The sequence below is a fragment of the Trachurus japonicus genome, chromosome 6 (assembly GCF_045865225.1).
Source record: "Trachurus japonicus isolate A0001 chromosome 6, Traja_1.0".
NCBI lineage: Eukaryota > Metazoa > Chordata > Actinopteri > Carangiformes > Carangidae > Trachurus > Trachurus japonicus.
In genome coordinates, this window is record NC_140912.1 from 15173018 (window position 1) to 15288323 (window position 115306).

At 40.8% G+C, this 115306-nt stretch overlaps 4 protein-coding genes and 2 long non-coding RNA genes across 9 annotated transcripts; 4 read left to right on the top strand and 2 right to left on the bottom strand.

Annotated features, from left to right (window-relative positions):
• The first annotated feature begins 2191 nt into the window (after nt 1–2191).
• On the top strand, nt 2192–13774 carry st8sia2 (ST8 alpha-N-acetyl-neuraminide alpha-2,8-sialyltransferase 2). Its single transcript, XM_085779201.1, has 6 exons — nt 2192–2516; nt 3914–3970; nt 5049–5192; nt 5290–5547; nt 8981–9274; nt 12452–13774. The coding sequence occupies exons 1-6, from the start codon at nt 2419–2421 to the stop codon at nt 12762–12764; spliced, it is 1164 nt and encodes a 387-aa protein (XP_085635327.1). The 5' UTR covers nt 2192–2418; the 3' UTR covers nt 12765–13774.
• A 3032-nt stretch (nt 13775–16806) lies between these two features.
• On the bottom strand, nt 16807–20481 carry fam174b (family with sequence similarity 174 member B). The gene is made up of 3 exons (XM_085779200.1): nt 19858–20481; nt 18918–19049; nt 16807–18050 (listed from the first exon to the last, which is right to left on the bottom strand). Exons 1-3 carry the CDS (start codon nt 20133–20135, stop codon nt 18047–18049), a joined length of 414 nt encoding a protein of 137 aa, XP_085635326.1. The 5' UTR covers nt 20136–20481; the 3' UTR covers nt 16807–18046.
• Nucleotides 20482–24970: 4489 nt separating this feature from the next.
• Nucleotides 24971–31765, top strand: LOC146985873 (uncharacterized). Its single transcript, XR_015035997.1, has 5 exons — nt 24971–25123; nt 26540–26606; nt 26749–26817; nt 30061–30123; nt 31471–31765. It is a non-coding gene; the product is annotated as an uncharacterized LOC146985873 (long non-coding RNA).
• A 758-nt stretch (nt 31766–32523) lies between these two features.
• On the top strand, nt 32524–53687 carry chd2 (chromodomain helicase DNA binding protein 2). Of its 4 annotated transcripts, XM_085779204.1 has the most exons (39): nt 32524–33513; nt 34999–35031; nt 37199–37433; nt 38152–38238; nt 38422–38483; nt 38968–39111; nt 39472–39654; nt 39804–39943; nt 40048–40273; nt 40374–40474; nt 40583–40624; nt 40780–40958; nt 41053–41177; nt 41297–41513; nt 41876–41965; nt 42075–42265; nt 42358–42546; nt 42657–42819; nt 42976–43128; nt 45406–45477; nt 45810–45959; nt 46053–46201; nt 46899–46995; nt 47086–47178; nt 47296–47469; nt 47580–47749; nt 47850–47891; nt 48007–48146; nt 48245–48383; nt 48501–48651; nt 48825–48947; nt 49074–49196; nt 49557–49697; nt 49906–50022; nt 50123–50301; nt 50395–50494; nt 50607–50781; nt 50920–51166; nt 51669–53687. In XM_085779204.1, the coding sequence occupies exons 4-39, from the start codon at nt 38152–38154 to the stop codon at nt 51952–51954; spliced, it is 5160 nt and encodes a 1719-aa protein (XP_085635330.1). In that variant the 5' UTR covers nt 32524–33513; nt 34999–35031; nt 37199–37433; the 3' UTR covers nt 51955–53687. The 4 variants fall into 4 exon arrangements, with proteins under 4 accessions (XP_085635330.1, XP_085635331.1, XP_085635328.1 ...); XM_085779205.1 differs by lacking the exon at nt 38968–39111; XM_085779202.1 differs by lacking the exon at nt 34999–35031.
• Nucleotides 53688–54945: 1258 nt separating this feature from the next.
• rgma (repulsive guidance molecule BMP co-receptor a) lies at nt 54946–68035 on the bottom strand. The gene is made up of 4 exons (XM_085779207.1): nt 67462–68035; nt 63054–63169; nt 60403–60920; nt 54946–58056 (listed from the first exon to the last, which is right to left on the bottom strand). The coding sequence occupies exons 1-4, from the start codon at nt 67473–67475 to the stop codon at nt 57352–57354; spliced, it is 1353 nt and encodes a 450-aa protein (XP_085635333.1). The 5' UTR covers nt 67476–68035; the 3' UTR covers nt 54946–57351.
• LOC146985876 (uncharacterized) lies at nt 63126–112941 on the top strand. The gene is made up of 3 exons (XR_015035998.1): nt 63126–63290; nt 85333–85441; nt 112840–112941. It is a non-coding gene; the product is annotated as an uncharacterized LOC146985876 (long non-coding RNA).
• The last annotated feature ends 2365 nt before the right edge of the window (nt 112942–115306 follow it).

Genomic DNA, 115306 nt, shown 5'->3' on the forward strand with positions numbered 1-115306 from the left:
GTGTTACTACTGTATATAAAATGCAGCGCACACAGTTTTAAATCATGAATCAGCATTAGATTGTGTTAGACATCATCACCAGAGTAAATATGATTATGATGATTCCCGTCATTGTGTGCACTCTCTCTCAAGGCTCCAGCTGCACTTTTCACTTTATGTAAATTTGCCCTTTATTCATGTCTATTGTGTGGATAATGTATGCATGATATTTAAAAAACAGAGATTACACTTTCGAATTGCTTTGGCCAATTAATACTGCATTTGCAATTAAACACCATAGTCTAGCACAGTACAATAGATTAATAGCTACAGTGTCCACAAAGCTGAGAAAGACCAAGGGGAAGATCTGAGAGATGGTGATGATGCTAATGAAGAAAGTAATGAATAATTTAAACTGTAAATGACTGCAAAGACAGGTTTTATGTGCATTGACGCTTTATTTTACTACATTTTATCTGCTAAAGGTGTAGCCTATAGCAGCAAACCGCAAGAAATACCAAACATGCACAGTTAGCTTCTTCTGAATAAACTCAAAGGCACAGCAGCAGACACAGTGGTGGTAACAGTAATACAAACATATATATGACCCGATACATTTCTTTTTCCAAGAACAGCAGTCCTGCTGCTTTGTATATGAAAAAAGTAGTTCCCTTAGCAATGCAAAAGAGCTGAGAAATGTAAACAGGTCAAAATGGACAAAAGAAAAGTGAATTACTTTCACGTTAGACTTTGCCCCAATAACTGAAGTTAACAAATCACACTGCAACAGGTACAAACCTGGAAGTGACCAGCAAACTGCTCCTTGGTTCAACTGCACGGTTTACAGCTACTCTGCCTTTTATTTAAGGAAAAGTATCAAAAACAAAAATGTAAAATTACTGTTGCAAGTTTCAGGTTATATCCATGTTTATCCAGAATCACAGAATATTAGCTATTTGTGTAAAATTGTGTATTTTGTATTAATATAATTGCCACATCCTTGACCTCTGAACAAAATCTAATCATCTTATAATTTGGTACATAATTTTTAAGACTAACATTCACATGGCCAAAATTGTGTTTTTGTGAGGTCATTGTGACCCTGACCTTTGACCTTAAACCATTAAAATCTGCAGTACAGTTGAATGTTTGTACCATCTTAAAATAAATCACCACTCATAAATATAATACACATATTGCCTCCTTCCCTGTACAGAGGAATGAATATGTGCAATAAATGACTGCAATCAAACAGCCTCTGTGACTATAACGTCATTACACATGACCATTAACACCGTGCATCAGTGTGTAGTATTTTACAATCATAACTGTCGGTGGAGCTGATTTTAAGTACTTTTCATTAAATTTGATGAGTACCATGGTACCAGGCGGTCAGACCCTCTCTGAGGGTCACTAAATAAATATGAGCTGTTGGAAGGATGAAACCACAGAGTTCTGCTGTGGGCACATTAATATTCATTTTTCTGACTCCTCTCTGATCTTTCCCTTTTTTGTGAAATAATGACTTTACATCTTTGAAAGAAGAAAGAAGTGGAGAGAGGAAAATCCATCTGAATTGAAACAAGGGGCTCAAACCGCACAGTGGAGCCACAAGCCCCGAGAGACAGAAAGAGAGAGAGAGAGAGATGGGGCCCACTGCTTTCATCTTTAACAATGTCATTATGTTTTGTTTTGTTATGTAAAATCTTAACCAGTAACCAGAGCTGGAGTAAAATGGACAATATTATAATATTTAAGTTGCTTTTTCACAACAACAAAAAGATGCAAAGTGGGCTCTCTGACTGTCTTTAGAGGCTCTGACCTCTATTTTGGATGTGGGGCTGTATCAGAGCACACAGTCTCCACCGGATCACTGCAAATGTGGATGCAGATGCAAACCTGCCCACTCCACCTGTCTGCCCGTGTTGTGTGTGTGTGTGTACCGCAGTCTGAAACACCTCCTAACCACTACACCTGGAGAGCGAAGCCGACCTAGCTCGGGTTGGTTAACACGCCGGGGAAGAGTTGGCCCCTGCGCCTTTAAGACTGCATGTGGTCAGGTCTACATCCCGCTGTCCCCATGGCACATGCTCTGCGAGTGCACGCTTTCAAAGTTTGACTGGGGAATAGAGGTAACAGTGGAGACGGCCGTCGGGAAATGCGCACACACACACATAACACACTCTCACAGTCACACACAAGCGGGCGATCATCATCTTAAGGAGAGGGAGAAAGAGGAGGGAGAGGGAGAGAGAGAAGAGGAAGGACCGCAGCTCGCCTGGGAGTGTCCGACCCCGGCGATAAGAACAAAGGAGGACAAAAAAAATGACTGAGCGGATTTTGGATTTGTAAATGGAAAACACAAGAAGGTGACTGACTGAGCCCGTGTCCGCTGGAAGGAGGGACTCCCCGGCTGCAGCCTGCGCCCTCCCCTCAGCCATGCCGCTCGTATTGCGCACGCTGTTGTTCGGCTTTGTAACGCTGCTCGTTGTGGTTCTGATAATTGATGATATTGCAGAAGTGGAAGAAGAAACTGCGTAAGTAGCCCACCGTGATCTGCCCGCGCATTAGGCGCGAAGAGTGAGTCTGTAGTAGTGTGTGTGTGTTTGTTTCCAGTCGAGTGGGGGTATTATTATTTCCACCTTCAGGCTTCTGGACGTGTGAAGTGCGAGAAAGGGGTATAAACGAGTGAAATAAGCGAGTTTATTTGTGTAAGATAGAAGTTTGGGAGTTGAATGTGGAGTGTGTGGTTTGTTTCTGCATTTGTAACACTTGGGTGCAGCAGTGGCAGCTGTTCCGACAGCAGCCTGCCTGGGTCTCCAAGGATTAGGCTATTTGTCTTGCAGCAGGCTGCATGCGGGATAGGATACATTTACACTATAAGAGGGAGAGAGAGAGAGAGAGAGAGGCAGGAGGAGATCGAGGGGAGGGGGCAACAGATTGGGAACAAAACGAAACAAAAGAGGCTTTCCTGTCTTTTCTTTCCCATTTTTCAGACTTTGTTGCAGTAAAGCAGTGCAGCAAAGAAAAATCCACCAAGTCACACACTCACATGCCCCAGTTGCATTTGGCCTGCAAGAAAATACATTCTCAATTTAGCATCCAAATACTTGTGTGTCACCAGTGCAACATCCTCTTCTTTGTTGTCATCACAGCTGTGAAGATGCTGAGCCACCTGAACAGCCGAAAAGAGAGAGAAAAAGGGGGAGGGAGAGACTTTTCCCCCACCTCTCTCAATCTTTGGGATTTTCACATTTCCCTTTCAGCAAGAACATTTTGTTTTGAATGCAATTACCCGGCTGTGGCTCACATTGTAATGAGGTCATATTGGTTTGTGATGTGCCGGTGGGAGAGGAACCAGAACCAATTGCACTTCTGCGTAAATGCAGCTTAAATAGAGGAATGTATTTAAAGGCCACCAGGTTTGGTGGGGGGGAAAAAAAGAGTGAGAGCAGCAGCCCACTTGTCTGTCAGAGCAGCACTCAGTTTCAGCCTCACACATCTGCTGCTGACAGCTTGTTATGATTCGATCACATGCAGCCAAGGTCATGATTGCAAAACTGACTGATGCATTCAAATCTAAAATGCAGTATGTTTACTGTAAATGCTTTTTTGGGTTTGCACAGTCGAAACCCCATGTGGAAAGATTGCACACTTCCCTGTGAAAATAAAACCTCCTTTCCGTATAATGGGGCTCCATTAAGGCCACATTTCTCCTCATTACATCAGCAAATGGGCCCACAGTGGGTTGCTCTAAAAATACCTTGATGTGTGCCTTTCACCCTCATTCTATCTTAAAAGAAGGACGCACAGCAACGCCTGCGAGTGAATACATTGGGTGCATTAGTGTTACAAGATTACTGTGTGGTTTTGAAGCATTTGTCCAGCGAGAATTCAGGCTGCGATCGAAATCCTTTTTTTTTTTTTGTCTTAGGAGCACTGGACATTCGAAGAAGATGAACTTACAGAAGCTCATACCTAAACCACACCGGTATGAAATTCAATTATCTTCACACCCACACTACCACACACATATATACAGTGCATACACATACTGCACAGTTTTAGACCACTATCGGGAAGCTAACTGGTATCTCCATATCGTTTTCAGCTTATATTGGTCATTTGATTCCCTTGCATCTTTGATAACACAGTGAGTCATTCACAGTGAGTGTCTCGTTACTTTTTACAGAAAGACGGAAGCTGCTAAAAATATGCATCATTGTGGCGGTATCCATGTGATGAAGAGAACATCTGCTATAAGATGAACTAAACTAAAAGTAAAAAAGAAATGCTGCATTTCAGATAAATCACTTCACAGAATGCAAATATATGTATATAACTGAAATAATAAACACTTAGAGAGAAATAGAAATGACATGATATTGATGTGTATGGTATGTGCATGATATGATGTGTGAATGTATTTTCTACTTATGTATCTGTCTTTTGTGAGAGTGGGAGGGAAAGTAAAGTATAGTGTAGATTGATGATGTAACGTTATATAATCATAGGAGAATGTAATGCAAAATAATGATAAAAATAATTTAGAACTCTGCAGAAAGTCTTTCATACATTTACATAAGAGTACAAAAGTGCAAATATCTTGTAACTGGTTGATATGAAGCTACATTGAACTACATTATAATACTGACAGATTACTCTTAAATGCTGCATTATATTTGATATTTAATTATCTTTGTGTGTCAAATGTTAATGTGCAATATAACTGCTAACTAAACTGCAGAATAGTGTGGTGCAGTAAAAAAGTACAGTATTCCCTCTGAGGCATATAGGCGTGAAATGTTAAGAATAAAAAACTAATATTGAGTTATATTTGAACTTGTGCAAATACAGCACTGAAGTAAATTTAAGTAGGTAATTCACTCCCCAAATCACAGATTTGTCCAGACTATGACACGCTTTATATTTAAACCCTGGATTCAGATAGGAATGATTCATACTTATAAGCTCATTTAGCTCGTGGAGCAAATACCAAGCCTTTTCTGACTGATGAGAATTTGAAAGATCAGCAATGAGTGTCAACATTACTTCCTGTCCTCATGCAGAAAGGCGACGACGGCACATGTGGATCCGACTGCTTTGACACGACTGAGCATAGATGTGAACCATCCTCCTCCGAGCTACAATAGCACTGCCAGGATCTCATCAAATAACTGGACCTTCAACAAGACCCTCTCCGTCCTCATCAGGCACAATCATAATCCTCCACTATTATCTCTGCAAGGTTTTACACTCCACCGAGCACAGTCTTTCATAACCACATGTATACATCTTCTCTTTTTACAGGAAAAATATTCTGAGGTTCCTCGACCCGGAGCGAGACATCTCGATTCTCAAGGGCACCCTGAAACCAGGCGATATCATCCACTATGTTTTCGATCGCCACAGCACCACTAACATCTCAGAAAATCTCTACCGTCTTTTGCCAACCGTATCCCCCATGAAGAACCAACATCACAGGCGCTGCGCCATTGTGGGAAACTCTGGGATCCTGCTGAACAGCAGCTGTGGACATGAGATTGACTCTCACGACTTTGTTATCAGGTATTTTTGCTTTTCCGCAGAAACAACGTGAGTGATTTCAGGGCTGGAAGTCTTCCACATGAAATACATTTAAAAAAAAAAAACCTGCAAGTGAAAGTAGACTGTAATTGAAATGGATTAGTAAATTAGTTTCAGTTTTAGGTTTATCTCGCTTCTACTAAGAGTGTAATTCACATTTGAATGATAATCATTTTCTCAAACTCAGTTTAATTCAGGTTTGGGGTTTGGTGCTCACACGGCTGGAAACATATTAATTGCACTTTTGAAAAAGCTGTCAAAGCTTTTTAATGATTTTAAGTTGGAAACAAACTGCCAGACTGTGAGCAATTAAATGCATGATTATACATGAAATTGACATTTTGAAAAGCTTTTCCGTGCAACAACAGCAGCACACTATGTTTTTCACAGAGACAGGAGAGATACTCTCTGGGGCCGTGCTTTCAATTACAGCAGAACTGTGTTTGTGAAACCATAAGCCGGCTCTGTTTTGTGTTTGGGTGTAAGCAAAAGCAGCCGCTGAGGGGGTTATTTATCACTATTCATACCTGTCATTGGATGAAATCTGTCCAGGGTTATATTATGATGGAAGATGCAAAAAAAAAGAAGAAGTTATGCTAGTTGGGATTCTGTGTACACCAAGAAACAGGCAAAAAAAAAAAAAAAAAAAATCAAGCGCAGTCTCCACAGATATTTATTGGGGAACACATCCTCTCATAAATCAGTGTTGTTGTTGCTGTTGTATAAATGAAGCAGGACGTTTTCTGTGGTAGCACCTCATCGAGCCGATTGATCAATACCTGGATAGGCCTCAAAATGTCTCCACCTCCTCTTCTTTTCTATTGCTTTTTTTTTTTTTGAATTACGAAAGTGATTCTGTTGTCTTCGTATCTTGTCTCCTAAGTGCTTCAATGCTATGCTGATGAGAAGAGGTCATGATTCCTAGACTGTAGCAGCATGATAATAAAGCCGAGGCATGGCACTAATAGTCGGCTGAAGGCAGACAACAGCTAATGTGGCATTTTGAGAAGCTGAGGAATTTACTCCTGGCATTCACGAACCAGATAGGGAGATAATGTCTCGGCTAAATATAGTTCTCCGCCGTGCGCTTGCTTTCTACAAAGCAGGTTGACAGCGTTTGAGATACGAGTGATAGGCGATTTTAGCTCAGGGATAATTGGGTGCCTGCGTTTTCGGTTGTAATCTCTGAACAAACTGTTTCCTCATGCTGCTACATTAGCAGCCACGGTTCACCGACAGCTTCCATTAAACACACAGCATGTAACCTCTGCTGCGAGGGGTCTCCCATTCAAAACAATAACACAAGAAGCCGTCGGATGACATCTAGAAATAGCCTAGGAGTTGTCCTCATCACCATTACTGTGAGCTTCTCACTGTTTAGATTCATTCAGCGTCAGTGGTTCAGGAAATCAAACAACCTGTTGATTATAAATGTTAAATATACTAAATGAAGTACTACTTTCACATCTAAAGCCAGTTTCTCGCAGATGTTGTGCAGTAGACAGAGACGTCAGAGGGGAGCTGGGAGCTGAGATTCCTTCTAACCTTTTTTATTTCTCTGATAAGCGACGAACCAGATGTTCCGCAGGTTTTTACTGGCAGCCAAATTGTCCGTAGAGATGTCCTTCTCTCCAAAACAAACCAACAACACCAGGGGATTAAAACTGGTAAAGAAAAATAAAATGAAGCAGATTGACTTCAAAGAAAATCGGTGGTTCACCGACACAGTTCAGCAGACAGAGGACAGGAAGTCTCCAGTGGCTGAGAGCTGCGCTATTAAACATTTACTCAGCTCTGATTACTCAAAATCTACACATCTAATGACTGAGACTCTTAATCAAATCTTTTCAAATGGCTGATGAAAACTAATAGGCATGACAATTGTTAAAACATTTGAGATAATGAAGAAGAACGACTCAAATAAAACAACAACATAAGACTTTTAATATTAAAGATTTATGGATAATAACTTGTAAGAGAGCACAATGTCCTTGACAAGTGGGTGAGAGATCGATCAATCAATATTCTGATTCAATAATCTGATACGAAGTTTTGTCCTTAGAATGGAAACTAGCATCGACAGAATGATCCCAATAAAAAAGATCCATCACCACATTAGTTCAGAGAGGTCACAATAATTATTTACTATTAGACACTCATGTGTTTTAATAGGTATGTGGTTAAACATTTACGACTTAATTGTTGAATGCAATGTGCTGGTTTGCAAATAGTATATATGTATATGTATATATATATATACATACTGTATATACGTATATATATATATATCAGGAAGTAGCCTATTGAGGATGCATGCAGTGATGGAGATGTGTGGTTTTCACTGGACTGCGAGGGCGAGTTGTTACCAGTGTGTAAATTAAAGAACGAGGAGACACTCCTGATGTGTTTTCCTGCCTCGTTTTGGAGAGAGAAGCTCCACCATGAAGATAATTACCGGCTTTGTGTGTTCTGGCATTTCTGAAGAGGCTGAGGTCAACATCAATAACCTAAATGCTGTTCTGCTGAATCTCACTTGTATTTCTGCTCTATTTCTCTCCTGACAGAAGTTTCTGCAGAGCAAATGCTTTGACTAACCTTGGTTATTATAAATTGTGGGGGAAAAAAGTGTCTTGTTGGGCCAACATGAGGCCATGAGTCAGCTCCTGAAATTTCCCCTACTGGTGCCTTTCAGCATTTATTACACATTGTATCCTTGAGGATTACAGTGATGGCGAAGACCACAGCACGTTATCTGCATACGTTTCTCATCATTTTCATACTTATCAGCCTCCTCCTGTCATCTGCATTATTATTTCTTCCCCAAAATTCAAATTGTCGGCCATCTTTACATGTCCTACTTTTAACAAAACAAAGGACAGAACAGGCTCAACTTTCTTTTCAATTCTCTCGTCTCTGTGGGGAGCCACATTATCAGCTAGGAGCAAAAATCCATTGAAATCACATTTTGGAGAATGAGCACTTTTCAATTTCTTCAATTTCTTCCTAACTTTTTTTTTTTTAATTAGCTCATTAACAGCAGTCCACTAGACACACTGATATATCAGGCTTTGCTTTCTTCGATGTGTGTGTGTGTGTGTGTGTGTGCGCTCACCCTGAATGGGATGACTTTGCTTTTATCAGTCACTGGATGCAAACTGAAAGGGAATCTTGAGGGAGAGTTAAACTGAATGAAACACACACCAAGCTGTTTTGGCTTCTCCTCATGGTCTTAGACGTCATTGAGAAACCTCACATTTGCTTTATTTTAGCAGCTTATTGACTTGCTTGCAGGTGTGTTTGGTTTGTGTCTGGTTAGAGAGGGGGAGGCAGAAAAACCAGGCATTCCTGTAAGAGAGGAAATAATGTCACATTTGCTTGAACTGATATTGAGTGACTGATCCCTGCTTGTCCTCAGGTGTAACCTGGCACCGGTGGAGGAATACTCTCATGACGTGGGCCGGCGGACCAGCTTGGTGACCATGAACCCCTCGGTGGTGCAGCGAGCCTTCATGGACCTGGTCAGTGATGAGTGGAGGGACCGCTTCTTGCAGCGACTTCAAAGCCTCAGCGGCAGCGTGCTCTGGATCCCAGCGTTCATGGCCAAGGGGGGAGAGGAGCGTGTGGAGTGGGCCCTCCGTCTCATCCTGCTGCACACCGTGGACGTGCGCACTGCCTTCCCTTCGCTGCGCCTTCTCCACGCTGTCAGAGGGTAAGATGCAGCTCAGGCTCCCGGTGTGCCGCGTCCCATAAGAATACCTGTGAGCAGCATAATCAAGGGGGCTGGTAGCAAACTCTAATCTGCAGCTCAGCTGGCTATTTTTAAAAGGAGCATTAAAGCTGATCACCAGGGGCAGCCAATGTGAGACGGCCTCTCTGTCCCTTCACCACAGACGTCTCGCCAAATCTCTCTTAATTGAGTGTGAAATGTGCATTTGATTCTGAAACAAATGGCATAAGGTGAGGTTTTATTTGTAGACTAGGATCCATTGTGGCCCTCTTAAAGGAATAGTTTGACATTTGAATAATACATTTATTTTGTTTCTTGCAGAGAGTTAGGTGACACGATCAATACGACCCTCACAGTTTGGCTGAAAGAGTTGAAACAGGGTTTGCCTGAGTCTTTTCAAAATGTTAAATTGCACCATTGTATCCACCAAAGACTCTTCTTGTGTCTTGTTTGTTTAAGAAATATAACAAGGCCTGTAGTAATAGCTCTGTGAGGCTGTAAATGTAACTGACCACGCTAACATGATAATGTATACTAGGAGATATCGTGCCCTCTGCCATCACTGCACTCAGCTAACCTTGTAACCTTGTATAGGTCCAGCCCCCTTCCTTATGTGTGTGGTAACATATATGTTTGTTTAAGGGGCGGGTGAATGTTTTCAGTGTCAAGTGGTGTTTGCGCATTGTGCGTTTTATGACAGGCTATCTATTTACCTGTGTTTACTCTGTGGTTGCATGCTTAAAATTTGCTATTTGCCTCTAAACACTCAACAGTGCAGCTGAAGCTGATGGAAATGTCAAGAGCTGTATTTGGTTATAAACGGAAGTATTAGACAATTTAACACATCCTGAATTTATTCTGAGTAAATGGTGTGACCAAAGTTATTAGGATTTATCACCCGAGTACCATTTATTTGAGAAAATGTGAATTGACGAAATATTCCAGTCTGAATACACCTTTTCTTCAGAACCAATGTGACTGAACACAACAACACAGTTTCTTTTGCTGATACTTATTCCTCCCCTGGTTGTTCATCCTTGACTTTGTACGCTGATGGTCGACCGTGATTTGCTGTCAACATTTATGAAAGGCTTTCTAATGAACATATGAATATCTGAAGAGATCGCGTCCTCAGATTAATGTTTAGTTGACAGGCTCCCTGCAGGAGCCCAGGGACCGCACAGACGATAAGCCATGCAGTTAAAGCTGGAGTTGTTTGGTGTGTACATTTTGTTAATCCTTTATTATTGGTGCTGATTTAGTTTAGAGCTGGTCAGGGATCTTGAACAGTGTATTTGTGCATATCTGTCAAATCCAGCCTCCACTGCCTTCAGGCTTTTATAAAAATCCCTCTCTGCTGTTTTTTTCTCTTTTTTTGGCCATGTCTCCCTCTCATTCCCAGATTCCAGATCTTTCTGCCTCGTTAAAAGCCAAACTACCACTGCTGATCAATGACCAACTTGTGTCATTTCATGTGCCCCAGCTAACTCTTGCTATTGCAAAAGAGAAAAACTGGGCCATGATTTTGATTCATATAGTTATCAGTCAGGGATTCATAAGTGAAAATAATTTCCCTGACAGATGAAACACTTGTCTCTGTCCTTTGTGTCTGATAAACGTTCCTTTTGACCTTGTCCTTTTTTCTGTGACATTTAATAGTAAATTCCCATTGTGTACAACAGAAGAGAAATTGTCCGCTTATTTTCATTCCAACCAAATGCTGTTTCAGTTCCTTCCTCTGATAATTAGGCCGTCCTCTCTGGTTTTTGGGATGCTGATCGCCTGCTGTGGTGTGCGGCTGGAGTGTAAACCTGCCCACTGTTTGCCCTTGATGGCACATGGACCGCTTTAAATAGTACAACCTCTACATCTCAATACGACCTTCCAACCTAACCACAGAGTGTGGGTGGGTAGGGGGTTGGGATGGCATCAGGGGTCTTTGATCGCCTCGAGCCTGGAAAAAATTGTCCAGTGACTGGAAAGGAAAATGAAGTTTGGGCTGTGAACATTTGACCACCTGCACCTGAAGTTGTTCCCAAGGGAGGCACGTGGCATCTCGCTGTCAAAGGAGCTCATAGGTCACTTACAATAGAAGAAAGCAATTGTGCTGAGCAGCTTGAGTGTGTGCAGCTTTGCGAAGACGTGCTGCAGCGAAATAAACGTGCAAAAAAAAAATTATCCACCTGAGCCCGTCTCAAATTTAGCCTTCAAGGGGGGGTTTGTTTTGCGTACAATTAAAGCTCAACTGGTATGAAGAGATGAATCGTTTTTTTCCACTGCACAGTTTCCATTATTCCTTTTTTGTCTCCGTCCTGACACTAGACAGATACAGTATACAAATATAAAACAGAAATAATTGGTTTCCTATGATGGCTGTGCTGATAGCAAGGACATTGCACTAGATTCAATATTCTTGAGCCAGTTGCTTTAAAATTGTAAATGTTTTGCATGTAGAGGCTATAGTCCTCAACGCAGGCGTCCCCGGTTCGAATCCCGCGTCGAGCAGACCTTTCCTGCATGTCATTCCCCCTCTCTCTGCCTCCCCATTTCCTGTCTATCTCACTGAGCTATCAAATAAAGGCAAAAAATATACTTGTTTTTCTGCATTAAGAATAGGGCTATGGGGAATGATTAATCTGTGGATTTTACCACTAAATCAGAAGAAAAGCAACAAATTAGAAAACTGTAAAAAGCTAACTCACATTCGAGAAGCCTATGCCAGTTATTGTTTGCTTAAAAAATAAACTTTTCAGACAAATAGACTAAATGACTTTTTAAAGGTCTTTGCAGTGCATCCACTGAGTATAAAGAAGAAGAGGAGAGAAGGTCACTTATTGATTTGTGATCTGTGAACAGCTGGTTTTTGAAGGGACAGTGTTGGACTGCAACAGAGGAACATGCTCTGAATTTTTATTTGTTAGATTTTTTTTTTTAATAATTCAGCTCCTGTCCATGTGCCCCAGCATACTGTTTATCTGACTTAATATCAAAACCCAGAGGGAGAGAGGAGGAGATAAGTGCTGCTTCTGAGTGAATACTGACAGCAGGTTGTTAACTAGAGGAGAACTCTGGGGACATTAAGCATGTTTTTATTTTTATTTTTTGCATTTACTGTTTTTCTACTCGAGCTAATCCCATGCTGTATGTCATTATCAACAGGTACTGGCTGACCAACAACGTCCACATAAAGCGTCCGACCACCGGCCTCCTCATGTACACGATGGCCACTCGTTTCTGTGAGGAGATCCATCTTTACGGCTTCTGGCCCTTTGCACTCGACCCACAGGGCAAACCGGTCAAATACCACTACTACGACACTCTGAAATACGAGTACACCTCCAGCTCTAGTCCTCACACCATGCCTTTGGAGTTTAGGACCCTGAGCACATTGCACAGACAGGGGGCACTGAGGCTCCACACTGGGACCTGTGATGCTGACAGGAGACCACAGAGGGAGCTCCGGAGCAATTAACTGGATGAAAGATCGCCATGGGAACCACTGTCCTGACTGAGAGGACTTTGTACTGTTTTCTTGTTACTGTACTTTTATGAAACTTGAATTAACTTATTTTCAGTAAGTAGAATGAGCTTTTTTTCTATTTTGGGCTCTTGTAGTGACGCGTTTTACTCGTGTGGTTTACCTTTTTAATGAGATTTCTATGGCAACCTTGAAAATAGTGAGACCATGTTTGCACAGCTCTCTTTTGCTGGTGTGACCCAAGTGTTCATGGAGATGCTGTCATACCCATCTGTTGGCTCCTTATTTCATTTAAACAGTCTAAACTAAGTTCCCACAATGATTGTAACTTATAAATCAATGATTCAAGACATATTTGTGTTTCTAAATTAGTCATGAGCTGCCATAAATACAATATTTATTGTATTATGATATGATAGAGCTTCATTGAAAGGGGTGGGAGGGGTGGGGGGTTAATTTACCCAGAATGTCAACAACATAAGGAGCTGTTGAATCACTGGGTGCTGTGGGTCACTGGTTGGGCCACAAGATGGAAGCACTTAATACTGAGGGAGAGTAATGAGTTTTTAGTATGGAGAACCCTTTGGAGTAGGATCGTTTTTAAAGAGTTGATATGATATTAAACTTGTGATAACTCCTGATAGAGAACATTTTACATGTGTGCTTTTGTAGCTTCTTATAAAGTACTTAAAAACAGGTCATTTCATATAAGCAAAAATTAAAAAAAATAAATAAAATAAAGTCCAGTCACCCAAAACAGCTGCATGGTCATGTATGGTTACCATGAGAGCCAAATGAAGAAACGGAGGCATGCTGGAATTGTATTCAACTTCTGTGAGGATAAAGGAGTGTACCAGCTGTTCACATAGGAATGTTTACACAGACTCAGTAAACCCACTTTGTAAACTATTCTCCAAGAACACCAGCTTCTGATACTGCACTGGAAATGTTAGTAGCTAGGTCAGATTGTAGTTGTATGGTGGTAGTAAGAGGAGCTTTGCTTTCCATTTTTTTGTAATGAATGTAAAGGTGATATTCTTACACACACTGTGAGAATTTAACCCCATAATGTGCTTTAAATTAACTCCTAGTCACAATTAGCAGTGATTTCAGTGGAATAACACTGAGAGGAGGAAGAGCTCATAAGTGTGTATGTCTTTATTTAGTTGAAACTATGTATGAATTATTCATGTGTAGTGTGTTTGGATTAGTATTCAAATGTAGACTGATGCAGATATTTGTGAATTTGATGAAGCTGCCAGTTTTTGTGCCTATAGAAATATGAATTTACCTTTTTTAAATTGGAACAGTCCCATGCCCAGAAATAATAAAAATAAAAAATAAAAATAAAAAAAAGTGCTCAGTTTATTCAAGTTATTCTTGACAGGATGTGAAACATGAGATACAGCAACATGATTGTCTTAATAGTGTTACTCACTTCTAGACACTAAAAAAAAAACAGAACAGAGTGTGCAAAAAAAATGTTTTATTGCAGATCTGCAGTCTTGTTTTTATGTAGTTGTGGACAGGGATGAAACAAGGCCAACATCCTACTGTTTTCAGATTCATTTCTTACTTTTAACACTATTTTGGTTTATATTTTTGTACTTACAAGCTCCACCTTAGTAAAAGTACATTCAGTTTTGGGGGTTTTAGTAGTCGTCCTGACACTGGGCCTTTTGCCAAACTCTTTGGGTATTTTTCCACTGCAAAATGCCTCTGTTAATAAAAAAAAATTAACGGGACTATTTGAAATATTCCAAGCGCTCCATAGCTAAACAAGTAGCTTCTCATGTGGTTCCAGCCATGTGATTTGTCCATGAAAGTGTTGTTTTGACAGGATGTGCCTGTTGACTTGCATGTCGGCCTTATTACGTTGCCAATTAAGTTAAGAATAGACATGAAAGTTGTACTAGAGACGTCAGCAGTTTGAGGCAATGAAAGGTTTATTTGTGAGAAGTTGTCTGAGCTCTGCAAAAATAGAAGCATTCTGTGACCAGCAATGCTAAGTTAATTAACCCAGAGTCTGGAATCTGCCTCGGGTTTAGAAAACTTTCTACTGACATGTACAGGTAGGTGACAGATTAAAAGAAACTGGGAATAAATGGGTGGAGAGACACAACAAATGCAGAAGCTTCCATACAGGGCACAGATGGGCCACTAAATCAGAGTTATGTGAATCATATGCCGGGGCCTTTCACAGTCACCAGATCTCAACGCAACGGAGGCCTGTGGTTGATTTTGGATTGACGTCTTTGGCAGCGCTCTGCACCACTGTCATGAGGGAATATATTTTGGAAGAACTGGGTTCATCCCTTCAGTAGAGTTTAATAGGTTTGAGAGAATCTATGTCAGGATCACTTAAGCTGAAGCTGCCCTGAAAGGCTAACAGTGGGCCAACACTTGGTACTGGGTTTTCCTTTAATCTGTCACCCATCTATGGTTTCTGCTGTGAAACTGTGGTTGTATAGTTTTGTCTCATGTTTCCCATGTACACTGTATGTTTACATCTGTCTAATGTTAATAACCCAGCAAACAAATGTTCGATTATGCATGTCTGTCTAGTCCTAACATACTTTGTGTATATTTCGAAGTTTAGTTTTAAAAATATTCTGAATGACTCAAGGGCACTTAAATTGTGCAGTTATGACAAAGTGAATGTACTTTTCTGTGGTAGAAAATACAAACAAGATTAGAGTGGAAAAATAACACTTCAGCCTCTTCCTTAAAACGATTTAACACTTCAAAGGAAGCAGTTTTTATTTCAGTAGTGTTTCAAAGACATGGAAACTGAGGAAACAGCTGTGGGTACACATAACATCTCTCTGGCAGAAACCAAGCACGGCCTTGTTTCCAATAAACTTCCAAAACAGTCTGAACGTTTAACTGTTTCAGGTTTAAATGTGGGATCAGAGAAATTAGCCACAATCTTCAAATAGCTACCACTGACTTTGATTCATTTTACAAGAGGAAATTTGTGTAGCAGATGATTCAGTTCTAATAAAAGTCCAAAATTAGTATCTCGATGAGCAGGGTTTTTCCACAATTTAGCACACACAACAAAAGATAAATTAAGATTTGTTGCCACGATGGAACAGGATAACAGTACAAGGGTGACAAAGTCACCTGAGACACATTTAGCAGAGGCACAAAAATGGACCTGCAATTTTCTGCACAGACAGTGAAAGACTTCATTTAAACATGACACAGAATAGTGAACAGTGGTCATACAGTCTGAGGAAAAAGCACATGAAGTAGCCAACAGTCTGATAAATGTATACTGTAGAACGTTATATCAAAAATATGGTTTCAGTTTGATTCACATATTACTCATAGAATGATTCAAGAACCTCATCAAGACATTCACACACTCTCCTGCACACCATTGTACTGTATATCAAACATTGGCAATACATGTATCCACTCTAGTGTGAATGTCAATAGCTTGTGTTCTTTTTACACAGGAAAAACATACAGTCCTTTCTCCCTTGGGTTAGCTGAATGGGTTGTACAAGTTTAACCAACAGTGTTTTTTTTTGTTTTTTTTCGTTTCTTATTTAACCAGCGACGGAGGTCATTTGAAAACAGCTGCACCTGTAAGCCATGGTGCACTATCAAATTACAGTTCAGATTAAAACAGAAGGTCGCCTACAACACCCACACTGCACATTTGCTGCAGAAACCTAATCAGTGCATTTGGCATTATTGTTAGTTTACTCTAATTACATTTAGGGTGCAGACAGAGACAAGGAATGTTTGTGAACTCCCCTATTATTCCTTTGATTTTGTTTGACTCAGACCTCTGGTGAATTATTATTTGGTATTTGAATTAAACATAGGAAATACCACCAAGCAGTCCTTCATTATTCATAAGAGTGGCTTCATATTTATGAACTACATAGAAGCCATAGCAGCCTTTACTCACTTTGGTTTTACTTTTTGTACTAAGATACTTTAATGTTTGTACTGTGGTGTCTTGTCTGGCTTGTGGCTAAATTGTTTTTACATATTACATCAAACTGAAGAAATAGAGTCCGTGTGACACAGAGAAGCAACTCCACAGGAAGAAAAAAAATCCCATTTTCAAGTTAAACATTACAATAGTCAGTGAGCCGTTACTGGAAATTACTGGGGGAATTTTTACATAATACTGGACTAGCTGCTCATGTTCCATCCTTAAGAGATACCAGATTTTATAAATAACTGTAATTCAACAACAAGATTATATGGAAATATATAATAATTTTGATTCTAAATAAGACACTGGGTGCACGTTGTGCATGTTAGATACTGCAAATACCTCACTACAGTCTTTAAACCTGATGTAGATATTTGATTAGTGGTCATATGATCAGACGAAACTGTCACATGATTGAACACACCTGATCGCAACAGATTACAGCATTCACATTCACAGCATTTCGATGTATTCCATAAATACCATTACAAATATATACCGATGATATTCTTTGAGCTTTTAATCAAATGTGAAAACTTAAAACTTCAGCTGAGATAGCAGCAAAATAGGAACGTCTCAAAAAACACAGTAAAAAAATATACGCTTACTCCATACATAAGGACAGAAAGCCTTCCACAGTATATATGCACAATAAAGTGGTTAGTAGATAGAGATATGTTTGATATTAAAGTTGAGTTAAAAATATCAATTACTGTGTATATAACTAGATTCTTCATAGTGTGCAAATTTGATATCTGAGTTAAGTATTCTCTGCACAATAACTGCTGCATGTTAGCATCCTGTGCATCATCTGATGGTCCTCAGTGGCCACCAAGTATTTATATAAGGATTACATACGAAATCATAAATAGGTGTGATAAACCCTGCATTCTTACAAGGGTGAATAATAGCATCAAAGCATGGAAACCCTTCAGCACTGTAGCTCAAGTGTAAAGTTTAAATGTAAATGGCAGTAGCTCGCTAACAAACAACAAAAACTAAAATGATATTTGGACGTACTGAACTGTTATGGAGGTGACTGAACTCAAAGCTGCCAACAGCCTGATTGCTAAATGACTTTTGAAGAGAGGTCACAACATGAATGAACTTCCTGATCTTAAACATAGGAAAGAAATGAACAGGGTGATCGAAGTGCCCAGAGAGCAGCAAACAATGAAACCTAGTTCTTTAAACACAGATACGAGCCATGCACAAGGAGCAGATGGAGTGGCTGAGTTGGTAAGAGCTGACATTAAAAAAATATAAGAAATCACTTGAGCTGTCCCAGGTTATCAAACATTGACGTCCACGCCGACATTCACCTGTGAAAAGAAGAACGCGAAAGCTCAAAGTTACATAACAAATAGTATTCTAGTGTCACTGTAGGTATGGTAAAGGAGGAAACATATTTTGTGTCCTGTCTAACTTGGAAGTCAAGAAAGGCAGGAAAACAGGACGTCATACGTTCCTTTGAGGAAGTGGTTGTGTGTAAAAAACAATTGAGAGGACGGAAGGGTGAAACCTAATGTCAACATTGGATTTCAAAAAATAATGTTTCTTTAAATTTCTTTTTCCAGAAAAGCAGATTTTTACTTTAATGCACTTATTCCTGTTTTGTCAGTCTGTGGTCCAGAGGTGTAACAACTGCTTCAAATGCAGATGAACTCTGTCCAAGTTTCATGGACAAAACAGAGTTGCTTTCCATAGTCAAATCAAGGTTACAACATTCTATGACTACAACAGTAGCCGTTCAGATAAGTAGAGGCATTGATAAAAGGCTGAAGTTGTCACACTAGTAAGTCCAGGCAATTTAATAGTACCAAATATAAAAGGTCCATTTTTTATGATCTGCACTAAGCTTTTAAATTTAATTTGTTGGAAGGAGCCAAACCCTCACAAAGGAACACTACATTTCTTTTTGGACAAATATAGATGCATTCCTGTAGAAATAAAGAGCTACTGTGCAGTGCACATGACGGACTAGTTTTTAATGATCTGATCTCAAATACAGTGGTCAGTCCACTGTTACAGTACGTGCACTGAATCACAGGGGATCACAGGCCTGACTTCTTATGTGCACAATATCCTCAGTGTAGGCCACTGACACCATGGTTTTTCTGTGGTCTAGGAATGACAACAGTATCTGCTACAGGGACCTGTGTTGCTTGAGGGATTTAAACAGAACAAACCTGTATTTGACATCAAACAGAGTTGAGTCATCCTCATCATCGTTTTCCTCATTAAGGGGGGCCATCTCCACACGCTCTGCAGGCGTCGTTATAATATCATATTTTCGTGTTTTTCTGATCCGTCGCCCAGATCTGTGAGAAAGAAAACAGCGCCAAAGATGAGATGAACCCATGAAATAAAATTCACACCATTCAGACTGACTCAGCCTCCGACTTACGCTGTAAACCAGTTGAGTTTTTTCCAGGAGTAAAGTGAATTTGGGTTTTTGAATGCTCAAAGTGATTGGTACAGTCACAGTAGCCTAATGTTGCTGTCAAATTAAATACTGAAGCAACCTTCCACTTGTCAGAACATTAATTAATTGATCAATTTGTAATGTTTAATGTATCAACCAAAATACCAAAAGTGATCTGCTTCTGACCTGAAAACAGTCAATCTTAGTGCTTGTCTAATATTTTTCATATCACTGTGAAGCCATCTGAACACAGCAGACAACATACATATGGAAACTTTCCACATGTGTTTACATTTCATAGACTTAATGATTCCATGAATAAAAAAAATAGTCAAAGATTTATCAATAATGAAAATAGACTTAATTACATGATACATACATTGATTAGTTTTACAAGTCAGATAATATAATGGACCCAAATAGTTCACATAGCCTACAACTTTAGGTAACCACTCACAATAGCCTAATAGGCCCAGACCTTTCCTCTTGGCTCCCACCGTCACATGGAGCCCAACACAACCACATGCTCCCTATCGATTAATTAACCAGGAACAGATTTTAAATAACAAGATTAGGCTACAATATGACCACATCATTGTGATGCTGGTCATTTCAGGCCTTGTGGGGGGGGGGGGGGGGGGGGCAGATACATAACCATCATCTAGCAGCAACAGAAAACATTATGCATCAACCTGTCCACCTACCTGATCACTTTGATGACCAGGCATGTGATGAGAGCAGCTGTTAACACGCAGATGAAAATAACAATGTTTTTCAGAGTTGGAAGATGCGTCATTATGGATGAAATCCGGGATCCCAGGGCAGCATCCGTGACATTACTCGTCAGTTCATCTTCGCTCACGGTGGATGATGATGATGATGTTGAATTGAATTGCATCGCGGTTGAGGAACTTATTGGTTCGCCGCTGACCCGCCAAAGAGCCGCGATGATACAAGTCAAAGCCAGATTGTATGTCACCATGATGCAAAAAAAAATAAAATAAAAAAATAACAACGCAAGATGGATGTTCAGTAAGTAGTTTCTCCCAACTAGATTAAATGCGACAGCAGCTGTGACATTATAGAGAGGATCGGCTTATCACTGTCAGATTTTGCTGTATGCACAATAATGAAAATGTGAAACGCAAATATCCATGTCTCTGCTCGTCCAAAGATTGTCCTATTGGCGAACTACGTCGTAAGTCGCGTTTGCCTCCGAAACCTGTTTTCCTTGAGGTGAGTTATTGCATTTCCTTCCTGATTGCATTAGACCTCGCGTAGAAACGGGGATTATCCGCCTCAGGAAGAGCTCTGCAGGCTGGCCCACTGTTCCTAGTGCTAAAGAGAAGCATTATGTGGGCTTGTGTTGCCTTCAAGGCCGCCTCGTACTTCCTAATTGCTGCTGTCATTAAAAAAGGGGGCGGATGTTGGAAGGCCACATTTAATTTTTTAAAGTGTGTTTGTAAGAGATATATAGCTAGAGAGATGAGCTTCATGAGTTTCCACAGGAAAGTTTCATGTTAAGCAGCTAAATAGTAGCCTATAAGACAATTTCTTGATTAAAACGATGTAGCCTATCCACCTTTCGCATAGCATAGTAGGCTGTTGAGTGTTTTATCAGTTGTATATTTGTTGAGGTACAGCCTACTTATTGGTCTGTAAACCATTGTTATTGGCAGAAGTATTGGCTCTGATAGTGGCCGATGGGTGCAGGCCCTCCACAATTCACACAATTAGATTACATCATCTAATTGCACCAGATGCCCACTGAAAGGGTGACGCTCGTGTGCACCAAAGATAATAAGATAATTCATATTTAAACAGGGCTTGTCTCCAGCAGGAGACAAAAGAGGTCACTGTGATTAAGATGCGTCACGTCACTCTTGTGGTGACTGCACTGACTCTGACCGAGCTGTCTAGACTGTTGGTGTATAAGGTGCTTTTTTAATAATAATCAGCGTTTTACTGCTCCAAATTACTATTAAATCAACCTTTAAAAATCCTCTGTAGCTTAGATGTTGCATCATGTAATATCATATCTCCCACAGCACTAAAAAACAATAGAAATGACACAGCCTTGGTCTTGTCAGTTGTAACCACTCTGTTTCTACTTGCACTTCTTACATATCATTGGGTTGTTCCTTTTGCTGAAAAGCTACGGCCCTAAAGATACCAGCCAGTTATTCTGCTTCGCATTTGATATTCTTAGACATCAGTCCAATCTTATTTATCAACTCAGCAAAACCCAGAGAAGAAACATGATGCATGTGTGTCTACACATTCAACAACAAATTACACTGAAACACTAGCTCTGTGTCCCAAATGATACCTAAAACAAAATGAAAAGAATGATTTACAACAACCACTACACAGTGTGTAGACTGGAAATTAAGTTGTCTCATCTTTAAGAGTCTGGTGTTGCGTCTCTTTTCCACTTGGTTGTGCAATTGGGATCTACGCGTAGTTCAGAAATTTCCGACAGCATTTGAAGGCAGCATCTCTCTGTTTACCCGTGGGCCGGAGCAGACACAATTTTCCAAGGGCAGCAGACTCCGGGTCACGACCGCAGATTTCAGAGAAAATCTTGACGAGACAAGGCAGTGATAAGCAGTCAATTGATCCGTGACGGTAATAATCATCCAGTTAACCCATTGGAGTAAATCAAGTACAGAATCAATTATCCAGACCCACAGACAGACGATTTATGACTTAGTATCCCCATTTCTGCATCTCTGTTTTCATTAGACCAACCAACACCACAAACAGTCCCCTCAGATGGTTTGTGGGTTTAGGGAGTTAGCAGTTAAAAACTATTTTAGAACAACACCAGACTCAGTATTTCTTGTGGCGTGCTCACTGTAGTGACTGCCTTAATCTGACACGCTTAGGTTTGTCTAGTTGTGACGTCTGGTATAATTTCTGTACTACTCCCACTACAGGGGAAATCTGACCTTCTACTGCACTCCTCTGTGTGAGAGCCATTTGATTTGTTTAAAGCCCACCAGATGGCAGCACAAAGTAACAGAGCCTGCATTTAGCCTCCAACACCACGGTTGAAATTCATCTCAGACTAGTTTGAGTTTACATTTAGGATGTGATAAACACTCAGTTAAATAAATCTGTTGCTGAAATGAGCTTTGTCACAATGTTAAGATTTCAGATGAGCTTCTTAGGGGGGTAGCAAAATATACACCAACCATGCACACATAACCACAGTCACAGTCTGCAGTTAAAATACCTGTACATTAGTTGTATCTCCATTTAGCATGGAGATTTATTGGTCATAGAGGACATTTTCCATCTGTGAAGCACGATTTGGTTGCCATCAAGGAAGATACAAATCTTTAGGGGAAGGCGGATGTTATATTCTGAGAGGACGGCCTGACCTTTGCACAGAGTAACAGCTCAGACTACAGTGATCATGTTACACTGGCCATTGGCCTGCAACACAGTTGGCTGGTTTTAATGCTTGAGTTTCAATTTGCATATTAGACACAGTTGAAACAGTGGATGTAGACAGAAGAGTCACAGAATTAATTTAGTGACAATGGAGATTTAAAAACATGTTGCTTTTTCCCTCCAAAGAACAAACACTGCAGACCTGCTTTACCATTAATCTCCACACTCTGACAATTTGTCTCTTAAGGCATGTTTGTTGAACAACAACCACGCCTGCACACTGAGTCATTTGTCAAATGAAAAGAGCACACGAGGACACAGCCTACCGGTTCTTGTGTCAACTGCATTTCAACAGGACTGCCTTTATCTAGAATTCTTCACCTACAAATGCTCTACTTCCTGTTGTTGTGTTTGCAGTGTGTTGAGGCACAGCCTTTTTTCAACAGTGTTGTGTTTCATGATGAATCCTCTCTGTTGCACTGTTGCAGGTTAGTGTGAGTTATAGTGTGTACAGTGTTATATATCATAGTAAGTAGCTTCATACTACTATTCATACCCATTATACTTAAATAGCCATCCCTGCTGAGGTCTGTCATTTCGGGGTCATTCCTATGTTCCCACAGCCCTATGTTCCCACATTTCTAACTTTTGTTGTCACTGAAAATTAGGCCCTATGTTCCCACAGCCCTTTGGTCCCACCATTGGTTGGGTTTAGGCAATGAAGAAAAGAGTTGGTTAAGTTTAGTAAAAAAGACCAGGTAGAGGCTAGACAGGCCAGATAGATAGAGTCCAGATAGGCAGAGAGAGTCCAGTGGGAACATAGGGCCTAATTTTGAGAAAAATCTTAGAACTGTGGGAACATAGGGCTGAGGGAACATACGGCAAGCTGTAAGTTACATCAATGATACATTTGCTTTTGGTGACTACAGTCAAGTTCTTAAATAACAATAGGCTACTATCTGGTACAATGAAAATATGCCTGAACCACACAGATAGGTAGAACAGACATTTACTTTTTTCTGTTTCTTTCCAATCTCTCTCTAAAAAAAAATTATGTTGCAGCACTCAGGTGACTGGTGAACAAACTGACAACAGTAAAAGACACTAGATTTTTCTGTGAACTCAGATTTGGTGTAAAAGCACTTTACTATTCAAACCTGTTCGACCAACTTTGTTCACTTCATTTGCAATGTCTGGTTTTGTAATACACTTGCAGGGCTCTCTCTTGTTGCTAGGCTGGGGATCTTTTTAAAGAAATCTTCCACTGCAAAGAGCATGCGCTGTGGTATCCAACACCTCATTGGCTGGCGATGGGGGTGGAGTGCATACCACATTCTCCATAGACTGTCCAACAAAGGCTTCACTGACTGAACAGTCAAATTTTGCCAAGTTTGGTTGTCCCCATTAGACTTTTGATTCTATTTGTCGAAACTTTTCAAGAACACAAATATTACAATCCATTTGACTGTTTTGGTCAATTCACTACACACAAGGGTAACCCCTACAAAACATATATCATTGTCTTTGTGTTGTGTTTTTAAAAAGAAAAAGAAAATCAAGGCCTTAGTTTTCCAGCTGCAGTATAACAAGTCATATCTGTAAAAATGAACTCTCACTTCAGTACAAAAACATTAAAAACCCAAACAAACCAAATTCCTCATGGGCATGGTTTACACTGTAAGTGGGGTGGTGCATGATCTCATTCACTCTTGCTAAGTGTGGCAATCGGGTAACCCACATTTATATTAGGAAACAAGTCTGGTGTTTTAACCATGTTATAAACCTGAATTCATCTGTCACTGATTATTTTTGGACTCCCTGCGGTTACTATCTGCCAATGTCCCAATTAAGGACATAGGCCTAATGAGATATCTATACCTTATGTTAGGCCTACCTGAGTGTTTAGTGAAGTGGTTCTGTACAGTTGATGGTTGGAGAGGCTGGAAATAGGAACAGGAAATGTCATGTACAAGCACTTAGTGCGTATTTACAGCAACTAGAACTAGGCTACTAACTGTGGCCTATCAATGCCCCTATATTTTTTTTGATAATTATCTATTTTAATTAAAAGAAAAAATATATAGTATACACATATTAGGTCAGTTAGGTTAGGCTACTTGTTAACAACTAACTAGGCTATTTGACATCACAGATCAAACTGGTTTTGTCGTGATTTACAATAGAGAAAGCTGATATAAAACATGTCATGTTCACAAAATGGTTTCAAATAGCCTATATTATCACGAGCTGCGGCAGAAATATGTTTCCAGCAAAAGGAGTGTCGGTGTTTTTGCCTGCTGCCTGCTAACGCTATAGCTCGATGGGCTGGAGAGAGGAAGTGGAGTTTGGCTTACGTTGAGAGGAAAGGGGGCAGAGCCGCTGAAGGATATCAGCTCAGGCAGAGGCGGAGAGGAGGACACACACAACAGAGGAGCAAGGCGGTGAGGACGGAGAGAGAGGAGGAAGGGCGGGATGAAGCGGCCAAAAGAGACACCAAAACGTCGAAAATCGGCCGAAAATATGACTGCGACCGGTGAAGACGACGGGGGATAGACACGGCTCGGAGCATGGGTAAGAGCTTTACAGTAATCGTGCGTTAGTAGGTGTAAAATAGGAGGCAGGGGTGTTTGGCAATATGGTGGAAAGAACGACAATCAGACGCAGTGTTGTAAAAATGGCCATGGTGTGTTGTCAGCGAAGAAACAAGAACACGGTTTATATAGTGTAAACTGCATATAATTTTGTTTTAGTTGATGAAATTTACATCTTTGCTAGCCCTGTTTCTAGTGCACCTAGTTCATATGTGGACAGGCACATTTGTTCTCGACCTGTTTGGAGTTATTTCAACCTACGCATTTAAAAATTGCTTTGTCCTTGAAAGGGGGCAAATGCCCTTGTCTGAATTTACTCGACGAAAAAAACAAGTTAATGTTTCGTTTTTCTTTAATGATGTGTTGAGACTGATTGACATCAATACACCAAGCTCGTGCCTATTTTTGTTTATTTTCAGTATATGTGTTTTTTGAGGTTTTTCATCGAATTATAAATCAAAAAAATATTCAAAAATCAATAGTTTTTCACTTGATCTCACCACAGATTGTACACATGTAGTTTATGAGACTAGATTTGAGTCAGTGTTTAGATGCTTAAAACTTATTATTTATAAATAGTTAAATAAATTGTGACAAGTTGTGAAAATGCTCAAAATATAATTATTGATAACTATTCTCTCACTATAGACAATACACTTATCTATACTTGATTAGTTTGTCATAGGAAGGTTCTATATGTTGTAAAAGCTCAGATATACTTCGAAATACAAAATAGGGTGTTGGCTTTTAACCCTTTGGGGTACTGAATGGAGAGGTAATTTAAATATGTACATTTATTTTGTTCTTCCATACCACATTACACCTGCAAGACATGTAATGAAAGATTTTAGGTTAGAAATCTTCATTACAAGTATGAATTTGAGAAAGCTTAAAATACTGCATTAAAAATAAATAAAGAAACATAATCATCTTTATATCACAGTCTCACGGACAACGTGGTTGATTTATCTACCCATGAAGACAAATACTACACATAGTAAAACAGATGATGTAAAGTCTTTTCTAATATTAAGATATTTGCATCTTAAACTATATTGTTCAATCCAAAGGATTAGTACCACTTTCCACATAACAAAATGTCTTCTATAAGCTATTCTCAATAGGATGTTACTGTTGGAAAGCAGTTTAGTTGCATTTTTAGCCACCAAGATGCGCTAAAATGAAACAATTTCACGACTTAACGTGAAAACGATTCATTCATCAATTTTCCTAATATGTTAATGAGCTCTGAATCATTATTGAAAATGGACTTTAAAATATCTTTTAAGACAAATATCCCATTTATGTTTTTGTTTTTATGTCAGCCAATGTAATGTGCAATTTTGTTAATTGCGATGACAAAAATAATCTTAATCGCATTTTTTGTATTTTGCAGGAATTTCCCTGGGTGTTTAACAAATTGCGTCCAAGACGAAAGAGGGCCCTCTTACTTGAGCTAAATGGTATGTTTTTCATAATCAGCCAAGGCTTTCCGCATTTTTTTCATGTTTTCTAACGTCTTTGTCTGTACTGCCACATACATGTAGCCAGTAGGGTGTGCTGTTGTCACATTTCCACCCTAACCTGTACTTTTCTTTTTTAAAGGGTTGACATTTAGTCATTTTGGAGCCGTCAAAAGAAGGACTCCGGTGATTCACACTGCAATGGAGATCTGTAAGTATCATTCTTAAGATAGGCTAAATATTTGCAGAAGATTGTTCTTGTGTTAGCTTTGCATTGAACATCAAATTAACAGTTTTTACTGACCACACAAACCGAACAATAAAAAGTTTAGTTAACAGTGCTTTTTCTCTTACTCCTACATCAATTTCAGGACTTGGAAGTATCTTTAAATCTAATTTCTAGCATCGTTTTTGTGCATCATAACAATTTCTTTCGGCTAAAAGCTATGTCAATTATGATTGAAAGTGGGTTAGTTCTGCCCCCTAGTGTATGATGTGACAATACGCAGATAAAATATATATGTAAATAATTAAATTTTAAGATTTGTTTCAGGTCATTTCCCTTCCTCTAAAATACATATGTAACTTAGACTCATATTGATTTTAATTCTCTTTCAATGTAACATGTAAGTAGTTTTACAAGATAGCATCCTGCTAATTCGTGACTAAAATCGTAGTATGTCTCGTGTGGCAGACTGTAAACTGCAGTACTCTCTTAACATTACTTGTATAGTTTGAGTTAATCGATTTCAACATTTTAAGAAACAGTCCTCATATTTTATACTATGAAACTTAACTTGAATTATTTTAAACTAACAATCTAGCCATGGTAAACTAGATAGCTAACAGTGTCCAGTGTAACCAACGCCTGACTACCATCACATTTCACAGACAATTTAAAACAATGATGTTTTATAACAAAAATTGGCTGCTAGGCTAGAAGGGAATGTGGTGGGTTTGCAGTCCCTTAAGATTCGTCTGATCATGCTTCTTTAATTGTTGAGATGTAAAGATGTCAATAGTGTTATACCAGTATACTAATAGGCTTATATAAAATATACCATTTTGCATTTAGAGTTGTACTTGTATATTATACAGTGAAGCAGTAAAACTCTGGTGATGCAGATAATGTTTAACATGTAAAGCTTAAGTCACATTAAGCACATTTTATGCTGCTTAACTTCCACACGTTTGTAGACAACCTGAGCAAACAATGTTGTTGCATATTTTTTGACTCCGTTTTATCATTTTGCTAAATGGAGATTAGAGGGCCAATATGCCTCTATTCAAGTACACTTTAGGAACACACCCTAAATTGTGGCCTGTAGATGGCATTGCGTAGGGTAATGTCAAAAGACCTTTATCAGTATCCATCTGTTGCAACAATAATTCAATGTGAAAGTTGATAGTTTCCTTATGCCACTGTTTCCAGTTGGTGACACATGGAAAAACTGTCCAAATTTGTCTAAATGGACGTCAGATAAAGTTTGGATTAAATATGTACTGGCAGCTGTGATTCATGCTTTGTCACAAGAACGCCACCAAGAATACTTGTGCACCAAAATCTGGATTAACCAGACTGTTTAGGAGTCAGATGAATTTAATTAGTCCTGGGGGGTGAGGGCATTTGCAAAATACACCCTAGCTGGCAAAATAACAACATCAACTTTCTGACATCAGTGATACAACATGATGGCATCCCTGGAACAATGACATCTGCTTGTTGTAATCACTACTCAGATCCAATAATGTGACCATGTAATTGATTCAAAACATTTAATTAAGGTAAAATGTTAATTTGTCTAAATATCATTAGATAGGTTCTGTTTGCATAGTCTAAACAAATAAATGTCATATGGCAACACAGGACAGTAGTTTTTAGTATGTTTCTTTCCAACACTTTAACTCCTCTCAAGTGTAAGACACAGTCTAGAGACAGAAGTCCTTACAATAAAAAGCAAATGGCTTGAAATCTACCAAGAGTGTAAAGGCAAACAGTCAATTCACAGCTCTGACATACGATGAGTGTATGTGATGAGTTTCCCAAGAGCACATAATATGCACCATACAACATAAGTACTGTTAACCCAGCACAGAGCAACATATGTTTTTCTTACCTCTGCACACGTAGTTGGAAATACAGTGTGTATCGCTGACCATGCACAACAGGTGCTGCCTGTTTCTGCCGCAACTGTGTTAGGGGGCATTCACATGGAGCGTCTTTTGCGCACGTGTTTCCATTGTTTTCTATGTAGCCGCGCGCCTTGTGCGCTCAAAATCCAAAGTGACGCCGACGCAGCGCGACAAAACTTTTTTCTTTTCATGCGCGTCCGAGGTGCACAGAGATGAAAAAAAGCAAACTTTTTCCAATGCCGCACACGTGTCATGTGAACTCCATGGACCTGCTTCTCCAACAGCAACAATGCAGCCCAGCCTTCAGTACTTTCCCGCTTTCAGCAGCTCTCTCTCGGCGAGCGGGAGCTCAGTCCTCCCCCGATCCAGCCCTGGATCTCTACTCCATAGCTTCCGTAGTAGCAGTGTGACAGCAGTACCCCCCACCCCCTACCCCATCCGGATGACCGGACATAATATTTCCACTACTTTTTTTTTTTTAACCGCATTTTTTACTTTTATTATGCACAGCGTAGGGAGTTCGCGTCTGAGTCCTCTGCTGTACTGACTTTAACTGACAACAGACAGATCGAGCAGTGAGGGATTTATAGTGCTTGAAATCTGTTCAACTCAGTTTTAACTTAATTCCTGGTTAAGTGACAGTGGAGCACACTCCTAAAATGTGACAGTCGGTTTTGGTTGCTTAGTAACGGAAGACGCAACCATGGACGCAACCTCCCAAGCGCTTTGGAAAACGCCACAGCTGGCGTTTTCCACGTGTTTTTATACGCTCCATGTGAATGGCCCCTTAGAGTCAGTTTGTTACAAAAGCCTTCAAAAACTTGAGGATCAGGTGGAATGACTGTAGTAACAATGTACAGCATTAGTTGTAACAATTAGTTTGATTCCACTGATGAAGTAATATCAGTTAAATTTATTTGCTATATGTAGACCCCCATACATTGTAAATTCCCACAAGACATGTTGAGCATCCCTACAGTTGGCTTACAGTAGGTTGAGTTAGTTAAGAGTGTTTGAGAAAACAGTAGCATTTAGGGTTTAATGAAGTAAAATATGAAACGATCCACTTTCAGCAATGAACAAGCATAAAAGCATACAGAACTGTAACATGTGTTATTTAGGCCTTCGTTTTCTGTGAAAATTGGAAAAAAACAGAGATTAAAGTTTAAGATGATTTTGGCCTTTGTTATGTTGTAGCTAACAATAAATATGAGAAGATCCAAATGCTTCAAACCAGTTAAAGCAGGACACTCAGTTATTTTCTATTTTTGTGTTGGTTTGATGTGTGAAAATAATGTATGTTTCTTTTTTTTTTCTGCAGTGGGCGCATTGTGACCGGTCCTGGTGTCCTGGTCCAGGTTTTGAAGAAAAAGAAGACAGCTCTGTAAGTTCATATTTGACCTCAGTAGATGTTCACCTGCTTTCTGAGCTCATACATTGAATAGAGGTTGCCTTAGTTGCTCCCACCTAAGTTGATCTTACTTTCACATTTTGTTGTATTCATTGCTGCCATTCATATTTAAGTAGTAATGGCTAGCAAAAGATCTAGTAATCAGCAGACGACCGTGTAACAGAATGCTAAAGTTCATAAAACAATTTTCATTGTGACGACTTTCATATTTAATTTGTTGTAACTTTATGTGGACATTGACTGTATTGCCACCTGTTGGCACAGTAAAGATTTTCTAGGAGTTACTATATTCCCCATTTTTGCCAAATACTCGCAGATATTGAAAACTGATAAAACACTAGCAATACCACTTCAGAATTATTTCTGTTTTACTGCTCTATTTTGACGCTTTTTAGAACTATGAGGGCTTTTTTTCCCTTTTTTGCATGCAAGTAATAACCATTGTCTGAAGGGTTGAGTTAACAGTTACAGGGTGCTATGTTGTCCATCTATGGGTCAGTCAATTCTTTGCTTTGACAACTTTGGAATTCATTCTGTCAATTCAGACAACGTATTTTATTTTGCATACCACATTGTTTGCCACCCCTGCTTTGTTTTGGTCTGACTTGAACATCACAGCTGCTGCGTAATTAAGCTCTACGCATAAGGCATGATGTGAACTAGGCTAACTCCAGACTCATCGTACCCCTGGTGGTCAGCTGATGATTTTTTTTTTTTTTTTTTTTTTTCAAATTGTAGGAACATTTACTCAACTCAGACTTCATTTTGCAGAAGCCCAAAATTCACCAAACAATGTATGATTTCAGAGCCCAACAAAAATCTATCAGTGTCGCTTATTGCGTTTCTCACTGTTCACACAACTCAATGCTTACTATTCTCAACTGTTCAGTGAAATCTATTTCCATGTGACACATTTTAAATATTGTATATGTCTTAATGGAGTTAAATTCATCAAAGTTTGACCGCAGGAGAATACTTGCAACAACAATTGTTGCAAAAATTAATTGTGCGTGGATTACGAACTCGCGCTAAACTGTAGCTTATATTACGTTAATGACTTTTTGAGAAAATTTATGGGAATTGCAACATTGTTACTTTTTTTGTTAACAATTATGTACTCTTACAAAATAACATTTCAGAGAATCACATGCGCTTGCACAGTGCAAGCTAACGCAACTGAAAGCTAGCCACCTGTTTCATTAACCTGTCTTAAATTTAGTCTCGTTTAGCATGCCTTCTTTAATTGCTGGACAGTGAATCATTACTCATTTCAGTTGCACTGTGGGCTTACAACTTTTCCTTCTTTTTTATCCTATCAAGACCCCATTCATCTGGATATTGCTGAAGCGGAGAGCGTTGTTTAACGTGAAGACGGCAAGTCTTTTGGCAGTTAGCCAAATTTTGACAAGATGAAACCTTTTTTCTGACTGGACTTTAACGCTTGGATTTTTTTGATTTTTTTTTTTTAACGACTACGTGGACACTGGGACGCCATTGCTGACTGTATAGTGGACTCGTTGAAAAGTTAAACTGTTGTTTTTGGGAAAAACAAAACCAGCCTTTGTACAACTTTGATATTCAAATGTTGTTTTTAAATAAAGTGTATGTCCTCGTATTTTTTTCCTGGCTTTGTTTCATTAGCTAATTAACTAGAATATCATGAAGGATATTTGGCGTAATATTTCTTATAACGTTGAAGTCCTTAAGCTCGGTAGCGGATTTTAAAATTTAAGCTAATTTATATAACAAGGCTTTTTATTGCATTGACTGTGTGTCGCTAATCATTTAAGCTAATTGCTAATTGTCCAGTTTTTAATTGCGCTAGCTAAAGTGCTCATGCTTGGTACTAGCTTGATGAATCTCTTTAAGTAATTTTCTTTTTCTGATACTCTACAAAGGAAATTGTCACCTTGATTGACAAGATGAAGGGAACATTGTCAGTTAAAATGTTCCTTTTTCACTTTAATCGTATCCACTGGAAGACCATTACGCAGCCTGATCAAATTTTAAGATGGTGGGTGAGAGTACACCCATCTGTGTAAAATGCATAAAATGGTTTTGTTCTTGTCCACAAATGGTTTCCAAAGGCTATCTAAAATGGCTTCTGGTTGTTCCCCTTCCTGTCTCAGCAGGAAGTGATGCAATTGGTGCTTCTGCTGCTGCAAAAAAAAACATTAATATACTTCTAGACCCTCTCAGTATTTTACCTTTTTTATGAAATGGAAAGAATGCAGTCAGTATCATGCTGTTGTCCTGGTCCTGACAATGTATATAAGTTTATATAAAAGCACATTTTAAACATAATAAAAGGGGTGGGACTTAACATCACCTGAGTGTGGGGTAAATGGAAATAACGTCAATCAAAGGCAAAGCATTCAGAGCTAGGAAGGAGCTCTAGATGGCGGCTGAGCCTTGGGAAGGGTGCCATGGGCTGTCGTCAGACCGTGTTTCTTGCTTGTTTTTCGACCGAGAGCGCTCGAATTTGACGGAAACTTGAAGCTTGCGGTTGTACGATCGTTGTTTTAGCGGAAATTTTGGCGTTTGGCGTGGTTTTTTGGGCTGATTCTGTCGAGTCGTAGGAGCCGTCTGTGCTGAGGGAGTGCTTGTCGTTGTTTTCCATACTGGGCTCTGGCAGCCATGGCGCGCCTCCATTTTTAGTGTGTGCTGCTGCTGCTGCTGCTCGCCTCTGTCGCTCTGAGTCTGACAGTAGATGAAGACTATCAAGGCCTTCGAGCTTTTTGAAACAGAGCTCCTTTTTTTTGTAATTTATTGTTAAGTTATTATTCTTACATTCTGTTATTCTTATTCGAGTCGGATAAATATTTAAACCCCCGTTGATAGATCGAAGGTGAATCAAACAGTTCATTTATAGGCTACCACCTTTCTTCATACTGAATTGGTATGTTTACATTGTGTAATTCATAATTTGCTGATTTTCTCATCCTTAACTCTTGTATTTTTATTCCTTCATCTGATGACGCAGTTGAAATTAATTGCATGCGGCTTGATCCGTGGACTATATTGAAAGACATGCGATAGATATTTCACTTATTGTAACACTCCCTGTTATTATTATTTTTTTTTTAAAACTTAAATTTAAATAAGCGATGCAAGCAATGACCCTCATTTTTTCGATTTAATGCCTTTTTCCTCACTCGTGTCGCACCGACTGGGTTTTAACTGCCATCTGAGCTGAAGCAATCTTGTGGGACTTATATGATAGTTCATGCTTCCTGTAACTTTTTGACAGTAAATACCAGGACAAAAGATCATCCTATCAGCGATTTTTCAGGATACTACGATGATGAAGACTAAAAGTAAAAAACAAGATGATGAAGGATCCGCTCAAAGCAATGCATCAAGGTATGATCCTAATACTTTTTTACCTTTTCCATATCAGGTTTGATTGTTTACCCTGTCAAGCATGGTTGATCACCTGTGTATACATTTGCGACGTGGTTTTGATGAAGTGCACCAGTGTCATGAATGACCTTGCTATTGTTTAATAGCCACACCCTGATTTTCCTACCATTTCTTAACTCTATACTGAGGTTTCAGGGCCTGTGTTAAGGGATCATTGCCCACAAGATGTATGTGCTAGACCAAAGGAAAACTCATTTGTCCTGTATTATGTTTCAAATAATTTGTTGCATATGTTTTATGTCTTGTCGCTATAATGTAATATGACCTTGTCTTACTAGTTGGTACTGCATTGCACCATTTTATCAACGTTGTTGTTTCGTTTTTATTCATTTGAGAAACAATGTTTTGCTTTGGCAATACACATGTGATATGTCCAGTCTTTTGGACATGTTACAGATAATGCACTTTTGTCCTTACTTCTGACCTGAAATCAGTTTGCATGTGGCTACAGGTTTTATTTTTACATCAATTTATACTTTTCATTTGAACCTGTGCTTAAAGTTTTGAAGAATAGAAGTTAGATCATGCCTAGTTATTTCTGCTTTTGAAGACTCTTGATTTACAGTTAATGCCATGTATAATACAATATATTTGTCTTGTTTCAGGTGATTAACAACAACTAATACCACTTGTGTATTATGAAGTTATGATAGTGTCACATGCTTATTTAACACATTTCTAACCTTCAGCTTTATATTTTTCCCATGGGAAGGATATTCTTATTTTTGGTTTTTGGTGGGTTTTGTGCATGCAGTTTCAATTCAAATACTTCCCAGACACAGAATTATTATTTATTATTGGAGTTATTACATAATCAAAGATATATTATCCTCTTATGACACTTAAGGACTAAATTTACTGTCATTTTTAAATATCAGATTAGTTTGAAAAGGCATTGTTGTGTTGATCAGATGTTATCATAGATGTGCCAACTGAAGCTTGTGTCTTGATTATGTCTGATACTTGTGAATGTTGCAGCTAAACAATGTCAATAATCTAAGTCAGGCAAATTTTGTATCTTGTCAGGTAAATTCTGAAGGCCCTGTGGAAAACAGTCTGCAGACTTAAATGTGTTGACAGGGTTTCCATTATTGTCTTCTTTTATTTTCTTATCAAGTGTTAACATTTGCAAGTGTGTGTTTGTCACCCTCAGGAAATTCTTTTTATTCCCATATCAGAATCAGTGGAAACATAACATTTTGATCAATAAAGATGATTTAAAAAAAACTAATCAGATCATTTGCATGGTGTTAGGACAATACAGGAATGCAGAAACAACAAGTGGTCAGCCATTATTAAAAACAGAGGATGTTTGTGTTTATTTCATCCATGTTGCATCCCAGCTTAGTTTCTTAGTATTAGCATTTCTTTTCATTTTCTTAACAAATAATGCAGCTTTATCTTAATAGACTATTGTGCTCTTAGATAAAGACACAGAAGTCTGGATGCAAAATGCAGGTAATCACCCTCATTTCATTTTTACTGATGGTACACTGCAGCAGGTTACATCACACTTGTAGTTTTTGTTTGTGTGAGCTTGTGGCAGCCATTTTAGTATTTTTAAGCTGTGAGTGAAACATGTCCTCTGCCACTGATAACAGCAAAACTTTTTCAGACAGACAGAGGAACACTGTGGAAGTGCAGAGCAGAGTATATGAGCAACAAAAAAAAATCTGCTCCTTTTATGTCACACATCCTAAAAAGTACTGTATAGACACTTTCCTGAGTCACAAAATGGCACTTGCTTTGTGTGCCCAGCTTGCTCACTTATCTGTATTAAAACTCAGCTCAGAACTACATGGAGGAGGAACAGGAAGAGTTCAGACCTTGTAATGCCTGCACACCGCGCTGCCATAGGCTAGAATTTCCACCTAGCAACGCGTCAACCAATAGAAATTCGAGATTATGCCCTGCCCCACCCCCTCGTGACCTCACTTAAAGCGGAAGGAGTCAAGCACTTCCGAGTTAGGAAATTGAGCCCGTGAGGGAACATAAACACTGGGAAGTCTAGTAACATCTAACACCACGTACGTTGTATTTATATCAGCCCATCTGCTTCAATATCCCCCTTTTATTGTCATTACTATGGTTGTATAATTGGTAGAACACTGACATTCATATATTTTACGCATTTACTAGAGCTAATGTAAATCCTTTCATATTTCAAAATAAGACTGCTTTTGTATTTCTTTTTCTTTCTTTTTATTTTTTACTATTCATCAAATTGTTGAGATAACGACTGAATGTTTTATATTTAAATAAAACTTTGTTTAGCACATGCTTGTTTGTCTTAGAAAAGCAATCAATTTAAAGCAATGATGCCTTGTGATTTATTCTGAATGCATGTAGCGCCCCCATATGTCCAGACAAAATACTGCAGGCAGATGAATCCAGACAGTAGAGGTCACCATCCCAAGATAATTTTATCCAATGATGACGCCACCACAATTGAATTAATTAACATTTGCCTTAAATATTAGTTCAGCTCCATACTGTATGCAAAACTGATAAATGTGTTTCATTATAATCAGGACATAACCTTTTGAAATTTACCATCTTGTTTTCAAAGGACATTTCATAGACAATTGAAGATCCTTGTGTGCATTGACACAAAGTTATGTGCCTTTTATATTTATATTTTTGTGCATTTTTGCCTTTTATTGGCAATTATTGAGTGACATGCGGTAAAGGGCCGCCTGATGCAGGATTCAAACCGGGCCCAACTGCAGCGAGGACTGTACCCTCTTTATATGGGGCACCTGCTCTACCAATTGCGCCACACAACGCCTCGATATGTGCCTTTTTCCTCACATAAATAACATTTTGTTACAGTGGTCGCCAACCTGGCTGGTTGGGGCCTCCAAAGGAGAGATACTTTTCAGTTAACTTACAGGCCACTAAAAATCTCTCAAACAACCTGATTAGAAAACAAAACATCAGTTATATGAGACTGCTCACAACTTTGATGTGTGATGAGGGGTCAGAATTAGATGCTGCTTCAATTTAGCGATGAGCTAAAAAGTTCTGAACTCAGTGATTGTTTATTTATTAAACTCAAGATTCCCACTCCTCCAAAAACAGGCTGAGGAAATGTGTTTTTGATATAAGTAATTATGGTTAGTGTCTAATGTTCCCTTCACTTAAGACGCTGGTTAGCAGAGTGGAAATACTTAAAAACAATTCAATGAATTGAAAGTGATGCCTTGTTAAATTACACTTTGTCCCAGTTTTAACTTGTTATTTTAGTCTCTCTGACCTATGAGACTTTTCAAAATGACTCTAAGAGGATTTGTGTGCCTTAGCGAGAATGAGGTTATAATAAGACTGTTAGCTGAGTAAGGAACATGGTCTGTGATGTAATTAGGTCTCTGTTTCCTCTTGACTAAGAGCCACAATTTACTCATGCATTATGTCCTAGTTTATCCTCTTGCATAAAGTTTCTCCATCTCATAGTGAGTGTGTGTAGTTTGAGTTTGAAATTTGAGACATTCTTAACTTGCTACAAATGCCAACTAACACTTTTGCAATGTTTTTGTTGTATGTACTGTATCACATTAGCCTCAGCTCTACATACACATGGTTTGGAAAAAAAATCAAAAGAATGAACATTTTCTTTTTCCTGTAGCAATTCCGCCTCAGAAGAATCCAACCACTCTGCGTCGGAGTCAGGAAGTCAGTCAGAGAGTGAGCATGGCAGTGAGAGGAGGAGATCCCACAACTCGGAGTCAAACAGTTCCTCAGAGTCAGAGAGTCACTCAGAGTCAGAGTGCGAATCTGCAGGGTCCAAATCACAGCAGACAACGTCAGGAGTCAAAGACAAGCCAGTAAGAAAGAAGGAGCGCCTGGCAGATGTGAAGAAGGTAAAGGTCAATGAACTATAGAGAGGTACCTAAATCTTTTGTGGTGACTTACTCTAAAGCAGATTATGGTTCTTGTCCTCCCTAAGTGATTATAAAGGTTTGACATGTAGGACAGTTGTAGTTGTATCCTTATGTGAGTTTTGCCTCAGCTATGATCTTGATAATGGGTTGAATAGTGAGGTAGTAAGATTGATACAGAAACCATCCAAGAAAACCAAACTCGTCGGCGCACATGTTGCCTAATTAACTGTTGGTCTGAAAGTTTGTAAATTTAGTAGGCCTACATTAACTGTATAACAATATATCACTACAATTGGTATATAGCCCCTTAGTTAGAGCTAAAAAGAGAAGCAACTGATTAATTAACCAAGAGAAAAATAATTAGCAACTTTTGTTAATGCTTGGTTAACTATTTCAGTATTTTTTTTTCAAGCCTCTAGGTACAGCTCCACAGCTGTGAATAATTCCTGCTTTTCTTAATTTTATGAAGTCAAGTAACTCACTTTTTATAGACTTAGATTTCTCATGTGACAATAGAGATAATCAGCTCAATAATTGATTATGAATCCAATCATTATAGCTCTGTAGTATATACAAATTAGAATAAAACCGGGGTTGTGTTATGCTTGTATTCCCTCGGGATATAAATAAAACTGAACTGAACTGTACGGTGGAGCACAGAGTATATGGCTGTCTAATGGTTGCCTCTTTATTACAGATGTGGGAAGAACATCCAGATGTGTATGGGGTCAGGAGGTCAAATCGCAGCAGACAGGAGCCAGCTCGTTTAAACATTGGAGCTGGGGTAAGCAGAGAGAAATGAAAGCTTGAAGACGAACAATGAAACGATGAAAACAAATAATATGCAGACTGTGGACAGCGGCTGTTTAAAAACCAGCCACTTGTGCCATCTACTGGCTGGTTTATGGAACTGCACCTACCTGCTATTTCATGTGGCATGTATCCGTTGTGTTGACTGTATTTACAGGGCAGCAGTGAGTCTGAGGGTGACAGTCCTAAGAGAAAACCATCACGGGCTAAGAAAAAGGAGTAAGTATAAAGGGTGTGAACATGATTTTGGAATTTGAATGTTCTTATTATTTGAGTTACCTATAATTTATTTGACAGTGCAGCACCATATTCTTTCAAATGTGTTTGAATTCTGCCATGTTGAGACACTTCTACTGAACTTTTTTTGTTAAAAAAGATTTTTATTATTTAACACGTGGTCCATACAGTACTTTTTCACAGTTCATATTTGCACCATTCTGCTGCCAGTGTGTGTTCATATTGTGATTCTTATCATTTGATGCTTATTTGTAAATGGGTATCTGTTTGGCTCAGTATGGGCTCAGGTAGTTTCAGCCAGCCAGGTGATATTTCTACATTTGCATCAAATCTGATTGGTCAGATCAGTGGCCTATCCCTGATTAAATTGGGTTGAACACCCTCTGGCCAGTATTTCATGAAATCACAATTGGTTATAGCAGTAATGGGCCTTGAGGGTGAACTTGTGGCATTTCTTTGTTGTAAGAAATATCTGGAAAGATGATGACTCAAATGATGAAGAGGAGGAGGAGGAGGAGGAGGAGGAGGAGGAGGAGCAGGAGGCTTCGGACAGTACAGACAGTGAGCAGGAAGAGAAAAAAGTTAGATCCAGACGACTTCCTGCTAGAAGGTAAGAGTGTAGCGAAGCCTGGCCATCAGACAGCTACCCACTGGTCATCTCAAAATCATTCCATATTGTGTGAGCAGTTGTTTGATGACACATTTTACCCTTACTTTGGTGTGAAATATGCACTCGAATCCTACAGCCTGCTGTTCTAATCTAAACACTATAACATCCACAAATTGAAACTTATTTGAAATGTCTTTCTGATCATAAAACAGGACACAAACATTATTTAAATTGTTTAACATATGGTTGCAGTTTGGCCACCAGAGAGCAAAAAATCGCTCGATGATCATTGATCCAGGTGATTGGTTCATTATCGCTAAGTGGTTTGCATGTTTGTGTGCTTAACTCTGTGTTTTCTAGACCTCAGACCAAGTCCTCCACAGCCAAAAAGCAGTTGTCTCAGAAAGGAAGAAAGTCCAGGAAACCAGAGTCATCGGCTGAAGAGGATGACGACGATGACGATGACGATGATGACGATGACGACGACGAGGAAGGCACTCCGAAGAGACAGACTCGGAGACGGGGTGCAACAAAAGTCAAAAGGTGCATTCCAAGTGTTAAACAGGGACACGAGGTTCAGTTTTATCAGACTTGTGTTTTTCATCACAAGGGGGTAGTTAGACAGTCACTTTCTTGGTACACCACTGTCACCTGTGCGTCGACACTTATCCTGTTGTGTTGCCATGTTACAGTTACAAAGAGGACCAACACGACTTTGAAACCGACTCTGATGACTTGATTGAAATGACGGGGGAGGCAGGCGACGAGCAGCAGGACGATGACAGTGAGACTATTGAGAAGGTCATGGACAACAGGATAGGCAAAAAAGGAGGTGATGCATGTTCTCTGTTGTATTTTGCTATGTTGAATAACAGTGTTATTTCTCATCAAAACACATTCTGTCACAGTCTGAATCTTTTTTCTTTGCTCTTCTAGCCACCGGGGCTTCCACTACTGGGTACTCTGTAGAGGAAAACGGGGACCCGTGCGAGGGGTTCGACCCCGAGAACGACGAGGGGGAGACTCATTATCTGATCAAGTGGAAGGGCTGGTCCTACATCCACAACACGTGGGAGAGCATGGACTCTCTGACACTGCAAAAGGTCAAGGGACTTAAGAAACTGGACAACTACAAAAAGAAAAGCGAAGAGCTCAATTCATGGTGAAAATGTTTCTTTGCTAAAACATTTTATTTGTAAATGTGGTCCTTTTTTTGGCAGGGGGGGGGGGCATTTCATCATTAACTTTGTCCTTGTTTGTAGGCTGAGGAGGGCGTCTCCTGAGGATGTGGAATTCCATAACTGCCAACAGGAGCTCACTGCTGACTTGAACAAACAGTTTCATATTGTGGAGCGTGTAATAGGTAAGAAGTCATTATGAAATACATGCAGTTGACTGTTGGTGCTATATGTATGCATAACACATGTATGCTGCAATAGAGTTACACTAATTTGAATTTTGCTATTAACAGCAACAAAAACAGGGAAGACACCAGGAACGTCTGACTTTCCCTGTAAGTCCCTTTTCCTATTTCTCATCATCACTGTTAAATTCAGTTTGCGGCTCTTTTTAAAGGTCTTCTGTGACATGTAGATTTCTGTCAAGTATGAAATGAGTTTTACTTTTTTCTTGCAAGCCTTTGCCTAATCTCTCCGCATTTCTAAACAGCACATAGTCACAAGACGCCATCCTCCAACGAGCCGGAGTATCTGTGTAAGTGGATGGGGTTACCTTATTCAGACTGCAGCTGGGAAGACGGAGCTTTGCTCGCGAAAAAGTTTGAGCGCTGCATCACCAGCTTCATCAGCCGAAACTCCAACAAAACCGTACCGTCTAAGGACTGCAAGGTAAGAGTCAAAACAAGTGTCTTAAAACAGGAAAAAATGATTTAAAGCTAAACCCCCTCATGACAGAAGTTGTTCACCCTAAATGTTATTACAGGTTTTGAAGCAGAGGCCAAGGTTTGTTGCTCTGAAGAAGCAACCTTCATATATTGGAGATGACAACCTGCAGCTGAGAGACTATCAGCTGGACGGGTTGAATTGGCTGGCTCACTCCTGGTGCAGGTACTGCGATAATGAATGAAATATTTAATGTGTTTTGGTTGTAGTTATTTGAGAAAGACTCAGTGAAAATTGGCAAAAGGCAAAGAAAGAAAACCTTGTATCTTCTTCCTCCACCTCAGGTGCAATAGTGTTATCCTCGCCGATGAGATGGGACTGGGAAAGACCATCCAGACCATCTCCTTCCTTTCCTACCTGTTCCACCAGCATCAGCTGTATGGACCCTTCCTGGTAGTGGTGCCTCTGTCCACGCTCACCTCCTGGCAAAGGGAGTTTGAAACCTGGGCTCCAGACATGAATGTGGTGGTCTACCTCGGAGACGTTATGAGCAGGAAAACAGTAAGCTGGCTTAGTCTGGTTTTTTGTTTTGTTTTGTTTTTTTAAGTATTTTTATTGGCTTTTTCAAGAAAAATTAACAGCTAAACATAAAAGGACACTACAAGGAAAAACAAGTACAGTAATAGACATGGTAACAAAACATTTACATTTTGTAGTTGCATAAAATGAAAAAGAAAAAGATTAGCACATTATGATGGGCTATGAGGTAGAGGTCCATTACATCTGGGGTGCCTTTAAGAAAATAGGGGAATTAAGTCTGTTTTTCTTTATTTTTTATTATTATTATTATCATCATCATTATTATTATTATAACTGTGGTGTCTGCAGAGTTTGTTACATAAAGTCACTTCTGTTTTGTCTAGATCCGTGACTATGAGTGGGTGAACCATCAAACAAAAAGAATCCGTTTCAATGCACTATTAACCACTTATGAAATTCTACTTAAAGACAAGGTAGGTGTGACTATAAATCAGACTTTATGATTGTGGTAACAGAATATTTTTTGTCTTTGCTTGCATGAAGAGAATCAATCACTTTCAATGTCTAAACGCCTGTCTCCAGGGTGTGCTTGGAAATATTAACTGGGCGTTCCTGGGTGTGGATGAAGCTCACCGGCTGAAGAATGATGACTCCCTGCTGTATAAAACATTAATGGAGTTCAGGTCCAACCACAGACTCCTCATTACTGGCACTCCGCTGCAGAACTCCCTCAAAGAGCTGTGGTCTCTGTTGCACTTCCTCATGCCTGACAAGTACGTAAGTTGGATACAGTCGTGAACCGAGTGCCAGTTTGGATTCCAGCAGGAAAGGAGTGACACTTGTTATCTGCGTCTTGCACTCGTAGGTTTAATTCCTGGGAGGATTTTGAGGACGAACATGGGAAAGGAAGGGAAAACGGTTATCAGAGCCTTCACAAGGTCCTCGAGCCCTTCCTCCTTCGACGTGTCAAGAAAGATGTGGAAAAATCTCTGCCTGCCAAAGTGGAACAAATCCTCCGCGTTGACATGAGTGCACAACAGAAACAATTTTACAAGTATGACTTTATCTTGCTTTTCTATTGCATCTGTCTTTCTCATAAGCCATTCGTACAGTAGCTGCATCTCTCCCCCTCCAGTAACGACATTTGTTCCTGAATATTTCCAGGTGGATTTTAACAAGGAATTACAAAGCGCTCTCCAAAGGCACCCGCGGCAGCTCCTCTGGCTTTCTGAACATTGTTATGGAGCTCAAAAAGTGCTGCAACCATAGTTTCCTTATCAAACAGCCAGAGGACGTAGAGACAGAAACGCAACAGGAACACCTGCAGGTAAGTCTCCTTATGAACCTTTAGCTCAGAGCGTTACCTTAGGATAGCTCTGCTCTGTAAAGGAAACCAGTTGTGACTTAACACAGAGGAAAACACTGAGTTACTTAGCTTTTCTTCACTGTGCAGTGGTCACATTATTCACTTTGTGTGTCACAGAGTTTAGTGCGAGGCAGTGGGAAGCTGGTGCTGATGGACAAGCTGCTGACCAGACTCAGAGAACGAGGCAACCGGGTCCTGATCTTCTCGCAGATGGTCCGGATGTTGGACATTCTGGCTGAGTACCTCGCCAAGAAGCGCTACCCATTCCAGGTAAGATTTGCTCAGTGCAGCGTTTGAGTTCAGATTCAGTAACCACCTGATATGAGTTTGTGGTTGGTCCAGTGTCAGACATGCATGTGATGTCCCTCCATGACATGCACACAATTTTCAACTTACGAGGTTATCACAGATCAAACCACGAAGGCCTACTGCAAAGAAGGAAGCTATGTGATGGAACATAAAACAGAGGAATGGAAACTGCTTAAGAAATGAGGGGAACATTTTAATCCAGCATAAGCTGACTACTGGTAAACATTATATCATTTGTTGAGAGTGAAATGACAACAATGGTCACTGGAAACCCACGGAGGGCTTGATTCACCTTTTTATTCCCATTCCCACACACACACACAGAAATAACTTTTTTTAAAAGTATTTTTTGGGCTTTTTTGCCTTTTTAATTGTTAGGATAGTTGAGAGAGACAGAAAATGGGGAGGCAGAGGGGGGGGGGGTTGACATGCAGCAAAGGGCCACCAGATTCAGGATTCAAACCGGGGCCGGATGCAGCGAGGACCGGCCTCTGCATATGAGAAGCCTGATCAACCCACTGAGCTATACAGTGCCCCAGGCGTTCCAACTTGAGTTTAATTTTATCACGGCAGCTCATGATAAGAGCGATGCGTTTGGCCCGCATGCACTCGCTACAACGCCTGGTCACACTCCTGATGTAGTCTGTGGATGGATGGTGCTCTGGGGCATCCTTCACACCTGGATCAGGGCATCACTGAACCCCCTGGGCAAACTGTGGCAGCACTTGGCAGTGTTTGATTTGATGCGCCAATATATAATGTTCCCTAGGTGCTGAACCAGATTTAGGCCAAGGGAACGTGAGTGTCAGTCTATAGCATCAATGTCTTCTTCATCCAGGAGCTGCGTACACACTGTGGCCACATGAGGCCTGGCATCATCCTGCACCAGAAGGATCCGCATGAGATCCAACAGTTGCTCTGAGGATTGAATCCTGGCACCTAACAGCAGTCAGTCAGAGTACACTCTGGGGTCTGTACGACGGACCCTCCCACAAGGATATTTTCCCCCCAGATCACCACTGACCCATCGCCAAACAGGTCATGCTGGATGATGTTACAGGCAGCACAGGCGTCTTCAGACTCTTTTATGCCTGTCACATGTGCTTGGTGTGAAACTGCACTCATCTGTGAAGAGAACAAGGCACCGAAGGCGGACCTGCCAATTCTGGCGCTCCCTGGCGAACGCTGGTCAGGCCGCGCGGCGCTGGGCTGTGAGAACAAGTCCCACTGGAGGACATGGGGCACTCATGCAACCCTCATAGAGTCTGTCTCTGTTTCTGACACCGCGGTAGCCTGCTGGAGGTCATTTAGTTGGGTTCTGGCAGTGCTCCTCTTGTTCCTCCTCACACAAAGCAGCAGGGACTGGTCCTGCTGCTGGGTTGATGCCCCCTTTACACCCCCCCTTCTGCTCTACTTGTGTAACAGCCTGTGAACAGTCTTCTGGCTCTTGAGACTATGCTGGGGGAGACGGCAAACCTTGTTGTGACTGCACATATGGGTGTGCCATCCTATAGGAGCTGGACTACCTGTGTGGCCTCATTGGGCTGCAGGGTAGAGAGACGTATGCTGCCAGTAGTGACAAGGACATTAGCAAAAAAAAAAAATCTTGGAGAAGAATCAGTCAGGAGGGCTTCGGGATGAGGGAAGAGCAATCGTCATGTGTCCACCACCATTCCCTTTCTCGGGGTTGTCTTGCTTCCACCTCTCCATTGCACCTGTTGTGCCAAAGCAGGTGAAATTGAATCATAGTGAGTTGTGCTTCCTAAATGTACAGATTGATTTCCCTGAAGTTTAACTGACTTGCCGTCACACTGTGATGATTAAAAAAAAGTCTTCCCTTAATTCCTTTGAGCAGTGGTTAGTGAGTCAGACTTGAGGATCTGCCTGTTGTTTTTATTGTTGTTTATAGTGATAGGGCTTGTGGGATGGCGGCGTTGGGGGGAGTTTGACTCGGATCAGATGTCAGTGTTGGTGCACACATACTCTGCTGGGCTGAGAGTTCATGTGGTTATTTATATCGAGTTATTTTCTACCAAAGACCAGCCGGAGTCCTGCAAGTCTGTCAGCTCAGGCTGTCCCTGCCGATTCAGTTTCTGCAGTAGACTGTGTTTAGGCTGAGCATATAGACGGGGGGGTACAATGGCATGTAAAGCAGGGTGATGCCCAAGGTCAGAGCGGATGGCTGCCCAGGAAATCTTCAAAGGTTAAATCTCTGTTTGCCTCTCTCCCCCTCCTCAGCGATTGGACGGTTCCATAAAGGGAGAAATCCGAAAGCAAGCACTTGACCACTTTAACGCAGAAGGCTCAGAGGTATGTAATAGATTGATTTAATGCTTCTGAATCACCTTTGAGAGACTGAATTTAGATTTTTCCATAATATTTGTTCAATCTGTGGTAAATTTGTGTTTTTTTTCTCCAAGTATCACTTTTGAAAAATGCATTTGCCATGTTACAAAAAGCATTCACAGCAAAAGGATGATACAGCTTATAAACAGAAAGGCTGTACGTGTTCAGTTTGTTTTCTCTGTGTATTTGATTTCAAAGCAGTGGCAAGTGCAGTCTGTATTTGATAAATGACTCAGAAATGGGTCAAACAGGAGGAATTTTACATATGCAGTAACTGCTTTCATCCGTTTTTGTAGGACTTCTGCTTCCTGTTGTCTACCAGAGCTGGAGGGTTAGGGATTAACTTGGCCTCAGCAGACACTGTAGTCATCTTCGACTCTGACTGGAACCCTCAAAACGACCTGCAGGCACAAGCCAGGGCTCACAGGATCGGCCAGAAGAAACAGGTAATCCATGGTTCAAGTCTATGGCTGTCATCACAGATATGCTACATAATTAGAAAGATAATTGTATAAGAATACCTGTGCAATCCCGCGTAGGTGAATATATACCGACTGGTCACCAAAGGGACGGTGGAGGAGGACATCATTGAGAGGGCAAAGAAGAAGATGGTATTGGACCATCTCGTCATTCAGAGAATGGACACCACTGGTCGAACTGTACTGGACAGCAACTCAGGAAACACTAAGTAAGAATTTTGCATATTGATTTCATTTTATAATGACAATCATGGCCAGAGAATCTCAATTTTTTTTTCTCTATCTAAATTTTGTAGCAGTATTTTGTTCAGACTGGTTAGTTGGTATATAACTGCATTCTGATTGGCTAGTTGATCTGTAGCCATATTCTGATTAGTATATTCATTCTAGTCGGTTCGTAGCCCCTTCTCATTGGTTGGTTGCAGCTGTATTTTGCTTCCTGGGAAGTCGTCTCCCAGCTGCTCTAGCGGGAAGAAAGTTGTATGTGTGTTAGAAACACAGTTACAGCCATGTCCTTGTTCCAGTTTTATACAGTAAGATATAATGAACCAGGGTAATTGAATATCTTGATAGAAAGTAATGTTTTATGTCTCCTCAAGAACGATAGCAAGGCCTGCGGTATTATGTTTTCGGGTTGTTTGTCTACCCAATCCATCCGTCCCATTCTCATGAGCGTGATAACTCAGTAAAACCTTGTGGGAATTTCTTCAAATGTGGCACAAACATTCACTCAGGGTTGATCTGATCAATTTTTGTTAGTCAAAGCTCACCATAAATGTACAAAAGTTATTTTTTGCCATAAATCAAGAGGTCACAGCAAAAATTGTGAAAGCTTGATATGATTCTGAATTAAACTGTGGTGTCACTCTAGTTTAATGTGTTGAACATTGCTGCTTTTCTGTACAGTTCAAACCCATTTAATAAAGAAGAACTGACTGCTATCCTCAAGTTTGGCGCAGAGGAACTTTTCAAAGAGCCAGAGGGAGAGGAATCAGAGCCACAGGTATCACAACGGGTGGATAATTGTCCATAAAAATACTTAATTATTATTATTATTATGACAAATTAAACAAGAATGTCTGTGTTTCTGTAGGAGATGGATATCGAGGAGATCCTGAGGTTGGCTGAAACAAGGGAAAGTGACCAAGGCTCAAGTGCTACAGATGAGCTTCTTTCTCAGTTCAAGGTATCCTCAAGTTTGTTTCGTTAAATTACAGTCCATATATGAAGTCCTTATTTCAGACCCTGATCTGATATGCAGTGACATTTATCCCCTTCAATCCTTTTCTACTCGTTGCAACAGGTTGCTAATTTCTCCAGCATGGAAGAAACCACTCAAGAGTTCGAGGAGAAGCCAATACGAGAATGGGATGACATCATCCCCGAGGAGCAACGACGCAAAATTGAGGAAGAGGAGAAGCAGCGAGAGATGGAGGACATCTTCATGTTGCCCAGAAGCAGGAGTTCCAACAAGAGGGTAAGAGCGTTTACAGATGGTTTCGTTTCGTCGATTAAGTCGTTCCAGCACTGATAATCAGGTCACAGCGATATCTTCCAAGTGTCACTTTTGGTTCCTGTGTCTTTCAGGCTCAGGCCAACGACAGTGACAGTGATGTGGGCTCCAAGCTGAAGCACCGCTCCTCGGGCTCTGAGAGTGAGACGGACGACAGCGACGATGACAAGAAGCCAAAGAAGAGAGGCAGACCTCGAGCCCGGAAAAACAATGTGGAGGGTTTCACTGATGCCGAGATCCGCAGGTGAAGTATTCTGTACATTTCCCTGGTACAAAGAAGTTTGTTGTTGGTGCCGGTTTGACGATCATAATTAATAATGTATTCAAAATAATATAATTTACAGGTTCATAAAGGCATACAAGAAATTTGGATCTCCACTTGAAAGGTAAGGGTATTGATAAATGATGGGTGATAATCAGTGTATGCGTAAATCATTTGATTGCCTAAGTATGACCTGAAAAATTCATGTGACAAACCCAAGTGCTTCATTCTGTATTCAGGTTGGAGGCGATCGCCCGAGACTCTGAGCTGGTGGACAAATCCATCGCAGACCTGAAGAGACTCGGCGAACTGATTCACAGCAGCTGTGTGACTGCAGTGCAGGAGCACGAGGAGCATCTCAAGGAGAACCCAGTGGAAGGTATTTGTTAGTGTTACTTGTTTACAGTCCTCTCAGGTTTTGACCATTTAGCCACAAACAGACCTGAACATTTTTTTTTTTGCATGTTGTTTTTCCAGCCAAAGGTCCTGGGAAACGACGAGGAATCAATATCAAGATCTCTGGAGTGCAGGTCAACGCCAAGTCCATCATCCAGCACGAGGAAGAGTTCGAGCCGCTGCACAAAGCGGTGCCCTCCAACCCCGCTGAGAGAAACAAGTAAGATATCACTGCAGATATAAAAGAGGCAGAGCGGGCTGTTGTGTTGCAGATAAGAGGGTCAGAAAAGTGCGTCTGTGTTGCAGATTAAACTTGACAACGCTCTGTTTCTCACAGATTCAATCTGACTTGCCGGGTCAAGATAGCCCACTTTGATGTGGACTGGGATCTGCAGGATGACATTCAGCTCCTGCTCGGTATCTACGAGCACGGCTTCGGCAACTGGGATCTGATAAAGACAGATCCCGACCTCAAACTCGCTGACAAGGTAAATCTCAAAAATCGACCTTGGAACCTTGAGCTAATGGAATTGGAGCATGTTGTTTTTTAATAGGGAATAATGAAATAAAAATGGAAATATAAAAGCACAGGCATGGTGTCAGATTGAATGATTGTGCTCAGATGAATCAAGTAATCTAACATTTCTATTCTTCTGCACAGATTCTCCCAGATGACCCAAGCAAGAAGCCTCAGGCCAAACAGCTGCAGGCGAGAGCCGAGTATCTTCTCAAGCTGCTGAAAAAAGAACAAGACAGCTCAGACTTGCCTAAAACAGGGGAGGAGGTACGTATGCTGCCGTCAATGACAAAAGTCATTCATCCGCACTGTTTTCATCACACCGACTTTGTCTTTGATCCACACGAGGCTCCCTACCTCCAAAATCGCTCATGCAGTCCTTTTCCTCTAAAGGTCAAAGCAAAGAAGAGGAAGCCCCGGGTGAAAAAGGAGAGCAAGATTCTCAAGGATGAGCAGGGCAACGACATCTCCTCCCCGCGTCTGTCTGACAACCCATCAGAGGAGGGCGAAGTCAAGGTCGGCTATTACATGACCGCCGCAGTGTCACATGTTGGGCCTTGGCTGTGTCCAGGTTTTGTGGTGACTAAAGTCCATGTCAGTAGTGTTGTAGCTGTAGGTAACAATAGGTATCACTTCAGGTCTATTAAATGCACTAACTTGTTTTTATAATTGAAATGCACCACATTTCCATCTGGTGTTGCAGTGATGCTACAACAGTCAAACTATAGATGAGATCCTGCAATGCGGGAAACTAGAGTGTAATCACTGCAGCACTTAAACAGTGAGGTATAATTCAGCCAAGTTTTGAGGGTAGCAGAGTAGTTATACATTTATGATGTTGCTGAACTCACATTGTCTTTTCTCTTGTTTGAACAGGATGATGGAACTGACAAGTCCCCCGCTAAGAAGAGACAAAAGAAAAAGGATAACAAAGAGAACAAAGAGAAACAGGGAACTCTTAAAAAGGAGAAGGATGGAGATAAAGAAAAGAAGGGTGCCAAGCCCAGAAAAGAGAAGGTATTGCAGAAAAGTTTTCATGATGTATATTAATATTAATTTATCTGATTTTTTTTGCTGTTCTGCACATTATTACAGCATTAATATTCAACATGCAGCTGAAAGAAAGTAGTTCAAAAGTCAAAGCCTTGTGCATTTGTATCCCCACCCCGTGATTAATATGCTAGAGCCGTGCATTGTCTTGATGTCTGGTGTTTTCACCTTTCAGGCTAAAGGGGCCAAAGGGAAGAAGACTCAAGGTCCAGTTCACATTACAGCTGGGTCTGACCCTGTTCCCATTGAAGGAAAGGAGGATGATGAACTCGACCAGGAAACCTTCAGTATTGTGAGTTTCTCTTCATTTCTGTCTTTCTTTCTTTTTTTATTTCTCATGCAAACATTAAGTCAGTGCATTTGTGTAAACCCATCTGTGTGTGTATGTCCAGTGTAAGGAGCGCATGAGGCCGGTGAAAAAAGCCCTGAAGCAGCTGGATAAACCAGACGAGGGTCTGTCCGACCAGGAGCAGCTCCAGCACACACGCACATGCCTGTTGAAGATTGGAGACCGAATCACAGAGTGCCTTAAAGCGTACAGTGACCCAGAACATGTCAAAATATGGCGAAGGTAAGATCATTAAATATGATCTTTGTGAAGTGAATCATGATGGCAGCCTCTTTAATTTAGCTGATGATTGTTTTGTGCTTTTTTTTTCGGCAGAAACCTCTGGATTTTTGTGTCAAAATTTACAGAGTTTGGAGCAAGGAAGCTTCACAAACTGTATAAAATGGCACAGAAGAAGCGATTGCATGAGGAAGAGGTAAGTTGTTCCTGTCTCAGGCTGTTAACACACTGGCTTATTTAGACTCATGGAGTGAGCACAATCTTTTCTATGCAACAAACCCTGAAAGTTCTTCCTGTGACATTTCCAGAAGGAGCAAAAGAAGAAGGATGATCCTGCTGGGAGGGTCAAATCTTTCAGACCAGAGCCTTCCGGTTCTAGTCGAGACGAGTCGTCCAAATCGGGGCCTCATTCAGCTCCAGGCCCCCACGGACACCACAGAGAACCGTACAACGCGGCCAACAAGCGTCACTTTGGCAACGATGGTAAGTGTTAACTCTAGTCTAGACCATAAATAGCACTACACGCAGGTTTGTAGAACTTGTAACCCTCTTTCAACAGCTAAAAAAACAAAAGCAAAATCACTCATCTGAGTTGGAACTTTTCTTTCTAATTCCTTACAGATCGAGGAGACTGGCAGAGGGACCGTAAATACAACTACCCCAGTAACAGCAACCAGTCCTGGCAGGGAGACCGTCATCATCCATATGACCAGCATCGCTACAAGGATCACTACGCTGATCGACGTCCCCATGGAGATGCGTATCGCAGCTCAGGCAGTTACCGCAACAACAGCTCCCCTCGCAAAAGGCCGTATGAGCAGTACAGCAACGACCGGGACCACAGGGGCCACAGACCCTATTATGACAGGTGAGGGGATGTTCAGACCTGCTAAACCTGGAGAGATGTTTGGTACATATTTTTGCAGTTTCAGCTATATAAGTGTGCGCTTCATCAGACCAGAAAGGTCAGCGCAGGTTCCAAGAACACCATTATACAAATACAAAACACTAGATTTTTTTGGTTTATTCAATCTGGTCGGATACATGAGAAAAACAGAACATTGCACAAACAAAAGGCTCTCAGACAAAACAAGTTGCATTCAAAGTTTCCAAAATCATTATAAATGAAAGGTCCTTCATTATTTTATTTTCAGGGATCATTCCATTTGGGAGGTTTACATTGATTTGTGCTCAATTTTCTTCATCAACAAGCTCCATATCTTTTACAAACAAAGCAAATTGTCCCCAAACCTTCTCAAATAACTCTTGCCTCCCTCTCTGCATATATTTAATTTTTTCCAGAGGAAAAGTTGCTAGCATCTGCCTTTGTGTATGAGTTTTCATGAACTGGCTGTGGTTGATCATTTCAGGCATCCAGACCCTAAGAGAAGACGTCCCGATGAATTCCGTCCCAATTACCACCAGGGAAGAGAAGGCCCTCTCCAGGACTTCAGGAGGATGCCGGAGCACCGGCCAGCAGGTCCACCGGGGCCGGAGCACTACAGCCGGCCCTTCCACCCTGACAAACCCCCTCCGCTGCTGGACCCTCGCTCCCCACAGGCTCAGAAGTCTCCCCAGGACTCCCGCTCGCCACCTGAGCGACCTGCCGAGCCCAACGCCGTGGCAGACCCAAACTGGAACAACAGGAAAACATAAAGTCTGCCTGTGTGCTGGCTAAGAGACTGATCTGGGTGTTTTTTTTTTTGTCCAGGGCTGAAGCCACATATTGCTGCTGAAGGAAAAGTCTGGACTTGCCAATCATAAGCTCACAGTTGGAAAGGGAATCAACATGTACCCTCTTTACCAGCAAAACCAAACTATTTTGCGCCCCTTCTCCCACCCCACCCCCCTCAGTGACTGTGGCTGTGAATGATTTGTGCCCTGAAGGAAGACGTTTGCTTCCTTCTGTCATCTTCACGATGGAGAAATACTAAAACAAGCAACTTTATTTAAATGAATTGACTCGATCAGTCAGACTTGATAAGACTGAGTGGAACGCTCATGGATGCTTAGTCCCATGGACTATTATCTGAAGAGACTTAAGGACACATGAACTGATGATGACTGATCTCAATCCTAAAAGTGCCTGAAGGTTTTGGCCTTTTCGAATGGTAAATGTATGGGATTATTCCCAAAGCAACCATGATATGGAGATTACGGTATATTTTCTTTTCTTTGTGTTTAGCTTTAAGTCTCGCAAACGATGTCATTAGAAGATTTCAGTACAAGAAGAATGTGTAATGTTTTATCATCTGCACCTTTAAGAAATGTTTATCTCGAACATGTAGCCTGAACCGAATCATGGGAGTCTCACCATGTGGGTAAATATGGTGGCGCACGGAACGGCCTTGTCGTTTTGAATGATCAGTCGAGCCAGTATGTTTCCTCCAAACACTCAACAGATAGTTTGACAGCGGTTTTTAACAAATTCACCTTTTTCACGTGTACAAATAATCATTTTTTCTTTAACTGTGTATCTATAGAAATCATGGCAGTCCTGTTGCTTTTGTTCACTTTAATCACTTTCCTCTCCGTAGGCCCAATGAAATGGAAGCATTGTAAGCAGTATTTATATTGCAAAAAAAAAAAACTTGTGGAAAGGTTCATAACACTATGACTTGGAACAATCCTTGATTATTTTTTTTTTTGCCTTTCAGTATTACGATGGTTAAGGATGGTACTTCAGTGTAGTTTCAGTAATTCAGCCATCTTTCCACCTATGTAAGTACTCTGTGTCTGAAAATGCTATGTGATAACCACATTTACTTTCCTAATCTAAGGTTTGGAAACTTCATTCACAGACGGTGCATTTGCTGGCAGGTTGTTAAAGGGTTATCAGAAAGCGGCTGATGACATTTTAGTGTTTATTACATTTGGTCACCTTTTCCCTGTGCCAAATCTGGCCCTGCTCTGGCCCTCATTTGTTTTGTTTTTTCAGTTTCTCCATTTGTGCCTTATTTATGTGTGTATTATCATACTGTATATTGGTTCATGGACAGTACTGGGGTCTAAAGCAGACAGGATGTAGTATTAAACAGTCATGCGTTTCAAGGAAATTGCTCCGAGAAAATGAATTGTAATTCTGTGAAAACTGGTATAGGGACCACGTAGTCTGGTAATTTGCAATGTGGTTCTGTGATTTTCTGAAAGAGGCGACAATTTGAGGGGAAAATATAAACAAATCATGTGTGTTTTGTCCAAGGCACTAAGCCGACCTGTTACAGTGATCAGCCAGCACACCTTTTCTTCCACATTAAGCAAGCTACAGTTCCTGTATCATATGTTCTTTAAGAAAGTCTAAATAATTTATATTTGTGACAAAACCACTCTTCGTGAGACATGTGCTGTACATATGTTTGGACATATGTAATAAACTTTGTACACAATGAGTTTGTCTACTTTATTTTCCTTATAATTTGTCTCAAATCTAATTATATCATCTACAGAGTCACATACAACCTGAAGAAAACCATTATGTAACGGATTTAGCTTGCATACGGTTAAATGTTTATCTTTAAACTATGACTCTTGAAGTTTAATAGTTATATTACCTGTGAAATGTGAGAACAAAACAAAAACCCAGCCTACACTTTATTAGGAACACCTGTGCACCACCTGCTTGTTCATGCAAATGTCCAGTCAGCCAATCAGGTTGCAGCAGGAGAGCAGTGCATTAAGTCCTGCAGACACAGGTCAGCTGCTTCAGTTAATGTTCACATCAAACATCAGAATAGAGAAAAAAAACTGTGATCTCAAATGGGAGTTAAGCTGTGGCCTGATTATTGGTGCCAGGCAGGCTGGTTTGGAGTATTTCTGAAACTCTCCGGGGAGTTTCATTCACACACAGCAATCTCTGGAGTTTACGCAGCCAGAAGCGCCGTGTTGCTGAGGGAGGTCAGAGAGGAACAGCCAGACTGGTTGGAGCTGACAGAAAAGCTACGTGAACTCACAACAACTCCTTACATCTGTGGTGAGTAGATCATCACAATACACCGAGGCGTGACACAGCATCTTTGTGTCACTGAGAGTGGACAGAGTAATGAATAAGGATGATCACTCAGACTAACACCTAACCAACAGCTACAAAGTTAAATCTCTGGCACAGGTTAGTTGGCATGTGCAAATGTAGCTAAATTAAACCTCAACTCAGGACTGAGCTGAAACTCATGAGGCTAAATGAAAAAGGCACATTCATCAAAATTCTAACTGTGTTGTTTGTGTATTATTTACAGAGCCAATTGCATTTTATTTTCAGAGGAAAAATCATTTGTTAGACACTAAATCTGTTTTTTTTTGTGTGTGAAACAGTACATTTTTAGTCACTCTTTCACATAAAAAAAAATGCTGCAGAAATCACTGTATTCCAACACAGCCATAATATTCTTATCAATTACATATGAATTATCTTCTAATCTTTAACACTAGTTGATTTTACCTTCTTTTTACAAAGCTCTTAAATCCTACTTTCTACCACGAAGGTTTTGCCTCTTAATGTTTTTAACGTCTCCTCACGTTCATCTCACCGCCTCTACAGCAGGGGGCAGTCAAACACCAGGCTACACACAAATAATGGCAAGAAAACACACATGGTGATATTTCAAAAAACAACTCTCACACCAACAGCAAAGGAGACAGGAGGGCACCTCATTAACAAGACATTTTCTTTTATTCAATAAATAATTTACATTATAAACAGCTGGCATGTGGCACCACATTTGCTTTACATACAAACACAGTTTGATCTTTCTGGCATTTCCCATTCAGCTATTTTTTTAAATTCTTTTTTAACCATAACAAGCCTGACACTGAATTCCAAAACAAAATAAGAGCTAAATGAAAGAGAAAACATAAAGTGCTTTAAACTCAAAAACATGAACGCCCCAGAACACTCTCTACGTTCCCTACATTCTGGATAAGGCAGCTGCATTCAGGGTGTTTTACTTCATCTGCAATTAAGTCAGCAAAAACAACCAACATCTCTACAAAGTGAGTGTGCATGCTGTCTTTGTGTTCTGTTCTGTGGTGTTCATGTTTTTGCAAAAAAAAAAAAAAAATCCCTTTTCAAATAAAAAATAGGTTCACATTCACCAAAAGCATCTGATGTACAAAAAACTGGAGTGATAAATTCAAAACACAACTGGTAATATACAAATTTAAACTCACAAAACATATGTACAATCTCACATTACACATGTAGAACCATATACTGCAAAACTCACAATACAAATTACATCTATTAACACAAGATTCAACATTACAATCATTTGTTTGTATGTATTTTTTGTTGTTGTTGCTGTTAAACTACACCAATACATATTCCAAAAAGCAGTAGTAAGGCCTGCCAAATACTTCAGTGTAAAGGATAAATGACCGTCAAAAAACTGTGCCCGAGTAGTGAGAGTACCTACAGGGATGACTTACACATTAGCAGATGCTGTAACCGAGAGGCAAAGTTCAAATGGAAACCTCTCACGGTGTTGTCATGAAACCCATGAAAAGCAAAAAAATAAAATAAAAAAATAAAAAAGAGAGACCGCAAAAACAGAAACAAATGCTGCTTTTACAGTCTGTTACTGTAATTTTTCTGCGTACCGCAAAGTCGCCCACAAACACGAGTTATATACAATTAACCCCCCCCCCTCCCCTCCCTTAATGTGAACTGTTTAAGACTGAGAAGATGAAAATTCAGTTGTTGAGGAAAAGTTGGCACAAGGGCTTTTTCTTTGGCAACAACTTAAGCCATGAAATCACGTCTACAGACATATGCTTATCATTTACTGGATAAGCCACAGCCAGGTCAGCGCACTGGTAGTCTATAAAACGCTAAGCTGACTAGAGAGGCGACGTCTTTACAGTTACCACTAACTATCTGCACCACTGTCAACGTTAAACGGAGAGTTAAAGTCACAAGACGCTCTCAGAGAGGTGTCATAGTTTGGATTAGTTGATATACATTGTGTAAACGCTGTGAGTGCCCTTAGCTAAGTTTGTTCTTTTGCATTTTCTTTTTTTTTTTAAGCTACATTCACATTACAAACTTGAAATACAAAAAAACAAACAAACACTGTCTGATCATCACGTTAGTTTAAACAATGGAGGGAGAAGCTGTACGACGCTGGGAATGATGTACAGATGAAAAGAGATTATTTTTTATCATGTTCCCTTTTGGGATTTGCTACTTGGCTGACGGAGTCCGTTTGGACAGACTGCGGAGCGCCTCATTGTCCCTATTTCTGAAATTTTTTTGGGTGCAACAAAAAGACACGGGACGGATTTCTCCCATTGGAAGTTTGTTATCTCATTTCTGGGAACTCCTGCACCCACAAACACACAAAATTAACCACAGACGCTGAATTCTGCTCACATATTGTACTAATATACACACACACGCACACACACACACACACACACACACATATATAACCTAACAATATGACCCATTAATCTCCACAGCAGACAACTGGAGACGCTGCTCTGACATCCTTTTGGCTGAGTGCTTCCTCCACAAGGCTCAGGCTTTTCCAAAGCTGGAAACTAATCAAACATAGAGCTGCTTCTGGCCTTAGGTTAACAAAAGCCCCTGTCAGGTCCTCTCGCTTCGCCACATGAGCCACAGAGAGCTTCACTGGCTTGGCACCAATGAGGGGATCAGGGGAGGGGAGGATCAGCAAACTCCTCTTTCTGCAAAAGATCATCTTGTCCAGCTTCTCAGAGGCATGCAGCCTCGGTGAGAATGTGGGATTTAATCCCAGGTGGATATCCTGAGCTCTGGGGTAGGTGGGCTCTCTCACCGCTGCTCTGTTCAAAGACCAGTCATATGAAGCAGCTAAATACACGTGATGATAGGTGGGACTCCCCATGTCATTAGGCCGAAGTCAAGACATGACAATACAACTGAAATGAGATTTAGGGCTGGGATGACCCTGCTGGCGAGCCCCGGGCCTCCTCGCCTCGCAGAGCCAGAGCAGAGGAGAGGAGCCGGCGTACGACACAGCGATGGAACTCTAACACTCACTGACAGATACATCATGAGGACGTTGTTGTAGCGGGCAACTATAGATGAACAGTGCAGCACTCACTCCACAATAAGACAGCGAGGAGGTTGATGAGGAAGAGTGAGAGTAAATCTTTGCCCCTAAACGCTGCATTGCTCATGAAAGCGTCCTTTTCATAGATGTGGTATCTGTTGCTGTTTGAGTGGAGCATTTTTACATCCTCAAAGGCGTAGTAGGCTGCCATGGTGAAGTTAATGTCCCCAGAGGAGAGGAGATCAAACACGCAGGATTGAAAATACAGGTCCTCCACCGGGAGTCGCTCCTTGCATTTGGCCTTGGCCGACTGGTAGGTAAAACCGTGCGCTCCGGCGCCGCTCCTGCTCCTGGCCGCGCTCTGGGCCTCCGTGGCTCGAGCCTTGAAGTTCCTGAAGTCGATGCGCTGGTTGGCGGGACAGCCGTGGAGACACAGGTACAGGTCCTGGTTGTCGCCTTCCTCCACCGAGTTCACGACTTCCTCCGGCATCCGCACGGCGAAGGTCAGGTAGCGACCCACCTGTCGGACCACTATGGTGGTTCCGATGTACCTCGCCTGGATCTCCACATGCTGCCCGGGAACCTTCTCCACCACCCGCAGGGTGTTCGCTCCATGCCGATCTCCTCCGTTCTTGGAGCCATCTGCAAATGCAGCTGGCAGCTCGTCCGTCTCCGCGTGGTACATCTTCTGGTCCACACATTCTTGGAAATTCTTGAATATGATTGTCAGCTGTAGGATGAAAGACACAAGAAGAACTGTGAATGAGACACTCTCTTTGACTAAAAGCTTCTTAGAAAAAGCACATAAGCATTTTCCAGTTCACATATAGAACCCTTGTAAAGTGCAGTAAATGGTTATGAGATTTTAAAAAAGGAAATAGCTTATACTTTTGCATTGAGAACAAGTTTGTGCAATATGTGCCATCTACCCCACTTAAGTGTCACATTTCAGCGTTGGCTCAACATGGGGGAGGCCAAGGTAAACGCCCTCAAAAAACATGAGTCTCGGCCATGTAAAATCAGGCCTCAGTTTGCAGACACAAAGACGATCCATTCATAGCGCTGAAAAACCTGCCTGTGAACCCCAGAACTATGCTCCAGGGAGTGGCGACGGGCCAGGACGGAGCGATATACTCTGCAGCTAATTAAGTGAGACTGGTCAGGACTCTACAAGCTTGGTTTCATCAGGACACCAATGAGCCATTGTCAAAGCAGCGATACCAGGACAGCCTAGGGACTCTGATGTCTGCTTGCTATGGACAGAGGACAGGGGGGAGTCCACACAAAACTATCTCTGCTTGACAAATTATCTGTTGCACCAGTTCTGTCTCGGTTCCCTTAACCCCTCGGCTAACGTTTCCCACCTACATCAACTTCAGCCCTTTTCCCCCTGGGTTCAATTCTTGAGCTTTTAATGAAAACAAACAAAGGGAAATGCCTCTATTATTCCTCCATCAGAATGAAGATGGAAATAACCAGACAGTTCTATTTGCTGCACAGCAGAGAGCAATGTACCAACACAGAGCTCTGCAAATGCAGATATTTTACCAGAAGGGCTTTGTTTGCACAGGTGGCATTGGCTGCTGCCTTGTTTTCCCTTTGTCCAGAATCAAGATCTTAAAAAGGCTCTCTCATTTGTTTCCAAGAACAGCACTGTAAAAAATGCCATTACTTTAATAGCTAAAAAAAACATGAATGCTTAATAGAGCATCATTACGAAACCTTGATTACAGAAAATTATACTTTCTACAAATGTGATTGAGGACAAAGTCCTCTTATAACTCAGTTTAAATACTTCGGTCACAATACTCTATAAAGTGACTGAGGTACACAATCATTGCTGTCAAAACTTTGCCAGAAACTGGACCAATTCTATGTGAATTTGCCAACGACAAACACTCCTACTTCTTGGTTTTAAATTCTCATGAAAGCCCTTTTAAGCTGACCTGTACAAACTAACCAATATATCATTGAACAACATGTATGCACTGCTGATAAAGCTATGAAAAAAAAAATCCCAGCTTATAAAGGAAATGGCTACAGTTATGTGCCCGACACCACATTTCACTGTGCTCAGTATGTATATTCTAAGTAGGCCAAACATCAGCCTGAGCGGTGCACACTGAAAAGTGAAAATGGAGCCTGATGTTAACACTTGACGCAGCACTGCTGTTATAACACTAACACATCATTTATAAAGCTTATCAAGATCTCAACAATTGTGCTGGGCTGGGCTTCTTCGTCTGTCATTATGGAACTCATCCAAACACTAACCAGAGTCCACACTCTGACAGAAAACCATCCCCGCAGCAGCTCTCACCACCTCACCACATGAAAGCAGAGACTCACGTACACAAAAATACGAACGGCTTGATATTCTGCTGCATCACTGACATTTAAGGACCTGAAGCTGACAGAACAGGGTTGTGATCATATAAAAAATGGACAATGTAAAATCAGTACAGGTTAAACACCAACTAAAAGATTATTGTCATTACAGATTAATTTGTGTCTTCTTTATCGATGGTTTAGCCTTGTAAATGTCAGAAAACAGACTGCTGCCCCTTTTGTTTTTTTTGCTCATCAACGGTCAATGATACTATTAGACAGTGATATAAAACAAAACAAACAATCATATCTGGACTAGCAAGAACTAGTCAATTTGAGGTGAATGATTAATCAGATATTGCAATGGTTGCAGAATACTGGTTTCTTGAATCCAGCCAATCAACTGATTAGTAGATCAATAGAGAATGTATTTGAATCTTTTAAAATAATAATTTGAGTCCTTGTCCAAGTAAAAAGGCCAAAAAATGTCAGTTCCAGCTTTTCTGTTTTCTGTGATGATGAATTGAATATTATTAGAATTTTGCAATGTTAGTCAGACAAAACACGGTGTCTGAAAATGTCACAGTTGATCATTTCCCCTTATTTCCAGAAAAAAAACCCATCTGGTTGGTTAATGAAGAAAATCAGTGCATAGCCCTAAATTACTTATGATAGAATTGATTGATGCACAAAACCCCACACTGCACCACAGAAATATGCAGAGAGGATGAAGAGAAAAGACCCCTACCTTGCTCGTGGCGGTGGCCAAAGCCCCCGGCACCACAGGAGTGTTGGTCACCTGGACAGACAGGTATTTGTTGTGGATGAGCGGCCAGGCTCCTTCCACCTTACACGTCTGGAAGTCGTCTCCAAAGGTTCGGAGGTGCGGGTCTCCAAAGAAGCCACAGTGGGTGTAGTTGGGTGGCGATGTGTTGCGTGGAAGGCTGCGCTCATAGTGGCACACTTCCGGCGCATCGGAGCGCTCCTGGCTGTCAGGCGGGATCGGAGGGGGTGGAGGAGGAAGTGGGGTCCGGGCACGTGGTTGAGACGTCGGCCCCTCCTTGGAGCAGTTATGTTGGGTCATTAGATCCTCTATGCCATGCTGGGCCGAGTGGTACGCCAAGTCTCCCCTGCAGGTACGTGCAGTCCGGCGTACACAGCTGTTGTACGCTCGCAGCGCCGTGCAAAACTCCTCCTCCGGTCCAGAGTTCGAGGTGGAGGCCCAAAATTCGGAGTTACACTTGAGGATCTTGCACTGCAGACTCACTGTCAAGGAGGAACAAGATTACATTAGGAACAAAAGAATGAAACCAGAGGCTGCCCTGATGCCTACAAGTCCACAGATTAAGATATAAATACACTTTGGCTGTAACTGATGATGGATGGTGAATAATTAGGAACAAACTAATCATGAAATGACCAATGGATTCTTTAACTGATTGGGAAAGCCAACTAATCAAACAGCCATTGTTGTCTCTCTGCAGTGGGAACTCCTGCAGTGTCAGATCATCTTTCTTTTCTTGCAGTTTTACTTTCAACTACACAAATTATAGTATGACAATAATCGTTATCTTTTTCCTGCATACTTTGTTTTGTCAATTATCTAGTTATTATTATCTAAATCTCTTCAATACAATACTAGGAAAAAAGGAAAAGAAATGTTGCCAGTGTGTAGTAGTATGATTTTTTTTCTTCAAATAACACATTCTTGTACTACTCTATACATTTCACCATGTAACATTATCTTTTAGTTGTAAGTGAGCAGGTCTGAACCTCCTCAGGTCAACCTGGATAGTATGTGTAGGCCTATAGGCTACTTCCCTCTCACACCCAGTGGCTTTTGGTTTGTGTACAAGTAAATACACCATTTGGGATCCTAATCTCCACCTTTAATGATAATAATCGCCGCTCGACGGTAGATTGTTGTCTCCAGCTTTAGTGCCACATCCGGCTAACTCTTTACACAATTGTTCTTCAAATACTTCCCAGGATGCCCGGTTGCGACACTGTGTTTGACTAGCATTACCTTCAACTAATAGACCATTTATTTGAATGGGCTGTGAGAAGTTCCTCCAAGCTTGTCTAGGTGGGGGGAGGCCAACTCAACACCTTGAAGTCACACTTTAAACAATATCCTTTCCCAAAGCTTCACCGCAGCTCTCACCAACCCCCCACACCGCCTCTCCATTCACCACCCATTTGATAGATGGCAATAAACTAATCTTGATCTCGACTATCAGTGCATTATCACCTTGTTGTTTGACGGTAAGTGACTTAAGAGGAAAACTGATAAGGGTTTGGCAAACGTGCAAAGTGAGTTGAATGAGGTGTCTCCACTGCAAAAAGTGACCCACTGCACTCGTTGTTGTCAAATTACAAGCATATTAAGTCAATTTACCCACAACAATGTGGGTTTCTAATATAATATTACAATACCACAACAGTGCTGCTACAATGAACTGGAATTATTCTTACAGGCTTTTGAAAAAAAAAAAAAAAACCTTCTCAAACACAGCAGTAGCTATTTGTGGTCTTGAAAGCCATCTCAACAGGCACATTCACAACCACCACAATCTTTACAAAGATAAGTATATTTTACGTTTCACTGACAATACTTTAAACATCTAAAACAGCAATTTCTCACATGAGCAAACTACAGGATGGAATAAAACTGTTACTTTCAAGCAGCTAATGTGAAATACTGAGCCATGCCCCATCCCCCAAACATAACAAGGGCTTAGGGAGCTGCTGCAGCACCAAGAAGAAGGAGAAGGAGAAGAAGACCTCTGTGGGGTTTTCTTTCTCTAATAAAATTAAACCAAGAACAGCAAACGCTGTCTAAAACTACTGAAATAAGTCACATTTTGCACTGTAATGCTTAGCGTGTTCACTTTTAAGTTAATGTTGTCATATTTTCCAAATCCCCCAGCTTTTCCACACGGTCTGCACGTAAGCACGTTGCCTTATAAACTCTGTAATCTAATACTTTTTTTTTTGCATCGAGTTTGGCGAGATTTCAACCATTACATTGACTAATTATGAACATATAGTTAAATCTAGAGTAATTTAACGTGTTAAGCGAACACGATGTCGTTTTCGATACAGCAAATAGCCTAACTATGTGAAGTTATTTAAAAAAGACGTAACTTCGGCTAATTAGCACTTGGACCTGGCAACCCTCCTGCCCAGTGTGAATAATTAGTAAACTCGTTGCTAGTTAGCTTAAATCCAGTAACATCTAGAAAGTCGTAACGATTTAACTTACAAAGCTCAACAACCCGCAGTGCGTGAACCAGCGTGTAACAATGTGAAAAGTTAAGTTACCTCCATGTCGGCGATGTGACTTTAACCTGAAGTTGTAAGTTAGGCTAACGTTAGTAGAGAAAAGTTGTTTCTTACCGGAGGGGAAGAGTGAGAGAAACACAACGAGGACTCTGCACACTTCAAGCGCCGAGGGTCTTCCTCTTTTCCCCATAACCATCCATCCAGCTCGGGGTCGCACTTCACTCCTCTCCCTGGTCAAACCGCGTGAAGGAAAGACACAGGAGAAGAGTTAGAGCCGCCAAGTCCAGCAGGTCGAGAAAACCCAGTAAAAGTCCATAAAAGAAGCCTATCCCGTCCTCTCATCACTACCAGGTAAGAAGTTATTACTTCGTTTTGTTTTGTTTGGTTGCTCTCTTCGCTGTGAGAGTTGAGTGAGTGCGGGGCAGACGGCTGAAAGCAGCCAGGCAGCCTATCTTCCTTTTAGGGAGTGACTGTCGAGAAGGTGCAGCCTCTGTGGGCCAAGCGGACAGACACACGGAACCAATCACGGCCGCTTGTCGTGCCCTCAACCCCCCTCTCCCACGTTTCAAGTTACATCTCAATGTGCAGACTTGTTCGTTCGTCGACGACCCGAGTCTTCACGACCCACAAAGTGTCGATGCACAGCGCCATTTAAGAGAAGTTTGATTTGCTGCTGCTACAATCACAACAATAAGCTGACTGTGGAGAGGGGGGGAGAGCCTGGAGAAGGAAAACACTGTCCTCCCTCCACAGAGCACTTGCGTGTGGGGATTAACACAGAGCAAAGCAGAAGAAAACAACCAGCACTGAAAACAAATATCACTTTTATTCTCTGAGACATATCAATTAGGCCAACTTTTCTTTTCCTTACCATGTTTAAATCCACAATGGCATATTAACATGGGCCTAAAATGGTGGCTACAATATAGTTAACCTCCCCAACCCCACAGTCCTGCTTCTGCTGCCAGGTCAAACTGTTGCTTTGCAGCCAAACATTGTTCAAATCCACATCATTTATATTCGAACGCAAGTCCAACCTCCAAATCTTCCAAAGATACCAAATATTTCAGGGTGAATGTTGGATAACTGCTGATAAAATGATCATCAAGTTTCCAGTTGATGAAATGGTGTCGCCATAAAAGGTCTTGGGTGTCTTGGGTTTGAATACTTCAACCATGCAGCATAAATGAAGGGTAGGACAAGCTCATACAACCTATAGTCTAACTGTCTAAAGTATTATAAACCCAAAGTCCTCATTTAACATGGTGGAACAAGCTTGACAAGTGATTGAAACAAATTCCACAACTAGTTGTCCATTAATTTTCTGCTGATTCAATAATTGAATATTGACTCAGACAGACAGATGACTTGGGCGGAGTAATAAAAGGGGAGAACTGTATTTTAAAAGCTTATAATGTAATTCAATGCCCAAAACAATCTTCCATATTATGAAACAACTAGCCTACTTGTGACACCTAGCCTACATTTCAGACAGAAACAAGGTCATAGCAATGGTAGCCTACTAGAAATATTGACAGTGATGTCCATATTCCCCTAAGCTCTCCCCCACCTCCATGCTAAATGTTTCACTAGACACAGTCACATTAAACAGTTTTTGTTCTTTGAAGTATTCAAATATATTTCCTCTAAATGTAGGCAAGTCTCTGCCCATGATGGCCCTATGCTGTTTAAAAGACACAATTTAAAGATATTAGGTTCAAAAAATCTATCAGAATAAGCTTTGAAGTATACTATTATGTGTGGTTTGCTCGTAATCATGCGATGTCAACTCATCCTCTGGTGCAAAATGAGCAACATTATCAGACAGATCTTAAAATATGTGATTGTGCTGAACCCTACTGTTCACGAAGTAACCCAAGTCGAAACCACAAGCTGACAGGATAACACTACAACGAGAAAAGGATGTGCATAAGTATGTTTCTTTGATAATACCAGTTTACTAGAGTTAAACCCAGAATTTAAAAAGAGGATTTAAAAAAAAAAAATCTTGCCAAGAATGATTTGAATACATTTCCACCACTACTCAGAGAAGCAGTCGATGATCCCTTCGTATAAAACCCATAATACCTCCTCCCCTCATTTGAAAGCCTTTCAGTTGTACAAATGACATATTACTGGTGTCTTTTGCTGCCATTTAAACCAAAATACTACCAGACAGAAGGCTGCGTACTCAGGTTGAGGCTGGCCGTACAGTAGTTTTCCATAGAGCCGTGAATGTCTTTGTGATTGCTGTCTCTCTCGTGGATGATGGATATGTTCGTGTACAATGAGGTCTGAGCTTACGCATGTTTTCAACAAGGGTGGCCCTGTGCAGACTGATTTCCAGCCCCACTATACCAGGCACTCATATATGAACTGAATGACTGCGGCTGAAAGGTATAAGCCGCTCTGTGATATATAACGTGTGGAACATTTTGCCTTTTAGCGGTGACAGTGTGGACGCAGGGGTAAAGTCAGGAATTAAAATGTCATCAAAGCACTTTGAAGGCTTTGATGTAGATATACCTCAAGTGTGTGACTGATTCAAATATTGGCTGGACTGTTGGCAGATAAAACAAAGAATGAATGTCTCTGTAAGTCCGCTCTGAATAAAACATGTTGCACGTAGGTTGGAGATCAAACGTGTTCACCTGTTGCAGTGCCTTTCGTCTTTTCACATCATGGCTTTCCCCCGTCTCAGACAGTCGACTAATTGGCTTAAAGCGTTTGTTCGGCCAAGAAGATTTTTGTCATTTGTCAATTTTATGGTGTTTTTATGAGAATTATGCTCATGATTATGTGCCATGATGTTAACATCTATTATAATAGTCACACCGAATCTTTGGTCCTCAATAGGCACTAGATGTTTATGCTTGAATGATACAAATGATTTCATTGTTCATATATCAGTTGATTATGGATTATTATCTTACCAGCCCAGCATTAATTTCTTCAGGACAGCCGTGCTTATTCATCATTCTGCTCAGAAATATCAAATTATTCTAATTAGTGTTTACATGATTAGTCCATCAATAGTTGATCAACGCAAAGCTGGTCAGCAGCCATTTGGATAAACAATTAGATCAGTTGAGTCATTTATCAAGCATAAATGCCAAACATTGTCTGTTTGCAGCCTCTTCAATGCAAGGACTCATTGTCTGTCTCAGCTCTGTCACTGCAAACTGACTGCCTTTGGTTTTGCGCTGTCTGTTGGATAGAAGGAGTCTAGTCTTTTTAACATGCTGCTTTTTGCTGTGATAAATTGTAACAGACAGTTCTGGTTTACTGTTCTGTTTTATGACATTTGATAACCTATACCTGATTAGTGAAAATAATCACGACCCTCAGTGGGGTACAACATTACAAGTAACACACCATTTGGACTACACACCCATCCCAGACTATTGGCTGTAGGATCAGGCCTTATTAGCCTAGATGACAACCCATAGTAGGCTATTAGTGCCTGACAAATTGTTTGGTTTTACCTGTGATTCCACATGACCATGTACTGACATGACAGCCTATTTAAGGGAATGAGGAATTATTTGCATAGAAACAGTGTATGGAGACATAAGGCAGACCTGTGCCCCACATGCTGTAACAAGTAAAGGTGACATATAATGATAGAACAATAAAACGTGTCCATAAAACCAGCAGTAGCTATACTGTAATCCATGCTGAGCCGCTTTAAATCTCTGCTATCACCTGTCAAACCTGTATCAAACGGATTACAACGGCCGTGACTTTGACATTTTGATACGGTAGCCTATCATACAAGTAATATACTGGCGAAGTGTCACATCTCTTCTTTTCTTTTGCGCAGTGTTTAACTGTGTGCAATAGCCCACATTTCTCTGTGGACCTGTCTGTGACAGTCTCAGCGGAATCATCCTCCGTTTTCCAACAGATGGCGCTTGTTATGGCTCTCTGATATGAAACCTCAAATCATGACACAAACTCACATGGCATTACGAGGACAACCAAACCTGTCATTAAATGTGAGCTCCACGGACAGCTCGGTTATTGCTCTAATTGCAGCTGTCATGCAATCAGGATTTAAAAGGTGAAAATGTGCAGCCATGGGGCGCGTTTGTTCTGTCTGCGCTGCTGTGGAGAATAAGATCCTCCTGATTCTCAGTCATAAAAGTAACCTCAGCGGTGTTCTTGAGAATAAATCAATCAATTAGGACTATAGGATAAATAAAACAACTCTGCATGGGTGATATTTCAGAGGCAAACGAACGCAGTTTTTTTTTTCTACAAATGACGAATTGCATTTATAATTTCTAGTTTCTTGTGTGACAACCAGAGAACAGATCAAGTTCTCAGCAGAGATCCAAGCTCTCCTCATGGTTGACAAATAGACATTTTCTTTTAGTTTGACAACCCAGCAATCGCAGGGGGAAAAAAAGCTGACAAGACTCCTGTGTAAAAATGAAAGCAGATAACAGTGGTTAAAAATCAAAAATAGCCTATGTCTCGAGAGAAAAAAAAAAAAAAAAACCGAGACAAACCAACCAACCTTGGCGACTGCATGGGCTCTCCGCGACTCTGGAGTCCTGCAGGAACCCGGAGGACAGCGAACAGGAGCGAGAGGAAGCAGACTCCAAAAAATAAATAAATAAATAAATAAAATCTCCCACTTGGAAAAAAAAAAAAAAAATCCGTCCCGTGTGTCACAGTAATCCGAAATCAAACGCACTCAGTGTTTTTCTGAGTGTGAAATCCGCCAATGTGTACATGATGTCCAGCGATCAGCTTCCCCCAAGTCTGCTCTGCAGTGAAACCAAAGTGCTGCTTCTCTCTCCCTCTCTCTCTCTCTCTTTCTCTTTCTCGCTCTCTTTTAGTTGGGATTCATTTAAAACAGCCACTTCTCTCGCACCCCGGTGGACTCAGATCTCTCCAGCCATTGCTTCTTCTAACTCATTTGCCTATCAGTCGATCGGGAAGCAGACATTATGATAAATTAAGTCCAGTAATTGCCCTCATCCGCACGGTGAATCCAAATTGTTAGTTATGGTCGACGTCGGGGAGAAAAAAGCCCTGAGGGCAAAACTGCTGCTGCTGCTGCTGCTGCTGCGTATACGGCCTGATCCGCTGTCTGGATGTTGTGAAATGGCTAGTTAGAAAGTGTGAGAGAGACAATGATCGGCTCTGCATGACGCCGCTGGGAGCCCCCAAGTCTCAGCTGTGAAGCCCCATCATCTCTGAGAGTTTTCTCTCAGAGGGAGCAGGAGTCTGAGTTGGTGTACTGTAGCTGCACTGAAAAACAAACCTGATTATATGTGTTTCTTTAATCAATGGCAAGTGAGAATAAACATTTGTTTTCTATAGCAACTTGATATTTTCTTTACAGGTAGCTAGTGAGGACAGGCACTGATTTTTATTTTGATTCTGCACATTTGACCACAGTTTTAAGATAAAATCGCTGCTCATTGCTCTACTAATTTCTGACACTGATTGCTACCTGTCACTGTCAGATCTATACCGTCGCCAGATAACCTTTAGCAGTCCCTCATCTTTGCAAATCACAGGTTTGGATGAAGACAAATCCATAATAATCAGGATTTAATGGAGGATCAGACGGACAAACACTTTGCAGCAGGAGGGAGGGGGCAGGGTATACGCTCAAAGGCAAGAGTGGGTTTGCTGGGAGGCTGCACCTGTGTTTTAGGATCAGACTGCATGCAGGAAAATACCACCACCCCTCTTCCTCTCCAGCTTTTTCAAGCCTGCACTCCACAACATAACTGGTTCTCTCTGCTCCAGTTTCCCGCTGATCTGGAAAATCCAACACACCAGGGAAGGCAGAGACTTGCATTATCTGACTGAAGCAGCCTGGTTTTAGTGTTCTTACTCTCTTGACAGGCCAACAGAAATGCAGAGCCGATAGTGAAACCCGTCCTAGCGAGCCTGTGATTCCACCTTTTCCGTTAACACTGCCGCAGTAGATGTTATTTTCATGCAGCTACACCAAACAGAGCTGTCACATTACATCATCCCTTTGTGCATCCAGCAAGAAACTGACCCCTGTAATCCACTCGTTTACTATCACAGCTCTGACCTGCCCTCTCCAGATGGCCACTGAGAGGCAGCATATTTTACATTGATGTAACAGAGGAACATGAAAGAGTGACACCCCAGTGTGAAAAGAATGGTTTTTAGAGGTTGGCGGACGCAGGCCCCATCTCAAACACAGCTGGTGTAGACGCTGCCTCGCTGAAGTATTATGGAGAGTTAACACATCTGATCTGCTTTACATATCACTGGATTGATGAAATGCTTTGATTTTTTTTTTTGAATTTTTTTTTTTACTGGCGTCGCAGTTCAGTTTCTGCTTCATTTTACTGAACAAATCAGTAACAGTCAGCCATGTAACTATTACAGCAACAAATGAAAGGAGCAGTCGGTAATGGCAGCCCTTGGCGCGCTCTATGATTTCCTCTAGTAGCCTGTGATTTAGTCCATGATAAGAATCTGTGAAGCTCAGGCTGCTTCAGCAAATAAAATCCAAAAATATACACAGACAGAAAAACAGCTTGCAATACAGAAGAAGATATACAGAAAAACAGATTGATTTACTCACACTATTGTGACATAGAGTTACAGTGAACTGCTGGAAGATTTCTGCCACATGATTAATTGTGACTCACATACCGTACATTCAACCGATTCAGAGGAGTCATTGAAATGATTTCTTCATATCATCACATGCTCTACACCCTCTCTATAGGAGCAGAAGTTCACTGCTGTCTTTAAGTTAAAACTCCATCATGATTCCAGCTAAATTAACTCAGTTTCAATAACCAGTTTGTTTTTATTCTCAGTCAAAGCTTAAAAATGAGATAAATTCAGGTTTGTGTGCAACGAAAACTGTGAAAACTGTGTGTTGTTCTCAATTATTGACCACATGTCGGGAATGGACGATATTATGAAAGAGGAGGAGCAGGAAACTAGTCAGCGATTGCAGTATTTCTGAGTCAGAGACGGATTAGTAAACATCATATGCTGCTGCTGACCTTCCCATTGCCTCTTGAACTCTTGCAGCATAACAATTAGCCCGTCGCAGAGGATTTTGCCTCTTAGCCTATATCTGAGGTGTCACACTTCATTGTGTTTGGATGCATTCAAAAAAGATTTGACGGGGCAGTTTTCTCCTGTGATCTTAGAAAAAGATTTGTCTATTCCTCTGCAAACTGCACTGTGTTGTTCTTTACCGTGTATCATATTTTCAGAACAAGAATATGAAACAATTCCCATTTGATCTTTTCAATTGCTGGAATTTTCTTTGCCTCATGTTTTAGACTTTAGGTTGGACAAAAGCAGGGCAGGAACATTTCAATATTTCCTGGCCGTTAAATCAAACAGTGGTTGCATTAATGAAGAACATAATTGTTAATTGCAGTGCTAATCTGAAATAACACGACATTTGAAATTAATTAATTTCACTCAAAAATATCCCCTTAAAGCTAACTGTTTAGAGGGATGTTTCAGATTTGTCAGATACCTGCACTTTGATTTTATAAATATATAATCCACATAAATAGATTCATGAGGCTTATTGCGGTGTATGGCAATATACATAATGCTTTCATAATCCATAACACAACATGGCTGGTGTACCACTTTCAGTATGATTTATTAGAGACATGGTTCTGCTTTGTTGACTAGAAACAGGATGGCACTGACTACCAGCTCTAACAAATGCTAATGGCTATCTGCTTCTTTCATGAGACAGCCCTCTTATTATACTCAACATACTTCGTAAGACCTGGGAAGTAATGCCCATGTAAGACGCACATATGCACTGTGCACATCCTGCAGTGCGGACTATTGTGTTGCTAATATGGCGTCCTGACCTGAAATACATCTCACAGACTTAAATGGACGCATCTTATGTGTCTCAAGAGCATTGTTTAGTGTGAAAATTGAACGTGCACTGCTACTGCCAAAGGTTTCCCTATTAGCCGAGATAAATGGTACACATATAACCATTAAGGGTCCCCTGATATTCACCGAACATACACAGGCAGGATTTGTGTTTCATGTACTTGATTGGCATTTAAAAAGACTGGGAGGTGCATTCAGGAGCCTTGTCATTGTAAGGTGTGAGCGTGAATTCAAGAAATTCTATTAAGAAGTGATATGTGGGGCTCAGACACTGTGTGGAATTACTGCCACAGTCAGTAGCAATATGAATGCAGGAAGCTTGCAAATTGGCCTATTGGTGCACACAGAGGACTGGGCTTGAATGTGTAAACCCTCATTACAGAATCTCCTTTCTCATTTTAAGCAGAGAAGGTGAGTTTGCTCTTCTCCTGCTTTTTTTTTCTCTTTCTTTTTTTCAAAAGCCACCCACTGAAATCCAGTGAGAATTATGCACACTGTTTAATTCCAGACATGGACCAAACTAGACAGAGTGTGTACAGACTGCAAGACAAATAATTAGCTTTGCTGCTAAACAGAAATTGATCTCATATAGGACATAACACATCAAGCCACATTTAAGGAAGCAACACTGGTGAATAAATAACTGTCTTAGACCATGAATGATCATTACAATTTTGCACCTGACAGGGTTTAAGAAAAATGTTGGTGATCAGCCATGACTCCATTAGCATGCAAGATGCCATAAATGCACGAGGAAAAAAAAAAACAGAGGCTTATCTCAGTAAAACAGCTGCCTTTTTAATTTCCTGCCTCTGAAATTCTGCACAAAAAGTAGAGGACTATCTAAATATTCATTTTGAGAGTATAGAATTAGATAAGGTTCAACTCCACAATGCGTAAAATGCCTTTTTGGCAATTTAATTTCTAGTGCTAATTCACAGCTAATCACTCTGGAATAATGAAAACATTCAACAACAACAACAACATCATGCATATGTGTCATTAAACAATTAATGCATTTTTGTCTTGCATTTTGTACAAACAATAGAAAAGGTTAGGTGGCCCAATTTCCATTTTGAATAAACTGAAATTAGAATTATAAAACTGAATCACGTTTATTCTTAGGACTGTGGATTATTGTAATAAACTAACACTCATTATATTCTTCACCGTCACCACTGTATTAGCAGTGCTCAGTTTAGTGTGCTTTCGGCGGAAACACAGTATCTCTGTGTTGCAGACATACACCACAAGACAACTCTTTTGAAAAGCTTCCTATCAATTGCAGTGTTTCCCCCAAATCAAAACCCGTCCAACCTTGAACTGTGTAAATGCAGACCGATGATAACACACAAGCACAGAAAGAATGCAGGCTAGTTGATTCACAGTCTTTGTCGTACTATTTGTTTGTATGTGTATTTAAAGGTGAATGCTGCCAGTCTCTGGGTTGCTGGAAAAAGCCGGTATGAATTCTTCACAGCCCCTTTCATGCCTTGGCTTCTATCTGCTCGGTTGTTGAACTTTACTGGTGTCCTGCAGTGTTGTCCTGTATGCACAGCTGCAGGGGCTACATCCTGCCCTTCCTTTTGTCCCATCTTGTCACAATAGCCACAGCAAAAAAGCTCAAGTTTTTGCAGGTGCAAACAAATTATTGGCAGCCTAAAATATCTTTGCAGCTTGCATGCACTGGCAGTTGGGGAGAAACAGGAATCCCACATTCGTTCTCCGGCTACATAGGGAATTTGGTGCATGTTGTTCTCTTCCAAGCAAACATTCATATGTTTATCATATGAATCAAGCCACCTTCTGCTTGTTGAAAACATCACAAGGCTAAATCCAATGAGATGCGATCTAGAATTGATCCCTAACCAGTAAATGGCCAGTAAATCCTCAGCATTACTCGCATGGCTCACAAGTTTTTTTCATGGGTCACCTTTAGCCCCAGTTTCTTCTAGCTCTCTCTCTGTCTTTATTACTTTGACCACACACTTTGGCTTTTACGTTCTCTCTCTCAGCCAAGCAAGCTGCTCATACAAATAACACATCTTGCTCCGTTTGACATTTTAAAAGCACTAGTTCCTTTTAAATTTTCACCATGTCCAGCAAGTATGGCCACGATATCTGTGTAGCATAGTGACTTTTATTTGCTATTCGATTTTGGCAGCCCTATGCTAGTTTGAAACTATTATCATTGGTTAGTTGCTCAATAAAATTTTAGGCCAATCCATCCAAGAGCATAATTTTATCCTCAGCCAGCTGGAGGCGGGGACATTTGCAATTCTAGGGCCTTGAAAAGGATAATTTCGATTCTGAAATATTTATCGTCTCCTTAAAACTGTTGAAGAGTGGAATTTAGTGGTGGCTGAAAGAGCTCATTAATTTGAAACCCATTAAGATGTATGCTGTCTCCTTGTCAGGCCAAATGAGGAGCCGTATTCCCATTTAGATGCTCCCAAACATTTGAAAATGTTTCTCATATTGTCAGTGAAGACAGCAGGGCCACAGCCACATGTGTCATCCACGTTCATATCCCTGTGTTCAGCCTTGTAGTCCACTCCATCTTTGTGATGTCTGCTGTGGTTCATTAATGAGCTGTGGAAATGTCAGCGCTTTGGGTTCAGATTAATTGAAGAGCCCGTGGACGTCTAATTACAGGAAAAAGACTTGCTGATATTCCCAGTCCTCTGAGACAGCAGACCTTTCCCCCGGGCTAAATGATGCTGTTATTGATCGTTATATGTAAAACGATACTGTAATTTCTCTGTCTCGACTGTTGCAATAGAAGCAGGTTAATTGGATCAGACCTTAAAAAGGAAAAAAAAAAGAGAAAAACATTGGTGCTGAACAAGCTATAAAGGTTTGATCCTGTCTTTGCTTCAGGATTGTGATTAATATGCAAAGAGGCTAATTAACAGTAAGTTGAATGGGTGTGGCCCTGCAGCTCACAAAGTCAGTCCTGCAGCGGAGAGGAGACGGTGTCTGGTGTTTGGTCAGGTGTTTGCTGAGCAGAGGAATGATGATGGAGGCTGTTGATGTTTTACTGACAGGTCTTTGTGGCCAACACCTCACACACCACGGCTCTCCTGAAAAGTTGTGAAACAGGAGGAGACTCGAACCCCCACTCAGAAAAAATCCCAATGCCAGAGCCAAAATAACATCAGTGAGTCATAACTGCCTTCAGGCCACGTTGACTTTATCTCCTCTGTCTCAACACGCAGGCCGGTCCTCTCACCAGTAACTTTAATTAAAGCGAAAGTAGGGAGCTGCCACATATTTAACCTCATCTTTATATTCTGAAGTTTAAATTTAAAAACTAAACGTGCCATCTTCCACTTCCTTTGTGGTTCATGGCTAGTTTGTGCAAAGCGTGCCAGGGAGTATGTGTTACGATTTACATTTACGTAATAGCTTAACACTATATTCATACAAATGCCACCATCGTGTGATACAAATGAAACTGTTTTTGGGAATGATTTACAACAACACATCCTTGTAAATTGCAGTTAAGTTCTGTTTTGCGGGGGAGAAGAAAGAAAGTGAGCAGTAAAGGTTTTCAAGCCTAATATAGGAAAAGTCTGGTTCACTCTGTATGCCTGTACTTGCCCATGCATTGTCTACATTTCCTCTGATTTGTGCCAATCAAAGCAAACAGAGGAAGAAACATACCTTTCACTATTGAGAAGTCATGGATATGACAAATGACACATTAGGTTAAATAGGTTGCCTTGTATGAAGCGCTGTCATGTGCCTTGACAGACACTTACTGTAACTGTCGGTGCTTGTAAATAACCTACACCTTTGGATCAAAAGGAAAAGAAAAGGAAAAGACAGGGCTAATCTCCACAAAAACACTTCATATCCAATAAATTCAATAGTTAAGTGGTGTGTGATATACACAGGTGTGTGCAACAGTTAAAAAAACAAACAAAAAACGCTGGTGTTAGACAGCTTGCACTGTTCTTGACCTGTGCAACCAGTGAGACACTGAGCTGCCAAATTGACTCTGGGGGTAGAAAAGGAGTCCAAAAAGGCATGTAGGTACAGTAACTGAGAATATCCATGACAGGAAACTATGATATCACAGGCAGTGCACTATTGGTGGAAGGGAAATAAGCAACACAACCACACAAAATCATGTTTTTGTCACTAGCATGAAAAAGCGTTACCTGATGAATGGTTGGTTTTTTAAAAAGATCAAGAGAATTTCCCCCTAAAGCCACAGTTGGCAGGTCTTTGCCAGTGGGAGAGCCCAAGGCTGTGCTGCTGCCACTTGTTAGTCGATTGGAAGCAGCCAGCCATCCATTTAGCACATGGCCATTATTGTGCAGACCCCCGATAGGAGCTGGAGCTGCCACTTCAACTTTGCTGAAGGTGTGAGGAGCCATGGAGAGTCTGGAAACAAGCTCTTTGTACTTCTGAGCTGCACATTTAGAGGCAAGCAAGTTGTTCTCTGTGCACTGGCTGAACAAAAAGGCGAAAACAAGAATCCTTTAGATTTGTGAATGTCACCACAAACAGTAGAGAAACTGGAAATGTCTGTACAGAGAAGGAGACAGTGTGTTTGTATTTCTAAAAGCATGTTGGCACAAACTGATCAACCTAGCAGAAGAGAGACGAGGAGGCCTAAACTCCATGATTTGGTGAAAGATTATACTACATTCCTGCGAAGGAGGAAAATGCGTGGCCTTCCTCTGAATATCAAAGCACACCTGGATGAGCTCAAGGGCCAGTCCAAGTATAACTGGTTTCCACGGCCTGAGGGGCCTTTTCGTTCAGACAATAATGCTGTGGTGAAAAAAAACAGCTTCTTTATTGGTTTTAAATAAAATCACTGCATTGGCACAACAGGGGTTCATGTTGAAGAGACCTTGTGCAATAACCACCAGATATCAGTTCTAGATTGTTGTTGAATCTTTGATTTATTTATTTTGTGGAGTAATGCAACACACTAAACTGCAAACAACAAACTGCAGGTCAAAATGCAATACCTGGTTTTCTGCTCCTTGCAGTTTTTGGATGGAGGTGAGATGATTACTGCTGTGGTTCCCAAATTTTCTCAAAAGAGTTTGAGCCTGTGTTCAATGACTCAGCGTTAGATAAATCTTCAATCTTTACTTGTTCAGATTTCATCTCAGAGTTCTACCCTGTATCGTCAAAGGAAGTCTATATTCATCATCAATCACCTGGAGTTTCTTCATTAGTCCAAACAGATATTATGTTTTTATCTATATTTTTCATCTCTCCAGTGAAGCTGAAGCTTCAGTGGCTGTCGAGGTCACATGCTCCATAAACGCCAAGATTTATACACTGAGCCTGGTTCGCATGTGGTTTCTGTTGGTAGACCGACTTTTCCATCTCAGCCAGCCATATAAACTCTTTGTGTTTTTTTTTCTTATTCTGGCATTTTCACCCATCCTTTTTATACACAGCCTGCAAATGTGGAATCAAAGTTTTTGAATAGTATAAATAATTGAACGGCATGTCGCATAGTTTCTGTCAAGGCCCACTTGAAATGAGTATTCAACCTGAATGTTCTCCTGAGTGAAACAAATGGTTATTATGCAAAATGTAAGAAGGCCTATGAGGACCGACTAGCTTCAGTGTTAAGATTTTTGCAGCTTGTGGTTGGGTTCAGGGCTGAGCAGTTAGTGTAGTGGAGAGTTTAAAGCTGTTCTCCTAAAGTTCTTCTAACTCCGCTATAGCAGCTTTTGACAGCAGCAGGTGCAGCTCACTTGGGGCCCGTTTGAACTGCAGACTCGTCAAAGTACAGCACAGTCTGACTTTGTAGACAACCCATCAGCACATCAGGAAGAGGAATCAAAACTTTTGTACATCAAATGTGGCAATGGATATGTTGTAAGTTTGAAGATTGTAAGATGGAGACTTCACTGAACTACACGCCCAGATGTGTTCGTTGCACTGATTACAGTTGTGTTGTAACTGACTAAGAGGGAACTACAGTTTTATGCTTTATCTGCAGTGTGGAAAAAGGGGAACAAGTCTTTTCATAAAGTAAAATGACTCCTTTGTCTCAGCGCAGAGGTTGCATAGTGTTTTGGGTGACTTTTCCAGATGGCTGACACATGTTCATTTGCTTTCCAGCTGCTATCAGTCTCTTTTTCACAGTAAGGTGATCCGCACTCATGATCCCAGCTGTATCTTTGCACCAAATTCCAGGGTATCAGCAGTCAAACGCTCAGCGTCTCTCGCCTAAGACCCAACTTTATACCCTATTGGAAAACACTGCACCACACCCAAGACACAAGAGAATAAAACAGAGAACAGGGACGACAGACAGCGGATGAATCAAAAGAGTTTCATTTGATTTTACCTATATAAATCGAGTGTACTTAAGGGTGTGTTCCTGACACGTTGGCATCACGTTACCATTCATACGTGGATAACTGGAAATAAATTGGGAAGTCTTCGTCACTCAGTGCAGCCCACGCAGAGGAAATCTGAAATCACTCTGCCATTTTAGATAAGGAACTCGATTTCTCTCAGATCCCAGAGCCAAGAACTCTGCTGCACAAAACCTGGAGAATCTGCCTCTACTTGTCTTCTTGTGCATTTTTACAGTACTGATTGACAATATTGACTGATTTTCAGTTGTAGAGCGAGTACAAGGATGGAGACTCCAGTTTCTTAGTCACTATTGTCTTTTCTGTATTCATTTTTTCCCTTCAACTTCACCTATGACCTACTCACATCCAATAAAATACCCACAGGGCTTTTTTTTTAATATTTAAATTTTTTTTCTATTGTTGGGGTCTTTCCTTTCCCATCGTCTGGCTTTCTTTTTCGGTCTCTCGGAATCTGTCTTTCTTTCGCATACGCACTCAGACGCAGGCTTTACCCACAATATTTTTCTATTCATTTACCATGTCCTTCTTTCTGCACCTGCAAGTCTTCTGCCACAATGCAGCCGCCTGACAAAGAACTGAAGCCCCGGTTTCACTGAGGCAACTGTCAGCCAGTATAGTTTTTACACAATAGAGGGTATAGGGAAAAAAAAAATCTTCCAAAGCATCCAGTTGGAACCACACAAGCAAACGGCTGAACTAGAACCAGGCAGGGAAGACTTAGACAGATACAGAAAGCATGAAGGATGTGTAAAAAGGGAGCTGGGAGATCCAAAGATGCGAACAGACAGGCCTCACAGCAACCTGAAGGTCCACTGACACCCGTACCGCTGGATTCCTGCTTTTATCCATTCAACTGAAAGCAAAGCAAATACGCCGGAAAGAAAGGTTTATTTGCTCCAGACATTAAAAATCATCCATTACATTGACAGCCATACATGCAGTGGCAGCATCAGTCTTTGGTCTGTCTTAATCTATGCTTTCATGCCACGTTTTAACTCTTCTTTTTAAGTTTTTTTTTTTTTTTATCTCAAGCTTATCTTACAAACATACATCAGATTGATATATGGCCAGGCAGAGAATAATGTAATCTTCAATAAAACTGTGAGAACAATTACAAACGGTTTGTTCAGTGAACAAATAAAAGCTCAGAGAAAGCAAAGGCTGAGACCGCTCAGTTCAGAAATATGATTCGATCCTATAAAAAAGGTTTGATTTAACAATTTAATACCATTTCTGCTATGTGAGTATGACCTTACCTCAAAATGCTTCAGAGACTATAAAACCTTTCCTGCTGCTCTCAGGCTACCTCCCTTTAAACCTCTGGGTTGTGACATAAGTGTATAATGCTGATTGGACTTGATGGCTCATGCTGTTCTTTGTTCGAAAAACAACTGGATGCCCTTTGTGCTGTGCTGTGAGCTCAGTGATAAAACCCTTAACTTGTCAGGCTAGTTAAATTATTTTAGGGCTGTCTACTTTCTTTGCCAGCAACACTAACCATTTTCCTCCATGGCGACTCTCTAATCACATCCACTGTTGCTAGATTTCACTTTTTAGACTTCCTGACATCGCCAGCTGCTGCTGCTGCTTTTCACTGCCCCACGTGGGACAACCCTGTGTCATACTCGTAGGAATTTACCCGTCGTTTCAAATGTGAGGGTATGTGAGAAAACGGAAGCAGCAATTTTGAATGTGTCTCTCTGTGGCTGCAGCATATCTGCTCTGCTAATCCTCGACACAAAGACTGGATGAGCAGCACCTTTGTGTGTGTTAGAATGGCAGGCTTAAGAAACAGGCCCCAGCATGCACGGCTCCTCGCACAGCAGCAACACTGTGGAAACTTAGCTGACACTGAGAATATCTGCAGGGATATGGAGGAATAATGCTGGCAGGGATGAGAGCACATCCATACGTACACATAAAGACGTGCCCAAAGGGCAAATTTGTACCGTCTGTTTACCACTGGGAATGTTTTCGTGTATGCGCTTAGCAGATTTCTCCTGCAGTGTGTCGTGACTGTCTCGTGACTTACAGTAATTTGACCGGCGTTGATCCCAAACGCCATCACAGACACTAGACTTGAAATGAACGTTTAGATTGGGTGAAAAACAAGTGAAAAATGGTGGGTGCCTTCAATTGAGTGAAAGGTGAGAGTAAAAAAAAAAAAAAGCGTCAGGTTCATAGGGAGGCATGAATTCATTTTGGTCTTGCTGTTAGGTGAAAGAAGTAAGAATGTGTCAAGTGCAGCAGTGGTGGAAAGTAAAAAAACAAAAAAACAATGAGGCAAAGCACAGCTCAATTTTGAAGTACTTGTGCTTGAGTATTTCCATTTTCTGCTAAACCACGCTTCAGAGGGAATTGTTATGCTTTTTAGTCCATTAATCATATTTACAAATTGATGCATCAGTATTAACAGTCCAATAATGTCTCAGTCACAGGAGTCATGTTTCTGCATAATAGCTACTTCTCATTTTTGTGTAAAACTATAATTTCTATGGGATTTAGAATGAAAGACCTACTTGTAGTTTGATACTTTAAAGTAAACCGAATGTTAAGTAAAGGTATCGAGCAATTGAAGGCCAGAGATCTTTTGTTTGAGACATTTTTTCTGAGTGCTTCTGTGTATGTGTGAAAGTGTTTACAGCAGGACAGCATGTAGAGAGACAAATGGTTCTACACTTGCAGACGGCTATAAAAGCACCTCGACGTCAAGAAAAAAGGAAAAAAAAGAAAAAGAAACATGCTCTTTGCCTGTTTTGGTGCTCGTATGTGTGCCACTCTTGTGTTGCTGCGCCTGGGGGTGTCTGCTTCTACATCCTGGAAGCTATGAGGTAGCCTATTTAGAGCAACTCCCACTGAGACCCCCAAACATCCAGACAACAGTCAGGTTGTGGAGAGAATGTGAGCGTCTCACTGCTGATGCACACAAGCCATTTTTAGTTTTAGGTCTTGACTAAAAAAAAAGTTTGTGGAGAAAAAGTCTGAATATTTCCAGCAAAATTCAAACAATTTCACACGTAAAATGTAAAAAAAAAGAAAAAAACCCATCAACTCTCCATTCATGCCATTCATGAATTTCTATTGTATCGCATATAAAGACATTTTTTTTTACTATCCTAACCTTGGGATATGCTGTTGTGGAGCGTGACACATTTAAACGCTGCCATTTTCATTAACACTGTCATGTTCCTCCAGAGCTCCCAGAGGCAAACTCATTTTGGCAGCCTGGCGTTGGATCAGGCCAACCACCTGTCATCTTATTTCTGCACATGGCCTCCTCTGTCAAACACTCCCTCACATTCCTCCCTGTGCCCCACGCAGCACCTGTGATTGGCTCGCCCATTGCCATCACAGCTGTCAGCCTCACACTCACTGTTAATTAAAGTGATAGACCTCCCAAAAAGCTGTTTATCCCAACAGCTTGGTGTTTTGTAGCCGCACATATTAGAGAGAGAAGGTTCAGTGTAAAGGAGCCAAATATTATGGAATATTAAACATTTAGATGAACTGGATGGATGAGGGGCTCCAGTCAGCGACTCGGTGCCATACAGTGTGTTTTCAGTCTTCAGTTTTCAGCTGTGCACTGAAATGAACCCATATGTAAGCAGTGAAAGTTGTTAAAGCTAAAATAATGGGCTCTATGCACAACTCCACTACTTCCTGAACTTAATGCTGCTCCTTTATTTCCTGTCTTTATTTTTAAACATTATTGGACAAACTGATTAACCATTGTGACTACTCAGACACACCTGCATTAATCAGTTTGTCCAATAATGTAAGACAGGAAATAAAGGAGCAGGAAGTAGTGGAGTTGTGCATAGAGCCGATTCAACCAAGTTATCAATCAAGTCGAAGTTAATCAGCAACTGTTTTGATAGTCCATTAATCATTTGAGCCATTTATCATCTCGAAATGCCAAAAACGTTCACTGGCTCAAACCTCTCAAATGTACAGAATAGTTTTTTTTCTCGGTCATAATAATAATAATAATATTATAATAGAACTGCAACGATTTGTTGTAGGTGATCAATAGAAAATAAACCAGCAATCATTATAATAACGGAATCATCATTCTGCGTGTTAAATGTGAGGATTTGGAGCTTTTCTGCATCATGATGGCTAATAACATCTTACAGATAATTCATCAAGTAAATAATCAGCAGATACACTGGTGATAGTAAGGTCGTTAATTGGCACCCTATATTACTGTTAATACTGTAATGCCACAGAATATTCTTGCTCTTTGGATAAAACAGGACAGGACAAGACAAAACATTCATGGTATAATTGAGAGAATAATCATTAGTTGTAACCCTAGCAGAATCACATCATGTTTGGATGAAGAAAGGACTTAGTCATTTGACACAGTTTCTCTTCTGAGCTTACATGACGCTACTCTGCCATGTTGCAGCTCCAGGCGTACAGACACAAATCAGCTACAGCAGACTGAATGAAACACAAATGCGCGACGTCCCCAGCAAAATTGGATTTGTGTCAACTTCATCTCCAGGGACTTTTTCTTCCCAGAAAGTCGAAATATTCAGCACAATGAGACAACATCAGTTACAGCACATTGATCCAATCTGTCCAGGCACTATAGAGGCTGATTTGGAAGTAAACACACAAGGACTGTGTTTGTGGATTCTTTTCAAAATCGTTTGCAACTCGAGGTAATCTCACTATAAGAGCAGCCTGGGCGGGCTGCGAAATAAAGTTCATTTATCAAAAAAATATTTATCAAATCAAAGAGAATTAAACAATTTTGTTCAGCACATAAATAACTGCAGGACCCGTTGTCAGCATCAGCAGCATTGATATGTAAAGTCTGTGGGTGATTATGCAACAGGCTTAAGTCTGAACGGTGTCATTAGAAGTCTCTAAATTTGGGTGCGGAACAAAAATTGAACAAAAGCCATTAGGAGGGGAAAAAACACCAAACCAAGCCAAGTCAGAGTTTTGTATTCAAAGCCAGCCTCCTAATGCTGTCCGTATCTGTGCATTAGTCCACATTACGAATGGCTTTTACAACAGTGTTATTGAATTCGCCTCATTATGCTGCACTGGCAATGCCTCTGCAAATACCATCCTTTGATCTGTTTCATGGTGTGAGTTCCTTACTGAAAATACAATTGGGATGTCAGCAGAAAATTCTTCTTAGGAGCTGGGGAGGGGGTGCGTGCAGCTGCTTTACAGAGAGAAATATGGACTCCACCAAACAGTGAGGTGTCGAAATGTGTCAGAAAAACTGCATGTAAATAAGGTCGCAGAATATTTTTATATGATAAAATATGTTCTTTACGTCATGAATAGATAAAGTCATTTAAATGATTTAAGTCTTGAAATTTTAAATAACTAATTAACTCCATAACCTCTGATTGTAATGCATTATTCATGCCTGTGACACTTAAACTGGTCCTCATGAAAGCCAATTTGATGTTGAGTTTAAAGGGACTTGTGCATTTTCTCCTCTCTCTTCTGTGTCCCTTTTTTCTGTGATTTATCTCTGACAGTCACCGACTTTGATGTTTTGTAGAAAGTGTAAATGGGAGCAGAGTTGAATGAAGCGGCTGGGTATCACTGTGTGACTGACTTTTCTTTTCATTTCTGAACACCAGTAGCTAAGCAGAGCCCCAGCTATGGATAAAGCATCTGATCCGTGCCCTCAAACATTCAGGCCTTTACATATTTACTAGATAGGGCTGTTACAGTTATCATCCTGATATGAAACAACAGAGGTGTGGGGGGGGGGACTTTAAATGAGGCAAATCTTTTATCACAATGACACTCGGTCAAATTAGCCAGTAATGAAGCTTTATTTCTCCTGAATGGCAGCAGTGTTTTGTTCAGCTGACACAGGACGAGGCCTGTTGCTGAAGGAGTTCCTGAAAAAACGTCCGGTTTTTGAAATGCCCCCATTCAGGCCCAAGGAAAGGATTTTTCCCAAGCCCAGTGTTCTCACACTTGTGCTTGCATCTCAAATAAACCTCCTATGGATTCCTAACTTCACAGAATGGCAGCTGGGGGGAGGGGGAGTGTGTATGTGTGTGCATTTATGTGTGTGTGTGTGTCGTGGGGGTTGATGGAGTTAGGACGAGGGAGGGAGGGGAGTGTGTGTGTGTGTGCCAAAAAAAAAGCGTTTTATAGAGATGCTGATTTCTTATTCACTGGTGCTCTGTAAGAGCAGAAACCCAGTGGAATGCACATTGAAAGCTACGATGCTCATTCAGAGGCCATAATGCATCCGTTGCATATCAACTGAATAAGAGTTTCCCTGGTGGGAAAATACTGACCCCACGAACCCCGGTGAAAAGATAGCTGCCGTGCCAAGGGGCTCCCTCTCCAGAGGTGCATTGTGGAACGAGAGCCGCCGCCGCTGCCTCTCACCTGCACAGAGGGAGAGAGCGAAAGCCCCCTCTCTAGGTGTTTACACCAAGCCCTGCTCTGCCTTCTCAGTGGAGCGAAGGAATAACAACATCGGTCCTGGCTGAAAGTGCAGAAACGCGCTGTTGCTAGATCTTAATCAAGCCATTCACGAGAGGCATGGATGACGCATCATTCTGTGTTCCATCTTATTTTGTAGATATTTTCCCTTTCATCTTTTTTTCTTTTTTCTTCCCTCCTTTTTTTTGGGGAGGTGGCTGCGGTAGATTATGTTGAAGACATTATGGAGCATGAAGATTGCCACGACAAAGTGTTGTCACACCTGATAAGCATCATAAAAACACCAACTAAATCCAAGAAGTTAGATGGAGTATACAGGCTGAGCAAACACAAAGAGCTGATAACAGTCTGTAAATGTGTTGAGCGTTTTTGAACAGCCGTTTCCACAACATCTGAAGTAACTGACAAGCACAGAAAATAAATTTTAAAAAAACAGCTAAATACGGTCCAAATTAAAAATAGCATTTTAGCCAATATATTAAATATGAACTTGGGTGTTTGTATTTTGGACGACTGGAGGCACACTGAGAGTGTACTACTCAGATAGGACCAACCAAATGCATACATGAGTGCCAGTTGCAGTTAATCTATATTCTGGCAGAACAGCTTGGATGTGCATTTATTTTCTTATACCCTGACTTGAAGCCAGCGTTATGCACGACTTGTGCCACATTTGGAAGAATTAGAGATTATCCACTGTTCCAGCTGACAGGACTGTTAAACAGATGTTGAATTGGAGACAGATATCCTCAGCGGAGCAAAGCCAAGAATACCAACTGGATTTAGCTGCAAACTGCACTGATGGACACATGACATTTGGGTTTCGTCTGTGTTTGGTGTGTGTGTGTGTGTGTGTGTTTGTGTGAGACAAAGGGAGGAAAACACAGAGTACATGTTTAACATATGAACAAAGCACCTAAACAACAAGGCAGTGAATGCAGCAGACTCATCCTGCAGCCTTGTTGGAGAGTAATGACAACCCCACTGGCAGCCGCACAGAGAATTAGTTTCCTGGGTGATATTAGTATTTGCGGTGAGTTGTGCATGGCGGTCACATTAGAGATGCTCTTTATATAAAACCTCTGAAGAACCTCAGTTCAATGGGTCTATAGTCTGGGGAGTGCTTTGTAGACAGCCAAAGGTCAGGTCTTTTTCTTCCGCCCCCCTCCTCTCAGACTGTGTGGTTTTGTTGCTGAGGCCATATGGTACATTTGCACTCAGAGGACCTCCACATTGTTAATGTGTTAGGTGCTATTAATACACTCAAACATGAATTTCTATAAAGAAATTCTACTTCATTTGCATGTGTTTATATATGAATCAGTGTTTTTCAGAGGTAAAATCAGTATAGCCGGCTAAAGCAGTGTGGCTGGATGGATATTCCATTTCTAATCCACATCCTTATCTTCATCATCATGAAGACAATCTCTGTTAAATGTGTGTTCATCATCAGCATCATGACCTCATGAGCGAGCTGCATTAAACAATAAGACAATGACGAATGATCTAAGAGTTGGATTTTCAACACAAGATGTAATTAATATAATGTTGAGTCTTCTCTCAGTGATTGGCAGCTCATGTTAATGCCTGATGATTTAGATGATGATTGGGTGGAGTGCTAATTAACTGCAGACAGATGCAACCCTTTCATGTTTTTGATTTCTCCAAATTAACATCACGTCCTCCACATGTTTTAGGTCGTGGCTGCAGACACTCCACAGGGAAGTCCAAGACTCAGACCCGATTAATCCAGACAATGGACAGGAGACGAGTGAGATCATTCTCACCCCATCGTACCCTTCATAGGTGAGTGCGGCAAGGATTTCACAGGGCTGCACAGGTCTAATAACCAATATTAATCAACAAGCAGTTATTACACGTGTACTCATTTGGCAGACATGTCTAGTCCAAGGCAATTTAAATTAAAGGTGCAATAACACATTAAGAAGAAGCCCTCGAGAATAAGTGTTGTTTAGAATAATACTTTCGCAGGTGTCACAGTGTTGTGCGCTATCTTTGTTTAAGTTCAGATCAAAAATACACCATCGTCTGCACATATTGATTTTGAATAGCTGAGATTTTGTGTGAAAAGAAATCACTGGCTGGACTTTTTTCAATGCTAATATTTTTCTGCTCCAATAAAACAATCACACACAATGCACAAAATGCTGCAGGTGTGTCCAGTCATGAGGATGTTAGAATCTAATCTTACATGTAGCTCTGATATTACTGTGGATTACAGTATTTGGTTCTAATATGTAACTATACACTAACAATAAACCATTTAGCAACATGCTGTAGCAGTTGAAACCTCACAGGATTCAGGTGGAAATTTACAATATTTTAGCTTGGAGCAATAAAAACCAATTGTGATTTTGATAGAGAGTGTTGACTATGTGGGTGGTCTTGCTCTATGAACACTTGTTGCAGGAGACCACAAGTGTTTTGGGTCTGTTTTGAATGGTCCAGCTGTCTTTTGCTTCTTCTGTCATTGACCCTTTATTTTTGGTATTTCTAGTGCTCTTATTATAGCTTTTTTTTGTTTGTTTTTTTGCATGTGTTAGATTTATCGTACCATCTGAGTTAGGTTTTGGCATGTTGCTCTGCCAGGTGCTGTGAATCTGGGGACATTATAGAAAACATTTAACTCCCACAGCGTCTCCTCCTTTTTTACCAGCAGGTTTGACATGGATGGTGTTGCAGCTGAGCCTGGCATGAATTTAACAGTAATGATCTATCACATGAGCTGTAACTGCATCTAGTTTCTGTATTCAGTTCAAACAAATTAAGGTGTAACACATGAAGCCGTTCAAAGGCAGATTTAGAGGAAACCTATAAAAGGCCTAGTAAAAATAAAAGGTCTAATAAATGTAATGGTTCAGCCAATTAGAGCTGGGGAGCCAAAGTTTTCATGTGACAACAACACAAACAGTTAAACAGAGCTCGGTATCAGCACACTGGATGCCTGTTCACAGAGAAAAGCCCGTGTTATTTGTGGACGACCAGCTAGTCAATGCAGAGGCAACCATAGAGAATTAAAGTATTTAGAGTCCCAGAGTGACGTGCCAGAGACTTGCTAATGATTTCAGTGCACATGGCAGCGCTTGGCAACTGGCTTCCCAAAACACAGAGCAGAAAATAAGCCCTCGGGGCGGTCTCAAACCTCTAATTGGGCTCTCACCAGTGATGGCCTTTGCTAATACAGAGCACTGGTCAGATACAAATAAAGAGGAGCGAGAATAACATTTATTATTCTTAGGGGCTGAGGGGAGTGAGAAAGGTGGCCTCCTTTTGGGATCCATGCCAAACTGGAACGATACATCCGTTCCCAGCAGAGACGCATGGTTGACATTCAGACTGACAACAGCGCTCATTGTTGAGACATTCCAGCGCTATTGGCGGTATTGTTTTCTCGGGCACGCTGCTTTATTCTCTAATAAACTTAAATCAGGATGATAATCGAACCAACATGTCTTAGAAAATGAAGGAATAAATCAAAACAGATATTGGCAGCGTACCTTCAGTCCTTGGATTCATTTTGTCATTTTAAACAACAGAGTTTCTCTAAAGTCAAGACATCATATTTTCTAAGTAGCTATGATAGAGCGCCACAGTAATGTGCAAACAAATTATTCAGAAATCTAAAAAAACAATTATGTTCTATTGGTTTTCCATATCATTCAGGCAATTATGTTGTGTTATCTTTGGAGCTTATAAGAGTCATGGTTTCCTAAAGTATAGACATCACCGCTGAAACAACAACTGCTGCTCACATCATGAACAATGCACTTTTTTGAAATAAAAGCACAACTATACCTAAAGGTATGTTTTAATTGATAAGTGCTCATGATATCATCATGATACCAAATCTGTCCAGTGCTTTATCACTCTCCTCAAGTTATATGCAGTAGGTAATGATTATGAATTAACATATTTATCAGATCATGAGCATATATTTTCAAAAAGTGAATATTTATTACTTGTACTTGATGTTTTTGAGTTTTGACAAGGGACAGGCGTTACGGTTCAAGACCAAAAACTGGTGCTAGAAAATGGAGCAGTGAGTGAAGTGAGTTATTAGATATGTATTTTTTCCACCATCAGCAGCTTAAATCAAACGTGAAACCACTCTGATGATTATCAAAAGAAGGAGGGAAATATACAACCACAACAAAATGTTCAAGGAATATTTAAGATCTTAATTCAAGCTAACTACATCTTCGGGAGTGGCTGAAAGTCATTCTGGGACATGTAGGAAACTTAAAGCTGTTGAGAAATGTCTAAGGGAACAAAAAAAGTTGAGCCTTACAGGGTGATGTCAACGGGGGTATTCACAGTTGTGTTTTCCCTCCTCCCCACCCCCCACTGTTTTCTCTGTGGTGTGTGTGCATGCCGGTGGTCATCCCTCACAGATGCAGATGAATCCCCTGTTAAATCCATCCAGTTTGTTGAGGTGAAACACCAGTGAGCGAACACAACAGATGGTCTGATTCGATACCTGTCAGCGGGCATGAGGGAGAGCAGGCAGCCCCCCTCCCCCGGCTGTGGAGCAAGTGTACGCGCTCAGACCTCCCAGATTTGTTTGGGGTGGTCAAGTCATTAGCAAGGAGTGTTTGTGCTGTTTTTGCACAGTCAGCTGTGTGCCACACTGACAGCTGGTCAAAGAGACTCCACAACAAACAGAAAAAAAACTCCTCTTATTTAACCATTAAGATCAAATTGGAAAACGTTTTTAGTTTTATCCTAAACAGATTTGAGGCTTTCACATGAGGCTTATTTTCTGTCCAGGCTTCTCTCTTCTCGGAAGAGGGCGGGGCTGCGATGGAAAAAGGTGATGCCAGGTATTTTTACGCAATCAGAGCTAAACTATATAAGAAACTAAATTGCAATCTCATGACAGCTGTTGAGTTGTTTGTTCATGCTGGCAGGGAGATGACAGAGTAGGTCAAATTTCATCACACCACACAAACCATGATGAATCAGATGAGGTTTTCAGTTACTAAACTGTTGTTGATTTATGACCAAAGTGTTTAAAGTTTGTTTTTGACTTGACTTGATCATTGATTGTTTCTGAGATGTGAGATGTGACAACCAGTTTTTAAGTTTGTGGTTAATTATTACTCTCCCCATGTGATAACAATTGAGGAAGCCTTTGAAACATCTCTTGAAGCTCAGTGCAAAGAAAAGTGACTGAAAGTTGACATTAAGAATAAAGCTGAACATTTCAGGCCTTAAATGAATACATCTAAGTGCTGAAGTCGGGAATTAACAATCTCTGCTGTCAAAGACAATTTTGATTTTGTCCGATCCAGAGTGACTTTATGCACACACTTCTACTAATATGATCTGAAAAAGAACAATGACTGTACTGTGTGTTTTAGAGGCAGTAAAAGCACAGGAATGGAAAGAGAGCTTGCACAATTAGAGGAAATCAGTTGCTGGAAACTATAAATCTTCAAATTTAGCTCAACCTTTCTCATCCAAAACCGACACAGCTCCTCCTCAGTGAACCTGTTCTCCTGCAAAGCTGTCTTGATAAAATAACCAAAAACACACACAGACATAAATACAGATCAATGATGTGAAAAAAAAAGAAAAATACAAAAGAAAAAACCCCACACAGCTGCAAAGTCTCACGCAGCACCTGTTGCTTTCATTGTGTGAGTTATTGACAAAAACGATTCGGTCTTTTCTATCCTGAAGCCCTCTCCAAGCAAGAAAAAAACGAATCAACTGTTTACCTTGAATTCATCCTGCCAACATGTTGTGTTAGGTGTTGGCTTAACTTGCTGGGCGGCATTGCACAGATAGGTGAGAAAAGTACAGATGTCTAATCAAACCAGACATCAACAGCTCTAAATAATGTTGAGTTCAAGGAGCTCCGACTGCTACATACCTGACATTACTCTGATGAGACATGGATATAGTCCTTACACCTTTTTCTTTCTTTCTTTTTTTTCCCTTTCCTTTTTTGTTGTTGTACCCCTGTGCTTTCTCAGCCTTGTGTCAGTTTCATGAGCTGATGGATGAAACAAAGGCAGGCGAGGAGGTGGCGGTCCAGAGGCGCAGGCCTCAGGTGTGAACAGGTGTGTGGGTTCACTGCCATGCTGGAATGGGAGCAGTTCCAGGTGCACAGCTGCGGGGTGTGGTTCACACTCATATGTATATATATATATATATATAAATAGATAGAAACACACACCCAGCCTCCTGGTCTGTGTTGAAATACTGAGTCCCTGGGAAGGAGGGAGGGAGAGGTGGGCTGGGTTTGAGCTTGAATTTAATCTAGCTTTAAGATAACTTTGAACAAAGATCACTGAGGAAGAAAAGCCAGTGTGTGCACGGAGCTGAGGGTTAGAGGGCGATAGAGTGGAAAACAGTGAGTCAAGAAGGGAAACTATGTTTTGGAAATCTTCGCTTGTTTTACGGCAATTGTTTCTATATGTGTATAGACACGGATGATCTCTGTGTATATAAGAAACAGTAAGCAAACACAATGACAAAGAATGACGCTACATGTCTGGTAGTTACATGCGTGGTAGTCTGGTCTCCGGGGAAACTATTGTTCTTATCAATCCGTGATTAAACAACATTGGTAATTTGTAGTCCTGCTGTAACACATCCTGTTGAATCTCTACTGAAGGGGCATGTCTGTGTTGAACTCTTCTGGGCCCACGGACGGCATCAGTCTCAGCCTCAGGACAGATTAGGTTGGAGATAAACTCCCAGGCTGCAGGGTACATGATCTCTAAGTCTGTCTCTATCAAAGGTCAGAGCGACCGGGGGAAGAGGGGCATCGGTGCGTTGCATGGCTGGTAATTTTGAAAGGAGAAGTGGGTCAGTGGCTACTGTGGACAGGTTTGCTTGTGCCACAGATAGAAAAGCCCACACATGCCGTCAGGGGACAGATATGTGTATACATGTGGATTGTGATGCAGTGAAGCCATCGCAGATTGTGTGCCTGGATTCAGAGTTAACCGTTCTGCAGCTTTAATCCCCAATTCTTCTTGTGCAATGTGGTCCCACCCGTCCCACTGACTGCTAGACAGCGTGCCAGATGAGCAGTTTGACCTTTCCTGTCCTTGGAACAGTCGGTGCTGTGTAATGTATTCTGAAGTTGATTCCTTTTTTTTTGTCCTATGAATTTTAACAACTTTTCCCCTCCTCTCTGCAATGAGTTCTTCACTCTATGTCTCTGCCCTGCTGGATATTATTCTTCCTATTACCTTTCAGAACTCCAATCACCACATGTCCTGTGGAGAAACAAAGCTGCTGAGAAACAGTCAAAGATAGAAACAGTGCAGGGAATGTCAATTTCCTCCAATCAACACAGAGGACAGTGCTTTTTTTTTTTTTTCCTGCGGGGGAGGATTAGCTTGATGTCAAATCTGAGATCCAATGAGCTAAAAATGTGCTCAAGACAGCCTGTGCTGAGTGACAATGGCTGAGGAAGGAAGTGAACGTGAAAACGTGCTGAATTCACAAGGAGGCAGCTGTTTTAAAATCTATGTCAACCTATTTAAATTTGCCTACAATCCCATGATATGAATATATTTGTCAGCTGCAGCTGCCATCGCGCTTAGTATAAAATCAGTTGAGGATAAGTCTGAGGATGCCAAGAGTGTCCATCAGAATCCATTAGTCATCTGTTACTAATTACGAGTGACTCCAGGGTTGATTAAAAGAAATCACCAAGCAGCAGCACACACCATTATGCTAATGAAAACTCATTTGGAGCGGCAGAGCAGGGGCGCCGGCAAGTATTTGGACGAGTTCACTGTGCAGCCAGGCTGGCTGGAGTAAATGGCTTCTTGGACGGCATATCATTACAGGACTGGAGGAGAAGGAGGGCTTGTGATGGTGATGATGATGATGATGATGATGATGATGATGATGATGATGATGATGGCTGAATTCTAATCATGTTTATCTCGTCTAAAGACTATGGATTTATTCCCACACTGGAACTTTTTTTGTGTGTGTGTGTGCTTCCTTGCTTTCTCATTAGCATATATATTTTTCACTTACACAAACTACCAAAAAAGTTCTCTGGCAAATGAAGATAAGCCATGTTTGGTGTGTTTTAGCCATAATTAATTTCCCAATCTACTAATTAGAAACCCTTCGGGGGAAAGTAAGAGACACCAAAACAAGCTGCTAATCACCAAACGTTGATTGCTTAGATGCCAAAGTTACGGTACACAGATGTCAGAGGAAGCTGTGCCGTTCTGACAGCATGTTACACACACGTGTTCACTAAGAGACATTGATCATTCATTACACAAGCAATGCAAAGGTCAATACTCCATCAGTGAGTCTCATAAGACCATTACACCCCCGATCAGCTCTCTGTGAAGCAAATGGAGCATAGAGTTAGGTCAAATAAGCCAAAAAATATCTATCTATCTATCTATCTATCTATCTATCTATCTATCTATCTATCTATCTATCTATCTATCTATCTATCTATCTATCTATCTATCTATCTATCTATCTATCTATCTATCTATCTATCTATCTATCTATCTATCTATCTATCTATCTATCTATCTATCTATCTATCTATCTATCTATCTATCTATCTATCTTTAATGTTGCATAAAATCTATAAAAATGTTCAGTAAAGCACCTTAAAACTAAAAACAGAGATACCTTTTCATTCCTCCATCCAAAGACATAGTATTGTTTTTATTATTTTTGACATCCCGGAAGAAATCCAGTGGATTTTATAGTAACTGCCCTAATCCCCTGCTTCCTTTGTTTAATGAAAAATAGCCAGGGGCTTTCCAGAGGTTCATCCTCATGCAGCCCAGCTCTAGATCCACCATCCATTCCCTGAGCACCTGTTAAAGGTCGCTTCTCCTCGGCATCTAATAAACAGCTCCAACTCTTGATCCTCTCACATGGTGTCGAGGCCACTTTTCATCCTTCACATCTGTGAATCCCCAACATTTCCAAAAAAAAAATCCCCTTGGCAGTTCAGTGATCTTTCTCAGCTGTTTGCGTGCCCTCGGGCCAGGGCAGCTTTGCTATGTGCTCCAGCTGCAGGGCTTTGCTATGGTCATGGGGCCCCACTGAAGGGCACTATTGTCCATTCATGGGGTTCACTGTGTGAGAGGTCAGATGAGGGAGAGCCCGCACTGGGGCCGGGCAGGAAATGAAGGTGGAGTGGCAGTTTGGGCGATAGTGTGAGGCTCAAGCCTGAATAAATAAAATAGTCCAAATAAGCACGGAAAAAAGTTGAGTCACTATTTTATACTGCAAGTGTTTGCAAAAGGAAAAGCTATGACAAGTAAAAAGATAGAAAAGCTCATATTTGCGCTTGAACAAAAATTCAGATATGTAATTTTGTCTCCACTCGTTGTCCGCTGGATTGCCTGCACCAAGAGGTTAAAATACACCGTGTGACTGTGAACCCAGGGCGCTTCGCAGATGTGCAGATAAATCTTCATTTCTCACCCAGTTAAGCAATTCAGTCAGCTCTAGAGGCAGCGCTGCTTCCAGCCAAAGGCACCTCACAGGATCCAGAGAAACTGCAGAACAAATTGGAGAACAAACAGTCACACTGGGTCATTCACATTATCTGAAAAGCCACGGACCTCAGGAGGTGGCATGGCTGCACCCAACAATGAACAATAGCACACATGTTGTGATACTTCAATGACACTTTTTAACGTGGCATTTCTCACATAAATCTTTTATAAGCCGCACTCAGAGCCCTTCATCCAGAGGCAGCTAACACGGTTTTACAAGGGAAAGTAATCATTAAAGAGGAGACAGGGATTTGTTATGAGACAGCAGATTTTTTTTAACTCAGCCTCAGTGAGAGTAGAGGACACTTCTAATTGAGGGCTTTGTAGAAAGAAGAAAAAAACAGTGGTGAGAGCAAACTGTTGTATTGGTTAGAGATGAATCCAGTGGTTCAATAGTATGTCACTGCCTTATTTCTAAATTCTCTTGGTCTTTAGGTCTTAAAATTGACCAATGTCATTGGAAAAGTGAGGCGTGTTCCTGTGCAGATGTAGAGATAGAAAAACATACTGTAGCTAGAGGTGATGGATAATGACACTATTGGAGCTGTAGCTGACTGCTTTTTTATTATCAGCAAATCTGTTGATTATTTTCTTGATTTATAAGTTATATGTTTGGTCTGACTATAAAATGTAAGATGGTGGTGAAGCTTATCTTATCTTATCTTTTTCTTTCTTTTTTTTGCAGTTTTTTTTTGATGATCAACTCAGAATTTGTATTTCACATCCACAACCTTGACACATCCCCTGGTGACTGCAGGAGTGCTCCTGGTTGGGAATTCACTAAATAAATGAATGTAATCCTCTGCACAGTTCAGGTTTTTACAGTAATAGAGTGTGAATAGAAAAATGATAAATTAAGTTAATATGAAACAGGCATAGCAGAGGTTATGTTTTAATTTGACAAGAAGCCAGTTCGCTCCCAGGAGTGGACTGTATAGCACCACAACAATACATCCGGCTGAATATGCAGATATTACATATGCAAAATGTCTGGAACAAAGCCATTGAAATCAAATTATCTCAGTTTACCTCACATTTTCACTGAATTCACCCTCCATGGACTAAATGCTGGCAAACATTAGTGCAAAGATACGCTGGTATACATGAATAGGAGGATTTTCACCTTGGACAGGAGGTGCCTATATCTCTACACATAATGCAGCTAATTATTTCTGTACAAGCAGCTCCTTTTCAGCGGCAAACAAAAGCCGGTATTAAAAAAAAGGGGGGGAGGAATCCCTCGGTTAGAGGAGAAAAACACTGAGGAGGCTTGAGGGAATTTTTCAAAGGACTTACGAAGCTTAACGAGAGACAAAAATGAGGAACAGTGAAGAAGCAGTTGCTTTCAGACAATGCACCACTGCTGCATCTATTTTCTTGTGGTACCAAACAAGGTCACACATTTTCAGCAACAGATAATGAGAGACCCATGGCTCTGTTCCCTGAAAGGAGAAACATAGACCACAGACATGGAGGCAAAGCTTCAGCGTCAGCAGTCGTATTCCTTTGTTTTCAGTCTTCTATCCACTGAACAGTAAAGGCAAAATAGTAACAATTAAGATTAGGACAATGAGAGATAACAGCAATGATCCAGACCAGTGTGTGTGCTCAGATGGGGGGGTGTGGGGTGGAGGGGGTGACACAGACATGGGGTGTTGAGGGATTATGGGCCAAAAGGGTGTCTGAACGGCAGACCGACTGACCTTTCTCTCCATTGCACTAGCAACTGGTAATCAGGGGCAATTATAAAGGCCTCTTGGCCACAAAGCATCTAATCCTGTTGTGGGAGTGGGAGCCAAATGTAATTATGGCACTCTGGTACACTGACCCTGCACCTAGCGGAACTAAGCCCAGAAGCCAACCACAGCGGTCCAAACTTCAGCTCAGTCCAGGGCAGACGACCAAAATATTCTCATTTGGTAGGAAAGAAAGAGCCACCTGTTTCCTGCCGGTACTGCTTCTTTATTCCCATGACATTGAGCTAATCAGCAATGTGAGCACATAGATGGCACTTCCTGTTAATCCAAATCAAGGTCAGGAAACATGTTGTAAAAACATGTATTTATTTGCTTTGTATATAAATATGCAGGGTTTTTTGTTTTTTGTATCTATGACCATTTTTATAGTGATTTTGTGTAACATGCATTTTCTGCTACTTCAGTGTCACAGCAGCATGTAAGGAGACGTTTTAGATTAAAACCACTTACTTATAATGGAATACAGCAGTTTAGCTCAAAGAGGAGAAGTAAATCTGTCTGGGGCTTTTGTGCATACTTTGACTTTGGTGAACTTTAACATGCTAATTTGTGGCGTTAACACACTGCAGAGCGTCCTGACAAGGCTGACCTTTGAGAAAATGGAGAATTGAGGCATCTAAGGCTGAGGAAACTAGCTCGTCTTATGGGGAATAAACTGCTCCACAGAAGAGTCACCATCCACAGTCAGTTGTGCGGAGTTATGAGTCGATGGTAGTACTTTACAAAAAAAGGCAGTTAAATGTTTTAAGCTATTGATATTCTTAATAGTTACTTATTTGTATATTTTTCTTATTCTATCGAAACTGCACAACAACAGATAATTCAACAATGAACTAGTCCTACTAACAATGCTGCCTGAAACCTGTCTGCTTCAGACCTTCAGTTGTTGTCCCAAGCTATTAAAAGACATCAATGAGCAGTCACATCATTACACAAGGTGACACGTTCCTTCAATACGTCAATATGACCACTCTGTATTACTATCATGTCACGCTGCTATCTGGGGCTGAAAATAGCCCCCAAGAAGCAAGGGAAGTATTTGGTCTTTTTTAAAGTTAAGAGTATGTATCCATGGCCTGTTTATTGTAGCTTGGTGGGCTATCACAGTTGGTTAGTTTTAGCATGTTACTGTTATCGCAAGTCACTAAATATATAGGTTATGTAGGATAAATCATGTTATTCCCTAGCCTTACATTTTGTGCCCTTAGTTATTGGTGCAGTATATGGTATATTAAAATTACATTGTAAAATTTGGAAGACATTACACTGAACATTGTGGGCCATGATCTACAGTAAGGTAATAATCTTACAGGGGATAGACATGTAGCTAACAAGTTTAACAAGCACAAACAAACCTAAACATAGATATTATACACATGCAGTATAGGCAAGATCATTATTGCTAAAAATCTGCTAACACAGTGACTTTGTAACTTCATAACTGGACATGAATGATCCTTAAAGCTGCAGTGGGGTGAGTAACTCTAACTGCAGCAGTAGCAGCACATCGATATGTGTGCCAGGCTGCAGAGAGTCACTCTCAGAGTCTGATGGTCAACTCCATTACCAACCTCCCACCAATCCAGCAACAAACTGATCACTCAGCACAACGAACTTTGACAATTATTAATGTGTGCAGTTTTGATTTCCTCACCGACTTCCTTGCTGCAAGTTTCTTTCCACACCCAAGAGTGAAAGCAAACTGCAGCTTCACAGCAGATTTCTTGATTTGACTCAAGTTTGTGATTTATCATCACTGTTTCCATTGGATTAAAATCTTCAAGCGCTTGATATTGTATTTGATTCCACAAAGAAACCTTGTGACTAAAATGTTTGGTAGAGAAAAAAAAATGCATATCCTGTATGTCTTCAGTACAATTAAAAGGCTCATCTTGGATCAGGATCAGTTAAAGTGCACCACCAGCAGCAACAGAGGCACCTTGTCAGATTAGATTAGGGCTAATTCCAGCATCACACTTAATTTAACACCATGTATTTAACGCACCTTCAGCTTAACAACATCATTTATTTAACACATCATTGATTTTAACTCACAACATAATCGTTTGATGGATTTCTAGCATTCCACCTGGAATAATCTGAACTATGCAACACTGCAGCAGAGGCCTACAGTGGTAAATAACTATTACTATCATGTATCATATACTATTAATTATGCTCATTGACTGTCACACTGCAGTTAAAACGCCCTTTTGATATGTTAACTTTTCCTCAGTGAAGGAACTGTTTTTGATGCTTTTATTCTCTCAAAAATGAAAAATAGAATTATTTTGCCATATGTATAAAGGCATTGCTGGAATAGAAAAAAAAAACACTATTAAAGCAATTTAATAGTGTTCCACTGAATGTTTTTTTTCAGAATTTAAACAGTAATTTCTATTTCCTTGTTTATCTGATGCGTTAAGTTGTCAGCTGTGACAGAATCAGACTGAGCCTTGCTGTTTGGGAGCGACACACTCGTAATTCAGGTCTGTCAGTTAAAATAATATCAGGGTATTAAATGTCAGTCAAACTGTGATAATTTATACACTGTATTCAACACCCCTCACACAGAATAGAAGCACCCACCCACAATTCATTTACCTGTTCTATGGCCTGACTCCTAAACGAAATGGAAATGGCCATCAATCATTATATAGCAGGGCGAAGGCCTCTGGGGACAGACAGGCTGAGTCTTTGAAAAGTGGAACAGATCAGGTAGTAAAGTACTGGGAGAAACCATCAGATGGGCAATTGAGTTTTGGGCTGTTAGTGTAGCAATCAGACAGATTCATTTAAGCAGATGTCGGAAAGGCAAATGCTACTGCGTCTACAATCGATTTTTTAAAAAAAAGCTTTTACATTTTGTTGTTTAGCTGTCAGTGGTCGCATAATGTATTTAGACAAACAATAAATTAAAGAAAATATTTACAAGAAAAATAATAACTGTGTTGAATGTATGTAAAGTGGTAGAGAATGGACATATAGAGTTAATTGTTTGGGTGCACTATAATAAATATTTGGTGCATCCTCTCCTGCTCTATTGGATCTTATTGAAATGACTTTATATCATGAATATATTTTGCCTCCAGGAACACTATTAGTTCCTTTTGTCAACATTAAACCTACAATAATGGATTTTTTGGCCACTCGGGGGCAGTGGAAATAAGCTGTTGATACAACATTGACGTCACCTTTGAAAGTATTAGCAAACAGTCGCTCATTTACCCAAAAAACTGTTAGCATTAGCATTCATCTGGACTCGTGCTTATTGCAACCTGATGAATGCAAGTCCAGTATCTACCTTCCTTAGAGCTCATGGCAAATATCTGCCAGCTGGTTTCAGCTACCTTTGTCCATTTTTTTTTTACAATAGGTACTGTATGTGGAGCCTTTTTGACACAAATATCTACTGCTGCCTCTGGACACAATACGCAGGAGAGTAGACGAGAGCGGGAAACAAAATACTGAGCTAATGAAATTCTAAATCACCCGATAGAGTTGCGGAGAACTGCAGAGTCATGTCATGATTCAGTGTGTTAGTCACTATGAGCAACACCTTTCACATCCAAGCATGTGATAAGCTACACCCCTGCTTTCATGAGCACCGAGCAAAAGTAGCACCTACACAGGGAGGTTTATCTTTCATTTAGGCTACATTTTCTTGAACAACAAAATCTGGTTTCCTTATTTAAAACTTTCGAGTCTTTTGATGAACACTGGGTGAGTTTATCAAAGCAAGTCTACTGTAGATGGAAAGTTAGACGACAAAGCTCGCAGGGTGACACAACAAAGGGTTAAACCTTTCTTTCAGATTGCAGCATCTCTTGTTTCCAGCAAAGGTCTTTGAGGGGTAAAATAATGAGGGATGAAGATGCAACGGATGCATCTAGCGTTACAGAGAAGTGCTCCCCTGAGCGAGCAGGGCAAGAGGAGAGGGACCAGGATGTGTGCAAGTACAGGCAGAGGGCAAACTGCCTCTGAACTGATGACTGAGACTGATGACTGCAGGAAAAACCTGATGAGGCATCCAGACAGCTTCAAATCCATCAGGGATTTACAAAGACATCAGAGTCATAGAGTCTGAATTTACTCAATTCTAACAGCTCACACTATCTAAACTGAATTGGTCCCGCACACTTAATTACCTACATGATTTATCTGAATAAATGATAAACTATCAGCCATTGTTTGCCCTTCAGATTTATCACTATCACTGTGTTCAGAGAAAGTAAAAGTTACATGGCACCATAGAGCAGTGTATAAAGTACACTGTATTTTGTTTGTAACTTCCTACAATATAATCAGGTGCACTAATATCATTACACCGCAGGGAAATCAGAGGCTTTTTGTTCTCGCTGTCTCTCTAAGAGGATTTTGAATAAACTCCTCTGAAAGGGAACGTGGAGGGTTATCAGATGACTGCAGTGATTCTCCTGCGAGAATTTCCAGTCAACTGACTCCTAATGAGTTTTTCTGCAGAAACAATTAGATATCAGTCATGCAAGACACAAGAAGCCGGGCATCATGCCACACCGAGTCAGTGCGACAACTCGTCATTCGTCATTGCATTTCTGATAAGTGTCATTCTCCCGGTTTCACGCTGACAAATAATGGGTCACTGTCGGGACATTGTATTCAATTTTGGTATCCATAACACAAAAGCACTGTAAGGTGTTCAGACAATAGCTACATCCAACAGTTTGATGCTAGAATATGTCTTCAGCAAGTGAAAGCTGGAACTATGTGTGCTTTTTCAAATGCCAACACCCACTTGCTGTCCTCTTGTTTTCTTTGTTCCCCCTCTGTTTTGTTTGTCTGTGGCGTTCCTCTGATGCTCTTTTGAAGCTGATATCAGTCAGAAATATAGCGTGTGTCTTCTGCCTCCCGCACTAAGAAGCTAAAAGGCTCATAGGAATATTTGTACCGCCTCAGAAGCTTGTTACTAAAAGAGGCGGCGTGTTCATCAGAGGAGCAGCATTTATGAGGCTTGCTCACAAACCTGGCAGCATTTTTGCAATTACTGTACAGTACCACTGTGGTCTTTCAGCTGGCAGCTTGGATATGCTCCCCGAAATCATTCACAGAACCAAAATCCTGCAGAAAAATTTCCAGTTTGAGATGAAATATTGATAATGTCTAGCTGCAGCACGTATATGAAGGTCAGGTCTCTCTCTTTATTGCGGTAGTACAAAGCAGCTATCTCGGTGAAGACTTTGTCACTCTGAGCCAAATCAATATTCTTTGACATTTGTAGTAAGGTGCAGGGCAGCAGGGGTAAGACTGGAACAGAGCGTGTACAAAGGATGGGTTTTGGAGAAAGCTGACAGGCCCCGGTGTGACCATTAGCTTTGTGAGAGACCCCGTGGTGCTGGAAGAGTGGGAGGTTGGTGAGCCGCTGCAGGCTTTTTATTTAAGAGACACGACAGGAGACCCTGATGAATAACTCAGCCAGGGAACAGAGGATAATGGTAGGTTTCGGTCTCCAATGTGGAATTCAACAGGCATAAACAAAACAAGGCTTAGTGATGCATTTGAATGGAGGGCAAATAACCATATTTTCCGCGCCACATTCCCTTGGCTCAGATCTACCCACTGAGATCCAGTGTAGACTGTCAAGTATACATGTTGTTTGTGCTGTAATATATGCACTCAGGGTAATAGATTCATGCTCCGTTTTGACTTGAAATTCATCAGTCACGGAGACAATGATTCAGAGTGACATAGTCAATGGAGCCTGTACAGTAAATGTCACACTGACAGTAAAACAAAGCACATAAGATGAATACAGCTAAGCCACCACGCTGTCTTCTGCATATTGTGTATAATGATTATTGTTTTAACTTGTGTGTGAATTGGCGGTGTTCTTTTTTTCTTTTTTTTTGTTTCTTTGTTTGGTACAATAGGGACGGAGCTTTTGTGTTCATCGGTTTCTCCATGAAGATTGACACAGGATTTAGGTGTAAAAGAATGCCCCCACCCCTCCGGCGTAATGGAGGTTGGTGTTCTCATGGTACCGGATACAACAGTTTAATAGGCCTCTTCTGAACGACTGAACCCAAATGATTTCACATTAGCAGATAAACGATAATTGTGAATGACTTTAATTTTGGTTGTTGTGTCGTCCACCTTCAGAGTCACACAACGATGGCACAGATCTAAAAAGAAGAAAATGTAAATAACCTCCAGGCAAAGAAAAGTGTTTTATTGGTTAACAAGGGTGGGAAGTAATCAATCTGTGAGCCAATGTCATGACACCATTTACTGAAAAAAGGAGGGTAACAACAATGTTAGCTGCGCTTTCATTGTGTCATGGCAAGGACAAACGTCCCCATCCCATCTTCACCACACAGAGGTGACCCATGGATCTGTATTTGGACCCCTCCTCTTTGCAAGATATCGACCACCAACAGACCACCTCCTTGGCCTCAATATGCGCTCACATGGCTTTTCATATCACTGATCACATAACACCCAACTATATCTGGGACTCCCACCAGACGACCACATAGTCTCTGGGCCACCTTAAACTAAACCTCTCTAAGACTGAACTCAAAGTCATTCCGGCCAATCAGACGTCCTCATCATGATTTCCATATTAATTAGCACCTCATCTCCAATCCCTTTTAATATTTTACAGAAACGAGCTATCCATACTGTATTCAATGTAAAATATAACAAACATACTAATGACTTGTTCTTGAAGGCAGCTGCACTGAAATTACGAGATTTGGTCAAACTAAAACACTGTACAAATCGTATACAGGGCAAAACATAATCAACTACCCAGTAATATTCAGGGAAAGTACCAAGAGATATGACCTCTGGGGTAAACATAAACTGGCGCAGCAGAGCAGAAGAACCACATTTAAAACTAGGAGAGAAAAACCAAGGGACCAAGGTAATGAAGAGCCTGGATGCCATGTTTGAGGACCAGCTATCCGTCTATGATCATACAACATCAGAAAAATCGGGCCTTACCAGACTCAGTACACCTTCCAGCTCTTGGTCCTGGTTATCTCTGACCTTGACTTCTGCAATGCAATTTTGGCAAGCCTATAGCTTCGTGCACAGTGAAACCCTTACAGATGGTCCAGAATTTGGCGGCCCATCAGGTCCTCAATCAGCCTAAAAGGGCACATGTCACTCTCCTACTCATCAACCTACACTGGCTCCCTGTGGCTGCCCGAATCAAAGTCAAGTTGCTAATCCTTGCCTTCAGAGTAACTTTGGGTTGTGCAGCAGTCCACTTGAACTTAATCACACAGCCGTATGCTCTTTCTTGGCCACTCTGCTCCTCGTCTGGCTTTCCCAACCTTTCCCACAAGGTAATCACAGTCCAACTATTTCTTTTTTTGTGGTTCCCTGATGGCGGAACAAGCTACCAAATGCTATCAGTGTAGGAGTGTATCAATCTATCATAAGTAATCTGTGGGAGAGTTATCTGAGAGCACTTCCTCTCCTTTAACACCTTTAACACCCTAACATGCCAACGATGTACTTTTATTGTACTTTTTTTGTACCTAATCTCCCTACAGATAGAGATACTCAGTAGTATAGATACAATAGTATAGTATAATACTCAGTACTTATGATTACTGTAGGTCTCCTACCTCACTTAATCTTTAGTGATGTCCCCCACTTGATGTCACTATGAATAAAAGCAAGTAAATGTAAAGGTAAAGGTAATATACATGTTTGCTTCTGATCATTGAACTGTTAAGGTGAATGATGTGCTTTAGTTTTTCATTTAGGTTCAGTTGTTCAGATGTGGCCCATTGAACTGAGGGTATTGGCAGGCTCTCATTTAAAATTAATCAAGAACAATGAATCGGTGCCGAGTGCAGCGACAATCAACAAAGCTGCTGTTTGCTGCAATAAAAGTTGTTTAATTAGATGGTTTGTGATAATAAGATGAATTGAATTACTTATAGGGAAGAGAAAATTATAGTGCGGATAGTGTTTTGTAAAATTTCTATTTCGGAAAAGGTCAGTTTCATTATTTTCACGGCTATGACGCAATGGCGTGATATCTGAAAAAAATCTTTGTTCTCAGTGAGACTGATTGCACCTCAGAAAAGGACATTTTCTCTCTGTACCTGCTGTGTCTAATTCAAGGGAGGGGACAGGAAAAGGGACTCATGGATCAGAATATTGATTGTAGCTGAACAGGGGGTTTCATCATTGTTATCATGCACAACGCGTCTTTTGCGAACGCAGAGCCAGTCTACTGTGAAAACTCCACCGTTGGGTCCTCAGGGACTTCCCTCTAACAGGTGCTATGAAATAATGAGGGATTTGAGCCAGTGGATCAATAATTGATCCCCCCCCCCCTTTTGTGCTGTCATCGTCTGACTGCAAAACATTGCTGTATTAACATGTTGAAAAGATGCTGTTTCTTCCACCGTAAATCTGACCACAGGGCGGCTGAGAGCAGGAACACATGAGAGAACCACATTGTCTGTCAATGCAGTCTATACCTACAGCACCTAGTATTACATGCTGTTTCACGTTCTGCCACTTCTAAGTGCTATTAATTCACCTGCCCAATACAAATGAAAAGATTAAATCTAAACAGATATTTTGTATCACTTCGCACAAGTTATTTGTTTTCAAATGGATCCAGTTCTTTGTGTGCAAGACTGTTGAGGCTACAATATTTCACTCTCACCAGTGAAACCCAGGAGATAATCAATAAGACATGCCAAACAATAGAACACAATGATTTGAGTTTAATACCCTTGGCTCGAGAATCACTAATGTTCCTGTTGCAGAAAATCGATCTCCTCCACACTGGAGCGGCTCTAACTCTAACTGAAATGCACAGAGCGGCAGGGAAGGAAAGTTACGGTGGCGTGACACACTGCAAGTTAAGAAAATACATGCAAAAACAAACACACTGGCAATTCAGAAAGCATCTTCATCAATTTGATAAAACGTGCACCTCCAATACACACAACAGGAGTGTTTACAGAAGAAACTAAAGACTGATGAACCTGGCGGGGAGTTTAAGGCGCCGTGTCTCAGCAGGTTCATCACTTTTTTCTTTCGAAAAACCACCACTGTTTGGATTAAGCCTCCACAAAATCCCCCACTCCCACACTTGTGTATTGAATTGAAAAAAAAACTATGTGTTTTGATTTTTTCCAGCGTTTGTGTCGTCAAATTAATGAGGACGTTTTCTGAAGTAGTAGCATCATGTTTGTATATTTGTACGTGTTTCCTTGCTGTCCATTGAGCCAGCGTCAAACATGTTGCTAACAGTGCTGCACATACTGTAAAGTATACACATGCTTGCACATGAAACAACTACACACTCCATGATAAGTATCTTTCTTGTTGTCATGCTGTGAAAAACATAGAACAGAGCATCGCGTGTATTTTAGAATTTCTACTGTTTATTGTAGAGACTGTAGCAAAGACTTCACATTACTTCAAATTACTATCATAATGTTTAGAAACAATTTCATCAAAATGCACCTCTTGTTCTGGCTTTCATCTCACAAGTAACTTAGACAACAAACGACTGAAAAAAACACATTGTAAACACATTTGTGGTTCCCAGAGCATGAATTTTACAATGATCCTCTGACTGCGCCTCGATCAGGTTGATATTTGTCATTTGAATTTCTTATATGTGATACATGGATTGCTGTGAAATTAGTGTTGATCTTTTCAAGCCCTCTGGGATGAATAGTAATAACCTCTCTGATCCTCTGACTGCTAGCATGGCTGTAGCCTCTTAGTCTTCTTATATGAAATGTGATTTTGCCACTTATTTGTTTTGTTGTCTTAACCTCAATTTAAAATCCTAATGAGGGAGCTTCAAAATAGATCAATAGAGCCAGATGCTGCTCTATATTATTTATATTACTGTCTAATCTGTTGTATAGTACATGCAATATCCTGTATTGTTCATGCCAAACAAAGTGACAAATTTAAAAGTTTGAATACTGAGGCTATCTGCTCTGAATTGTGAATCAGTGTCATGGGAATTCTCCATCCAGCTGACTGGGTTATTTACATTAATAATGCTGCGGAGAGAGAGAGCTACTGCACTTGTCTGACAGCCAGAGCAAATGTTCAGGCTGTGGTGTGTCCTCTCTGGGTTTGGGCTGTGTTTCATATTCTCTCAGATGAACACATACAGTGCTGCACTGTACCACAGTGCCAGTGCAGAGTTGGGATAAACTTGTAAATTTGTGTGCAGAGGTTTGCTCAGAGAGTTAAAGTGTAGAGGCCAACATGTAATTAATTAACCATGTCCCAGAGGCAGAAAATGACAGCCACATTTTAGGGCTTCTATTACAGGGTGTTGAGTTGCAGGCCTCAGGGGGGGGCTGCCACATCTCAGGAATCTCTCCCCCTCAAATCAGATACATAATAAATATTCAATGTCACATGGGCTCATGGGTAACAACGGCTCTTTTTCCCTGAACTTGATGGAAGGGGGGCCTGACGGAGCAAGGTAATACAGATCCTCAAAACCAAAGCACAAGTCTGCATCAACACCCCCTCGGGATTCACCCTCTGATCTCCAAAACCGTAGACGCCAGTGTCAGTAAATGATCCCCGCAGCACACTCCTCTCCTTACAGGTAAAAGCACGCTGCAGGACCAGACTCACATGAGAGAGGAAAACGCAAAGTTATGAAAGCAAATGGTTCCATATATTCACATCCTCTATCTACAGGCCTTTAATGTTTCGGTATCGCCGTCATTGCCTTGCAGCAGTTTTATGTTCATTCTCTGGTCTCCTAGTAAAGGGTTAATGTTGGCTGTGTTTGCTTTTGCAGTTACTGAAGTCACTCTGTGACAGCATGATCAATAGAGCAGATTACTTCACACTGTCAGCTATCACCTTTCTCTCAGTGCTGAGTAAATGAGCTCAGCAGAGCTGCAGCGGAGAGAGCCAGCTTATTTTATGGATGCTTAAACGTGTCGTGTTGTAAACACAGAGCAAAATATCCCGTTAAATGAAATCTCATGGCAGCTTTTTTTTTTGAATACACTTGAGCATAATCAGAGGTGTGACAGTGTGGGGCTGATTAACTGTAAATCACTGCTTCACATCAACATATTGAACAAAGAGATATGTTAATGAGGCAGAGGATGGGCAAACTATGCTCTCAGCCTGTGACCTCAATTAAGTCATCAGACAGAGCTACTTGACCAGCGGTCAGGATGCTCCGTCACGCAGTCGCAGCTCAGACAGGACACACAACCAGCTTTTAGTGGAGAAGATCACAGGGCTCTCTTGTTCAGGGCCTGAATGTGTTGTGGATTTTACACAGAACAATTGTGTATAGGTATTAAAGTCTCATTAATCTTAGAGCCAGACAAGAACGCCAGTATTGATTAGATGATTCTATATATAATTGCACTTATAATTATTTCATTTTGTCCGATAAACTCATCATATCAGATAAGAGATAAGACTTTATTCATCCCTCAATGGGGAAATTAAGATATTTACAGTACACATACAAGTTCGAGGTTTAGGGAATCATTGTGATCACATTTAACAAAAAAAAACAAAACATGAAATCCAGGTTTTTTTGACAAATATTCAAAATCTGGTATCAATCTGCATCAGCCTCACTCCATATCCATCTACTCACCTAAAACACAAAACCCATACCATTCAGAGTTGTTAATCTTGAGGTGTGGATTCGATACTGAGCAGATTCTTGCAACAGTGAGCTGATGGAGTGTGGTGTATCATTAAAAGGATATTCGTATCAGTGCCGCTGCACAGCTTCCTGCACAAGTTTAGTGTTTTTTTGTCAGACTCACTGAGAACAAAATTAGCATTCGCTGACGGCTGAGGTGCATTACAAGCAAACTCAATTTAGTTTTCAATCTTCCAGAGATGGATTGCTGAAACACGGCCGAGAGAGAGATATGATGAAAGGAAACAGCATTTGTAATGAAATGACTCTGCATAGTCTTGAAAGTTAATTAGTGCCGTATGATTCAATTGGCTGTCTGGTGCTGCTGTACACTTTTCAAGGCTAAGGTAATCATGAGTAGACAACATTAGCTTGTGAGCCAAAGGTTCAGACAATAAAACTTAGTGGACACAGTACCGCTCACACATTTAGACTCTCACACCACATGCTTTAATCCTATTAAAATAGATCACTCATATACTGTATAACACCCAGTCAATAGAGATACATGTAATCTCATTGCCTCTGAAAAAGAAAGATTGCCCTAAAGATACTTAAAGTGGTATTAATTTCACTCTATTGATGGAGCCCAGAGAAGGCAATGAGGCTGATACTGTGTCTCTGGTGAGACATCTGACAGAGGGAAACGGGTTACATGAATACTTCATGGGCTTTGGGTGCATATTACCACACATCCACATGTTTGTCCTGCTGCAAATGGTGCATTGTATGTCACAGGAGCAATTTAAAGACATGTGATATTCAAAATGTTAAAAAGGAACTACTTTGACTTACATTGCGGTTCAGCGCGTTATTGTTTTTTAAATAAGACCAAGTTTCACCTGTGACATGTTGACACAAACACTAAAACCTGGAGCTTTGCTGCTCCCCTGCAACGACACTTGACAAATCTCGGGCCATCTCCATGGCAACCTTTGACTGTCTATGGCAACCTGGTCACAGATGATCATAGTGAGGATTGAACGAGTATCAGTAATTGAACTGGAGAAATCAACTAACAGGAAGATTGGTTTTGAATTCATTATCCACAAGTTAAGTCGCTCTCATATTCAAACTACTGGCAATCAAAGAGCGGAGGATTATACACTGAGTCAAAGACTACACCGTCACTCATCTGCCCTCACATCATTATAGTGAGAAAATAAACTCACTCTCTTCAGTGGAGCTTGTCAGCTTAGCTGTGACCTAATTAATAGCACAGAGCAGTGCCTTGGAGTGGTGTTGCAGTGCTAAACCACATTAATGAGTTCAGCCTCTTCATCTAAACTTGCTGTAGCTTTACAATTTGATTTAATTTATAAAATAATTACAGCTTTAAGGAATCAATATCTGCATCACCAGCTTTACCTTGACATTGTGATAAAAGGATAAAATGAGATTAATGTGAAACTCCAGCAGAAACTGAAACCAACCCAGCACAGCAGCTTAAATGTCTGCATTTTAGACTTTACTAAAATATAGAGGAATACTTGTGACATTTTATATAGAACAATGTATAACTATACTATAATATCTAGTAAGGCCTCATTTTGCATGTAATTTGTTTGCCAAAACACTTTGAAATAAGTAATATTAAAGCAGATATCAGTGGAATGTTTTTGTTAATATAAGTCCTAAATAGTCCTATTTTCCGTCAGCAATCACTTACATGAAGTATTTCAGCCTAAACACGAGTCTCTCCGTCACTCTGCTCTGCTGTAACCCGAGGAGAAAATTTTCCTTGTGGGATACAAGTGTTATCCAATGAGGGGAGAGAACGGCATGAAGGGCTGTGTGTGCAGCCAAGGGATGCGCGTGAATGTGGTGACGTAGCACGAGGACCAATTGATGCCTGACAAGGGCGGGGGCTGCTAACTCATGGTGCGTTCAAGGAAACTCGTACTTTGTGTTTTTCCTTCCTGTGAAGTCATACCAGTTCGATCTGGTACGAGTTCACGGGTCGGAAGTTACGAGTGGCCGTTATAGGGAACTTTCACAGACAACAGGACGATAAAAACACGAGCTACGGGTTACCTGGAACGCTACCAAGTCGTAGTTGTGACTTGAAGCTGTAACTTACGGTTTCAAAAGCCTGCCTTGAACACAGCATTAGCCGAAACGGCCGTGCCGCTGTTATCTGCTTTAAGTAACTTTCACTATACTGTACTTGAAGATGTAAGCCAGAGTAATTAGTAAATAATTAGTCACAACTCGTTTTATGGCAGTTAGTGACTGGTTTAGTGTTAATTAAGAACAACACATTAAGACAGTGGTCATCTTAGATGTGGTTTAGTGGTCAGGTATTTATGAACAAATCATTGCCCAACGATTCAGCGATATCAACTCATTATTATCCACAAAATAGGCCTCAATTCAGGGTCAGCAACTAATCATTTATCTGGTCAGCTCCCTCAGGATTTAATTTGCAATTATAATGTAGGAGGAACAATATGTGATATGAGTGTGTTATAGGTAAAAAAAAAAAAGAAAAAAAAGAAAAGAAAAGACAGTGAAAGCTTTAGAAAAAGCTTGCAAAGTGGACACTATATTTTACATTACACTCTGTTTGAGGCAATTTATAACTGGAAAACGAGAATCTGTAACTAAAAATGAACTGTGAAAACAATAGTCACATTAGAATCCAAGAAGAGCCTCAGGGAGAATAAGTTATCATTTCTCAGGAAGCATAAACAGCATGATGAAGTTCAGATGTGCTGAACGTTGCACAGGTGCCACCCGAGACCGGGGGGACCTTCCTTTCCAATTACATCCAGCGAAGCATCAAATGGATCTCAGTGTGCGATAAAATGGTCCCTGAGTGGGTGTGAATGTAGATGAACATAAACATCAGCAGTGTTTCTCATCAGCACCATTTTCTGTGCCCGCATAAACAACAAGGCAGCTCTTTTCATCTATTTGAAGTGCCCTCCAAACCAGTGCTTGACTTTTGAGAGCCAGTCCAGCAGTCAGCAACACAGAGCCGACTATTATGTGCTGCTCTGCTCCAGCAGGCAGAGAGAGATGCAGCCACTGGTGGGGGAAAAACCGAGCAGATATATGTCTGAGTCTATATGCCTCCTGCCGTTTCAGCATGTATGAGACAAAGTGCAAAGCCAAATGACAGAAAATTGGTTGTTTTCCTGCCACTTTGAAGCACAGCAGAGGATGAGGAGGACAGGCAGGTTCAGGCTGTCATCTCCAAGGGAACATGTGCTTTTGGAAAATAATTGTTAATCAGTCGTGCAGTCCTACAGTTTTTATATTATGCTGTGATAGGCAGGCGTGGAAAAATGGGAGGGAAATAGATTAAAGGATCTAAAGTGTTTAATCACGATTATTGGAACATTTCCAATGACACACAAATCACAGGCATTATAATGACTGAGCCATGCAAGAGAAGAGGGAGGTTCTTTAGTGCTTTTTTGCTGTATGATGCTTATTACAAATGACAGGCTTAGTAAAAGTGTTAAACATCCCCTCCAAAGCCGACCATGCATGCAGTACATGTCACATTTTTAAGGTTCTAAATATTTTGTGTTCATTCATTATAACGACCATAATAAATACCTGCACTTCTAGTAAATGAACCCAAATTTGAATTTGTCTCGTCATCTCCATCACCACTGGAGAAAATAGCAGGTGCAATCACAATCATTGGGTGACTCCTGCTCTTTGGAGTGCAGAGGCAGGTAATTGCGATCAGTTGTACAAAGTGGCTCAGGTAATTGCTCACTTCAAGGGTAATTTGGTAACTTTGTGAAGTGTTTAGATTCACAAAATGCAGACTTGTAGTAGGGAGTCAGTTTATTTTCAGTTCATAGGGGGAAAAAGTAAATTGGGCGTATTATATCATGGAAAAAATTGATTGCCTTGACTAAAATTCAAAAGCCAGCAATGATGACAGCTATTTGTATATAGATTTTTGAATTGTGCTGCACATAGCTTACAATGAACCCCAAGCCTACCTTCTTTGCTTTGTGACTTTCCCTGAAAACCTTAATGAAGCAGAGGATTTATTATTCTGCTGACACCTAACAGACTGCCAATTCTCAGTTTACTCTTCATAAGGCACTTTAAAATGTAAATGACTACACTTCTTCCTACTGGGAGAGTTTAATGGTGTGAAACAAAACACTGCCTTATTTCCATACAGCAGCAGCACAGAAATCTCTGCTGCAGTGTTCACATTAGTTGGCTGACAGATGTTTGAAATTGCTTTCCACCTTTTTATGCAGGGCTGAGTCACGACAGCATGCAAATACCAAATCTGTACCACACTTTGTCATGAAAACAAGTTCATCCTGAGGGAGGTGGTTTTATTTAAGCAGAGGGAGCACAACTCTGAAGCACAGCATTTGATCAATACAGTCAGCATCCCTGTTTATTTAAACCATTTACTACCAAATGTAACAGATGCACATCCTCCACAGATGTATATGTTTACCAAGTATTCCTCTGGTGCTTTTATTGCTACAATAACATCTCAGTCAATTTCTTCTTTCTTCTTCTTTTATTCTGCTTCTTTATCCCACACAGAAAACCACACTGTCTGCTACACATCACTGGAACAACATCAATATTAACACAACAAAGCTTAATGTTAGTTTTATGCGCACACCTATTATTGGACCAGTTTAGTCCAGATTGTACATGTACAAAAATCCTGAAATCTTAGGGACACGCTCATTATTATTATTCCTAGCAAGTGGACTGGTCCTTTCAATGTTCCTCTAGTTTGTTCATACATACAGTATATGGCAGCATGCTAGATAGCTCAAGGTAAGATGGTGACCATGCTCAACATGGCAAACCCAGCCCTGCTAACAAAGCCCACCAAACAAAGCCCACCAACTCCAATCAATCAATGCAGCTCTTTAAAAGCTTTTCACAAATATATAGCTTCAGTGTATAAAAAGGTAAAATAACCCGCTGCTGTGAAATGTAATTTTGTAACAAAACATCCCTCAAAATTTCCTGTCCGTATTTGCAACAACAGGAAGCGTTTATTGGAAATAAACTACAACGCCCAGGGCCTTTGTCATGAAGGAGAATGTCACCCATCCAACGCTGATGGGTTTGGCACATGAAGTCTAGAGTTAGTCTAGAGGCTTTGCAACACACTTACACATAGTACTAGAGGGCTCCAGACTAACTTTTTTTTTTTTACTTAGAGCACAGTGGCCCCTAACTTAAAATTTTAGGAGCACAAACTGAAAATTTAGGGGCACAAATCATATTGTGAGGCAAATATGTCACATTTCCTTTTCATTCATGATCCTCATAGACCTTGGCCTGCCACCTGTAATGACAGATTACAGATGATTTGAATGTTAAATCAAACTAACAGCAAATTTTGCTGGTTTCACATGTGCAAGTAGATGAAAATTTACTTGCACTGTCTCAAATTTTAGGGGCAAAATGCTCCCATTTAGGGGCAGTCTAGAGCCTTGTGCTAGGAACAATTCATTGCATAGTAACAAAAGCAATTAGCTACTGTAATAGCACATTGGTACCTATAGGCTCATTGGTGTGTGTGTGTATGTGTGTTGTGCAGACTATTAATTGTGTTAATTCCCAGTGACAAACCTCCACCTTTTACACAGGAGGCCCTGCCTTGTGCTCCTCCTGCATGGATCCTAGCAGCAGTGGTAACAAGTCAAACTCTTTGTCCATGAAGTGAACGTGAAGAATAAACCTCATTTTAATTCTGGGCTGTGTCCACTCAGACGTACTCCCATATCAATTTACCTGCCTTTTGCATGATTAAAAGGAGACAGACTGAATAACCGCTGGGAATATTCAAGGTCTATTCTGAGATAGAAAACATGCCACCTGAAATGCAAGGCAAGATCATAAGCTTGGGTCCTTATCTCTCAGATTGAAAAAAAAAATAGATGGAGGTATTTATCTGTGAGAGGATGCCTGCTTTGATACTCCTTTGCAATAAATCTGTCTCCAGGCTTCAAAGAGACAATACAGTCTCTGTGGAAGATATTTTGTCCATTCAATGGCTCAGAACCTTCATGGCTGCTTTGTCTGTCGCTGATTTGGCACCTTTAATTGTTTCTCCAACCTTTGTGTCATAAAGTAATTGAGATTCTTCCGGCTGAATATCTTTTAGCCTTTACAATCAGCTACAGTCATTGTTGTGTTCAGCCATTATACTGAGTGGGTATTTTAGTAATGTCAGGACCGGAGAGGAAGCAGTATCGCTAATCAATCATTTCTATTCTCTCTAAACAGATTCACCGGCCAGAGAACAAAGGCAAACGAGGAACCAGTGGCAGTTTGGTGCACACTGTGAAGAAGGGCAGATCTTCTAGAAACATGCATTGGCTTTAGGTAAGCTAATTACTTTTCAAATTGACCCATTTATCTTAATCTGAGAGACTTCAAGATAAGACGACTGTATTACTTAGCAATGCTGAAGATCCTTTGTTGCGGCTGGACAATAAATGGGTCCACCTACACCTTAAAAACACAAAGTAATTTAATGATTAAAGCATGATAGATTTTTACCTTTATGTGTGAAGAAATACTCTGTGCACCTGTCCACCTTGGGCAAGATATTAGAGGATATTATCATAGGCTACACCTGTTATTTGCGACTAATACAGAGAAAATAAGTTGCAATATATTTCCCTCCAACTGCAGATGCTAGCCGCTCCCACCTGCGTCCAGTGTTTGTGCTAAGCTAGCCGAAACTATTAACTCCTGTAGAGTGCTGCAGTATTAACATTAAAGCTGACCTTGTGCTCTGTTTCAAATGTCAGCAGTCACATTTTAGAGACCTTAGTGAGTAAATGAGTTTAATGAATGTGAAATGCTATCCAAGAAGACCAAAGTTAACTTTAAAGCACTAAAGCTTTGACACAGACCAGGTTTGGAGGCAGATGTTTTATTTATTTATTTATTTATTTATGATAATGGCTTGACATGCACCGTGCCAATTGTGAAGACAGGCTCATTAAAGACAGCCTCCCCTTGCTTGACAGCAGTCATTTGTTTAAGAGCCTATCTCTTCTCCAGCCAATCCACATGCGATAAGTCAAAGCATCAGAGCGCGTGCAGAGGCACCTGACAAATGACGGCATATATACCTGCTTCAGATCGGAGCTGCATCTCTTTGAAAGGATTTGTGTCCAAGAGGAATCAATTTCCTGCCCAGCGAAGGCAAAAAAGAAAAAGAAATCTTCAAGATGATTATGGGGATATTTGTACACTTCTGATGTGAGAAGCTGAGCCTGGGGGAGGCGGGGGGAGAGACAGATATGGGTCAGATTGTGTCATTTAATAAAATACATCAAGGACAATATCACTGAAAGATTATTTGATTAAAATCGACAAAGCAGCGGTGAAGTGGCTTCAAAACATAAAAATGCAAAAAAAAAAAAAAGATCAGTCAATGCAACCTGGAGCTCTATTTGAAAATATTACTGAAATGGAGTAGCACTCAGAATCTTTAGAGGTTTCACGACCAAGAAAATAATGATTTACTGTTAAACACAAATCAGAATTGATCAGGAAGTGGTTCAACTAACAAGTTTTAGAATTGAAAGGTCCAGAACAGCTACTGATGGAGCCTAGAGTCTAAATGATTTGTCAATTGCTGCACCAAATTCAACAATAATCTTCAAATAAAATCTTTTATGACAGCGTGGACAAGAAATCATTAAAGTGCTCTGAAAAACAGAAATGTGAACATCCACAATTCCTTTTCATATATTTATCATTAGTTTATAAAAAATGCACAAATAATCTATTAAATATTCAACCAGAGTCACTGGTGCCAAGATATTTCATATAAAATAACATTTGAAATATTGCATGCATGGGGAAAAACACAGCATCGCCTCTCACTGTGTTGAGAATCGTTCCTCAACAGGATCATTGCAATTCATTTCAAGTGGTCATGACCCCTCGCCTTCTTTACTCCTCCAAAACTGTTCAGGATGCGGAGCGGACCACACAGAAAGACTGAAAATAGTCTGAGAGAAACAGAGGCCAGGAGACCTCATCACATATCTAGTGACCCTGCAGACCTTTTAGACACAAACGTCACAGTAATATTACATGAGGTAGCAAAACAAGAAAAGAGGTCACTAGTGTGAGAAAATACTTCCAGTGCTGCAGTCTGCACATACAACATGCACATTTACAGCTGCTACTTTCACTTAAGAGCAATGAAAACAGAGAAAAAGAAAATATTAGAGAGAACAGAAGGAAAATCTGGAGGCAAAATCATGGACCTCGGCTCATTTTCACAGCCTATATATATAACTTCATATACAGTGGGAGTTCTCAGCTGTAAAATGAACTATTCATAACACATCATTGACCACCTGAATGCCACCTCTCCCATCATTCATATATGAGTGCCACACATCGTTGAGTCTGAAAAGGATCCACACGCTGGAAAGATTTCACATGAAAAATACCTGAAACTCCAAACTGAATAATATCCGCTATTTTTTATTTATTTAGAAAAATCACCGTATTTGAATGAAAAGAAGCAGCGAGGACTGCAACGCTTTTGAAATTATCTCTGAGTGAACACGTGTTTTAATCAGACGTTAAACACGTTGTGGGAGCTGTGAAGGGTTAAGCTGCTCTAGCTGTGCGCTGTCTGTATTTCACTACCATTATGGCAGGCTCCCTCTGGCTGTATTGAGTGTCTGCTGCTCAGGATGTGGTGCAACAATTAATCCTC

Excerpts from the sequence above, each read along its gene's own strand:
- st8sia2 (XM_085779201.1), top strand. The coding sequence starts at position 2,419 with ATGCCGCTCGTATTGCGCACGCTGTTGTTCGGCTTTGTAACGCTGCTC. Across the intron at positions 5,193-5,289 it reads ACCCTCTCCGTCCTCATCAG|GAAAAATATTCTGAGGTTCC; the intron begins GCACAATCATAA and ends CTCTTTTTACAG. Across the intron at positions 5,548-8,980 it reads TCTCACGACTTTGTTATCAG|GTGTAACCTGGCACCGGTGG; the intron begins GTATTTTTGCTT and ends GCTTGTCCTCAG.
- fam174b (XM_085779200.1), bottom strand. The coding sequence starts at position 20,135 with ATGGTGACATACAATCTGGCTTTGACTTGTATCATCGCGGCTCTTTGG. Across the intron at positions 19,050-19,857 it reads CTGGTCATCAAAGTGATCAG|ATCTGGGCGACGGATCAGAA; the intron begins GTAGGTGGACAG and ends TCTTTCTCACAG.
- chd2 (XM_085779202.1), top strand. The coding sequence starts at position 33,452 with ATGATGAAGACTAAAAGTAAAAAACAAGATGATGAAGGATCCGCTCAA. Across the intron at positions 42,266-42,357 it reads CACTTCCTCATGCCTGACAA|GTTTAATTCCTGGGAGGATT; the intron begins GTACGTAAGTTG and ends TTGCACTCGTAG. Across the intron at positions 48,652-48,824 it reads ACCTCAAACTCGCTGACAAG|ATTCTCCCAGATGACCCAAG; the intron begins GTAAATCTCAAA and ends TCTTCTGCACAG.
- rgma (XM_085779207.1), bottom strand. Across the intron at positions 60,921-63,053 it reads TCTCTCACTCTTCCCCTCCG|TGAGTCTGCAGTGCAAGATC; the intron begins GTAAGAAACAAC and ends CCTCCTTGACAG. Across the intron at positions 58,057-60,402 it reads TGGCCACCGCCACGAGCAAG|CTGACAATCATATTCAAGAA; the intron begins GTAGGGGTCTTT and ends TTCATCCTACAG.